The 126,134-nt window shown below is 36.1% G+C and overlaps 2 protein-coding genes across 2 annotated transcripts; both read left to right on the top strand.

The window, feature by feature from the left end:
• The first annotated feature begins 23,704 nt into the window (after positions 1 to 23,704).
• Positions 23,705 to 102,509, top strand: LOC138696451 (adhesion G protein-coupled receptor B1-like). The gene is made up of 8 exons (XM_069821438.1): positions 23,705 to 23,843; positions 34,052 to 34,150; positions 82,651 to 82,838; positions 83,167 to 83,331; positions 84,171 to 84,356; positions 91,066 to 91,176; positions 93,730 to 93,966; positions 98,155 to 102,509. The coding sequence occupies exons 2-8, from the start codon at positions 34,063 to 34,065 to the stop codon at positions 98,371 to 98,373; spliced, it is 1,194 nt and encodes a 397-aa protein (XP_069677539.1). The 5' UTR covers positions 23,705 to 23,843; positions 34,052 to 34,062; the 3' UTR covers positions 98,374 to 102,509.
• An 11,756-nt stretch (positions 102,510 to 114,265) lies between these two features.
• On the top strand, positions 114,266 to 118,821 carry wuho (tRNA (guanine-N(7)-)-methyltransferase non-catalytic subunit wuho). The gene has a single exon (XM_069821435.1). The coding sequence runs from the start codon at positions 114,779 to 114,781 to the stop codon at positions 115,991 to 115,993; it is 1,215 nt and encodes a 404-aa protein (XP_069677536.1). The 5' UTR covers positions 114,266 to 114,778; the 3' UTR covers positions 115,994 to 118,821.
• The last annotated feature ends 7,313 nt before the right edge of the window (positions 118,822 to 126,134 follow it).

The following is a 126,134-nucleotide window of genomic DNA, read 5'->3' as shown; positions in this document are numbered from 1 at the left end:
TAGTTCACAAATTTTGCGCTATGCTTTAAATATTGCACCAATATTTTTATTTCATTTTAATTAATTGTTTCTGCTTAAAAATTAGTTCAGCGCAATACAACTAAAACTACCAACTACATAATAATGCAAATTCAACATTAAACCCGCCAATTTGTAGAATTATTTGTAAAGAAGATGCACTCGTCTGTCCTTCTAGCAGGCAAACAACTTTTCCATGGCCCTGTTCTTGAAGTTCGGAATTTGATGGAGATTCTCCTTATTAATAAACAGAAAGCCAACGAATTCAGCCCATCTTGACCCATAGCGTTTCTGAGAAATGTTTTTATCGTGTTTAATGTGCTGAAACTCCGTTCTGGCTCAGCTGTTGAAACAGATGTTGTTAGTGCGATTCCAAGGGTTTTGCCCACTTCAGAGAATAAATCTTCACAGGAGTAATCCATAAAAAAATGACTGAATAAATCACATACAGAGGAAATATCTTTAAATGTATCATTTCCATAAATCATTGATAATTCATTAATAAATTTTTCTTTCGAAATTAAAGAAGTGTAATTTTTTACGAAAATATTAGCCAGGTCGGTGGGGAACTTATCTCTGTATGAAGCAAATTTATTTGGATCAAGTACATTAAAGCTGCCAAATACGTACTGTGACTGCAGAAAACGTCCATTGAATTGGTTGATAGTGATATCGTATACTTCTGCATCTGCCGACAGGTTTACTTGCATACTGAGTTTCAGCCTTTTTTTTTTTTCTTTTAGATGAAATGAATATTCTTCTTCGTCATCGACATTTCATATCTGTTAGTGTTCTCTCCTATTTCCAATACAGCTGACTCAAAATGTTGTAATGCGTCAGATATGCCCAATCTATTTGCAATTTGCATCTGTATTATATTGTATAATATAACATGTTTCATCAAGCCATAAAAGAAATTTAGAAAAAAATAATAGAAATTCATTATTATTTAACATGCTTTTAGGCCAAAGCTTCTCTCACTGTTATTTCATCCCATTCATTTGAGTCATCTCCCTCTTCAATCCTTTCGAAGCCTCCTCTATATTTTCCCTAACGAAGGATACAAATCGGGACTGAAAGGGTTAGTATGTGCTTATTACACACTGATAGCAGTAGGTCACTGCGTTTAGGTGAAATGGAGAAGAATGTTGTGAACCCAGTAATGTTTAATTAATATTAGAGGAGAAAAATTCGCTCTGGCGCCGGGAATCGAACCCAGGTCCTTAGTTCTTCGCACCAAGCGCTCTCACCATTGAGCTACGCCGAAGTCAAATCCACAGCACAGGATCGAACTCCCCTCCTCCAGTGTTTTTCCCTTTGTGGCCTGACTCCAAGTTGGGCATTTATGTTGACATTCTTTTATTGTCAACTGCCATTATACAAGGAGCGCACTGAGTTGAGTAACTTGGTGGCCGGGAATCCACAGTAATCTGAACAGAAATATACACTGTTGCTAGAAGAAGTTGCTAAAGATTATTATTTTTTTGGTTCAACAGAATATATATGTTATGGTAACAATTATAGTCGCGACGCCGTTATTCCCGGCGTGACTCCTCCTCTTTGATTACGTCTTAGGATGTCAAGGCTCTATAAAGTCTAGGTAGGTAGTGTTATGCCCCGCTAATTTAAGGGATAAATTATGGTGGTCAAACATAGCAACTGTCATGCACTTCATAGTAAGTTTTACGAACGGTACCAAGTATGCAAAAGTCCTTCACAAACTGTACACGTTGCATATACGACGCAAACATGTGGGCTCGAATTCTCGAGGAGAACGTGGAGTCAGCATTTCTCACACAGCTTTATCCTCCACGCGCCACGACGCGTGCGAGATTAGATAGTTCCATATTCCTCTCTTGCTTTGGAACTCATATGTAAGACCGGCTATTTGCAGAGAATCCCATGATTTTCTGTATGCTAAATTAACGCAAACCCAGCGTTTGCGTTGAGAGTAAGACTGGCGTATACGAAATACACTTCATTTCAATAGTACTCATCCATTTCTCACGCGGCCGGGATAGCGTCATGACGCGACCGAACTCATAAATACCAAAGGCTCAGTCGGGCTCTTCCTCTTTCGTGTGTTCACCTCGAACAGATCAGTCAGTTTTTGTGACCGCAAGACAGAAGACGGTGAGAAGCATGTAAGTCAACCAATCGAAGCCGGAACCATGGCGTCCGCCATCGTCAACACTACTTTCGTCTCATGTACTGTAAGTTATAACATTTCATCATATACCAATTGCTACTAGTGTCGAGAGAGATATATATTAAATGTTACTAATGTCAGAGTAATATACCACATAGAATATAATAAGGAAATATCAGTGCTTGACATTCAGTGAATCGTGTTTATTTCAAAGTTATATTTTGATAGCATTCATAATGGATTATTCCGAGGTTTTTGAATGGTACTACCTCACGAGATATTTCGATGGACAATATTATTACCAGTATTCGGGAATCAAAGTCGAATGGCACCTGAGTCAACAAACGCCTTTGTAGATAAAAACTTTAAATGATTCTGCATTGTGTAACGAAGTTTGTTCGACTAATTGCACTTTACGTAACCAAGTTGACGCACTGAAGTTTCCATATTATTTCACTGTTTAATCAATTGTATTCAAATATAATCAATGATTTATTTTCCATTTTGTTTTCATTTAAACTCATGTATCTGAGTAGGTATACCAAGTAGGTATATCCTAGGTTCTCTATTATTGCTTAAGTAAAGTAGAGTAAAGGAAAGTAAAGTGAAGTAAAGTAAAGTAAAGTAAAGTAACAAGAAGCATGCATAACTTACTAGACCTGTTAAACATTCTGCAACTTTTCATAATTTAGCTGAATAGCTAAATGTATAATTCAAGTATTTAAGGAAGCTTACAATATATTATAGTATAACCAGTGAAGTGACTTATTTGATTTGATTAAGTTGATATTCTTCGAGCCTGATCCAACCTGTGATCCTGTTCTTGAATACTCAGTACCTAATTAAGATAATAGCTCGACCATTACCATCGTGCAATCTCCTGACGTAAACTAAAATAAACTGGTGTCAGAATTTAATCATAACCTAACTGTGACCGACAGCATCGGCCATAACAAAGTTGTGCACAATAGCAAATTTGTGCCAGGAGTAGCACAGCCACAACAATAGTATCGTTCGCCATTTTTGTCCATTCGTTGCCGAGCTACCATACGAGGACTCTATTTGCCACACCGTTAAATATTATCATGTCGTAGCTCCTATGATAATAAATCAAACGCACTGTAATTCAGCAAATAATTGAGAGGCAAATAACGTCTTCTGTGCTTTCTGCGAACGCCAACGAAAGAGCCAAAATGGCGGGTGATTATATTAAGTATTTATGGAGCCTAAAGAAATGAATAACGCCTTCATCAGCGAATCAGAAGATGCACACGTTTAAATGTAACAGACCTGCAACACGATTCGCTGCCGGAAATTAGAGCGACGGGACTATAATATTAGAGGAGAAAAATTCGTCCGGCGCCGGAGATCGAACCCGGGTCCTTCGTTCTACGTACCAAGCGCTCTGACCATTAAGCTACGCCGAAATTCAATCCACAACACCGGATCGAACTCTCCTCCTCCAGTGTTTTTCCCTTTGTGGCCTGACTCCAAGTTGGGCATGTATGTTGACTTTTTTTTTATTAGGTCAACTGCCATTATACAAGGAGCGCACTCAGTTGAGTGATTTGGTGGCCGCGATTTCACAGTAATGTGCACAGTAATCTGTACAGAAATATGCACTGTTGCTAGAAGAATTTGCTAAAGTTTTTTTTTCTCCCCCCACCCCCCACGCCCAACTTGGAGTCGGGCCACAAAGAGAAAAACACTGGAGGAGGGGAGTACGATCCGGTACTGTGGAATGGACTTCGACGTAGCTCAATGGTGAGAGCGCTTGGTACGTAGAACCAAGGACCCGAGTTCGATTCCCAGTGCCGGAGCGAATTTTTCTCCTCTAATATTAATTGTTACCGACAGTTCAGCGTCTTCAAAGTGTCACCGTGGCAACCGCTCAAACTGGCCAATCAGAGACCATGACAACAGGCCAACGTTGCCGACTGTTTCGCAGCGAGCGCGTAGTAGCCAGTTGTTTTGTTCGGAAGTGTTGAATCTTCGTTACAGTAGGAGCCAGCGATTTTGGCCAAGGAGTTAGAAAGAGAAAGATATATACTAAAGGCCAGGTTATGAACCGACGGAACAGGAAGTAGTTGGAATGGCGAGAGGAAATTGCGGGTTACAGGGGTAGCCTGTGCATTGATGACACATTGAGTGTGGGGGGGGGGTGGAGGGGAGAACGAGAACGGAGCTTTTCATTGGACCTCGCGTGAAAATGTCGTCTGCTAACGAAAATCTGGCAACGGAATCACGGAGACAGTGTAGCCAGTCCATAAGCAGTACCACGTGCATTACGAGTCGCATTTCGTACCAGCGTCATTAGCTCATGCTTTCTTAAATACAGTAATTTTAATTACTAATATTGTTGATAGTGTTATCGAGAACTATATACAGTAGTTATTTTAAACATATCGGTGACAAACGCTGAACACGCTTTGAATCTCGCCCCACTATGTGGCAACAGAGCTCAGAAAGAGACCAACAGAACGTTGCTTCCGGTTTATTCGGTTCATAACCTGGCTTTTAGTATAGAGTGGTCATTGCGCCGCCATGATTGAAGAAAATTGAACGACCGTCGGTAATGAACTTATGCGCCCAAAACAAAGTGGGCGTGTTGATAACTGACATTAGAATCGTCAGCTGTCTTAATTTCGTTTGCATAAATCAGTTAAACTGAAGTGGAAAAACCTAGTATTTCGTCAAATACGTGCTAGGAACTTAATCTAAACTTATGTACGCTAAATTAAAACACTTGAGCTATTCCTAGAAGGAATGCTTAAAAGAATAACCTAAGCAAAATTTATTGTCATGTAGTATGACAAGAAGTCCTAGCAAATATACTGAAAAAAAAAATGTTAATATTCCTAGGTTCTTTTAAATGCGACCTGCAAGATTGCCTATAAAATGAACGAGTATGATTCGGATGATTTTATTAAATTGTTTTCCCAGTCTCTACACGTTGCAAAACTATTTACTATACCATAAGATATAGAATGAAAGTAGGCCCTATCTGTAGTAAACAACCTTTACCTCCAAGCTTGTAACGTGGGTGAAACATGACAAAACACGCTTTCAGTTTTTTGTTACAGTAAAGTATAATTATTATCGAAATGTGAACGTGAGGCCAACAGCCGGCTGGTCTGTCTGAGCCTTTCAAGGGCTGTGGCACCACAGATAATTATTAGTGTATAATTAAGCACCCACGTACAATAATGGGGTAAGTAGTTGCGAAATATATTCATACTTACCCCATTATTGCACGTGGGTGCTCAATTATGTTCTTTCATGTCCTTCCAGTCAAAATACTAACAATACGACCTACCCCAGAGTTTTGCGTTATTTTGGATTGCGAGTGTCGAAATACAATTTTAATATTTGATTGCTATTACTAGGTTTGAAACGGAATTGTAGCGGTTTTATCCGTATTTAGTTTAACTTTATTACTTGTGAACCATTTATTTGATTAATCGTTTGTCTTCGAAATAGGCCTACTTCTTATAAGCTACAGCTCATCGTCTTCTTGTATAAGCAGTAAGGACAGAAGGAGCAGAAATAAAGGATGCCGGTGTCGAAATACAGTTTTAATATTGTATTGCTATTTGTTTTTCACTGGTACTGAAACGGAATTGTATTGGTTTTATCCGTATTTAGTTTAAGTACATTACCAGTGAACCATTTATTTTGTTTATGTCGGGCGTTGTTACATATTTATGCATGAAAAAAAATGCTGCCAATTAACAGAACTATGGACTTAACTTCATAAAATTTACATGAAATATGATATATCAGTTGTCTTTTTCCTTTTGACATTGCAATTATATGCAGCACACACAACAGGCATGTTTTTTCTTGAATTTTTTTTGTACTTCTTACCTCCGTTATACCCATACGACATTGTAAGCAGACGAATTTTTACAAAGGTGGGCGCTTAGCTCAGATCTGCCGTGTTTCGCGGTGGCACCGCAAAGAACGCCGTACAGGACAACATGGCCACTCTATAATTTTCTCTTTTTAACTCGTTGATTTTGGCAGACGGATTTTGTTAATCGGAACTCCAGAGCGAGTTACTCACCGATGCAAGGTCGGCTGATGTCTTTGCAGCAAGCTAACTGAAGCTGGAATGGATAGAACATAAGGATAAACATACAGGCTCGAGATCCGAGTGGGCTTAGATGGACAGTCACTTCCAAAAAACTATACACATATAGTTAAACTATAGAACTGCAGTAATCTATAATGTGTGCATGTGCGTACATGAAAAGGGACCAGTTTGTGGCACACATTTTTCGAGATAATTCCAGTTATCGCTGCATAATCTTTCCCTCGTTACTAAAAAATATAAAGACAATCTATATAATAAACAAAAAAGCCATTCTATAATCAACAGACTGACTGATTCGTCAATTTAAATCTCCTTAAACCCTATAGTATACGCAGGTTTCTGTTAATCCTCAGTCAATAGATAAGACTGAGTTTTACGAAATATGAACATTAAGAGATGGAAAATGGGAGGCAGTAATGATCAAAATAATTATACTAATTTATTTTAATCAGCAGACGTGTAGCCTTTAAATTTAAAACAAAGATTCACTTATAAAATTGGGTTAGACTATTCATCTCATCTCTCAGAATTGTTTCTAAAACTGTATAAGGAATGTAAAAAAAATCCAATGTCATGTACTCCTTTCAAATAACTTTTCAGGTTTTTTTTTATTTCCGAGCAGAGAGGAGACAGAAAGGAGTTGACGATTTTAAAAATTCACTTAAGTATATTTAACTAGAGACGTAAAATTTAAAATAAAGGTTACTCTCTACAATATTGGTTAAACGTTCTTAGATATTTTAAATACCATCTCATAAGGTACTGGTGAAAAGACAAAAGGGAGTGAGAAATCTCATGTCATCCGATCTCAATGAAAGTTGATATCTGGAGATCTTTGCGATCACAGAATACAAATAAGGTTTATTTTGTCCGACTTTGTCCAAGTGGTGACCGGGAGTGCAATGGTGGCTCTCGTGCTCTTCTTTTCGGCCATTTTTCGTCCTATCACCAACCAGTCCTCTTCGTTCTCTCTTCTTTTTCATCACTATTTCTCTCCGCCGGCCGCCATTGCATGCGGAACGCCCACCACATCATCACAGCCATTTTCACCTCTCCATCCCCGCTGTTTTTGTTCTTGCCACGTCCGCCACCATGACGGGATTTGTTAACAATGCCTGATGAGGCTTTATTCTTCTTCCCCTTCTAATTCTTATATCTATTATTAGGTTAAGTTTCTTAGGTTTATAACTCCCGTCTCACCAGAGGGGATCTTTCCTATCTCCGTGGTCCTGTCCCACGATTTCGAGCGCGACTTCCAACTTGTGTGGCCCGACAGGGCGCCCAGCAACGAAGCAATAGTGGACCCTTCATACTGCCCCTATTTGCAAGTCTAGGTGCGGAGCCCGGACCAGTAGTCATGTACACTCACGTAGAACCCCAATGGGGGCCCGGAGCGACTTAAACGTTCCGGTGACCGACTCTGCTCGCCGGGGCGGATATATCGCTCCGACGTGTTACCGCTGACGTATGGGTGTCGCAGTGTAATCAACCACAAGTCCCCTGAAGCTGCGTGCGGTCTCGGATTGCTCCGGCTTTGGGAGGGTCGGTCGGAGTTAGCCGCAGTAGTCTGGCACTTGTATTCAGTATAGAGTGGGGAGCCACGGGCGGTTATTCCCGTGGTAGGGGCATAAAACTGCGACACGCCTCTGGTGTAAGACTTGCCATTAGGTGTGTAATGACCAGTTTGAAGGGTAACTTGCGTGAAGTGGGTTGCTTGGGATCGGGCTGTGGGGGGGGGGGGTCCCCACGGCCGGCACAGACCGCAAAGAATTCTTAGGTGTCTTTTTCTTTCGCCCCCTCCCGGTGGCAGGCTGACGCCGACAGTTCCGTAGGGGGGCCAGTTCAAAAAGGCCTCTTCGTTCTCCTCTTCCCCTCCAGAAAAAAACAGCAACAAAAGAAAATGAAAATAGTAAAAGACAGCACAACTGAAGTTATTAAGACGAACACTGCAATGGAATTGGACCCTGAGAAGGTAATAATTGAAGTGCCGCCTCCAAAGTTTATTAGTATCACGTTGGATGGGACGGAAAAAACAATGAAAAATATTAGTCCATTTTACGTGAGACGCGCACTCGACGGACTCGTAGGCAAGGTCAGAAATGCAACTCGACTCCGGAATGGCAGTCTCCTTGTTGAGACTGCATCTGCAAAACAGAGTGAAACACTGTTGAGAGCGAAGTTGCTGGGATCATACCCAATCAGATTAGAGCGACACTCCTCGCTGAACACCACGCGAGGATTTGTGCATGCGGATTCTCTAGATGGTATGTCCGACGAAGAGATCCAATTAGAGCTGGCGGAACAGTCCGTGTCCAAGGCTTACCGTTTACTGCGTAAGCGGGACGGACGGACTGAACCCCTGAGCACAGTCTTTCTGACCTTTGAAACGTCTCTCTTGCCAGAATATATCTTTGTTTGGTACGAGCGTGTCCCTGTGCGTGCGTATGTGCCGAATCCAATGCGGTGCTTTAGGTGCCAACGGTTCGGACATACGCAAAAACGTTGCACAAACAACATCATATGTGCAAAGTGCAGCGATGCTGACCATGGGGAATTCCCATGTGCCGGCGCCGAGCACTTTGTGAATTGTTCTGGGGACCACGCTTCTAATTCCAAAAATTGCCCGACGTATTTGGTAGAAAAGAATATCCAAGAGCTCCGAGTCCGAAAAAATATTACTTTTTTCGAGGCGCGTAAGCGTATTCTAGACCAACAAAGAAAGGCGACAGAAAAATCTTATTCCTCAGTATTGCTGAAGGCAACAGAGAGAATTGATGCATCCACGCAGACGGCACCTCTCGCAAGTATGCCTGGGAAGCGAATTGAGACCGCGACCCAGACATACGTTGACTCTACGACACAGACTGCTGAGTCAGACGACTCGTGTGGTTGGATATCAGGCCTTACGTACCTAGAAAGATCGCTGCCGTGACAGCAGAGAAAGATTCTAGGGCTGGTAGAACACCGGAACGTCGCGCTCCTAGTTCGGGTGGCGGATCGAGATCACGCTCTCGATCACGTCCTCGATAAAGATCACGATCAGTAGTGCGACGATCTGCAAGTGAGTCGCCACAGTCCAAGATTAAGCAGTCGCAGACAAAGGCATCAATCCATAGAAAAGAAAAAAAGAGAAAATCACCTGTGAAGCCACCATCATGATTTAGCTCCTCGCAATGACAGATATTGTACAGTGGAATGTGAACGGTGTACGCAGCAGACATACAGAACTACAACAATTGATCTATCATGAGAACCCTGCTATTTTATGTCTTCAAGAGACACACCTCCGACCCGAACATTCCCTGAATATTTCAGGATACAATATTTACCGGTACGATCATTTTGCCGGTATTCGGGCCAATGGAGGTTGTGCCATCCTACTCCGTCAAAGTATCTTTTCCTCTATCATCAATATTAACACTCCTCATCAATGTACAGCAGCTAGAATATCTTTATCTAGCATCCAGTTCTCTATAGTTTGTGTCTATATGCCCCCTGATATACCTTAGACAGTTAATGACGTGGAACACATTCTATCGCAGGTACCTGCTGCATATTTGTTAGTCGGAGGTTTTAATGCATCTCACCACTCTTGGGGCTCTAATTCTGATGATGACAGAGGAAATAAAATAGCAGAGGTATGTACCCGCCTTAATCTGATTACTCTAAATTCCGGGGAAGCAACACATCTATCCTCGGCTTACGGTACTTTCTCCATGATAGACATCTCCATTTGTAGCCCAGTTTTGTCCACGCATTTCGAATGGTCAGTTATTAATGACCTTCATGGTAGTGACCACTACCCCATTCGAATGCGTATGTCCGCTTTACGTCCTGAGAAAACTCGCTCTTCAAACTGGGTTATTAAAAAGGCGGACTGGGTCGGATTTTCGGAGTCCATATCATTCGATGATATTGGATATGAAAGTGTGAACTCCGTCGTAGAGCACTTTTCAAATGTGGTAATTACGTCTGCGGAATTATCTATCCCCCGGTCGTCCTCCAGGCCAAAACGCTTCCGTGTCCCTTGGTGGACGGACACCTGTAGAGATGCAATCCGAGACCGCAAACGTGCTTTACGCCAATTTGAGTGCCATCCGACCCAAGAAAACTTTGTCCAGTTTAAACGTCTTCGAACCATAGCTCGTCGCACTGTGTGCGATGCTAAGAAGACGTCCTGGACAAATTACGTCAATTCATTGAAAAAGAACGTCCCAGCTAACATCGTGTGGGACAAAGTCCGTCGGATAATGGGGAAACGTAGTTCTGTAATTCCGGGTCTTCTGAACAACGGCGTACCGACCACCAGTCACATAGAAATTGCAGAGATATTCGCTCACTGATTTGCACAGATAAGCAGTTCAAACTAACTCTGAACTTTACATCTAATAACACTGAACAATACAATGCACCGTTCACATCCGAGGAGCTGGAGGCGGCACTGGACGCATCCCCTGACATCTCCCCTGGTCCTGATAACATCCATAACCTTATGCTTCGCCATCTTCCGCCAGCTGGAAAATCCTTTCTTCTGGCAATGTACAACAAGATCTGGACTGAGGGTGTATTTCCATCTGCTTGGCGTTCCGCCATTGTAATCCCAGTTCAGAAACCAGGAAACGATCCTTCTTTACCTGGCAGTTATAGGCCAATTTGTCTTACCAGCTGCATATGCAAGGTTATGGAAAAGATGATAAGCAAACGCCTGATGTGGGTACTCGAATCGGAAAACCGATTGTCTAATATCCAGTGTGGTTTTCGTAAGCACAGATCAGCCGCAGACCATCTTGTTCGGGTAGAGACCGCCATTAGAGATGCTTTCCTCAAGAAGGAACATCTTGTGGCGGTCTTCTTTGATCTAGAAAAGGCTTACGATACCACATGGCGTTATGGCATTCTACAAACTCTGCATGATTGGGGACTTCGTGGCAGTCTACCAACATTTATTGCGAAGTTCATGGCAGAGCGGTATTTCCGAGTTCGAGTAGGCACCACACTTTCTAACGAACATCTCCAAGAAAATGGCGTTCCGCAGGGGTCTGTATTAATTGTTCTTCTTTTCTGCATTGCGATCAATGGAATTGCCCACTGTGTGGGTGGCCGAGTATCTTCCCTCTTGTACGTTGATGACTTCAGTATATTTTACAGCTCTCGATATCTTCCATCCATCGGTCGACAGTTGCAACTGGTCATCAACGTACTATCAGATTGGGCTGTTCGCAATGGTTTTAAATTCTCCACTCAGAAGACACAGTGTGTCCACTTTTACAACCAACGTGGACTACATCAACATCCTGAACTGCGTCTTAATGGAGTGGAGTTGCAATATACAGACACTGCGAAATTTTTGGGCCTTATCTTTGATTATAAATTAACGTGGGAGTGCATATACGTGATTTGAGAAGGCGTTGCCAGAAATCCTTAAACATTTTACGCCTTTTGTCAGGGGTTCGCTGGGGTGCAGACCGTACAGTGCTTTTACGTCTTTACCGAGCTCTTATACGATCAAAGCTGGATTATGGCTGTTTTATTTATGGCTCAGCAAATAAATCTAAATTACGTCTTTTAGATACTATCCATCACCATGGGATACGACTCGCTACAGGGGCCTTCCGAACTAGTCGGATAGCGAGTCTTTATTGTGAAGCAGGAGAACCATCACTGTATCGGCGACGAAATGTGTTGTTGTGCTCATATGCTGTTAAGCTCCGCTCGCAGCCTGAGCACAATTCTTACGACTCTTTCCATCATTCGTCTCTTTACGGCCGATACAGTGAAAATCCACGGACACTTCGTCCAGCAGGTGTGCGGTTTCGTGAACTGCTCTCTGAGCTGGATATACGAGGCCTGTCTAAAAAGTATCCGACCTTTAATTTTCCCGCGCAAAGTAGTGATTCTAAGGCGGCGCCATTGTGCATGGTGGAAGGAGGAACCGTAATGCGCATGCTTGAATTTTTTCACCGCATTCGCTTGTGCCAGTCACTGGCTGGTGGTCGCCAAGTAAGGTGCTTTTTTTCAGTAGGTTATTTTACGACGCTTTATCAACATCAGTAAGGTGCTGTTCTAAGTGTTTGTCGGATTTAGTTTTCTCGCAAGATGACTGAACGAATTGAGCAACGATACTGCATCAAATTTTGTAAAAAACTTGGTAATTTTCAAAGTCAAACAATTCGTAAGATTCAGCAGGTATTTGGGGAAGATGCGATGGGTGTAACACAAATTAAGGTGTGGTTCAACCGATTCAAAGATGGCCGCACATCAGTGGAGCATGAGCAGCGTTGTGGCAGGCCCCAAACTGCTCGGAGTGCAGCTGTTGTTGAGAGGGTGCGAAATTTGGTGATGGCAGATCGTCGTTTGATCGTGTTGGAGATTGCCGAAGAGGTTGGAGTGAGTAAAGATTCTGCACATGCAATTTTGCGTGATGATTTGAACATGAACCGAGTGGCTGCGAAATTCGTGCCCAAGTTGTTGTCCCCGGAACAAAAAGACCTCCGTCGTGACGTTGCACAGGACCTTCTGGACACCGCCAACACTGATCCTGGGTTTCTGGAGATGAGTCATGGGTGTACGGGTACGACCCAGAAACAAAAAGACAGTCGTCGCAATGGGAGCATCCTGAGTCTCCAAGGCCGAAGAAAGCGTGGCAGGTGCGAAGCAAAATCAAGGTGATGCTGACTGTTTTCTTTGATGTCCGTGGAATTGTGCATCACGAATACGCACCGGAAGGACAAACGTTGACAAAGGAGTACTATCACGATTTTCTCCGGCGACTCCGTGATGCAGTTCGGCGCAAAAGACCAGACAGGTGGACGGCGAACAACTGGCAGTTGCATCACGACAACGCCCCCGCACATTCATCCCAATTGATCCACACTTTCTGGCCAAACATGGAATTACAACCGTTCGCCAACCTCCCTACTCTCCAGACCTGGCTCCTTGCGACTTCTGGTTGTTTCCAAAATTGAAGACACCACTGAAAGGATCCTGTTTTGAGAGTAGAGTAGAGATAATGCGGAACGCGACGACGGAGCTGAACACCATTCCAAAAGAAGACTTCCAGAGGTGTTTCCGGCAGTGGAAGGATCGGTGGGCTAAGTGTGTGCAAGCACAAGGGGCCTACTTTGAAGGGGATTAGGGTCCCAACCCCGTCAGGTATTTGAAATATTTTTTCTGGCTAAAGGTCGGATACTTTTTAGACAGGCCCCGTACATCTACCATCAGTTCGCACAGTGGAGTATACCACCACTCCACCGTGGATTATGCGACGTCCCATGTTTGATGTAAGTCTGTGCCGCTGTTTTAAGAATTTTACACCAGTTTTTGTTTATAGACTACGTTTTAGTGAACTTTTATCCCGATATCCAAATTATTCATTAGTTTTTACTGACGGATCCCGAATAAATGATTGTGTAGGTTGTTCCTTCGTTACAAATGGAGAGATATTTAAATACAGACTAAGCCAGTATACTAGTGTTTTTACTGCTGAACTCTATGCTTTTTACAGAGTTTTATTGTTTTTAATTAGGCAACCTCGGGGCAGATTCCTTATCTGTTCCGACTCTTTAAGTGCCATCCAGTCCTTGCAGTCTTTTAATTGTGATGATCTGCTTGTCTTAAGAACTCAGCAGCTGTTCCATACTCTCCTTTGCTCTGATTATGAGATTGGAGTAGTGTGGATTCCTGGCCATGTAGGGATTCCAGGAAATGAGGCCGCGAATGCTGCAGCCAGGGCTGGCGCACTGAATGGCTCTCTGGTATATTGGCGCGAGAGGTGGCAGGACATTCGAAACTACTTGAAATATAAAATTTGGTGGCAATGGGAAGGAGAATGGTCTGCACAAGAGGGAAACAAATTACGAAATATAAAGAATACTGTTCGAGTTTGGGATTCGTCTATAAGAGCGTCGCGACACGAGGAGATTTTACTCACCCGGTTGAGGATTGGCCATTGTCATCTGACATACGGCCATCTCCTACGTGGCGAACCTCAGCCGGAGTGCGATATGTGCCATGTTCCACTTACGGAGTCCACACCTGTGGAGTAACGGTCAGCGCGTCTGGCTGCGAAACCAGGTGGCCCGGGTTCGAATCTCGGTTGGGGCAAGTTACCTGGTTGAGGTTTTTTCCGGGGTTTTCCCTCAACCCAATACGAGCAAATGCTGGGTAGCTTTCGGTGCTGGACCCCGGACTCATTTCACCGGCATTATCACCTTCATATCATTCAGACGCTAAATAACCTAGATGTTGATATAGCGTCGTAAAATAACCCAAGAAAATAAATCCACTTACGGTGGAACACATTTTATTGCGTTGCAGGAAATATGACCATGCACGGAGGCAATATGGAATTCGGCCGACATTACGTGACGCTCTTGCAAATGATTTTAATTGTACAAATGCAGTTCTGAGATTTTTATCAAATACAGGTTTGGATAAGGTGATTTAGTTTTTTATTGATCCGTTTTACTTATCCTCCGGACCCTTTACATCCGTAGGTTACATTTGTTGTTTTATATTTGATTTTACATCGTTGACATTTCGGACTTTATACATCCGAATATTTTATAAAATTTTATGGTTTTAAAATTTAATTCACAAGTTATCTCTGGTGGCCTTAGTTTTATTGTTTTATCTGTTCGTCTTGAATACCACCTAGTGTGGTAGAATTGCTCACTTTTATGATTCTGTAGAAATCACCTTATGTATACTGCATTTGTGTGCCTCGTTTTATCGTGACAACGCTTTTTAGTTCTTTTAGCACTCTGATTATTATATTATTTATGTATTTGTAATATTAAGAATTTTAGATAAGGGCGCAAATAGCCATAGTAGCTGACGCGCCCTTCTTAAACCCTACTACTACTACTACTGTTCGACTTTGTCCCTAAAGTGGTGGAGTGGGACAAAAATGGGCGAGAAATTAAATTAGATATCTTAGGGGTTTTCGAGACGAAAATTACGAATCATACAATTTGTGCGAATTCAATATGGCATTTTCAGTACTATGAATTATATTAAAAAAAATAAACATCGGATTCCGCAAATATACATAAACACAGGTAACACATGTACAGTATTTAAGGGGGTATATAACACCTTTCGATAGTAGGCCTACAATTTAGTAAAATCCAAAAATGTAATTTCTACATATTCTGAGTGAATTTTGTGCTGGAATTTAGAATAGTCATCAGCCATCATAGATTAATAAACAACTTTTTCGAATCCATAAAATATAGTATTTATTGTGAATGGTAATTATATTTTTCAATTTGTGCAGGGAAAATTGGTTTCTCCGATATTTTGTACGATTTCGAATATTTTAAAATGCTTTCTTCTCTGTTTTATTCACAATGTGCGTGTTAAGAAATTATTGCCCTTGTAATATCCATTGTAATCCTATTTATTATACCTTTATATAAATCTAACTTCCGCAGCATGAAATTTTACTCAATTAACCAAATTATATTTTGATTAATAAGAAGAATCGTAATTTTACTAACTTGAATTGTCGCAGGACCAGTAGAAGATCCCTAGATTATTATTGGACAAATCTTGTATATTGATCTGGTAAGGGTAGGATTATATATATATATATATATATATATCATAAATATAAATAATCCTACCCTTACCAGATCTATAGGATATATATATATATATATATATATATATATATATATATATATATATATATATATATATATATATATATATATATATATCTGTGTGTGTATGTATTGCAATGCTTTTTCCTTTCCATTTAGAAAAAGTAGGACCCGTATTGTAAAATCATTGTGAACGAAAGTCATTTACATGTATTTAAGGTATTCTTTGAATTGGACTGTACCGTGGTGTGTTTCATAATAATGATAATTGATATGAGCTGCTGGTATGAAACTATAAACGACTCAGAATGTTATCGCATCTCATTCACGCAGCTCACACAAACAATATTGGCTCTCCTACTGGAAATGTCATCGAGGTCACTTGCCAAATTCGCTACCGATTGTACTGTGCTACAGCAAGTATTGGTGTTTTGTCGTGGATATTGTTTTATGTAGATATTTTGTTGTTGATGAATTAGTTTGAGTTTAATTTTAAATTTAATTTAGTTGTGACTGTATTTGGAACGCGATTTATAGTATTTCACTTACACAATGTCGCAAGGCATCACTCCTGCAGTTAGCGGCACAAAAAGAACCACGGGCTCAGAGGGAGAAAGGAGTGCTACAAGGGACAGCAAGAGGTCTAGTAGTAACGAAAAAGGTGCTCCTCTTATAAGTCAGGCGAGAGAAATGGTTTGTAGTGTGCGGGACTATTTCGAGAAAAGAAGAGACAATGCTGGACCTCTTATTTCTGTACAACAGGTGGTAAATAGTACTGCAGAGACTCTCAACATAGGAAAGAACACCATCGTTAAAATAGGAAAGGAGAAATTTAAATTGAATGAGCAAGAGGATGGATCTTCCCGTCTTGAAACCCCGGGAAAGAAAAGGAAAGTGGAAAAGCAAATGACAAATTTAGATACCTTTCAGGAGGATGCAGTCCGGCGGCATGTACGAGTATACCTATTTATATTAACGTTGGAAGGAGCATCCTACGTTTAAAAAGATGCAAACTTCGTTTCGAGATGCGGATCTTTTCCACGGCAGTGTTTCTTCTCTGCACACTAACTTAAAGGATTTAGGTTTCAAGTATAAAAAATCAATAGTCGTAAGGTATTAACGGAGAGAACTTATCGCTTATATACTATGTACCATATTCGCATTCATTCATATGTTTTTTATTATTATTATTATTATTATTATTATTATTATTATTATTATCATCATCAACATATTAGTCTGGTCAAAAACTACCTTATAATACAAATTTATGAGTTTACGATTTCGTGTCAGCTGCTTCGTTCTGACACGTCAGATAGGCGGCGCAAAGAACCGCACTATTCCCAAGGCTTTTCAACGTTTTCCATTAAAAATGTAAATATTAAATCTCAAGCCTGTATGTATCAAGGAAAAAAATAGGTTTTTACCTAAATTCCGCTCTCTAGTAATAAGACAAAATAAATTTTAGTGATATTTTTAACGAACGTACTCCTTTTTTTTATGGAGTGATGAGAGGTAGTTGTCGGAATTTAACCACTAACAATAATGAAATAAAGAAGAATAATAGGTATTGACACAAAGCTATACTCATGCCTGGAGAAAGGCGAGATAATAATATAGGCCTACACGGACTTGATCGGAATGTAAGAGCACGATTCCAGTTAGACCAAGGAGTCCACTCAACCTCTAATGAAGCAATTACACTAGTCTACAAATTTTAACTCTGAAAATTGTGCCGAAATGAAACATTGTTACTATCCACATATTTGCCATGCTGAATCCAAAAATGGAAGCTATTTTTCAGCACCACCCTCAGATTTTCAGTTATTACCCTCATTACACTTCTGAAAATTTCGATACCATCTAAGCAGTTCCACAGTTTTAATATCTAATGGAGAATGTATAATCATTGTCTTCCACTAATATAGTGGTGTTAGTACTAAAAATAAAGTATCCTTTATGTTGTAATGATGTAAACGGTTACTTACATTTACGTAGTGGAAGGCAGGCATCACTTTAAAACACTTTTTTTCTGCATGTTGTAGTATTCTCTCTTTGTATGAACCAGCAGTAAACACTCATCATAGATGGATCCCATCTCCTTTATAACGCTGTTCCATCTGTAAAATGTCTTGATGAAAGTGGTCCCTTTATTTGTTACGCACTGCGCCCAAGTTTTTAGGAAAAATATCTAAATGAGAATGCAGGAAGTGAATTTGACAGACATCCTGTATCCAAAATTCTTAGAATTCTGAAAAAGATTCTGAACTAGTTCGTCATTATTTTCTTCCTTCTTGTTGCCGAGGAACCCATCCACAACACTTTTATATGACTCCCAAGCTGCACTTTCGTTTGGAGTTAATTTTTTTTTTCTAAGAAAAAATTGGTCACCCATCACTTTTTTAATCTGAGGTCCAATGAATATTCCTTCTTTTAACTTTATATCACTCAAACCAGGGAATATTCTTCGTAGATATTTGAAACCTTCGCCTGTTGTGTCCCTACCTTACATAAAGTTCTTCATGGGCCCTAATTTAATGTGTAAAGGATGAAGATATATTTTTTTGTGGGTCAACTAAAGGTTTAAATTTTACATTATGTTTCCCAGGAGTGAAATCTTCTCTTCTTGGCCATTCCTTGACTCTATAGTGATGTTGAGTATCTCGGGTGTCCCAAAGGCACAGGAAAAAGGATATTTAGTGAATCCATTCTGCATTCCATTGAAGACTTTAAGATCCCGCAAATATACCAACAATGGTTTTCATATTTTAATGGCTTCAAGAATACGACACATGTTTTTGTATGTTTCTTTCATTGCTGCGCTGTATGCTACAGATGTGGAGGGAAGTTTATTGCCATTGTGTAACAAAACGGCTTTCAGACTAATTTTAGAAGCATCTATAAATAACGCCACTCTTCAGCATTATGTGCAGACATCGGATTCTAGGGCAAATGCCTATTTTGTTTCTTTGGGAGAAAAGTAAAAATAATTATTAATATTTATGTTTCATGGAAATTGAAAGGTATTCAAAGAGTTTTATAGTGCCCTAAAATGCCTTAACACGGTTATTAGAGCCTAATTTGTTAATATTCGCCTAAAAATGCCTAACTCACTGTAAAGTTTCGCATTTTTATAATTTTTATAATTTATACATGCATTCACTGCGAAATTTAAGGCATTTAAAAAGTGGAAAGTTTGCTTCACACCGGCCATGAAACCATTGATAAAGGAAACAAAATGTTTTGAATCTCACGACACTCGCAATAGATTTCACCGAATTTAACATGTTTGGAGGCATAAATGCCGACAAAGAACCAACCTTAGTTTTGAAGCAGGCAACAATCACAACATGTGCCGCTACCGATTCAGAGATATACTATACTATAAAAATGACTGTTTTCGGTCTCAAACCGATTAGCTGTACTGCCCTTCAGAGTGTCATAAAATCACAATTTTTGGAGAAAGAGTGTTTTTGAAACATTTATGAAAAGTCGTAAAACTGCGAATTAGTAGGGTAAACCGTTACAAAATATTTAAAAGAATGGCCCTCCTAGTGTTAACACTACTAGGAAATGCAACAATAAGTGGAACTTTGTATTTTTGTCCAATTGAATCTCAATAACAACGGTTCATTTGAATGCTCGTTAACAGTTGCTCTTTCCCTCACCTTATTTGTGTTGAGAAGTTTTGAGCGGTAGGACGTTTTCCTGTGACGTTTAACGCGATAATGCCGAAAAATATAAGTGCAAAATCTACATTGATCCGGCAATGGCTAACAGAATATTCAGAATTCACTTATGATGGAAAAATAATATTCTGCAAGATTTGTAGCAAACAGGTATGTAACAATAGTTGAAATATATAAATTCTATTAATTTTAATGAGTAGGCCTATAATATTTATACATTGACTGAGCTATCCTGAGGTATAATTCTTTTTAAGACCACTACACTTCAACCTTTTAAATTCCGATAGTTAAAGTATTTGCAGGTCATTAAAATTTTGATTGTTCGAATCCACTAACTTTGTGATAGAAATACGGCAATACAACAATTAGGATTTTATTTTAATTCAGTTTACTTTACATTTTTAGATTTCGCTAGAAAAGAAGTGCCACCTAAAGCAGCATGTGCAAGGAGCGGCTCATAAGGCTAAAGCTCAGCAGAAAAATCAACTGCAACAAACTTTACTAACACAGCCTACTTCATCCAATCTCAGCAGCAATTTCTATGCTGATTTAACCAGGGCGTTTGTTGCTGCTAACATTCCCTGCAATGCAATTGAAAATCCGGTTTTAAGACAGTTTTTACAAAAATACTGCAAACAAAATATCCCATCTGAGTCGACCCTAAGAAAAAATTACTTAGACAGAATATACAATGAAACTTTAGCTTCCATTTGGGAGGATATAGGTGATTCTTACGTATGGGTCTCTGTGGATGAAACCTCAGATTCTATGAATAGGTATATAGCAAATATGGTAGTAGGAAAACTTAGTCCTGATGGACCTTCGATTCCACACCTCGTATGTGTTAAGGAACTTTCGAAAGTGAATAGCCAAGCCATTGCTTATTTTGTAAATAAAGGCCTACAGTCTTTATACTCAGGTAATATAGATGATTCGAAAGTTCTGTTGTTTTGTACTGATGCTGCCTCATACATGGTTGCTGCAGCTCCACTTCTTAAAACATTTTACCCTAACCTCACGCATGTAACCTGTCTAGCACATGGCCTTCACAGGGTTTCTGAAACAATCCGGAATGAATTTCTTCTTGTCAATTCGTTTATTTCTAACACAAAAAAATGTTTTTGTAAAGCCCCATCCAGGATTTCAATATTCAGAGAGAACTTTCCAGATATCCCACTCCCACCTCAGCCGGTTGTTACACGATGGGGAACCTGGATTCAGTCAGTGGTGTATTATTCTAAGTATTTTAAAGAAGTGGTCACAGTTATTGATAAATTACCTGAAACTGATAGTGCAGCGTGTGTGAAAGCAGTGAAAGATTGTCTGAATGACTCACGAGTGAAAAACGATATTGCCTACATAACATCAAACTTTTCTTTCATACCTGCAAGCATTGAACAATTAGAACGTGAAAAACAATCTCTTTGTAGCCAAATAGCAATAGTAAAGGAAGCTCAAGTGAACATACATTCTGCTTTGGTCGAAACTGGGAAAAAAGTTAAAAATAAGTGGGACAACGTATTAAATAAGAATGTAGGATTTTCATTGTTGGAAAAAGTATCAAGAGTGATATCGGGGGAAAGTGTAAATGTTCCAGTAAGTATTGATGTTTCTATTGTACCTAATTTAAAATTTGCGCCTCTCACATCAGTTTCGGTTGAAAGAAGTTTTTCTGCTTTCAAAATGATTCTCAGTGACAAAAGGCAAAGGTTAACTGTGGAGAATTTAGAAAAAATTCTGGTAGTGTACTGTGCAGATAATTATAATAAAATCTGAGCATGGAACTGAATTTCAATAACTTAAAATGAGTAATCTTGATATCAATAATCATTATTTCATTAGTTTCAATATATTAAATTTGTGCAGCTCTGTTTATAAATATAATATAGTATTCTTTTTTAATGTTTAAACATAATTTTTGTGCGTATTTTAGTGTATAACTAAAAATTTCAGTGAAAGAAATAAGTATGATACCTTGATGTGCCTAAAATGCTTATTTTCATTAAAATAGAGCCTAATTTTACAAATTTTGAGCTTATTTTAGGCGCCTAAAACTGCAATTTTTAGTGCCTAAAAATCCGATGTCTAATTATGTGTAATATCTAGTTTTGATCAGTCCATTTAAATCGCTGCATGCACAAACTCCAGAATCTGTGACTATGAAAAATGGCAATAGATCCTTATTTATGTTTCTAAATACTGAAACATTAGCATCTTTATCCAGCACCTTCCATTCCTGAAGACAAGATCCCAGAAACTCAGTCAGCTGTTTAGTTAAGTACAAATCACGTATACCAATCACTGAGTTCCATTTATGTTATTAAATGCAGCTTTTCTTCTCTCTCTTTCTTCATCTGGAATGTAGACGTCATCCCTTGATATAGAGGGCTGCACATCATCAGATGACGTTATGTAAGATTCCGATTCTTCTTGCTATGTAGAAGATGAAATGGGAACAGGTAAATTTTCTCCGTGAGGTATTGGTTTTATAGCTGACGGGAGATTAGGATACTGAATGAGTCTCTTATTTTTTTAAGAAAATCCAGTAACATTGATTAAGCAGATATAACAATCATCTTAGTGGTTTTTTTGTTCACACCATACCATTGGTTCGGGAAGTTTTTACAACTATGCCTTTGCTTCTTCATTTCATTTCACACAGAACAGCTCACACTACTAACAAAACCTCTACACTCGAACTAAACAAAGTACAGACTGTCTCTGTTTTCATTACCAGGTACCTTGTAAGTCTATCTTATCTTTCAAGTATCAACAAACCATGATTCAGATGTGTCAAGTGAAGAGGGACTTGGTATAATGGATAGAAACCAAAGAAGCGCTACATGTATTCTAGGTATTGAAAAATGTGTATAAATTCTATATTTGCAACATTAAATTATTGAAATTTATTTCATGTGTGCGTATGCATACATCAAAATTAAACATAGGCACCTGTGGCTTTCACCAATTTCCTCAAGCGGCCGGTAATGGAATCCACAGTCTTCTGGAGGAAGTTGCGTGGGGCATTGGTGATAATGCCCTGAATCTGTGTTTCCAATTCTTTATTGTCTCTGGACGGATTGTGGCATTCCTTCCTTTCTCCATATAGCACCATATCGAACGAAAACAACGGAATTCCACACTTCATAGCGAGCAGCAATCTGCGCTCTCACGCGAACAAATAGGTGATCGACCATCTTTGCTATTGTTGCGCGAACCGCCCGTCACTGCCACCATCTTTACTATGGACGAGCAAAAGTTCATACTCTATTTAATGATCTATATGTACACACAATTTTCATTATGGTTTCATCGATATTAAAAATTCTACAGCCAATTAATAATACCTAGTTACTTCCCGCCCGCACTGTATTTATAGCTATCCATAAAATATAACATTGTTGCAGTGCTCAGAAACCTGACGTGATGGAACAAATCTGATTACATATTCGTAATCAGCGCATCAGACTTGGTAATAATCAGCATTCTGTTTGTTGGCACAAAAAATGTTGTAGACTAGTGTTATTATCACTTCTTCACTGGAACGAGATATTGACCAGTTACTATTAAAATTGAGCAAGAATTGTGAAAGAAAATAGATTAAGTATCATGCATGTCTGATCTCTGCTACCATATAGACGAGATAACTATCTTTATTCCTTGCTGGAGTAATTGAATGAAACCACGAAAAATTTGCCAGTGTAAATAACCTTGGAGAAATTAATCCCCCACGTCTCAAGTTTTACTAGTATTTATTAAACACTAATGTGTACAAATTTCAGCCATTCTTTATTAAATTTGTCCTGGAAACTTGACTCGAGACTTTGCAGAGTGAGGGTAATTTTGAAGTATTGGTGGAATGACGATGACAATGGTGAAGGGAAACGGGATAACCCCGAGAAAAACCCTTCTAGTTCGATTTGTCCACCACAAATTTCTTCTTGCCCAGACGCAGATCGAACCTGGGTCACCAAGTGAAAGGCAGAGAGGCACTCCGCCACGGGTGAGTTCTGTCCCGAGTTTTAACACTACATAGCATAGAGGAGGCGAAGAGATTTGCTACTTCCTACTCCGACGAATGTTTTCATCGCTTGCAAAGCGATATGAATGACACGTCCGTCTTTTTATTGGTCTCTGTTTTTCAACCCCTCCATTTTTACCAGCAAGCGCAGAGCGAGCTCAATTTGTTCCAATTGATTGCAACTTAGCGGCGCCGGCGCCGGCGTCGGGACACTGGACCGACGCTAGGGATGCTGTGCTGCAGACATCAGCAGCGGCGACGCCCGGTGAGTACCTGCTCGATAATAATGGCGGCGCTAAGAATTTAATCCTGTGATCTTATTAAGTACGTGAGTGTCTGTGTCATATGTCCGCGAGTGCGTTGAGAAAAGTATATAGACTAGGCGCAGATTTATGTTCTTACAAGTTTGTGTTAGCAAAATCTCATCTCTTTCTCGTGCCAGGAATCCGCGAAGCAAATTAACAATTAGTAGTAGTAGTAGTAGTAGTAGTAGTAGTAGTAGTAGTAGTAGTAGTAATAATAATAATAATAATAATAATAATAATAATAATAATAACAACAACAACAATTATCCATGATCATATATCAGTTTGTTGCCAACATAACCAATCCAAAACAATAATAACAATGACGATTTTTATATGGATCTATGTTAATTGAGACACAATTTTATACTCAAAACAATTTATTATTTGAATGAAAGCTCTAACAGCCATATACGGTATTAAAAATTATGTAATATTGGGTATATTTTGAAGCCAATAGAATGGTGGTGATAGTGGTGGTGACGATGATGACGATTAATAATAATAATAATAATAATAATAATAATAATAATAATGTCATATCTTGGTGTGACATTCGATAAGTTTAAAATTATGCGTTTGGATGAAATACATGTTTGGAGCAACAATGTCATATTAATTTAATATTCACTTATATTTTAAACTTTGATCCAATTATTTGAAAGACTTTTGTAAAAATGTTAGTATTATGGCATTTCACAATCATCAGGGACGGTGCGTCATTAAGGACTAATGGGATTTAGCTCCAGCAGATTTTTGCAAATAAGAGTTTATAATTTCCACATTATTTGTTTATATTGTATAAAACTAACTTAATGATACAATTTACATCTGAGTGCCATTAGCCTGAAGTAATTAATGGTATGCGAAAATGCAAGTGTGACAATGTTACAGGTTTTGTACGTTTATGCGGACATGAGGGCTTATTCGTTCACAGTACTCACAACAAGCAGGCCTATGGGGAAAGTCTGAGAACTTCTGAAGGAGAGCAAGTTTCAGATACATTGTTTCTTATGTTCACTTTCACACTTCATTAAAACTTTAAAACTTTCTATAGTTAAAAACGTTAAAAGTGTTACAATTAAAAAAAAAAAAGTAATGTAGCCTACCTTTATGACAAACGGGCCCCGTTTCAACAACGGTAGGCAAGTAAACCTGTCAGTAGATGCCAAAGAAATATGCGATATCATTATCAACCAATTCAATCGACGTTACCTGCAATCACATAATGGCAGCTTTAATATACTTGATCCAAAGAAATTTGCTTCGTACAGAGATAAGTTCCCCACCGACCGGGCTAATATTTCCGTAAAAATTACAGTCCTTTAATTTCGAAAGAAAAATGTATTAATGAACTATCAGTGCTCTATCGAAATGATATATTTAAAATCATTTCCTCTGTGTGTGATATGTTCAGTTTTTTAATGGATTACTCCTTTGAAGATTCATTCTCTGAAGTGGGAAAAGCCCTTCGAATCACACTAACAGCACCTGTTTCAACAGCTGAGTCAGAACGGAGTTTCAGCACATTAAACAAGATAAAAACATTTCTCAGAAACACCATGGGTCAAGATAGGCTGAATTCGTTGGCTTTCTGTCCTATTCTTAAGGAGCACCTCCATCAAATCCCGAACTTAAGAAAAGGGGCATGAGAAAAGTTTGCCAGAAAGGACAAACGAGCACATCTTCTTTATAAATAATTCTGCAAATTGCTGAGTTTAATGTTGAATTTGCGTTATTATGTAGATGGTAGTTTTAGTTGTATTATTTTAAGTAGAAACAATAATTAACTAAAATGAAATAAAAAATCTTGGTGCATTATTTAACGCATATCGCAAAATTTGTTAAATATCTGGCTCCACCAACAAAAATGACCACGAGCCGTCACTGCTTCCTCTATAATATAATATAATATAATATAATATAATATAATATAATATAATATAATATAATATACCCCTCTTGATATATTGTAGTGGAGTAGTGGGTTGTTGTGATGAAAGTTATGATTTCCATTGTATGAGAATGAGAGGCCGGCCACTGCGAGCGGAGTGGAGCGAAGTGAAGCTGCTTGCGAACAGTTGTTTATTGACATTTCTGGCTTTGACCCGTTTTAGGGTCTTCATATATAACTACGTATTTGCTCTTCCACTGAATATTATTCTTCCACTAGGGTCTTACACGCCAGAGTCCGTGGATTACACGCACAGGACGCCTTCTCCAGCCATTGTACATAAATAACAATATAATAGGCACGGTGGACACATATGAGACTATTTCTGGCGTAAGTGCTAATAGGTGTGGAGTTCAGTGATTGATTCCTTTTATTACGGTGTAGGCCTAATTTGTTACGTTGCATTATTTGTGTCCATGTGGACTCAGCAATAAATGGTTTTCTATTTGCTTTATTTGGGGACCTTTTTAGTCCAATGAAAAGCTCTGTTTCGTTCAAACTAAATATAAGTAATAATGAAACATTAATGTTTTGTTACCATATGTACCTATTATAGACAGTTTTTTGAATAAAGAAAAAAATCAAATCCTCTCCCCAGAACCAAATTCTGGTTGCGCTACTGCATGAAGTGAACTCTATTTAAGAAACGTTCCAGGTTTATCCCAATTCTTTCTTACCCGTAGTATATCAAGATAAATAGCATAAGAATTTCTTACTTAGAAACAACATTTAATTAAACGTTGATTAGTACATTAATTAGCAAATAAATCTAGTATAACTCCTCAGAATTATGCTTCTACATACTGAAGGCTAAAGAGGGAGACGTTAGCCTATATCATTTTGACTTGGGGGCATTGCCCCCGCATGCTCCCCCGTATCTCCGCCTGTGGTCATTATGGAACAACGATGGAATGGTAGTAGAAGGGAAAACAATAATTTATAGAAAATTTGTCCCACAGCTGATATTTCTATCACAAATCTTACCAAACCCCCAATCCGTATGTGAAAAGTCCCAATCAGAATAACAAACATTAGCCCACTGCAGTGGAGTAATGGTTAGCATATCTGACCATGAAACGAGTGGACCCGGGCTCAAATCCAGGTTGGCACAAGTTTTCCCTCAACCCAATAGGAGCAAATGCTGGGTAACTTTCGACGCTAGACACTGGACTCAATTCGCTGGCAATATCACCTTTATTTACTCAGACTCTAGATAATCATCGTAGTTGATTAAATGACACTCGGGAGGAAATTAAACACAGAATAAATATGGGAAATGCCTGTTATTATTCAGTTGAGAAGCTTTTGTCATCCAGTCTGCTCTCAAAAAACCTGAAAGTTAGAATTCATAAAACAATTATAATATCGGCTGTTCTGTATGGTTGTGAAACTTGGACTCTCACTTTGAGAGAGGAACAGAGGCTAAGGGTGTTCGAGAATAAGATGCTTAGGAAAATATTTGGGGCTAAGAGGGATGAAGTTACAGGAGAATGTAGAAAGTTATACAACGTAGAACTGCACGCATTGTATTCTTCACCTTACATAATTAGGAATATTAAATCCAGACGTTTGATATGGGCAGAGCATGTAGCACGTATGGGCGAATCCAGAAATGCATATAGATTGTTAGTTGGGAGGCCGGAGGAAAAAAGGCCTTTGGGGAGGTAATGTAAAAATAGATTTGAGGGAGGTGGGATATGATGCTAGGGACTGGATTAATCTTTCTCAGGATAGGAATCGATGTCGGGCTTATGTGAGGGCGGCAATGAACCTCCGGGTTCCTTAAAGACATTTGTAATATTGAGAAATAGTCATAAAATAAAACTATAGGCATAATTAGAGAAAAATAACAGACTCGAGAATTGAATCAAGTACTACTTCAATACTGAAAAAGCAAGATACCTGTTGATAAGTTGGATGTTTGGGAAAACAAGAGAGGTACATAGGCCTAATGATTAGAATATTACACATTCATCTGCGGCTTATGGAGTGCGCTTAATACACTATTGATCTCAAAATTGATATGAGATGACGCAGGTTAATTTTTCGTCCCACTGAACACATAACTTCACGTTCGGATGGTTGTCTGTCTACTCATTCGATCATCTGGTAACCCAGTCACTTTATCAATATGTCAGGGTAAAATTAGCAAGAGTAGGCAGCTACTGTATGTACGTAGTTTTAAATACAGTACATGTATCTCCCGATAATAAGAAAATTATGCCGCAATAATTAAGAGATTATCTACCAACTTGATATCTTCGCGACATCATTATCATTATCATGTTCACCATCACTTTTTTCTTCTGCAGCGATAGGATTATTTACTTCGTTCCGTCCTGTAAATATTGGAGGAATTACGGTATAAACCACACTTACCAGAAGCGCAATCAATATTGTCCTAACATGTGGAGAGCATGTCGTAGGACTGTAGTTATGGGCAACACTGATCCATTTCTAGCTCATGTGTTAGTCAGGTGATAAAATCTCACAATTGAGGCCATTTCCAACACATTCTGACATTTGTAATTTACAAATCGAATTTGGAGTCAGATTTCCTCGAATAATTCAGTTTTCGTCCATTTAGGCCCTATTATATTTATATAATGCTTACATCGATTCTGTACAGTCTCTGCAGTTGAAAAGCACATACCGGTATATTGAAAATATAGATAAATTCTTATATTTGCGTTCACATATAACTGTCGTGTAGGTAGATAAGTCAATCTGTCACGCTACGGTTCAGGCTGTGCAAACAGAGGAAAGAGGGGGGGGGGGGGAGAAAGCGTGTGAAACAAGCGGGCTATAATAGAGTAAGATGGACATCATTTTCAAAGTGGGCCTATGTTTTGATAAAAAGTGAGTTCAACATAAAGTTTTCTTATTATCTCTTACACTAGTACAGGGACGTAGCGTGCATGGATGCGAGTGATGTGTGGCATCCCCTGAATTTTTCTGAACAAAAAATATATTTAGGCCTATTGTTATTTACCGGTACTTTATTTTGTGTGTATCATGTTATACCTGTTACACATAATAATTATTATTATTTTAAGATTACTTTCAAATTTTAAATGTCGCTGCTACAGCAATGGAAATATATTACACGAAGTGACAAAGGCGCGCGCCCGTGCCAATTTATTAACGGCGAGTTCTAACTCCCAAGAAATGTGACTGTGTATGCCGCATCAGTAGGAGTATGTCAGAGCGAGGCAACGTTAACTGCTGAGTGGAAGAACGTCACTTATACCAGTGTGGAGGGAATGCGATGTAGATTACGCATAACCGTCCTGCGCCTGCGTGACAAAATATGACAGTGTCCGTCGCATCAGTTGAGCTACAAACAGCGGTCATCAGCTCAGAGCACCCTGGGGCTAGCGTCTCTTACCCGCGGAAAACACACTGCACTATGGTGCATTCGTAGCTGCTAGCGGGTATGGTCTCTGCCTTTTCCTGCTGCACAACGGGGCACACGGGACGGCTCCGCTTACCCTTTACCCATTTCAGCGAGTGCTGACGACCACTGAGCTACATGAAAACAGGCAACTGCTGAGTGGAAGAACGTCACTTATACCAGTGTGGAGAGAATGCGATGTAGATTACGCATAACCGTCCTGCGCCTGCGTGACAAAATGTAACAGTGTCGTCACATCAGTTGAGCTATATGAAAACAGGCAACTGCTGAGTGGAAGAACGTCACTTATACGTTTGCAAGGATGTGATCTAGGTTCCGCATTTGGCTACGTGCGTGTGCTTATATTCAATTTTTCTGTTTATAATTTTGCTGCATGACATATTTTGTTATTACTAATAGTAATACTTTTAAAAAATTATTTGTGAAAGCTGTGCTTTATTTATAGTGCCTTTTAAGTTAACCTACAACGTTCTGTATAACAGTACGCCCTAAATGTGTAATTTTGCTACAAATTTCAAGCGACAGAATAACCTATGTGATTTAAGAATCACATCTGCGGGTAAGTTTGCCGAATCGAAAACTTCTGTGTTTAATGATGATAAAACTGGCTGTAGATGTGTAGGAATGAGTAAACGTTTTTGCGTCTTTGTTTATTATTTTCTCGTGAAAAATCTGTGTGGAATGATACAGATTATAGTGATTGAAATAATATTTACAGATCCAGGAAACGACACAAAGACTCTGCAAGTCACAACAAGTGTGGAAAAACAACTGCATTTCTTTGGCAAAACCCTAAGCATTGAATTTGCTTTAAGTGATCAGTATAGGCTTTCTATTGAAAAGCATAATGAACTTATTCGACAGAATAGAACAATTATTCTTGGCATTCTATACGGGTCTTGGAAAATTAGGTCCTCCATTAGAGGGTATGACGAGAGTAAATCCTCAAAGAATAAAGGCAATTTTTTTAATGAGATTGCAAGGCACGACAGTTTACTGAAAACATACTTACAAGGGAAGTACCCCAACTCGAACGGCTAAAACCGAGTGAAAATGCGTTTAATATACAGAGCTGTGCTTGTTCTACCACCCATCAAGGTTATTTGTCTGTAAAACTCCGCAGTCGTGTACAATCAATAACGAACCTAATGACTAGAGAAGCACAAATCGCTGAAGAAACAACACCGTGTAACAGACAGTTATGACAAGGAGATCCACAAAATACATAAATGAGGTATTATGTGGCAAGAAGCTACATGACATTTGCTTTAAATAATATACGAGTATAGGGTATTTCAAAAGTCAGTTCAAACATTAAACTGCTATAAATATTATAATATGAGATAGGGAAGAAACAAAAACATCACAGTGTTGGGCAACCAACGGGGTTTACAAAACATTGGGAAGATTTCCGCCGTTCTCTGTTTAACGTACAGCATTTTGTCTGCTACGCCATGCACAGCGTTTTGCAGATAGTCTTGGAATATTGGCAATTTCTTGCGAGATGGCATCTTTCAGTTACAGTAGGTTTGTTGGATGTGTGAGGAAAACTCGTTCATTAAGGTAACCCCACAACCAAAAGTCGGCCGGAATGAAATCTGGAGATCGCGGAGGTCACATTGTTGGAAAGTGCCTACTGATGACACGATCGTCAAACATCTGCGTAATGAATTGTTTTTCAGGGATAAAGATGTGAGGTGGAGCGCCATCTTGCATGAAGATTATGTTTTCCATATCGTGATTTCTCAGTCTAGGGATGACGAAGTTCTGTAACATGCTGTAGTAGCGCTCTCCGTTTACTGTAACAGTCTGTCTTATTCCATTATTGTCCCCACCTTTAGAGTAACGGTTAGTGCGTCTAGACGGGAAACCAGGTGGCCCGGGTTCGATTCCCGGTTAGGTCAAGTTACCTGGTTGAGGTTTTTTCCGGGGTTTTCCTTCAACTCAATATGAGCAAATGCTGGGTAACTTTCGGTGCTGGACCCCGGACTCATTTCACCGGCATTATCACCTTCATCTCATTCAGACGCTAAATAACCTAAGATATTGATAAAGCGTCGTAAAATAACCAACAAATAATTAATGGTGGAGTTAACAAGCGCAATTAAGGTTCGTTTTCCGACCAAAGTCATCAGTAGGAACTTTTCAACCATGTGGCCTCCGCGATCTCCAGATTTCAATCCAGTCGACTTTTGGTTGTGGGATTACCTTAAAGAACGAGTTTTCCTCACACATCCAACAACCCTACTGCAACTAAAAATGCCATCTCGCAAGAAATTGTCAATATCCCAAGACATTATCTGCAAAATGCTGTGCATGGTGTAGCAGACAGAATGCTGTACGTTAAACAGAGAACGGCGGAAATCTTCCCAATGTTTTGTAAACCCCGTTGTTTGCCCAACACTGTGATGTTTTTGTTTTTTCCCTATCTCATATTATAATATTTATAGCGGTTTAATGTTTGAACTGACTTTTGAAATACCCTATACTCGTATATTATTTAAAGTAAATGCCGTGTAGCTTCTTGCCACATAATACCTCATTTATGTATTTTGTGGATCTCCTTGTCATAACTGTCTGTTACTGACTGTTACACGGCGTTGTTTCTTCAGCGATTTGTGCTTCTCTAGTCATTAGATTCGTTATTTTTCAATCATTGATTGTACACGACTGCGGAGTTTTACAGATAAATAACCTTGATGGGTGGTAGAACAAGCACAGCTCTGTATTTGAAACGCATTTACACTCGGTTTTAGCCGTTCGAGCTGGGGTACTTCCCTTGTTAGAATACTGCACTATGTTTTGTTTCATTTCACCTTCAATCCAGAAATTTCAGAGTGACTTGACATTTTCAGTGGGCGAAGTCATGGATAATACAATTAGAAAAGAGAATTGTAAATCACCGTTCGTAGCTTTAATTCTGGATGAGAGCTCTGACATAATATGAAATCGCAGTTATCTTCAATTCTGCGACATATAACAGAAGATGGCGACATTGAAGGAGTTTAAAAAGGAACAGACGTCAGCATGGATAGTCTGCAAATGCTCTCCTTGAACATGCTCTCGAAGACATTAACGATTTTGATTGCAATGATAAAGTTCTTGCTCAAACCTACGATGGAGCGGATGTGTTGGCGGGAGAACATAATGATTTACATGGAAAATTTCGCAGCCACTTTGAGTCAGCGATTCTTGTGTACGCTACGCGTACAAATTTATTAAACCTCGTCTTAACTCAGTCTACCAATTTTATGAAACAAGTAAAAGTGAAGTTAACTAATCTTGCTGGATTTTCGAGTTTTTTTCTGTAAATCATCAAAGTTGGAATGTTTATTTGAACCAATAATGGATAATGAAGATTGTAAATTTGTGCACGAGGGCTGTTATCCGCTCCACCCATCCTTCATCTTCATGAAGGATTTTGATTTTATTTTCTGCTAATATTATTTGCTGAAATATTCCCATAATCTGATATTCTGTTTCGAAAAGATGATTTGTAAAACAAAAATTCGAGGACTGAGAAATTACTCTCAGAAATTTTAGGAACGCATGGATGATTTTGCTGCTGAAAATTATCCTCAATCTGAAATATCACGGCTGGATGCAATCCCTGGAGAGGATAAGAAAATTGTGTATAGGTGATTGTTCAATAAAATCCTGCACGTAATCAGAATTGATATTATTCGAAAGTTTTCTGAAAATTCCAAATTGAAACTTTTGAGTATGCTTGATCATACACAATTTACCACCTTTGCAAATTCGCTCCCTGAAAAAATATTGTTAAATATAAAAGAAAACTATCAAGCTTATTTTGATTTACTGTATTATGAACAGTGTAGTCGGTCTCGTTCTACGCACTTTCGTCTTTTATGTCAACACGGCCAGGCTTCGGTCAGGTAAATATCCTTATAACTTATGCTACAAGGAAATTATAAAGAAAATTTGAAAATTCAACTCAAACATTCATCAATAAGCGGCTATTTCAAGGAACGCAACTCCCGCATATAACGAAACCAGACTACTGTAGTTTAATCATTTAAAAAAATCACATCCCTATGTCAAAATGTCACGCGACGCCACTGCTACTCATGTCTCTCTACTACGTCATAAACATTACATTTTGTAAATTTATAATAGTTTTTACATATTACTATTATTATTATTATTATTATTATTATTATTATTATTATTATTTTATTTTTTTTTTGTATGTAATACATGTATAATCTTCAGTGAAAATTAGCGCGCGCTTATGCTCAGGCAGTAAACATTCACTCGTGCCATAATTATCAAGATTATACATAAGCTACATAAATTACTATTATAATGCTGGAGTATAAAAAAACTTGTATTTTTATATTCTGTGTTTTTGTATTACAGTAGAATCCCGCTAATCCAAAATTTCGGATAATCTGAGCATGCAAAAAATAATAAAAAAAAAATTAACAGAGAGAGAGACAAGACGAACAAAATAAAAATATCTGAACTGAAATTCAATTTAATGCAACAGTATTTAGAAACTCAAAATGTACAATATAGTACAACTTTATCACTACTGAATGAATCACTCCTTGCTTTCTATACTATTATACTAGCATCAGTTATCAGTGAAGTGTAGTGAGAGGGGGAAAGGAGTGGTTTCCCTGCTTGCATTCCTGTTCCACTCTTAATCCGAAATTTCGATAATCCAAACAGGCCCTGGTTCCAATTAGTTCGGACTAACGAGGTCCTACTGTAGAACTAAATTTATTTTATTTAAGCTATAATCATGTTATTTAAGAGTGCTTCTTTTGTCGCAGGTAACACCACAATGAATCACGTGAGGAACGAGTACGCAGGCGATATGGAAGTCAACGAGTACTACGCTTACGAGTACTCGGATACGACCAATAACTCGGGTAACACAATTAGTAACGATATTCAGCAACTATTAGGCCATCAGTTTCAATGTCTCTAATTTTATTGTTGTTATAACATCATTTTTTTTAACACGCATGTATATTGTTCTTGTCATTGCTCTTCTTGTTTTGGTTTGCACAACAGAATGTTCCTTTGTTACAAATGTTTCCAAATTTGAGTTGTTTGATGAAAGAGGGAACAAAACTACAAATGAAATAAACTACGGTATTGCGTGCATGTGTATTTTTTGTAATGCTAATAACTCTTATTTTCATTGTTAAATGTAAATGCGTTTACTATTAAACATAGCTATAACTTGAGAAAGTTATTTTAATGTTTAAGTACGTGACAAACTTACCGATAAGAAAAAGTAAGCCTACTGCATGTCTGAGTCTAATGTTGGCCACGTGTAGGTTTTTGGGTACCGGTACCAGTACCTTGTTGGCTCCTAACACCTTGAAGATCAAACATCACATAATATATGTGTGACATGTTCTTAGTCTGAGTCATTCAATCACTGAAAGAAGGCGTGTATATATTCAGAGTATTCTTGTTGAAGCCTAGTCTGTCGTTATCCATGAATTAGTGTTTCTTTATTTGTTAAATGAGGGGATAGTTAAGTGACATTAAGCCGAGGTGTCATGAGGCCGAGGATTGTGTAGTGTGGAGAGATGCCGAAGTTTTTATGTGACAAGGTTAGTGGGTTAGTTGAGGGGATTATTTAAGTGTTTCTGTTTATAATTTGGATAAAAATTTAAGTCACGAAACTTACAAATACCGGTACATGAATTTAATAACAAATAAGTTTTCAGGCGTCTGCAATTTTCACCGCGCATACGTGTGGAAAGGACAATGGTAAAGGCCCATTGTCGACGTGTGCGGTAGCTCATTGATATAATGCTCGACTACCTACGAAACATAAGTTACTTCTATTCTAAGAAACAAATGTTGCTGTGCAAATCCGGCTTTCAGGTAGTAGCTCCCTGTAGCTCAACTGTTGCTATGTTCGGTCACCATTTATTGCTTGATTGTTGTTGTTGTTTTTTTAAGTTTGTATTTTCAGATGATAATTTTATTCCACCATCGCTGTTTTGCTCATATTGCGTCGTATGGCAACTGACTAACATATACCCAAAACAGTGACCTGTTTTGTGATGCATTTGTTAGCAATCAGCAGTTTGCGATTACCCTCGACGAGATTTTTGATAAAGGAACTTGTGCTATTAAAGTCTAAATCTGCGTCCGGAAAGAATGTGAATCACCATTCTCTTTTCCTCTGGCCTTAGTGACCTATGAATAAATATTGAGTTGATAAAGAGGTGTTTACTGTTCGTGCCAACGAGTTGTTTGAGATGGTGGTGAATACACGTGTATAGTGGTGCTGAAAGTATTGTACCCGTATAAATACTATTAAAGTTTTAATATTGTGACAGCCACGTGAGATTCGATCTCACGACCGGCAGAAGAAGGGGCAAGGTCGGCCGTAGTTCGGCTCGGAATTTGCGCGCGCATCTGCTTCCTGTGGCATGTGCTGTGGCGTAGAGAGGAGAGGAAGAGGAGAGGAGAGAGAGCGACCGCGGCAGAGAGGGGAGATATCCAGAGAATTCGAGAGTGCCATCTGTGGACATCCGTGGAAATTTATAGCATCGTACATTCTCGAAGCTATGGTTTGGTTATAAATTACGACACGCGAGTGAACTTGAGCAGATGTTGTTGTTATAGACAGTGGACAGCAAGCCAGCCAGTCTTGTATAGCAGTGAAGCCAGCTTCGAGATCGGAGTTCGACTTGAGTGTGTCCGCAGCTGTGTGAGCATCCGAAGCCCTGAGTTCGAGTGCAGTGGACCGCAGTTGGGGGATCTGAGTTCGAAGTTCAGTGGACTGTCTCTGAAGGTCTGGGGTTCGAGATACTGTGAACTCGAGTGACTGAGCTAGAAGAACTAGCCAAGGCAAACAAACTGTGAACTGAGAACTGACAGTTCTGTTTGGTAAATAGTGCTTTGTGAACATTAGTTAAGATTAGCAGTTCATTGTCGTTCTCAATAATCAAGTAAATTGTCATTGTCGTCTGTGGAGTGCAATAACGAATACTGTATTACTGTGTGGAGTGGAAATCCCATTGTTGACGGGAGTATTTAAACTAAATTATAGAAAGTGACTATTGTTGAAACAATAAAATTACATTATTGATTGTAATAAAAGTAACAATAATATGCACCGTATTTCTCATACACATTTTATATGTGTGTGTGCGTGCATGCGTGTGTGTGTGTGTGTAACATGACTTCACTCGCAGACGAAACAGTAGGTTGTATACTAACAACCAGAGCAATTAGTATCACTCGTCTCTTGCATTCATGGAACGCAAATTTAATTTGGGGGCGTAATAGATTAGTACAGAGCTGGATTAGTACACTTAAATGATAATACAATTAACAAATAATGACGATAAATTATTCAATACCAATTTTTATTTTAACTAATATCTTTGACAAGGCTTTCCTTATCAAATGATTCTGTCTGCACCTCGTGGTTTATTGGCTATGATGCGTTTTAGATGTTAAAACCCCATAAGGATAGAAAATGTTAATGATCTCTATTTTGTCTTTCGTTCACAAAATTGCAAAAATAATTAAAAAATTTAATTAAATTTACATACGGTAACCCTTTTATACACATTTTATTCTTATTTATTTTATTTAATAGTAGACATACCCGTGCGCTTTGCTGCACTTGTTAGAAATAAATATTGACTTAAATCTAAAAAGTTTTGTAATTACTTAGTGAATAATAGCTTTTTGTATGTTGTAAGTCGTTGCTTCTGAATCGTTTTGAAAGTTGTATTTAAAACTATGAATTTAACTGTTATTATCATGCAATACTTTCTGTAGTTGTACAGCCAATTCTACTTTTAAAATTGATTACTATATTGGATCTAATAGACAATTGGTCAGCGTCTGAAATGAAATATACTTGTAAGAACTGAAGACTCTTACTCTCAGCTGGAAGAAGATTTCCAATTAAATGATAAGCCTATGCTTGAACTTTAAATGATGACGTAGAACTGACTTTTTGTATTTATTTTGCACCAAACGATGCCACTTGGAATAAGGTGCTGTGCTATCTTATATTATATAAAAAGTGTGTTGATAACGGATATACTACGATAAGTAAGGTTTTAATTCATTCTGGGGGCTCTTGAATCTCAGGAGTAACAACTTTTATAACAGCACAAATACACCATTTGGTTTATTACCCTATTTTTTTGCATTGTATTTATTGAATACCGTAGTTTATTCATTTTATCTATTTTAACACAATTCAAATGAGCATAGTTAATATCTGAATTATAAAATAATGGAATGCTAAGCTAACGTACTATTACTGCATACTGAATCAATAGGCTACACTCTCGTTGAGATGAAAATGAATGTGGTACATAAATATTATTTTAAGAAACACAGGAAACGTATATTGGTAAATTATGAGCGCAGTAACACTATTTCGTGACACTTTGTAAAATAACTCAGCTCCAGCGAGCTCAATGATAAAATACTAATTTTTACTCCATATGTGCTGTTAACATTTATATGGTTAAGTACTCTTTGTTCCTTATGCCAGCTCACGAATGGTGAGAAGATTTCTAAATTTCTTTACGACAAAGCTCTTAAAAATACTATTATGTTATGTGGACAAAAAGAAACTGAAATGTATAAAGTTTAAATAGTCAAGTAATATAATATTTCGACAGGATATCAAGTTTTCTGTGCGTAACACTCTATTTTAATCTTATCTGTCCTCGATTCACTCAGGAGTTATTGTAATAGCATATAAAATTATGTCCATCTAGAGACACACTTTCAAATTGTGAAATAATAATTATACAAATCGGTTAAGTAGCTTCTGAGATTACTTCATACAAACACACAAACATTCTCTGTATGTTAATATTGATAAACATTTATATATTCCCATCATAAATTATATCTCTATAAAACAGTGTTAAATGAATAGCTTCCGTTTGTTGTTGTGCAAGGCCCCTTATATACGAAGTCATTTGTTCTCATTTCATTATAGCCTATTGGTCTGAGATGGAGATGATAAAACGCATTGTTATTTTAAAATTCGTGTATCTCGTTAAATATCAGTCCTATCAAAATTTTGCACAGAATAAAACTGATCGAAAATCATTTTTAAAGAAACTTTTGTGACGTAATATTTTTCGTAAAAATCAATAATAAGCGAGATATTTCGATTTATTTATTTTAGGCCCCCTTATGACTCCCCTTTTAAATAAAGTATTTTGAATGTCATATAGCCTAAAATCTAAGTTATAACAAACTTAATTTATATTCCAATTTTCATATAAATCGGTTCAGCAATTATCGCGTGAAAAGGTAACAAACATCCAGACAGACATACTAACAAACATTTAAAAACAAAACTCGATTTTTAGTCTCAGGATGGTTAATTATACATGCTGACACCAATTAATTTTGAAAAAGCGAACATTACCAGAAAAATTTTGGTTAGAGATTCATTATTAGTAGGGTAATTCCGGGTTAGATGGCCATAGTTTTTTTAATCACTTAGAACAGGGTAACCGATTGGTAAAGAAATACGAAACAAATCAAATACGTTCCTTCTAGGTTATATTTCTCCACTACAGTGCCTCAGGGCGCATAGAATTCACTGATGTAATAAAAAAATACGTTTGAAATATAATAGGCCACTGGCCATCTCACCCAACATATGTGGGTGAGATGGCCATAGGATATAGGGATTGATGGCCACTATAATTTTTAAGTAAATTCATAACAATTTTTTGTAAAAGAATGAGGTTTTATGCACTGGACACATAAATATAGTGTCTAAGTGCATAATTATGATTGTTTGAAACTTTTCAACAACTTTATTTTTTGTTTTTTCCTCTTTTAGTGAATTTTCCTTACAACAACACAGAAATAAACTGAAACGCTTATGAACACATTATAATAATAATCCGAGGCACGACAGCCCATGAAGGACCATGATCGACCAGCCGGCTGCTGGCCTCACGTTCACATGTCGAAGCAGAGGTGGACGATCATCCAACCAAATGGCGGTATCGTGTGATTAGCCCGATGATCCCCCCAGCCCTTACAGCAGGCTTTCTTAACCGGATTTCGCTACCTATCGTAGTTACCCAAGTGCATCACGATGCTGGGTGGGCACCGGTCCCATACACTGGCTCAAATTTCATGAGATAATTTCTTCCCCCATGAGGACTCGAACCAGCGCGAATTCCGTAACGCGAGTCCTAGGCAGGATGCCTTAGGCCACGACGCGGGACCTTATGAACATGTTAATGAAACAAAATCCTGAAAGGTCAAAGTAACAGTATCTTTTCCAATTGGTTTCCGGGATAGGAAGCGTTGTCTCACAAGCAAACATTCTGATGGGAGCAAATAAAAAAGTTATTTTTTTTTCTTCCGCCATATTAATAATGTCAAAAGAAGTGCTTGTACAAATTTTGGCCACTCGACCGTAATTATGAGTCCATCCAGAAAGTGATTTTACCTGGGGCCGTTTACAGAAAAAAACACAATTACATGGAAAGATTTATTGAAACAGATACAGCAATTGTTGCGCTAATTGTCAACGTATCTCCCACTGGAACTGAGACATTTGTCATACCATGGGATCAATTATTGTACCATTGTGTCGTAGAAGTCAGCTTCCTGGGATCGAAACCAGCGTTGAACAGCCGCCTGCACCTCTCTACCGATCCCATGACAAATGTCTCATTCCGGTGTGGAATGTGTTGAAAAAATAGCTCAACAGTTGCTGTGTCTGTTCAATATTTTTTTAAAATTAAATTGTGTTTTCTTTCTGTTAACGACCCCTGGCGAACTTTTTTTACGGCCCTCGTAATTGCGGTCAAGTAGCCAAAATTTTTATAAGCACTTCTTTTGACGTTATTAACATGGTGAAAAAAAAAAAAAAAAACTTTTTTATCTGCTCCCATCAGAATGCTTGCTTGTCAGCCAGTCAGAGAATATTGACAAGTTCTTCAGCAAAAAATGTAAGCGAGACTATAGACATCGGTCCCTGTAAGGGAAAATCCATGTTCGTGCATATTTAATATGGCGAACAAACCTACATCCATTGTCATTGCCTATGTGTCACTTGGTCCCATTGCACCCTTTGTAGAATTGTCTGTTTTAACTCTACTTTCCAGGGCTTTTATTGGAAAAATGAAATGTAATGAGGGCTTGACGTACAGAAGTGCCATATTTAATGGCTTCAAAAGCACGGTATAAGTCATCTTCATTCCAAAGACACGTTTGCTGCCGGGCTTTGCTTTATATTTTATCGGAATCTAGAAATAACGATACTTTTAACATAATAATATTCCTCAATTGTAGGCCATCTATCCCGGAAAAAAGCTGGCCATCTCTCCTTTTTTACGGGAGAGATGGCCATACCGCGTAATAAAAACTGGCAGCAGTGAAGAGAACAAATACAGTTAAGATAGAATGTTTAAATATGCCTTACCTCTTTAATAATGTTTCCAGCAAATTTCCTCACAAAATGCAGTATTTCTCTATTGTTATTTCGGAAGGTGAAAAATTATTGCTTGCTCACAGACTCACGAACGGCTACAAAACGCGGAAATAATAACCTTCCGTTTTCGCAGGTGCAACAATCACTTCGTTTAATTAACATCTGGCGGCAAACCGATTTTCATTCGAAACAGATGATTAGAATAAAAATAAGAGCGGTTGGTCGTCTCACCCGCATGGCTATCTCCCCCGGAATTACCCTATAGATTCCATCATACCAACAAGGCACCACTTATGAGGCAACTAGGCCAGGATATAATTGGGTAGAGTGGCCAGTTCCTTTCCCCCTCCATTGCATACATCGCCGATTAACTACATGTACACTAATCACACTTCAGATGCATACAAACAATTGTTCTTCCTCTAACATATCTTAAAGTGAGGTGTACTGCCTGATAATAAATGTAACATATCAGCCAGAACCTCAATCAGAGGCATGTCATACATTATAGATGACAATAATTATGAATTATTATTGTTCTGGTCTATATGTTTCATTCTTATAATATGCTTCCACGAATATTAATAATTAGCAAGTCATCATCGTGGCCCAGGTGGTAGCACTTTTACCTGCTGATTTGGAATTGCGCTCAGTCGTGGGTTCGATTCCCGATTGGGCTGATTACATGGTTGGATTTTCCAAGGTTTTCCCTAACCGTAAGGCGAATGTAAGGTAATCTTTGGTGAATCCTCGGGCTCATCTCGCCAAATACCATTTCGTTATAACCAATTCCATCGACACTAAATAACCTAATAGATGATAGGCCTATAGCGTTGTTAAATAACCAAGTTAAAAAAAGCAACTAGTGTATCCCTTCCCAGTTGACTACAAAATGTCGGTGACAACGGATTGAATGGATACCCAAAAACAGCCCTTTTCAGGGCTACATAATTCCCCCAAAATGTACTGAAGAAACACAATAATTCTGAGTAACACACATTCAAATCGCAAAGATGTCATGTGATGATAGACCCTAATACAAACAGATATGACCTAGGACCGAACACGGAACATTTTCTTAGCAGGCTAATGTACTATCCATTCAGTTGCGAAGGAAATACAGAATTATGTGTATAACGTTGAAGGTGATTGGCATGGTAGCTCACTAATATTAATTTCTAATATATATTTTTTTCTATCAAGAAGCATTTACACATATAAATGTAGCTTCTCAACATTCTAAAATATATATATATATATATATATATATATATATATATATATATATATATATAATATATTACAGTACTTTCTCGTGTTAATGAACTAGGTTTAAAGTTACCTTAGTTGACTAGTTACGGCCTGGGGCCTGTTTCACAATGTTTACAAGCTTTGTAATTTGTAAACTTTGCTTGTAGATTGTAAACATCTTTTTCACAATCTTTGTTTGTAATGTTGAACTTTACAAAGGAAATAAAATCTTTACAAATTAAATTTTGCTCACTTTACAAGCATTCTGTTTCACAATGAAGGGTAATTTTACAAACGTGTAAACTTTACTTGTAAAGTTAGCACATTTTTCTACAATAGCTCTGAGATGTGTAAAGTTTGATATTGCAACAAATTCTGAATAAATACAATAAAGATATATTTATTGAATTAATTTTTGAGTAACTGGGTAATATTAAGAATTAAACTAGAGCAGTTTTGATGTTATTAAGTAGTTCTAATGACTCAGACGAAGATATTGAATTTAGGCCTAATCAAACAAAGACGTATACGTAAAATTTTCCGGCCAAGAATTAATAATACGTTCGTATCATTGTATGGATTTAATTAAAGATTTCGAATGAGTCCCGCGCTATACTTCAGAATACAGCATCAGTATTTACAGTATATACGAAGACTGTATTTAATAAATAATCGCACTTAAAAAAGAAGTTCCCTGCACCAAAAATAAATTAATTCAATAATACAATAACGCCACTGAAGTCGTTTCGAGTCCCGTTTCGCTGGAATCTCTCCTCCAAGATATGGGACATCACATCCAACATGGAAAAGTGGAGCCCTAACCTCAAAGCGAGAACTGTATTGTTTTGCATTGGTTTAATATACTAGCTGTCAGTCCTGTCAGTTCCGTGCGTTAGTAGGTAAGCACTGAATTTCTAAGTTATGTGTGCAAAAGTGCCCATAGGGTAATTGATGTTGTTAAAAGAGTTAAATTCGAGACAGGTTTTTGATAATAAATACAATAAATAAATACTTATTAAATTGATTTTTGAGTAAGTGGAATTAAACTAAAGCAGTTTGATGTTATTAAGGAGTTCTAATGACTCAGACGAAGGTATTGAACTTAGGCCTAATCAAACGAAGACGTATACGTAAAATTCTCCGATCAAGAATTACTCGTAATAACACGTTCGTATCGTATAAATTTAATGAAAGGTTTCGAATGAGTCCCGCGCTATACTTCAGAATACCGCGTAAGTATTTATATACGGAGATTGTATTTAATAAATACTCGAACTTAATAAAGAAGTTCCCTACACCAAAAATAAATAATTCAATAATGCAATAGCGACACTACTTACGCGGTATTCTGAAGTCGTTTCGAGTCCCCTTTCGCTGGAATCTCTCCTACCTACAAGATATGGGACATCATATCCAACATCCAAAAGAGAAAAGTGATGCCCTAACTTCAAAGCGAGAACTGTATTGTTTTGCATTGAATGCATACTAGCTATCAGTTCCGTGGGTTAGCAGATAAGCACGGAATTTCTAAGATATCAGTGTGCAAAAGTGGCCACAGGGTAGTTGATGTTGTTAAAAGAGTTAAATTCGGAGCAGGTTTTTGATCAACAAAATGTTATTTACTATAGCACAGAATTTTTATGCTGCTGATGGGATCACTAATGTTTGAGAGGTTAGGAATGCAACATTAATAAATACTGATGGATCAACATAAACAATTAACCTGATTTTGTGTTTAGACATCGTAATTATTTTATCAATTGCATATTTGTACGTGGACTAAATCTTTTATTTACTTATTTAACTGAATTTTATGCTAACTTTGGTCATTTAAGTAATAGAATTATTGGTATACTCGACCAATCACATCACATGAAACTCCATTGTCGCCAATATATAAAAATCTAAATACTTTTATTTTTTTAACAATACTTTATATTTTCTGTTGGTGAAATATGAATCAGCAAGCTTAGAATAATCTATTTTAGTAAAAAATATAAACATATGTATCGACAGTAGTAAAAATACAGCAATTTTAGCTCTGCTCCTTAGCGATTTTAGTAAACTGTCGTTGGCGATATTGTGTAACCAATAATGCGTATTTGTAAATTTCTTTAGCTGATTTTGTAAAGTTCATTAGACTTTACAAACTAATAAAATAGCATTGTGAAACACAATTTACAAGCATTTGTAATCTTTTACTTGTTATTTGTAAATTGTTAATTTGTAATTTGTAAGGATTGTGAAACGGGCCCCTGGTCAGTGATAAAAGTTGTGTAATCAAGATGTATATTCTAAATCTTGATTACTATGCATGTTCTTGTATACCACATCAGGATTAGTTTTAATCGTATTATTGTGACTTAAATTCAACTTGAATATGTCCTATACAGTAAAACCTCCCTAAAACGAAACGCGATTGTTTCAGATTTTTTTTTTTTTCCGTTTTCACAGGTTTTCGTTTTGCAAAGGGTTGAGTTTTGGCAAAACTAAGAATAGACTACTGCAATATGCTCATCGTAGGAAGAACACAATGAAGAAATAATTTGAAATAAAAGTTACTATAGTACAGTACATGTAAAGTGAATTTTATTCATCATTTTTAATTTACGTAATTGCAGCCTCTCTTTCTCTCCCCCTCTCTCTGCACCCTAGTTTCTTGGCCCCCACATTTTTTTTAAACTGCATTGCCCCGACTTTTTTGAAAGGAAACATTGTAGGATTTCCTTCGCGTCCTGCATCAATGTAGAGTGTAAACTGCGCCCTGATCCATGGGTTGTGTAACTGAAGTTGTGTTTGATGGAAAATAGATTAACTTCACATTAGAGAAATCAATCCTTGGCTGGCAGGTAGCACTGTCTAAAAACAATATGACCTTACGATCTTGACGTTTCATTGCTCCATTATAAGAATGAAGCCACTCTTCCATGATAGAACTGGTCATCCAGGATTTTTTATTAAATCGCACAGTTTTATTTTATTCGCACTGCTCTTTAACACTGTATTGGCTTCTCAACACAAAACTCAGAATAAATAAACGGAAATGTGAAACTAAATTGACACTACACTACAATTATTCACAGTTTTATTTTACTCGCACTGTCCCTTATCACTGTATTGGCTTGTTAGCACAAAACTCTGAATAAATGAACGAAAATGCAAGAGGGTTGGAAGAAGTAACGCTACAGGAGATCAGTAACCTGCCCGGGTCCTTGACAATAAGCACAGAATAGTGACTTGGTTAAAGAAGCTTCACCCCCAATACCTGACAGAGAATAGCGAAAGTCTTGCAGATCATTGCATGTACAGTCACACAAAAAATTGTGCCATGTTTCGTACAGTATTATAGAAAAATTAAAAATGGTTTTTGATAGAATTTAGCAAAAATTATGCTTAAAATTATCCGTTTTAGTCAGGTTTTTTTTTACCTAAATGGTGCCCAAAAATGATTCCGTTTTAGCGTTAGGCAGTTTTCCGTTTTAAAGTATTATTTTACATAGGAAATCATTCCGTTTCCAAATTTATTTTTCGTTTATGCAGGTTTCCTTTTTATAGAGGGTACGTTTTAGCAAGCTTTTACTGTATTATGTCGATAACTGTACTGTTTGGCGGTCAATTAAAAAAAATATGGCCAGCCACTTTTTGTTTCTGTGAATGTACTTGTCAAGTTCGAAGACTATTTTTACAGAAAGATATCCTGAGGTGAGGATTCCAGTTCGTGAAACAATTTGTAAATTAATACCAGTACATAAATTTCGGGAAGACTGGAAGTTTTATAGATAAGAAGCACAGAAAGGAAAAAAAGTGTTTTGACAGATGATATTGGCTACTGCTTGGAAAATTACCCCAAAAAGCCATTGGGTAGCAACAGGCGGGAATTTCTCGTTCTTCGCTCATAGAGCTACGAAGTTGTTGAAAAACAAATCATATTAAAAAATTAGTGTCATGAATTACAACCAGATGATCTCGGAAAAGACCCACATTTTATGAATGGGTTTTGAATATCGTACATGTTGGACAAATACGTAAACCCTGTCATGCGCTGGTCTCCAATGACGTCCCTCTGCTGTCTGTGGTCAGAGGGGAAGAGAGGGGACAAGATTGGCCGAAGATTGTGTGGGATGATGCGATGATGTAGAAAGGAAAATTCTGGTTACATACTTGTAAGTAGTTATTTATTTCAACAATTAGTTTCTTCCACTGGTTCGTGGGCAGGGGAAATAGAGTCCCTTTGATAAAATCTCGAATATTGGTCCTATGACTCTGAAGATAGTCGAAGATGTGATGATGCTAGGACGCGAGATATAAGTGAAGGGTAACTGGAGTGCCTGGGAGTAGAATAACGCTTGCCCTGCGAGTAGGGTTGCCAGATGGGAACATCACTAAAACCGGACACATTATTATTATTATTATTATTATTATTATTATTATTATTACTAGTTATACCCGTGCGCTTCGCTGCACTTCTTAGAATTAAACATTGACAAATCTAAATACAGTTTTGCAATTACTTAGTGAATAATAGCTTTTTGTAAGTCGTTTACTCCTGAATCATTTTGAAAGTTGTATTTAAAACTATGAATTTAACTGTTATTATCATGCAATACTTCCTGGAGTTATCCAGTCAACTCTACTTTTAAGATTGATCCTGGTCAGGGCACACTACCTGGTTGAGGTTTTTTCCGGGTTTTTCTCTCAACTCAATATGAGCAAATGCTGCGTAACTATCGGTGCTGGAACCCGGACTCATTTCACTAACATTATCACCTTCATCTCATTCAGACGCTAAATAACCTAAGATGTTGATACAGCGTCGTAAAATAATCTACTAAAAAAAGGTAAAAAAAAAAAGATACTTAAGATACTATATTAGACCTAATAGACAATTGGTCAGCGTCTGAAATGAAATATACTTGTAAGAACTGAAGGCTCTTACTCTCAGCTGGAAGAAGATTTCCAATTAAGTGATAAGTCTATGGTTGAACTTTAAATTATGGCATAGAATTGACTTTATGTAGGTTATTTCTTTTGCACCAAACGATGCTTCTTGAACTAAGATGTTGTACTGTCTTATATTACATTATATTATTTAAAAAGTGTGTTGATAATGGATGTACTTCGATAAGTAAGCTTTTAATTTGGTGTAGGGGCTTTTGAATCTCAGGAGGAACAACTTTTACAACAGCGCAACATAATCTGCTTGGCTCATTATCTCATTTTTTGCATTGCATTTATTGCATATTTTATTCATTTTTATCTATTTTAACACAATTCAATTGGGCATTAGTTAAAATTTGGATTATAAAATAATGGAATGCTAAGCTAACATACTATTACTGCATACTAAATCAATACACTTTCGTTGTTCCTTAATTCTCTGAGATGGAAATGATTGTGGTACATAAACATTATTTTAAGAAATACAGGAAACGAATATATAGGATAGCCTATCAAGTTCTTGTGCATAAGAATCTATTTTAATCTTACCTGTCCTTGATTCACTCAGAAGTTACTGTATTATGTCAATCTAGAGAAACTATACTTTTCAATGGTGAAATAATAATTATACAAATCGGTTAATTAACTTCTGAGATTACTTCATATAAACACAGAAACATTCTCTGTACGGTATGTTAATACCGGTATTGTTAAAGATATTTTATATATTCCCATCATGCAATTATATTTGTATAGAATAGTGTTAAATGTATAGCTTTTGTTTGTTGTTGTCCAAGGCCCCTTATAGACGAAGTCATTTGTTTCCATTTCATTACAGTCCATTAGGTGGCGATAATAAAACACATTGTTATTTTAAAACTCATTTATCTCATTAAATATCAGTACTATCAAAATTTTGCATAGAATAAAACTTATCGGAAATCATTTTAAAGAAACTTTTGTTATGTAACATTTTTCATGAAAATCAATAATAAGGGAGATATTTCTATTTATTTCATTCAAGCCTCCTTATAACCCCGCTTTTAAATAATGTATTTTAAATGCCATATAGCCTAAAATCTAAGTTAGAACGAACTTAATTTATATTCCAATTTTCATGTAAATCGGTTCAGCCATTATCGTGTGAAACGGTAACAAACATTCAGACAGACAGACATACAAACAAAAATTTCAAAAAAGCGATTTTTGGTTTCAGGATGATGAATTGTACATGTTGACACCAATTATTTTTGGAAAAGCGAAAATTACCAGAAAAATTTCGGTTACAGATTTATTATTTATTAGTATAGATTATAAAAGTAACAAAAGAGTGAGTGACTGTGAATATGGTATAGTGTGCAAACAATAAATACTTGTAGTATAAACAGTAATCAATATTTCATGCTATAAATTTGAAATTTTAAAGGAAAGATACAGCTTTTAGCTCCATGGACTACTTTACATCAACTAATAATGTCTCGTGGAGAAGTATCAGCCCGACATAAATCTAAATGTCATAATGTGGCAAACAGTACAGAAAATAGTGGAGCGTGTGGTTTATCTGAGCTAGGCGTTTCAGATATCAATAACAGTAATAATGAATCAATTAGGTCTATTTCATTTCATCCCGATGACTTAAATAGGATGAATGATGTGATTCTGTTTCTGGCAATCCTACAAGGTGGATAATAAATTAATCCCTTCACAATCATATCTCTAAATATGAAGTTATGTTACTCGAAATATGGACAAGCCGCTGGAATAACTGTGAAAACAATAGCCACGACAGAACACCAATACTTTCTGTGACACAGTAACGAACATAACAGCAGGCTACCACGTGCTCGATGTGATGGCTGGTTTGACTGGTTACCTGGGTGATGCCTTGAAGCCGCTGAACTGTCAATATCATCTAGTTTTGTATGGACTGTAATGCCTTAACGTCATACTTAAACAATTTAAAACCAAATTTGGCACAATTATGTACTACGTGGCAACAATTTAACCTTTACTACTGTATATTACAATTTTCGTCTTGCATTTTTTGTGAACACTGAAATGTATTTGCCATAGTTTACAGATGCATTGTTAGCTGAATAAGCTACAAAGTTATTTAAATTAAGTATATTTTCTACAACAATTGATTTTATTTCATTTGAATTGCTCTCGACACTCTCATTACTATCTTCATAAAAACATGAAACATTGCTATGTTTTCCATCTTTTGTGGAAAGATGTGTCACCACTAACGGGAAATGTTTCTTGTTATCGGTAACCTTATTTGAGGCATCTGAGCCAATTGAGAATGGGACATTTTTAAGTCGTTCATAAGCCTCTGCTGTGTGAATGGTAAAAGAATGCTCACAACAAGAGCTTCAATTTTCGTTCGCCTACAGCTTATTTTTGTTGCTATTGAAGAGTCATTAAAAACACAAGAGCAACCTAAAGTTTGTTACCACAATCTTGTGAATTGTAGGAATCGTTGCTTACCGAGATTACACAAGCTGGAGCATAGCCCTTGAAAAACGAGTCTGAAGTGATTCCCTCGTAATGCCAATTCCGCCGCTCGGAGCGCTGTTCTGCCCTAAATATTCATAGCAGAACACTTAAATGACATTGACATTTGGGACATTTAAAGGACCCACCATTGCTTATTAAATGCTTCGTACAATATTTTATGGACAATAGACGTAATTTCCAAACTTCTACTCCTCAATTATATCACAATAAAACGCTGTCATTCTTGATATTAAAACATATTACATATAAACTGAGGGACTGTCTGCTCTGTACTTCAATTCATACACTAAACATTTCCGGAAATAAAGTAACTTGACATCTTACATGTACGCACTAGAGCCTACCCTTTTCACCTAATATTATTAATAGTGTTATTAAATAAGATATTGCAACTAATTAAGGTACTGCATTATCTTTCATTTCCTTGAATTCATAATTAAGCATTTGCAAGGAGGCCTAACTTTTCCCTCTCTTTTTTAAAAAAAATATGAACGTCACAATAACTGAGAAGTATAATTATTGCGCGATTTTTTCTTGCAGTGGTGATAACATTTCTATAGGCCTACTGATTAATCTATTGAGCATAGTAATAGTAAACGCTGTAATATTTTAGTGCGTGTAAATATATTTTGAATTAGCATTTATTAAATTAGGAAGTTAGCCTGTAATTTGTGTGATTGAAATGGTTTACTGCTGTGTGCCATTGTGCAAATCGAACGAGAATAAAGAATGTGATTTTTCGTTTCATTGTTTTCCACAAGATTAAGGACTAAGAAGGAAGTGCTGTGTAGCCATTTCTCGCGAAGGGGACAAACCAAGGACTCTTTGGACGCCAAACAAGAAATCGCGTGTCTGCAGCAGACATTTCAAAGAAGCTGATTTTAGCATTAGCACAACATTAAAACGTTTGCTTCCTAATGTGGTACCATCGTCTTTGATGATTTTCCAAAACATAAACAAAATGTTTCAAACATAAGTAGACGCAACAAAAGAAGGATAACAGAAGTGGTGAATAACATCCATCCTGCTAAGAAAAATAAACCCAATGTTGAACATAGTACATCAGCTTTCAATGAAGCAAATGTTTCAATTGAAGAAATCTATGAAGCACATAAAAAAACTATAGCCACACAGTGCTCAATTGAAAGTAAAAAAAAATTCCCAAAGCCATTACATTACAACGTAAAAAAATTACTAGGACAATTCGGAAACAAAATCAGCTTATTGGAAAACTAAGACAGACAATATGTAATTTAAAAAGCAAGCTCTGGAGTTTACAGAAACAAAACGAGAAGGAAGAACAAGGAATTGAAAAGAAACTTACCAAAATAAAAGAAGCTGCTAAAGAAGGTAGCTTGAAAGCAAGCTTTTTGACTGAACAAATTCAGGCTTTCGGAAAACAAAAGTGTAAATTTCATGAAAACACACTGAAAATCTGCATATTGCTATCTAACAGGTCATCTACCGGCTATAGATTACTAAGAAACTTGGGTATTTTACACTTACCCCATCAAAAGACATTAAAAACTTATATTGGTCACTCAAGGAGAAACAGGTGTCACCTCTTTGATAAAGGCTCGGCTAATTGCAGAGGAAAAGTCCTTGGAGCATGAAAATGAAAAAGTTGGATCTCTCATTATTGACGAAAAGAGTATTAAACCGAAATTGATGTATGACAGAAATTTGTATATGTTGATAGGAATGACAGACACTGAGAAAAATGCTATTGGGATTGAAAATAAGCTGGCCAATAAATTGCTGTGTATTCTGTTCAAGGGTCTGTCTACAAAGTACAGAATACCAGTGTCATTTTATTTTACACACAATTTAACCGGAGATGAGTTGGCAAAATTGACTATGGAAGCCCTAAAAGTAGTGGAAGATATTGGATTTAAAGTAATTAGAATTGTGACGGATAACTGCCAATTTTCGAATATAACTTAGCTGAACAAACTTCAAATTACACTGTAATATACTTGGCATGTTTATAATATTCGTACTCAATCAGTAATGCACAATTAATCGAACTATTTTCACGATACACAATGTTTTGTAATGTTACTATTCATCATTTCTTAGGGCAGCGAGGAGAACCTAGCGGCAGAAATTGTCATGACTCACAGAGACCTACTCTCGATCGTGCTATGCTCAAGCCTAGTATATACACATCAGTAATGGCGGTCTGATTCAAATGCTTATTTTGTCTAGACTAGATAAAGTGACTGTTATTTCTGAATTAGATAAAGTGATTGTTTATTCTGTGTTTTAAAGTGAAGCATATTCTTTCCTGTGAATTAGTGTTTATAGTTTCTGTGTTTTTACATAAGTATTTTCCTTCTTTCTTAATTCTTTCTCTTATAGAACTTGAGTTTGTGCGATAGCTATGCAAGATCCTAGATCTACTAGCTTGGACACTTGTGAAATAAATGATAATCTCAACACATTATGTGATATAGCATTAATAAACTGCGATTCACAAAATATGGAGATTGGTAATCAGCCTAATACTAATAATGATAATTTTGTTTTGAACCCATCTATTCTTTCCAATGACTCAACAATCAAACAAATGAAAATCAGAAAATCAACAGATGAATACACACCAGCTAAGAAAACATTAAAAACAAAGGCTGCTAAACAAATAGCAACATCAATGAAGAATCCTAAACCTATCCAAACTCATAACAAATTTCAAATACTAACTACTGCCACGCCCACAGCCTGTTATAATACCATCAGTAACACTACACCCTGCGTCGGCACATCTACAACTCCATCAAATATTAATCCCGCAATATGTGCAGTTTCAAAAAACACAATTTCTCAACCCAAACCTAAGAAACCACCACCAATCATTTTATTGACCAAAGTGAATTATTTTGATTTCGCAAAACAACTAAAACAATTTCTACGCGAAGAAATCAATGCACAATACTGCCCACAGGGCTTAAAAATCTTTGCTGCTAATAATGACGATTATAATGACATAGGTAATTACTTGAAAGCTAACAGTTATGAATTCTACACCTTCCCTAATGGACAAGTTAAAGTTCATAAAGTAGTTATGAAAGATCTACCTGTAGAAACATCAAGTGATACAATTCAAAATGAACTTGTTTTGAAAAAATTTTCGGTCCAAAGTGTCAAACAAATGAAGAAAAAGATAATAGATGACATTTCTGGAGAATCAGTGTCCCTACCTATACCAGTATGGATTATCACTACATATCAAACTCCAGGAACCCCTGACATCCATACTCTAACAGGGCTTTTTAACCTGAAACTAGACATAGAAGATTATAAAAGTTTACAAGGCCCAATCCAATGTTTCAGGTGCCAAGGTTTTGGACACAAAGCTGTCACCTGTTTCGTCCAACCAAAATGTGTGAAATGCGGTAATGCACATTTTACATATAATTGTGATGCAGTCTCTGAAGCAATACCCAAATGCGCAAATTGCAATGCTCAACATACAGCTAATTTCAAGAACTGTCCAAAATTCCTAAAATACACTCAGGGAATACAAAACAAAAGAGAACAGAGCATTAATAATTTTACTCTTAGAGACCAAGATTTCCCACGTCTTCCAAATAGGAATCCAACTCCCTACAGAAATCACAATCAGGATACGCTTAACAAACAAAGGGACAATTCATCAACAATAGAAGACATCTGGAATTTTACAAAAAATATTAGGAATTATATCCAGAAGTTTAGAAGTATAATGTCAAAAATCAAATCAGAAAATAATACTTTGACAAAAATCGGAATACTAATTGAAGGTCTTATAGATATCCTTGATCTTGGAAATGGCAGTGAATAAACCTCTGAAACTAGCCTATTGGAATGCCGATGGCGTAAGAAGAGATTATGATATTCTAACTGATTTCCTTGAAGAGTTTGACATAGACATATTTTTAATTAATGAGACGCATCTAACAGCCAACCTACGTTTCACAATCCGAAATTATACAATATATCGCACAGATGGACTTCGAGGACATTATGGTGGCACTGCTATAGCTGTTAAATCAACTTTATATCACCAACATATACCTACACCTAACTTTACAAATCTTGAAGCTACATTCATAGAAATTCCAATAAACAACTCTAACTTGCAATTAGGAGCTATCTATTACTCTCCAAATCTGAAACTTCTAGACAGTGATCTACATTTGCTTCATGAAATGTCAAAAAACTACATTCATGCTGGTGACTTCAATTGTAAAAACCCAAAATGGAACTCAAGAATTATTACTCCGAGAGGAAAACAACTTGAAGCACACGCTTCCCTACATAAATATAACATAATAGCTCCTTCACAGCCAACTCACTTTCCATACAATAATCTGCATATGCCGGATGTATTAGACATTGCCCTTGTCAATACTACTATTACACCTCTATACATTGAAACAATTTCTGCTCTGTCTTCAAACCACGACCCAGTCATTCTAGTTCTAGATCACATTCCACTTCTTCTATATTAAAAAATGACAAAAGAAAAACAGTCGATTGGAAATTCTTCAGGGAACTCGTAAACTCTTCCGTGCCAGGCAATATAATCATTAAATCAAGAGAGGACTTAGATAAAGCTGTACAAATCTACACCTCCACAATTAGCAGTGCTATCAAAATCGCAAAAACTGCATACAATAAGAACCCAGACACAGCTAAGAACCTAGAAATTCAAACTCTTTGCAAACAGAAACGCTTAGCTAGGAAAAAGTGGCAAAAAGCTCGAAATGAAACTGACAAAAATATCTATAACAATTTAAAAAACAAATTACACAGAAGAGCTTTTGAACTGAAAACAGATAAATTTGAAGCCGATGTCAAGGATGCTGCATCTTCAAATACTATCTGGAAAATAACAAAAAGACTTACTTCATCTACCAACATCAATAAACAGCAACCCATACATACTACAAATGGCATCAAATACAATCCACAAGATAAAGCTGAAGCAATTGCTGAATATCTAAAGGATCATTTTAGTGAACCAACTGCTGACCCGAACTATATGATCTCAAATCAAGACATGATTGACAATATTAATAGAGATTTAAAAGTTCATGATGCAAGTACTATTCCTCATACAACCCCTTCAGAAGTTAAAAAAATTATTAAGACTTTAAAATCTTCAAAATCTCCTGGACCAGACAAAATTAGTAACTTAGCTCTAAAAAATCTACCAAAGAAAGCTATATGCCATATTACTAAGTTGTTCAACTCAGCATTGAAAACTCAATATTTTCCCTCATCTTGGAAACATTCACAAATCATTACAATTCCTAAACAGAACAAGAACTCTATGTATTGTCAAAATAGAAGACCTATATGTCTTTTGAATACACATGGAAAATTATTAGAACGGATCATCCTCAAACAAATGCTGCCTTATACAGACACCATTATTCCTCCTTGGCAAACAGCTTTTCAAAAAGGAAGATCAGTAACTCATAATGTAGTCTCTCTCGTAGAAGACATAACCAAAGGCTTTAACAACAAATTCTACACAGCAGCCATCTTTTTGGACGTTTCTAAGGCATTTGATAAAGTTTGGCATTTAGGTCTGCTGTATAAACTTAATAAATTTCTGCCTCGCTCATTAACTCACCTTCTAACTAGCTACTTAGAAAAGAGATCTTTTCAAGTCCTCATAGATGGCCAACTATCTTCCACTTATATAGCAGAAGCTGGAGTTCCACAAGGCTCTGTACTTGGTCCTATATTGTACTGTCTCTACACTTCAGACATTCCTACTACTCTCAAAACTAAAACACTTCTGTATGCTGATGACACAGTTATATATAGTGTTAAATTCAGTCCTCAATATGCTGTTTCTGCAGTTCAAAACCATGTACTTCTATTAGAAGAATGGCTTAAAGAATGGCGTATTTCTTTAAATCCTGAAAAATGTCAGACAATAATTTTCTCCAAGTGTTTAAAAAGACCTCGTGACAAAATAAAAATATGCAATCAAGAAATTCAATACAGTGACCATGTAAAATATCTTGGTATTACTCTTGATAACAAGTTATGGCACAAGCACATAAAATCTGTAACAACTAAGAGCTCTCTTAGAATATCTCATCTTTACCCCCTGTTCAAATCTCCTGTTCTCAGTCTAAGAAGAAAAGTTATGCTCTACAAAATACTGATTTTACCAATCCTAACTTACGTTGCCCCAGCTTGGTGTTATATTCCAAAAACAGTCTTTCAACCTCTTCAAATTGTTCAAAATAAAGTGCTCCGAATAATACATAATTCAGACTGATACACAACAAATGCACAAATACACTTTGATTTGGACATGACATTTCTGAAAGACTTATTACGTGAACAAGTTAAGAAGTTTTATAACAGTGCAAATTCAAGTGAAAATCCATTCATCAAGCGTCTTGGTCAATACAATGCAAATTTCTACAAGAAACACAGAACGCCAAAACCCTTTTTAAGTGAATAACATGCACTTTTCCACAACCTCTGACTTCCTTAAACCTACACTAATGTCTCTGTGTCCAATTGTTTTGACAGCTGGACATGAACAATATTTGTGCATCATTATTTGAATTTACACTAAAATACGAAAAGGCAGAAAACATATTTGTTTTGGAACTTTATCAATAAATTGCTGAATGTGAAAAAAAAAATGCTCAAGCAGCCCTGGGCCCTATTTCATAAAAGTAATAATTTAATACCATTACTAAAAAGGTAATAGCATTAAGTAATATTATTACCGTTGTGTTTCATAAAAGTAATAGTTAATAATATTATTTATTACTGTAAACGCTCATAATATTACTGAAATAAATAATAAAATTACTAAAGTGTTTCATAAAGCAGCAAAGATAATTAAATTTATTAATAATATGAACGTTAGTTCCATGACTGTATTTTAAGTAATAGTTTAATAATTTGTAAAAAGTAAATGCCAATGTAGGGTTAGATTTTGAAGATAAAACCACGAAAACATTTGAAATGGATAATTCAGACTCAAATAGTGATGAAGAGGGAGTGTTTGTCTGACGTCCAAGAAATTTTAGACAACGAATATCCTACAACCATGCAAGAAAGTTACGAATATAATGAAAGATTTCGCTTAAATTTTGAAACATTTGGATATGTCCTTCAAAGAATTGATAACTTGTTAGAATATCCCACAGAAAGGAATAAAGCGTTAACTTCTCAGCAACAGCTCTCATGTTTGGCCATGTTGCGTTACGTACATAAATATAATCTTTATCACTCGTTACCAAGCCAATTGATACAGCAAAATCCCGCAATTCCATCCATGCTTCTTTCTTAGAGTTTTTTTGTTACTCTTGGTGAAAACCCTCAAATAGTTGACCTTTCAATTCGTGAACTTTTCGCAAAAAAAAAAAAAACTCTGTTTCTTCAAGTTATTTTCACGTCTTTTCCCCATTTTAAAAACCATCAGACACAAAATGAATGACTAACGAAGTCCCTCTCCATACTTACAAATTGCCATAGACGCCAATGTAGATGGACCATGCTGAAATTGAAAGCTATCTTATCTAATTGAAAAAGAGGAACAATTGGAAAGGGTCAAACCTAAATTAAATTAAATTAAATTACAGTATAGAACTGTTAGCAAGTAATTACTGTATATCATCATCATCATCATCATCAACAACAACAAGATAGGCCATTTGGCCTGTTTCGTCTCAGAAGTTGTCTTCCCAACGACGCCTAGGTCTGCCGATATCACGCACCCCTGTTGGGCGATATTGCAGAACCTGTTTTACTAATCTTTCATCCGTCATCCGGGATATATGTTCCTTCCGCTGAACTTGATTTTCTTCAATTCTCTTATTCAAACAAAAAATACTCAGATGTGCTCTTATATCTTCACTTCTAATATGATCTCTAAGAGTACAGCCAGCGACATATCTTAAGAATCTCATTTCAGCTGTCTCTATTATTCTTTTATCACTTCTGTTCATGGCCCAAGTCTCAGCTCCATAAGCCAATACTGGTACTGCCATTGTTTTATAAAATTTTAAAACCGTGTCTCTTCGTGTTTTGTTTTTTAATGTTCGTTTTATGGTGCCACATATACTTTGAAATTTATGCACCTTTTGTTTGAGATCTCGCTCCTCATCGAAAGATATATCACACCCCAAATAATTAAAATGTCGCACCTGTTCTAATATCATATTGTTGAGGATAATTTTGGAACGTATCTGATATTTCCCAATAAAGGCCATGACCTTGGTTTTTTCATGTGAGACAGTTAGATTGTACTTGGACATTGTTTTGTTTAGCTGAATAATTACTGTATATCTTACATTATTTTATGTTATTTGAATGATTGAACTTAACTTTTTTCCCCTCCTTTCTCGTCATTTTTTAAATTATAATAATTGTTCATAAATATATGCATATGGGACATTTACATCACAAAATACAGTAATATTAACTTTTGCTGTACCTATTGAAATGTTTTTTCAATGTATACTTGTGACAACCTGAATCTATATAGGTACTCTTGACTAATTAACATTGTGAAGATCTTGTGCAGACATATATCAACAAATGGATCTATTACAAAATATATAGACTACTTTAACCACCCCTATTGATAAACTAAAATTAACTTACGAGATTTAAAGGTACCGTATCTACAATTCCACATCACAATCTCTAATTAGAACATATTTGCATTTTCTATAGTCAGGTAACTTCTTGAAAATACTACTTACAACATAATCAGCAATAAAAACCCATTAAAACAAATTCAATATTTTTATTAATTTCGTCATAACATTAATCTTCTACAGCATTCACATATTCAAACTCAAATACGATATTTTCTAGGAACGACTTCACCGGTAAGTACGTATGTCGTTATTGCATTTGTATTTATTTACTCTTGCACCAATAATTTTTTAAGCTTTTTTATGTAAGTACTTGCGCAGTATTCCGAAATATAACGGAACTTGAAATATCTTGCATAAGACGCTTTATAGGGCCCACTAATCCTGTCGTTAACACTGTCCGTAAGGCTGCTACAATATTATCATCAAAAGTGTTCACTGCTTAACATTTTCATACGGTACTTCTTTAGATAACGAGCGTGCAAGTTTTTTACACACACACACACACACACACACACACACGCTTCTGTCGCTGATACACTGTTTTTGGAGTTGCAAACAACAGCAGAGACGTGAACAATTAGGAATGATAAATATCTGTTCACAATATTTTAGATTTATCAAATTGTTTTTTTTTTACTCGTAAATCAACTGAATCAAATAACAGAAACAACTTTGAGTTGCAATGATTTACAATCTTATCTGAAATAAATGTCTCCCAAATCTTTACACATATTATGATTTACTCTGTTGTTGCTATTAAACATAGTACTCCAAAACTTATTTCATTCAACAACTGTTAACAGAGAGGATAATATAAATCGTTGCTTACGATATAAATAGCTGTAGAGTGCAGACCAACTAGGTTATGTTTGTCAGCCTTAACCTCAAATTAGTGATGGGCCGCTCATGAGCGAGTCGTTTCGAATGAACGACTCCCGCTCTGGAGCGGCTCTCCGCTCCCTCCTTACAAAAGAGCGAGTCGTTCATTGCATTTTGCTCCCTACTCTTGGGAGAGCAAGGCAACTTCACCTCGCTCTCTTGCTTATGGCTCACTCCCAACCAAGCCCCTATAGTCTCGGCTGCGCGAAACGAGGAAACCGGGACAAATTGAACGCTGCGCTTGCCGCCATATTGTTGGAGAGCAGACAAATAATAGCAGTGCGTAAATCACGCAATTTAACGCTGTGATGATCTAAAATTGACATATTATGGCCATTTTCGACGTTTAACGTAAAATTAGGACGAAATAAACATATTCAAAGTTTCATTGATATGTGTTAGAACATTAAAGAAAAGAAAATACGTATGCAGCAATTTATAGAAAACATACTGATACATCCATAAATAGGCCTACACAATACACATTATAGATTGTATAATTTTACGATAATCAGCAAATTGTTAGGTTTCAGAGAATCTAAAATTATATTAACATATTAACTCTTAGATCACAAGACATAAATATATGCACCTTGATTACACAAGTTCCTGTTATAATCAAATTCCTAAGTGAAATAAATATGCGATAATCAGTATAGACTTGTTGTTAAGTTTTAGAGAATCAAAAATAAATTATATTACCGGTACTTTTAGACCACAGGACATAGGTAATCTGGCAAAATATAATATGCGAAGGTAGCCAAATTACATTGAATTCATTCTTCAATTAATAAAGGGAATGCTATCAATTATAAAAAGTATTGGTGCCTAATACATTGCAAACAATAGGTAACGTGAAGACCTAAAACTAAACAATCACTTTATGCAAGATAAAAAAAACCACATACTTTTTATGTGTGGATTGTTTACATATTGTATTTTTATTTTAAATAAATAAAATAGATATATTATCATTGCTTGCGGAGTGATGGTACATAATTTTTATGCACATATGCAATATCAATAAGATGCCATTCCTTGCTTTTGTTAATAAAATATATCCGGCAAAATGTAAAAGAGTTATTTATAGGTGAACTCTGAATCATAAATTCACAAAGGAGGCTTAGCTATTATAGCTATTTATTTATTTATTTATTTATTATCTGTATATTTATTTATCCATATATGGATCTTGAATGAAAGTTTATTATCTTGCAGATAAATTCATTTACATAATAAAAACAAAAAGTTACCTTTCCACTAATGTTTTAACATCTGATGTGTAAGTCTAAATAATTCACTCATTGGGATTTCTCTACAGTCTGATATATCTGTACTAACAATTAAGTATTCTTTATTGTCGTAAACTACTGATTGATTTTTAATGATAGAGATATTGTAACAACAGAGATAATATTATATCGTACCTTTTGCAAATAGCTTGGAAAATTAAACAGGGATGGTATTATCGCCGCGCTCTCATGGTTAGCATTCGGCAGGTCTTTGAGCGGCCTCATGCGTTCGGCAGGTCTTTGAAATTTAATTGTATTATTGTTTTCAATTTCTTGTGTCGCCGCTCCAATCACTCGCCTCAATTTCAATAATGCAACCAATAAGCTGCTTCAATTATTATTAAATGACACTTACTTGTCTAATCCACGTAGACTAAACCCGAGGTTGCAATGTCTTGTGCTGAGGACGAACATTAAGGTATGTGATTAAAAATTATTATTAAAGAGTTATTATTAAGAGTTAAGAATGTCAACGTACATAGCCATTTAACAATATAACAAACTAGTGCTTATTCTTATCGAGAAAGTAGACGTGACAACGTGACGCTTAGAGTGAAACCTACAGAGCAACAATCGGTCGGCAAAATTATTTTTTAAACCACACCGCACGTTATTGTATGATGCCGACATGTTAAGCATGAGTCCGCGGCGATAATATATCATCTTTCAAAATTATATTGCAATTACTTTCACACTATTCACTAAAAACACCCGAGACGAAACAAAGGACAAGTATGACAATCGTGTTTACCGCTCTATTTCTACCAGTAGCATGGCGGCGTAAACATGCGCAGACTGGTTTCAATTTTGGACAGCACACCAGCGCTCTGTGTGAGTCTAGTATACTATTATAACGTCTTTGCTCCCAACGCTCCGCTCCCTCCACAACAGCACAGCCACTGCCGTCATGATCTAATCGTTGCTTACGAGATTATACAAGCTGGCGATTAGAGCTTGAAAAACGAGTCTGAAGTGGTTCCCTCGTAATGCCAATTCCGCCGCTCGGAGCGCTGTTCTGCCCTATATATTCATAGCAGAACACTTAAAAGACATTGACATTTGGGACATTTAAAGGACTCATCATTGCTTATTAAATGCTTCGTACAATATTTTATGGACAATAGACGTAATTTGCAAACTTCTACTCCTCAATTATATTACAATAAAAGGCTGTCATTCTTGATATTAAAACATATTACATATAAACTGAGGGACTGTCTGCTCTGTACTTCAGTTCATACACCAAACATTTCCGGAAATAAATTAACTTGACATCTTACATATACGCACTATAGCCTACCCTTTTCACCTAATATTATTAATATTGTTATTAAATAAGGTATTGCAACTAATTATGGTACTGCATTATCTTTAATTTCCTTGAATTCACAATTACGCATTTGCAAGAAGGCCTAACTTTTCCCTCTCTTTTTTAAAAAAAAAATACGGACGTCACAATAACTGAGAAGTATAATTATTGCGCGATTTTTTCTTGCAGTGGTGAAAACATTTCTATAGGCCTACTGATTAATCTATTGAGCATAGTAATAGTAAACGCTGTAGTATTTTAGTGCATGTACGCTTACTTAGCTCTTGTAAAACGAAATTTTCACTTTCACTTTCAACGGAACACTCACTTATATTCAGTTTTTGTATCTTGCAGTAAATTATCCATTTGTGATCATCTTTCCAATATAACCTCCCATTGAAACGACCACTTAAGATCATGAGCTAGAATTTATTATTTTAAAAACATTTCCACGTACATATTGTTATAATTGTTATGAACCACAATACAAAAGACAACATTGTGAAATTGGATTAATTTACCAAGATCAACATCAATACCGGTAGTATAAAATCACATATAGGGCTAGGCTATATTATTTCATTACTTTATGGTATTAATTAGAAGGATTAATTTTGAAGAATTTACAAATATGCTGAAATAATTTATGACACCTCTTATAGAAATGTAGAAATATGTATGTACATTTTGAAACAATGGGTATAGCACCACTTGAAAATGTTGAGCATTTTAACAGTAACTTGTAAATTGTTCCATCACGTTGTCTATAGTGTTAATTTATTGTAGCACTTTTAGAACGAACGTGGTTCACATACATAAGCAGAAATGACGATGGAATGAGTCGAACACATACAGTTTTCTTTAATTTTTAGCAAATGATGAAGTTGAATATATACTGTTACTTCATATCCTAACATAAATAGAGTTACCACCATAGATGTAACACTTGAAATGAATATAAAATAAATTAATGTATTGGTAATGATACAATAATAAAAAGAAATTAGGCTAGACATAACCTCACAAAATTACAAACACATGCTAAAACAAAAAAAAAAAAAACTTTACGTATCCGTATATAATAAAACTAGATATTCTAGATATAATTTGTTTCACACGATAACCACCTCAGCCTATTTCGGCAGCAGCCATTATTAGTTACAGTTTGAGGTGCATTACCTAATCTCATACTAACCTTGTTAAGTTCTCTAACCTAATTCACTGATATTTACGTAACAATACACAGGTCTAAAATACAGACAAATACACATTAATTACCTAATAAGTACAGCATGAAGATAATTCATTACTTTTGTCGGTATTTTCTAAAAGAGAAAGGGAAAACAGTAACAACATTATCTTCAATGTTTACATCACGTCATTCACATTTTCATTAGGCCTATATCAGTAATGCTTGGTAAGTGAAACAATGCATGAAATTATTTTACATTTCGGGTCACATCATTCGAGAGTCGGAAAATGCAATTCGCCACTTTTAACATAGCATTGCTTGTTATATGAGAGAACTTTGACATTTACCTTAACCTATAAAGATACGACCTGTTGGTACCGAGTTCTTCACATAGCAAAACACAGACAATTTTCGAATATAACTTAGCTGAACAAACTTCAAATAACACTGTAATATGCTTGGCATTTTATAATATTCGTACTCAATCAGTAATGCACAATTAATCGAACTATTTTCACGATGCACAATGCTTTGTAATGGTACTATTCATCATTTCATAGGGCAGAGAGGCGAACCTAGCGGCAGAAATTGTCATGACTCACAGAGACCTACTCTCGATCGTGCTATGCGCCAGCTTGTGTAATCCCGTAAGCAACGGATCTAATACAGGCCGTAAGGCAGACCACGTGACTCGCTTAACAGCTGATCGCTAAGGGCGGTCTTTCAACCATATCAATTAGTTGCAGTACATGAAAAATAACATATATTTCTCTGAAATGCAGTGTAATTGCGTCAGTAAAATTTTCAACAGTGACTGTGAGACACTTGAGAGACAATTCACTTGCAACGTAAGGTATAATATTATTTTTGGTGTGAAAATTACGTTGTAGCAGGCAAAGTTCGTATGTGTGATACCTGCCTTTATTTCGATTAAATATTGCGCCCTTATGTGGTTAAGTGAATTTTTGGTGTTATAAACAGTAAATATGTGTAATAATATACACGTGAAAGCGAAACATTGACTGGGATGTAAAGTAAATTATGATTAGGCCTAAGTGCAGCGTTACTGATGTTACTCTTGTCTAATCCATTTTTGTTAGTTCACCGTATTTGTTTTATTAAATTTAAATTATTGCGCCCTTCTTATGTGTGAATAATCTACATTATAAATAATACGTTTGATAATATACACAATTTGAACTAAAAGCAAGATACATATAGTATATTATGAAAAATTATACCTTATAGTTTTCATTACTGTTACAGTATCTAGTATTATAATTAATTGAAATAAAGCACGCTCGCTTCATTACGAAATTCTTGCACATTCATTTAAGCACGTTTCAACAATTTTCAGTTGCATCGCACGCATATTTTGATGTGTTGACATTATAGGTTATGTTTACTCTATCAGTACTTGCCTTATTTCTGTATTCGCAATTATGCATAATAATTAAGCATAACGCTACGTATAACTTGTAAATGCAATTTGTCTACACTTCAATTGTATTTATTCGTTTCATACGGTACTCCAGTCTGATTGGTTTAATATGTTACCAGGGCTAAACTAGCGCTGAGGTAGTTCCCTTCGTATTCATGCACCTTGCATATACTAATTAGTTCAGTTAGTTCAGGCTTTTATTATGCCTTGCTTAGAGGATGAAATGCATCTCCACAAAAAATAAATTCAACTGTTTTCAGTTCAGAAGTTACCGGAATTATATCTCAGCGCTCGTTTAACCCTAGTTAAGTAATATAACCGTATGTACATTTCATAGGAGGGACTGTGGCGAATTTTCTACCTATAAGTAAGGAAGATAACCGTGTTCTGAAGTTTATCCTAAATATATTTCTCTTTACTAAATCTCACAATAACTTTCGTTCTCAACTTAAAATGTTGGCGCAAATAGGTTATGTTGACATGGTGAATTCTCTTCACATAAAAATAACACAGTTTTATAATTATTCCTGCCACATTATGCAACAAATAAATTGAACTAGCCGAAACTTATGCACACATTACATTGAATAACAATTTAATTGTATTATTTATTTGTTCCCTACTATACTTGGTCGTATTGAATTCTATTTATCTAACCTACCAGATGAAGTAACACACAACCGTACGTACCTACACTAATTTCATAGGAGGGACTGTGGTAAATTTTCTACCTACAAGTAAGGAAGATAGATGTGCTAAATTAAAATCACAATATAAATAATTCTTCTTTATTAAATCTCAAAATAGCTTCCATTCCAAACTTAAAATGTTGATGCAAGTAGGTTATGTTAACATGAAAAACTCCGTTCACATTAAAATAACACAGTTTTGTAATTATTTCTGCAACATATTATGCAGTAAGAAGTGAACGTATCTTATACACACATTACACTAAATAAAATTGAGCACCGACACGCATTAAAGTAATATATTTCACTCAGCTCCGTATACTCAAATAGAAAAGCCCGACCCATCGAGTGACGTCACACATCCTGCATTACGGCCTGGTTTAGATCACGATGGCAGTGGCACAGCGCTCCACAGCTCCTTTACAGCTGTATACATCCCTGATCAAAACGATGAACAGCACGTGTCAGTGTGATCATGCGCAATGATGTTTAAATTACACTTCAATGCAGACACGTTTAAACGTTGCCTATTGTCATGTTTCTGTTCTCCTTATTGCTAAATAGATCATGTTTGCACATTAGCCGTTTTTTATGTACCATTGTACATTTTCATAATTGCTATTTATACTACTTTACTAACAGTAACGTCGCCAGGATCAGAGCAAGGGAGGTGCGGATGGGGTGCGAGATTTAAAAATGGGATGCGAGCCGTAAAAATGTGATACATAAAAAATTCAAAATGTTCTTTCATGCACTTGCGCGCATACTATACATCTGTTTATTATTATTATTATTATTATTATTATTATTATTATTATTATTATTATTATTATTATTATTCAATCCATTACGATACACTATGGGACGCAGTTTTTTCACATCCAAGAAATTGTTTGTTTGTTTTTGTTCTTCAAAATAATTTATGCCTAGTATTTTGTTAATAAGTTGCCCTTTGGAGTGCGGAAAGGGGTGCTCCGATTTTTTATGGGGTGTGCTTGCGCACTCTTTCGCACCCCCCTAGCGACGTCCCTGTTTACCAACACTTTCAGAACTGTTTTTAATTGATCTGTTTATACTACATACCGATACTTCACGATTGTTACTAGTTCGTAAAATAGCGTAAGTAATGTAAATGGGCTCTCTCCCTCTGGGATAACATGGAAACTTACCTTACTGTACGTGTACAAGAAGCTTTTCTCCGCATTCACAGACCGATGCAAACCGATTCGAATGTCTATTGCAATGGCATCTATTGAGAAGCGTGTGTACTATGTCATACAGTTTTTTTTTTTTTTAATTGGTGGCACTTTATATGCCTGTTTCAATAAGTTCCAGGTCTCTTATGGACCCTTGCCTTTCGCAGTCGTGTAGGGAAATATGATTATGTTACATTGACGTTTTCATCTTCCTTTTATCTTCATCAATGATGGAGATAGGTGAGCTGAGTGTAGCAGGTGGAGGGTGATCACTGAGTTAATTCTTGCATGAGAGGGTTGATGTGACAATGTAGCTTTTCCAGATAATTTTTCCGTAACGTTCGAACGTAGTCACTAAATAAACTTATGTTGAGGTCTCTGTACAATTGGGTATTCCGGATGTGGTAATCTGCTCCAGTGATGGTTCTGCATACTGCACGTTGGATACCGTCGAGTCTTCGAAGATGGCGGGGGTGGGCGTGAGACCATGCTTCACATGCATACATCATGAGTGATCTGATGACGGATATGTACAGTTGTAATTTGGTTTTTGTTGGTATTGAGCTCTTGAAGATGGGATATAGGAACATGAATCGTTGAAAAGCTCTATTTCTCACGGAATGAATATGGTGTTTGAACGTTAGTCTCTTGTCAAGGAGGACTCCAAGATATTTTGCTGTTGAACTAAAGGGGATGGCTTGGTTTTGAATATGAAGTGGCTCATTTATACGGGGGAAACGTCTTGTGAATATGACTACCTCTGATTTGGTGTTATTTATTTTAAGCCGCCATCTCGTTGACCATTGCGTTATTTTATCTAGAGCTTCTTGCATATGTTTGCGGGCATACTGTATATTGAATTGCTTCGTATATATAACTGTATCATCTGCATAGAGAGCATGTTGGCATTTTGAGTGCGAGGGGATATCTTGAACGTAAGCTAAATATAGAATTGGACTTAATATGGAACCTTGAGGTACTCCTGCATGAATTGGTTTGGAAGTGAAAGTTTGTTTGAGATAACGGACTTGAAATGTTCTTCCTTCCAGAAAGTTTGCTATTAGGTGAATGTATACATCAGGGATTGAGAGTTTTTGTAACTTATACAGAAGTCCATCATGCCAGATAGTATCGAATGCCTGCTCTATATCTAAAAATGTAGCAACGGTATGTTGTTGAGATAAGAATCCTGTCTGTATGAAGTGCGTTAGCCTGACCAATGGTTCCCGAGTGCTATGTTCAGATTTGAATCCAAATTGTTCGTTTTGAATAACATCTGGAGCAGTTAAGATTGGACGTAGTCGTGATAGCAGAAGTTTTTCCAGTATCTTTCCTAGGAAGTCAAGTAAACTGATAGGTCTGTAGCTTGTAGGAAGTGTGGGGTCCTTTCCTGGCTTGTGGATTGCAATAATTATGGCTGCTTTCCATGCTTGTGGGAAGTAAATGAATTTGAAACAGGCATTGTAGATCTTCGTTAGGTGTATTATGGAGCGTCGGGGTAATTTCTTCAATGCTTGTGGAGGAATATTGTCCGGACCAGCTGTTTTCTGAAGTGGGATTTTGCGGATTATGTTATGTACTTCTCGTGGGGTGGTGACTGGTATAGTGTGTCTTGTAGGTTGTTGTAGTATGCTCTTCACAATTTGCGTGACTTCCTCTGTGAATTTAGGTTGGGATGGCTCTTCATGTGGTTCAAAACGATGTTGGAACGAATCTGCAAGAATTTCGGCTTGTTTTCGAGGATCATATATCATTTGGTGATTGGTATTTTGTATAGGTGTGTTATGTGAGGTATTTGTTTTACCTAATAGTCTTTTTGTTAATTTCCAGAAATCTTTTTTAGTTGGTGGAGAATTTTCTATTTTTGTGGCGAAGGCGTTTATTTTGTGTTTGATGTTTTCTTCGTATGGCCCTTTGGTATCTGTAAAATGCTCTCTTGGCTTGTGGATCCCGGAATTCCTGCCATCTTTTCCTTGCTTTAGCTTTGGCTGTAAGGAGTGGTTTCAGGTCTGGAAATTCGTTGAGGGATGAAGGTATTGGTGATGTAGTAGTGACAGAGTTGTAGGTTTCAATAATAGTGTCAGTAAATAATTGTAGTGCTGTATCTATATCCGATGGTTCAGAAATACGGAGATTTACTGGTATTGACTCGTGGAGTTGTTTTGTATATTCGTCCCAATTTGTCGTCTTTGCTATTATATTTTTCATTTCATATTTTGTGATCGGTTTGTTTATTGTAATTAGGATTGGAATATGATCGGAATCCAACGCTGTGAGACATTGCTGATTGGTTGGGATAGTATTGGTTTTATATAAACAGATGTCTAGAACATCTGGTTTATGTATTTGTGACCAAGGATATCGGGTTGGCATTAATGGGCCTGCAATCGCATAATGATATTTTATAGAATGGTCCAATAGAAATTGACCTTTTGGCGTAGTGATACGGGAATTCCAGGCTGTGTTCTTTGCGTTAAAATCACCACAGCAGACGAAATTGTTATGGACAGAAACTAATGAGGTCATATCAGGTTCGTTCATTTGCACATACGGTGGATGGTAAACAGATGTCACTAATAATTCAGTATTATTGAAATTGATGTAAACTCCAGTGGCTTCTAATATGTTGAATTGTGGTAATATTGCTCGTCTATGAGGTATATTGGATTTTATAATTATAGCGGTTCCTCCACCATTTCTCTGAAGTCTGTCTGTACGATGGATTTTATAGTTGCAAATTTTAAATTTCGTATTTGGTTGTAAGTGTGTTTCAGTGATGCATGCTATATCTATGTCATATTTGTTTAATAGTTGTTGTAGTTCGTAGATTTGGTTTTTGACTCCATTTGCATTAAAATTTAGTAATAACAGGTTTTTGTGTCCTACCATTGGTTTAAGGTCCATCGACAGTGGAGTTCATATTTGTGAATAGAGTAAATCCATCTAGTAGAACCATTATTTTAGACAAAGGGTCTGGTGTCGTTTTGAGGCGTTGTATTATTATATTAATTGTACGAATAATTCCCTTTATGTTTATTCCTCGGAGAAGAGCAATAATATCTTTTAATGAATCGGCAAGAGATTCAGGAACAGGTTGTGAATGTGCTGAAGATGAACCGAAAGTGTTTTCGAAAGCTGATAAATTTCTCGGTCTTGGTTGTCGCAATGTAGGAAAATCGTCTTGTGTTGGTATTGGTAGATGTTTGTTTGCTGTGGAGTTTATGGTTTGTTTGTTTCTCAGTTTCTGTCGAAGCAAGTCTCGTTGTTCTTGTTGAATTGGGCACTGTCCGTAACTGGCAGTATGTGTTCCTTGGCAGTTGGCGCATTTAGCTGGGTATTGGATTCCTTTCGAGGGGCAGTCTACAAATAAATGATCGTTTCCACATTTTACGCAATGAGTTTGTAAATTGCAACGTTTTGATGTGTGTCCAAACCCCTGACATTTGTGACATTGTGTTACGTGAGGAGTTGGTCGGTAGGCTTCAATAGTTACTAAGTGGTTGTTGATGTCGTGTAATTGATAAATGCTTCTAGAAAATTCAGTGTTTGGGAGTGTTATCACTCAGATTGGAATTGGGCGTCGCTGAGTGGATCCGTCTGGTGTATGATATGGCATCGTCATTTGTCGCACATGTTCTATTGCGTAGCCTAGTTTTTCTAATTCTTCCTTTACAACAGCTGATTCAACAGATGCGGGGAGTCGTTTTAGTACTACTTGTAGGAGTTTGTTTTCCCGTGGTTCATGGGAATAGAATTGAAGTTTTTCATTTTGTAAGATATTATAGAGTTTGTCATAGTCAGCTCTGCACGAAGTGTAGTATTTTATGCCGTCAGATGTGTAACTAATTTTTATGGGTTGACTCAGCCTACTTTGTATTGTCCTGTTTTGTTCAAAGAAATTTCCATCTGGTAATTTTTTTACAACTATTGGTGGCATTCTAATTCTTTTAGTCGTATTATCTGGGGTAGTGGATTGCTTATTGTTGTCATCCATGGGTTCATAAGTATGTTCTTGGTCCATTTCTTGTTCGAGAGGAGAAAATGAATTACTTAATGGTATACTTGGGTGTATATTTGACTGCCAGTGTTCGTTTGCCTCTTGGTTTAATTTTTGTTTCTTTGTGGTTTCCGTTTGTTTAGGTTCTCTCTTTGAAGAGGAAGCTGAAGAATTGTTTATTGTCGGTGTCACTGTTGATGTGATATTTGTACTTACAGTTTTGGTGCTGTTTGTTAGTGTTGTTGTTGGCGATGTTTTACTCGCAGTCACGATAGTGAATACTCCTGGTTGACTTTCAATGATGCTCAGGTTTTCCTTTGGTCGTCTGTAGACTCGTACGGGTGTAGAGGCTGTGCCGTCGACAGAATCAGATGATTGTGTAGTAGATTCGTGTTCCATGTTAACACGTTGAGTCGAATTGGCCATGTTGTGAGAACCCGCTATCGGGTTTCCACTTGTGGTAGTGATGTGCTGATATTCTGCCAACACAAGTTTTATGTTTTATAATCACTAGTAGTTTAATTCTATATATATATATATATATATATATATATATATATATATATATATATATATATATATATTACACACAACAGTAGAACTAAATAACACAACACGAAAATAATTCTAATTCACTAAGTTTTCTTCAATGACTTGCTCGTAAGAATTAGCGTCAAAAAACACATCCTTTCACCAGCAGTGTCGATCGAAGAGTCTATGTCATACAGTTAACAACCCGCTCTGCAGTTATCGTAGAAGAGTCGGAGCGGTACGGTGGTGAAGCGTGGGGTGAGTGATCACTAGGAGCTAGCTGGTTGAGAAAGAGGGAGGGCACTGTACCGCTCCGCTCTTTTGAACGACTCCTCAAAAGGAGCGGGAGTCAAAGAGCTAGCTCGCATCAATGAACGACTCCGACCCATCTCTACCTCAAATCATCTGGCCACAGTATAAACCATAGACAAATAAATAAACACAGTCTAATAGATACAGTCACGCAACTCATACGTATAAAATATGCCAACATTTGACAGCTGGCGCGACAGTAGCCCTCTAGCGGCAGGCAAGTTAAAAGTGTGCACACTACATATGATACATCAGAAAACGGGTTTTGCGTAATTTATTTTATATTTTTATGCTATACAATAAGTGTATATGGTTCTTACTAATTCTACTTCAGAATCCTGGAAGAATTTCACACGCAGTTAATCTACAAGTTTCAGAAGCTGGGAATAAACGTAATTCTTTCTGCTCCTTACAACTGAATCATGGCCCTGATCACGTATCATGGTTTGAAATAATATAATTGTTTGTACGTGGACAGTTACTTCAATTCATTCCTAAATATATTTATAAACCATTGGAACTCTATATTTCCTGTGAGAAGAGTCAAAATTGTAGGGCATATCTCGTAGGGTACGTCGCGTGGTGAACTCCTCTCCCTATTTCGCGAGAAATTAACTATTTTCCATACCGCAATTGGGGTAAACTCGGCCGCTGAGGTAAACTTAAAAATAGAAAAGGGGAAGATTTAAACCTTAATTTGACAGACATTGATTTATGAAGTTCATCATTTTTCTATTTTTTTATTATTATTTTGAGTCGCTAATAGTGCTGATATTATGGTTTAAATTTTTATGCAAAGTTTACAGCATTTTACATTACATTTCCAGTTTTCACACATAAGCTTAATTTTAATTTATCCTACCTATATAATACGTAATTTACATGCACTTACTGTTATTATGACGTAGGTGAAAACAAATGAATACACAACTTTGTTGAAAAAATTGTAACTTCAATTAACTCAGAAAATGTAGGCCTAATTTTATTATCAGAGCAGAAGTGGTGTAAGTCAAAAATGGGTAATGATGGTTAAAGTAAACATTCTGTAAAATACAGCGCAAAGTAGCAGTTAATATTGAATTTATTTAAACTATTAGTAGTCAGTGAATAGCACGAAGGACATATTAATTGCTACTTTGCGCTGTATTTTACAGAATTTTTACTTTAAACCTCATTACCTAATTTTGACTTATACCACTTCTGCTCTGAACGGCTCAAATAATCACTGGTAATGTAAAATCAACACCAATAACAGTCATGCAAATTATTAGAGAAAAGATTGCTTTTTATATTAAATTTAAAAAGGCTGTTTTATTTCTTGAGAACTTAATACGTCTGCCACATGAATCTACATCAACACATCAGAAATTTATCGACACAGTCTGGATTTATTCAAGAAGTGAATATTTTGCAAAAGGATTATAATACGCCATGAATTCTTGAAAAAATTAACACCATAATCCCTACTTGAATGCAATATAACATTCAACTTTTGAAAAATATAAAGAAAAAATCACGAATACAAAAATTATGGAATTATTTGCATTAAAAACTGTAGATACATTGTCCAAAATCGGAATGGTTACACATTTACACATGATCTCTGGAAAAAAATAATATACTGTAACAGGTATTTACTTTGTTTTTATTTAAACTCTCCTTCCTGACATACAAATAGGTAACTGATAAGTGATAACTAATAAATGTTTTATAGAACACAATACGTAGGCTACCTACAGCGTGAATTATAGGTTATGACTGAGTTATGATTTTCTCTTGGTCTTTAGGGAATCTGAAGAACGACAAATTCGGAGATTTAAACTTGTTGTTACTGCTATTTTCGTCATTGCACACATTGCCTTTATTCCGACGCACGATTAAAACGTTATTATAACATCTCGCATGCCTTCAAAGCACGTGCTGGCTGTATCAACCCTATGAACAGTGCCTTGCCTGCCGCTTGAGCGCTAGTGTCGTGAATATTGGCAAAAAAAAGTGTTGAAGTTGCGCGACTGTATATATTAGACTGTGGTATAAAGAAGATACAGTAAGGTCAACTAGCCCATTTCGTGGGAACAAATTCTGAGTGCGCATGTCACGAAACCGGGTGTATTGTCTAGAACCTCCACCAGATGGTTCTCCATCTACGACAGGCTGGCATAATTTAATATTAACTGAAAAGATTTATTACTCATCTTTTAACAATATGAAAGACATGAGGCAAAGGAATGGCAACATAATCATAATAATAATTACTTCCGTATGTAAACATCATGAAAATATTCACTAATTGACGATAATTTTAAAGTCACTGGTAGATGCTTATGTTGGTAACGTAATATTGAATCATTAGCTACATAGATCATGACATTCGTTTCGATGAAGTTACGTCAACAATCACTGCCATCGTGATCTAGACCAGGCCGTAATGCAGGTTGTGTGACGTCACTCGATGAGTCGGGCTTTTCTATTTGAGTATACGGAGCTGAGTGAAATTATATTACTTTAATGCGTGTCGGCGCTCAATTTTATTTAGTGTAATGTGTGTATAAGACCCCTTCACACTTCTTATCGCATAATATGTTGCAGAAATAATTACAAAACTGTGTTATTTTAATATGAACGGAGTTTTACATGGTAACATAACCTGGTTGCATCAACATTTTAAGTTTGGAATGGAAGCTATTTTGAGATTTAATAAAGAAGAATTATTTTTATTGTGATTTTAATTTAGCACATCTACCTTCCTTACTTGTAGGTACAAAATTTACCATAGTCCCTCCTATGAAATTAGTGTATGTACAGTTGTGTGTTAATCTGGTAGGTTAGATAAATACAATTCATTACAACCCAGTATAGTAGGGAACAAATAAATAATACAATTAAATTTTTATTCAATGTAATATGTGCATAAGTTCCATTTATGAGTTGCATAATGTGGCAGGAATAATAAATAAAACTTTGTTATTTTTATGTGAAGAGAATTTACCATGTTAACATAACCTATCTGCGTCAACATTTTAGGTTTAAGTTGAGAACGAAAACGGTTTTGAGATTGAACAAAGAAGAATATATTTTTTAGGATAAACTTCAGAACACGGTTACCGTCCTTACTTATAGGTAGAAAATTCACCACACTCCCTCCTATGAAATGTACATACGTTATATTACTTAGTAGCGCTGAGGTATAGTTCCGGTAATTTCTGAACCTAAAACAGTTGAATTTATTTTTTGTGGAGATGCATTTGATCCTATAAGCAAGGCATATTAAAATCCTGAACGAACCGAACTAATTTGTATATGCAAGATGTATGAATACGAAGGGAACTACCTCAGCGCTAGTTTAGCCCTAGTAACATATTACACTAATCAGACTTCAGACTGGAGTACCGTATGAAACGAATAAATACAATTGAAGTGTAGACAAATTGCATTTTTTGAGTTATACGTAGCGTTATGCTTAATTATAATGCATAATTGCGAATATGGAAATAAGGCAAGTACTGATAGAATAAACATAACCTATAACTTCAACACATTAAAATATGCGAGCGATGCAACTGAAAATTGTTGAAACGTGCATAAATGAATGTGCAAGAATTTCGTAATGAAGCATGAGTGCTTTATTTCAACTAATTACAATTCTAGATACTGTAACAGTAATGGAAACTATAGGGTATAATTTTTTGTAATATACTATATGTATCTCGTTTTTAGTTCAAATTGTGTATATTATCAAACGTCGTCTTATTTGCTCGTATAATGTAGGTTATTCACAAATAAAAAGGGAGCAATAATTTAAATTTAATAAGACAAATACGGTAAACTAACAATAATGGATTAGACAAGAGTAACATTGGTAACGCTGCACTTAGGCCTAATCACAACTTACTTTACATGCCAGTCAATGTTTCACTTTCACGTATATATTATTACACATATTTAGCCTACTGTTTATAAGACCAAAATTTCACTTAACCACATAAGGGCGCAATATTTAATCGAAATAAAGGCAGGTATTACACATACGAACTTTGCCTGCAACAACGTAATTTTCACACCAAAAATAATATTATACCTTAAATTGCAAGTAAATTGTGTCTCAAGCGTCTCACAATCACTGTTTAAAATTTTACTGACGCAATTACACTGCATTTCAGAGAAATATATGTTATTCTTCATGCACTGCAACTAATTCATATGGTTGAAAGACCGCCTTTCGCGATCAGCTGTTAAGCGAGTCACGTGGTCTGCCTTACGGCCTGTATTAGATCACGATGGCAGTGCAACAATGGATATAATAAAATTTTGTTGACTAGCTAATAACATTATATTAGTGATGGATATTATTTCATACCAGTAACGTTATACTTAGGACTACATGATTATTCCTATTATTGACAGTAATATTTTGTACATTGATATTGATTTTGGTTTCCAAATTGGAATTAACATACACATTAAAATTTCTAACTGTATCGGTTGAATAGAATGTCTCTAAATAAGTGAAAGAAAACATAACCTCGGCTGCATCCGATTACATTGGTGTACAGCTAGCTCTTGGATCTAGCTATGAAAGAGCAATTGAAAAGGTACAAAAATTCATATGAGCAATGACCCTTGCCCGTGTAGTAACATGCCGTAGTTTGAACTCCGTGAATGCATTATTTCCTGAGTTCGAGGCTTGTATAGAGAAAAGTAATTAGTATACGTATGGAGTTAAAAAATGTCAAAATTTACATACATAATGATTTTTTCCCATAGTAATAAGCCAATTTTGCAAGGGAATTATTTTCTGAGTTCGACCATTACACAATTATAAGACGTAATTAGGGTCGGTGTAGGCTCTTGTGTCTAGCAATGGAGTTAAGAATTTGTATTACTGACTACAAAAAATCCTTCACGAGAATGGAAGAAGGTAAGAATTTGTTAATTCAAATGTGTTGTTACTGCAATATATATATATATTTTTAGGAAAATGGAACAAGGTAAGAATATTGTAATTCAAACATTGCCTAATACAGTAAAGGAAAAGTGAAAGAAGTTACCGGGATTTAACTGTTGCCAGTTAAGCATTGTCCACCAAGTGCAGCAGTCCATAATGATTTAAGGATTACGTAGTTATGTGATAAAAATTGCAGTAGATAATTATTAGGCCCTCTTTGTACACGTAGGTAGTTAGGCCTACAATTAGTAGCCTACATCATATATAAAGAGTGAACATACATTTTTAATTATAACAGGTTACCTCAAATTCTTGTTTATTTATTAAATGTTTCCCTGATATATGTATTTTACAACATATTGTGATTCAAGACGAAATGCAATGGATATGAAGAAACAGAATGAAACGGTAAGCACTTCGCTAATAGTATCTTTTATTTAAATCATGAACACTGCAATTTTATATGTATTTTGAAAAGAAAAAAATGAATTTTCATTAGATCTACATAATAAAACACAAATATCACTACAGAACAAAGGAATAATTACAACAGTTAATACAAAGTTCCATCTGAAGGTTTAGCATGTCTGAACAGCTGATCACTAAAATCAGCTGTTAGCTCTGCCGATACTAGCGACATGGTTGGATTCATTGAGAATTAGACCTCCCTGAGCTTGATTTTAGTACCAACAACATCAAAGGTGCCGACAAGAGTTGTCTCTACTGTATCTTCTTTATACTGTGATCTGGCTGCAAACGATACAAACACATTATAACCACTGTTTACCATGCATGACCATTCGCAACCGAAGTCTGATAGAATGCGCTCATTAAGAAATTAATAATATTACTGTACGTATTTTATGACTCTTGCAAAACGTTTATGAAACAGAATTTAGTCGGTTAATAACATTATTTTCATGACTATAATGCTATTACTTAATATTATTACTGTATTTATGAAACAGGCCCCAGCTTGTGTAATCTCGTAAGCAACGGTAGAAATACTGATATTTCACACAAGTCAACTCAGTTGCTGTGACTTTATTACGTTCAGTTGAATATCGTGGGACATAAATTTCAGAATAGAATTATTCCTACTTTGTATACTGTAATTTTCTTTGTGATTCTCTGATCCAAGTGCGTATTAACAGCTTTAACTCAATTGTAAATGTATAATTTCACACTTTACACCAGCAAGAAAGTTAATCCACTCCTTTCACTAAACCAGACCTTGTACTTATCATTTGTCAACCACTCATCACGAAAAGAACTTACATATCATTTTTCCAGATTCATATTGAACAAATTTCCGCACTTCGGACTGCACTGCACTGCAAAACTGTAAGAACTGAGCTAAACGTGAAGGAAGCGAATACTGAGCTTGTTTTGAATTTTAAATCGTTCCATTGTTAGGCATTCAGGTTTCGTTAAAATAATGCTACAAGACTTGATTAATGACAAAACTTAATTGAAAATGGTAGATTTAATACATATTTCTAACACATATTTTCAACATATCAGACTTTTACGTTGATTTTTCGAAATTATCTTCGAACTGATGAAGACACATATTTATGCCTACATTTATTATCTCCGGTATCTGATGATTTGCAGAAGAAAAATACGCATTATGAGAAGTGCATTTTGACACATTTGTACAGTACACAACACAACACTAAAACGAGAGCAGATCATCACACGAATCAATGCACACATACAAAACACAACCACGTCGTAGTTGAATATTGACATAGCAGACAAAATTACCCTTGCTTGATTATGTTAGGAAAGTTAAAACCATCGGTTTGGTTATTTCGTCGCATGGCGAACAAAACCTCGTAACTCCACCCTGGCTCAAAAATGCGTTTTCTTCATAATCAGGCTTTTGCAATGCTACTACATCTCTCGGCGAAGACTCTAACGTCTAAGTCACTCCTACACAGGGGCGTATTTTGCGGGCTACCAGGGCTACCGGCGGTAGCCCAAGGAAATTACAAAAGAAAAAGTTTATAATATAACATAATGTAATAATTTTGTATTATTAGTTTTACCATAGTAATTAAAATTAAAGTAATTGTTAGATATATTTTGTGTAATAATAGGGTCAGCGGTAGCCCAAACCCTTTAACCAGTATATGCCTCTTCGCCTACAAGCATCTACAATGCAATATCAAAAACTCGTATTACCAGGGCAAGAAAATTAAACCTTCAAAAACTCGTAACTCCAGGATGTGTTCATCAGTATTCTATCATTATTCAACAATTATCATTAATTTCTGATGCTGGGTTTTGTCCGGTACGACCACATTTTAGTTAATGGTTACAACGAACAAGGATGTTGAGTATGTGAATGTTAAACGTCGCAGAGATAGCCTACTACAGCACAAACACCCCATAGATCTTTCATGTTGCATTTTCATTTATTAATTAATGGTAAAAGGATAGAGGTTTGTGAAACCATGTTTATTAATACACTTTGCCTTGGAAAATGTAGTGTAAGGAACTGGATGAAAAAATGATACGAGAAACGCCCAAAATCTTAAGTTTCTCCTCGTGGTTCTCATAACCAGGCAGAGCGCAACAGTGCAAAACAGTTTCTACAAAACTTAACGTAAGTGGAGTCATATTAATGTAGATCCACAACACAGGAACTATATCTTGAGACAAATTGGCAATCAAAAATTGCTCTCTTCGAAGAGTTTAAGAAATACTGTGCCCTAAAAGAGTTACAAGAAGCATCAATGAAATTTTTTAATGGAATTTGAGGAAGAAAGTCTTAGCCTTTTCTCTCCAAAAAAAGATCGATGCGATCTCTGTTGTGCAAACAAGGCTGGAAACATTACACAGAAAGAATATTCACAACATATTCTTCGAAAATATCAGGCACGTAAGGAGACAGAGACTGACAAGAAGGGATCTACAAAAGTGTGTACTATGGATCTATAAGCCATTTTGCTGTCTCTTTTCCTGAAGGCATCCTTGTACAAGACGAAGTTGAAAGTTACAACTTTACCATATTTGACCTTCACTCAAAAGATGGATACTTTTTCTGTGGAACGAGTCAGACGAAGGTCTTAACGCAGATGAATTTGCAAGCATCGTAGTACATTTCATAGACACGAAAATAGATCAAACTGAGAAAGAGATTATTTTGTATAGTGACGGCTGTACTTATCAACATAGAAACTCCATTTTAGCGAATGCTCTTGAGACACTTGCCATGCGCAAAAAACATTACAGTGGTCCAAACGTTTCTTGGAAAGGGTCACACTCAGATGGAGTGTAACTCTATGTACCAACAATAGAAAGAAAACTTAAGAATAGGCAGATTTTCACTCCTGCTGTTTAATTTGAGGTGTGTGCCACTGTTCGGAAGAACCCCAAACCCTATGAGACAGTGTATCTTGATTGCATATTCCTCAGGGCTTGTCATCGCCCTATTCGCCCTGGGAATAAATCTGGTGATCCCACTGTGACTCACCTCAAATATCGTCGCTATAATCCTAGTGCAGTAATTGACTACAAACATCTTTATGAGGATGAATGGCAACCGCTTCCAAAGAGCATGAACAACCAGAACAAAGCAGATACCTCAGTGCCAGAACTATGCAATGAGCCAATCAAAGTTAACACAGAGCAATTTGTACATTTACAACAACTTAAGAGTGTAATACCACGTGATTTCCATCCATTTTACAATAATTTGCCTCATGTTTGTTCAGATAAATCATGTGGGCATCTTAAAGACAAATGGTAGAAGTTACCTTGGTTTTGGTCTATAGTCTACTATAATTGATTGAAATATAAAAGTTTAACAATTCAAATTAATTATTAAATGCTTTAATTTCCAGTTTTTTTTTGTTCCATACTTTACATATTTTTTGTCTAAATTGATGTTAAAATTTTAAATTACGGTTTATTTAGTGACGCTTGTAACTGCAGAGGTTATATCAACATCGCCGGTGTGCCGGAATTTTGTCCCGCAGGAGTCCTTTTACATGCCAGTAAATCTACTGACATGAGCCTGTCGCATTTAAACACACTTAAATACCATCGACCTGGGCCGGGATCGAAACCGCAACCTCTAGCATAGAAGGCCAGCACTATACCAACTACGGTACCGAGGCCGACCTAAATGGATGTTAGATTTTTTTTCATTTCTTGTATTATTATATGATTTTCAATAAATATAGTGTGTAATAAACGTAAGAACTGTGTTTAGAATTATTAGTAGTATAATAATTATCCCACCAATTTTACTTTCAAAACCTCGTCAGTCCATTTTTGGTTGGGAAGTGAAGAAACAAAAACACGTAACTCCATTTACGGCTCAAAATGAAACAGTAATATAAAATCAGATACCTCATCATCAAGAGGACTGATTTTATTGCAACATAGCAGTGTTTCGTTGTGGAAGCCTAAAAACCTGGTTATCTAGATAGTTTTTTGCTTTTCCTGTAAAATTTTTATTTTTGGAATTACGAGGTTTTGTTCGCCATGCGACGATTTATAGTAGCATAGAGAATAGGAACAATCCGAGAATACTGATTAAATTTCGTCTTTAATGTAAGAAAAAAACAAAAAAAATTGGGATGTCTGTATTTGAACCTCGGTTTCCAAATTGGGAAGTCAATATGCTGAACTTATAATGCAGCTAATGATATACATTATTGGCTAATTAGGCCTAAAAGTTATTTTTGGATAGAATATTCATGCCTGTTTCCAGTTAGGAAATATTAATTCATTAATCAAATGCTCATCTTGTTTTCTAACATACTGGTACCAGTAAATGTCTGTGATTTTATTAACAGTCTTATCTGAAATACTGATAGTTTCGCAGTTTAATTTGTGCTGCAAGTTCATAGTTGAATCTCTTCTCTGGAGAGAACAAATTTTAATGATGTATAAATTCCAATTCTGAAGAGATGAGGTGCCAAACAGTCATGTCCAGTTACTAGTCTGAAAATAACCACTGCTATAAGAATTAAGAATCAAATTTTTATTATTTAAAATTTCGCACCAACACTTCACTAACTTCTTTATTCTTATTTAATATTGTCTTTATAATTTTTCTTTATTAATATTTTTGCATCTTAAGTCTGATTAGTGAAATAAGTTACTAGGCAGCAATGTATGCAATGAAAGGAGAAAGGAACTGGCCACCCTATCCCAATATCTCCTGGCTTAGTTGTCTCATGAGTGATGCCTTATTGACGTCACTGTCTTCGGACAATTGACTAAACAACAACAATAATTTTGCTGAAAAATACGAAATCTTTGTTGGATTGTTGTTGTTCTTTTCTTTGCCAAAACGTCTGCACTTTTATTTCCTTCTAATTTAAAATGGGAAGGTATGGTATCCTTTGTAAAGCAGCTATTTTTGTCAGGAAATATATCGTTATACTGATATATCAAATACAGAGTGTCCCAATAAAATGTATACACTCTTTGAATGACTATAACATTAAGAATTATTATGATACAGAAAAGTTTCAAAATTAAAAATAATGTGAATCAATGTAGAAACCAGCCATTTATTGAAAGTGTTCAAATTGTTGGCCATTGTGGTTTAGGCACAGCTGATAACACTGACTGATGGAATCCAAAACATTTCTAATCATTTCGATTGGTATTTGGGCATGTTCTCTTTCAATGGCTGCTCTCAACTCATCGACTATAGCTGGTTTTGTGCTATAAACATAAACATTGTGCTTGACATGTCCCCATAGAAAAAAGTCCATCAGAGCCAAATTCGGTCAGCGAGGGGAGTACTTGGTACTACCTCTTTGTCCTATCCATCTGTTCTGCAGGTGGCCGTTAAAATAGGTCCTCACATCGCGATGGTACTGGGGAGGTGCTTCATCTTGCTGGAAGTACCATTCTTCATTCCTAAACATCTCTTGGATGCTTGGCATAGCGGATTCCTGTAGCAAGTTGAGGTTAATTGCACTAGTCACGGTACCATCAAAAAAGAAAGGTCCAATTAAACCAAATACTGACAAACCACACCACATTGTAACTCCTGGTAAGTTCACATGGTATTCCACTATCAGAGGAGGATTGTTAGCTGCCAAGTAGGTGCAATTGTGACAATTAATTAAGCCATTTAACTTAAACGTGGCATCATCACTCCAAACAATCTTGTATGGAAATTGATTGTCCTCACACATTTTGTTTGGTATATCACTTACAAAATTCAATTCTCCGGTCATGATCATCTTCATTGAGAGCGTGGACTAATCTAGGAATAAAACTTTTCCATTGAGCACGCTTCAAAACGCGATGGACATTCGATTTTGGAAGTCCTATCTCACGAGTCGCTTGCTGATGAGATTTTCTAGGAGACTGCTGAAACCCTTCGATGATTTCTCTTTCTCTTGTGTGGCTGATGGATGTTCGTGGTCTTCCGGAATTGCTCTTATGGACATTCTGAACAGTTACTTCATCTTCAAAATTATCTCGCAAAAGAGTAATTGTGAGTCGTGTTGGTGCAGCTCGTCGAAACTCCATTTTACTATCTTTGCACTTCACCTATGTTCTCCGTGTTTCAGTAGCACTTTAGAATGAATTTTCTTTCCTCAATGTTTAGTCTGACTTCAGCCATTATTTTAAGCGGTCACACATGAAAAAATATTAAAAAGTGAGTTAGTTATGAGCTATTAAAGAGTGTATACATTTTTTGGGACACTCTGTATATTAAGATTGTTTTTTTTTAAGCAATTCTTATAAGTAATGTTATCTTTGGTCTTCTTGTGAAATATATTGCTTCATGAGAGCAAAGACACAATGATAGGATGATTATAAATTTGTGAATATGTCACTTTTCCCAGGATATGAACCTGGAGTTATTCCAGACCCAGGACTAACAGTTACCAGGAGAAGAAGTGAAGTTGAAGAAGTAGTGTTGCCGGATGACAGTCTAGCAGACACAGACCTACACGATCATGACCTCATTGATAGTGTCATGTATATTTACTTCGGATCCTCATCACGTACAGAAGGAGCAGCAAATAACCAGGTATTCTGTCAAAACAATGTTGTGTCTAGGTCAGAGATTGTGATTAAAGATTCATGTGCCAGTATCTACTAAAACAAGACACGAAACGAAATCATAATTCGGTTATAACAAAACTATAAGAAAATTGTCCAGAATCAACAATACCATACTGATATATTTTATTCAATGCCTACAAATAACATAAACTCACTAATTCACTAACAAGATACTCGTATTAATATCATACTATAATCTAATAATATTGAAAGTGAGAGAGTCCATTAAAATAAATTTAATTGAAAATCAGAATACATTCAAACAATAATTAAAAAAAAAACACATGTTACAGGTGCTGATCATTGGAGCTGCTATTTCTTTGATAGCTCAGTTCTTGTGTTTGGCAACTGCATTACGCAGATTGCGTCTACATCCACATGACCCTGCGACATTTGTATTGATCAACACTGAATTATCGTTATCCGCAAGCAGCCTGATCTTTATGCTTGGCATACAGGTTAGTAATGTTTGTTAGAAATATTTTCATTGAATAGATAAGTTACTATACAGAATAGGCCTACCGGTACTTCTTCTAGTATATACAAATAGTTCTAAGTACACTATTATTTACCAGTACCTATAATAAATAATAGTCTACAGGTTTGGAATTATATCGCTCATACAGGGTGCTAATTAAGACTTCCAATGATGAGGGGGATAGAATCCTAGATAGAGAATACCATACATAAAATTATTATTATCCTCATTCGATATAGCTCAATACTTGGATATACTGAGTTGCTTGTCTTGCATCTTGATCATAATAATAATTATACCCGAATCCATGGTGCATCATTGGATTAAAACTTATGTATTATGTTACATTGTTGTTTAATCAACTGTCCGAAGACAGGTCTAAACTTCACAAGTGATACCAACATGACACCACTTATGGGACAACTAAGCCAGGAGATAATGGGTAGGGTGGCAGTTCTTCCCCTCTCCATTGCATACATCGCCGATTAGTTACATATTACACCAATCAGACTTCTAAGTTACGTATGGTATATTAATAAATTTAATAAGTTTTCAAAATTGGACATCCCTGTTTTATACGGATTCGACTATTCTCACAAGTTCGTCTCGCCTTATTATTATTATTATTATTATTATTATTATAATTATTATTATTATTATTATTATTATTATTATTATTATTATAAAATACGCAAAAGAGAGAGAACTCTAAAGAAAGCAAACTATAATATGAAACATGATGGAAGATATATTTATAACGACAAATTAATACAAACAATTTTTAAGTTCCACTGCATAATCGTTATTCTAAATGTTAAGGCAACTGGAGAACAGCGTTGGTGTGAGAGTGTGGCGCTACTACTTCATTATCTGCACCTCGTTGCATGTTTCTGGCTGTTCTCAATTGGGTTGCTTGCATATCGACGCCTCACTGAGAACAACAGACCCTTAGGACTTCGTCTGCATTGTGGGCTAGCATGGTTTCTTCCTGCCATATTTGTACTGGTAAGACTTTAATACTATGGTAACAAGGTTTTATATACTGGTATTTCTTCTATTGTGTTTTACCTTTCGCTTGATTTATGTTCAAATCAAATACATAAATGACAATCGTAGTAGCTATGGAAGGGGGGACTGTTGGGCATCTACCGGTACCTCGCTGAGGAAATAATTTAAAATGCTTCTTTTGCCTGTTGCCTGACACATGTTCGCACGCACACACACACACACACACGTTAGTTTCTCTTCAATGGAGCAATAAAAATAAATGCTGACTTTTCCAAATCTCAATGGGGAGGCCTTTCAATATGCGTCATTGGTGGCATTCTGTTGGGCCCCACTCATGAGACTCCAGAGACAGCTCTAATATTTTGAATGAAATGATGGATTATATGCAGTATATATTTTTTTCTCTGGTCCTTCTCAACAAATCGAGCAACTTTTGTTTAAACATTATTTTTTCTAAAATAAGAAGCTAGAGCTTGTTTGAAAATTATACAGACTCCAAGAAAAACACCAAATGCGACTTTGTCTGCTTGCGAACCAGAGCCATCTGCGTGACATTCTGTTGCTTTAGACTAGACCATGCAAACACTGCAAGGGCTTAATAGGCCTAGTCTTAATACTTTTTGTTAACTAGAGAAATATACTTTGGAAAGAAAGGCATAGTAACATCCTGATAACCATCTGTTTTCAACTGCACTAAATAAAAACATATCACATTCACCTTGCCTATGAAGAAATGTCTCAAGACAATATAGAACTTCGTCAAGCCACAACTGTGAAATACTTGATCTGCATTTAGATAAATGCCTAACCTGGAAACATCACATCAAAACAAAGAGAATGGAAGCTAACCTAAGGTTACCACTTTTCTCCATTTCCCAAGGACAGTCCCCGAATTTTGCTTTCTGTCCCCGGAATGTCCCTGAATTTAACAATTTTTCCCAGATATCCCCGGATTTTTTTTTTTTATTTATTAATATGGTTTAATGATTCTTGCACATTGCTGTGATAAGTATTCTCAATGCAACTTCACAGCTTTATCATGCCATAATCAAAACTGTAGGTGACGACGTAACTGCAATTGAGTTTTCCACATTGTTATGTGTATGTAAATTAATAAAAAAACTAAACTCCAAGAAAGAAGAAAAATGTGTTCCATCATTAATTGAAAACTTAGGGCATCTTTAGAAGTGGTTCTTGAGAATTCTCAGTGGCTCTTACCAATTTTATGAAAATGTTGTTGAATATTCCAGTTCCTGTGTTATTCTTTCACAAAATTAGATATTTACGAAATTTAGTTACCGTATATTGCTGAAACATCCTCTAGAAATGGAAAAATTTGAAAAGGCTGTCCATTATTTTTCTTCAAAGTAAATGGATTTGACATGGATGAAGATAATTTATTTGATGAAATTTCTTGCTTGAAGAAATATGTGGCTTCAGAGAAAATGGCAAAGTGGAATGAAGAAAATGCTACCCTTTGCTCAAAATGGAATGGAATTTTATTTAGTTATTTTTTTTCTAAGAAAATGATTCTCTGTTGATTGAACTATCTCTGTGTCTTCTTGAAAGTAATGTTTCAATTGAAAGTTTTTTCTTCATTGAGCATGATGTGGATATCCCAAAAATGCAGAATGAGTGTAGAAATGTTCGAGCCATGCTTGGTACCTTAATCAACTTCAACATGACCTGTCAAAAATTTGCTGAAGAACTGAGATCTAGAGAAGACCTGCTTAAAAAAATTCACTCTTACGGGGGTATGCTCAGGACGCCAAATGTCCCATTTTTTTTAAATTGCATCCCATTTCCCTATATTATCGTTAAAGTAATTCTTTTTCTTTTATTTTATTTATTAAACACCGGTACTGCATCAAATCTCACACTATGATCAGAAAATTGGCGTCTGGTGTGCCATTAGTGCTAGAAGAATAATAGGACCATATTTTACCATCAGTTCATTAACCTTTAAGAGCCAAGCTACCATTATAGTGGTATAACTAGTATTATACTCATGACGTGATATAATCAGTAAGGAAAGTGGGAAAAAACCAGAGTTGGTATGCTACCTAGTCACTAAATTGGCAACAATAGCCACCACAAGCTACAAGCCACAGTTTTCTATACCGGTACTTGAAATGCTACCTGTAAGCATTCCAGGAGTTTACTTATCAAATAAACCTGTCTAAATACACGTTAAATATAGTTCTAGAAGGCTTTGGTTTAGATCTACGAAGTAAACAGATAGTACTCTTTGCTGTGAAGGAATGTAAAAACAAATTTTTTCAGTGACGGTATGTCATTTTGCACTAACAGTACGTTTTCTTGCCATAGAAATCATATGCCAGCGTTTCTCAAACTTTTTTGAAGTGGGGACCACTTTTTTAAGTCAAAACAGTTCTGGGGACCACCTTACTCTTTTCCCCTTCGAAAGCAAATTTATCATTTGTGTAGCATATTTTAATACCAGTATACTTATATTTTAAAATACTTACTTACTTACTGGCTTTTAAGGAACCCGGAGGTTCATTGCTGCCCTCACATAAGCCCGTCATTGGTCCCTATCCTGAGCAAGATTAATCCAGTGTCTACCATCATATCCCACCTCCCTCAAATCCATTTTAATATTATCTTCCCACCTACGTCTCGGCCTCCCCAAAAGCCTTTTCCCTCCGACCTCCCAACTGACACTCTATATGCATTTCTGGATTCGTCCATACGTGCTACATGTCCTGCCCATCTCAAACGTCTGGATTTTATGTTTCTAATTATGTCAGGTAAAGAATACAATGCATGCAGCTCTGCGTTGTGTAACTTTCTCCATTCTCCGATACTTCATCCCTCTTAGCTCCAAATATTTTCCTAAGAACCTTATTCTCAAACACCCTTAATCTCTGTTCCTCTCTCAAAGTGAGAGTCCAAGTTTCACAACCATACAGAACAACCAGTAATATAACTGTTTTATAAATTCTAACTTTCAGATTACTTATATTTTAAAATAGAATTAATTAATTAAAATTGATTTAATTCAATTGATTTTATATTAGTATTAACACTAATTAAGTTAATGTTAATAGAAGAAAATTAATTTTCGTTTTTTTAATAATTCAAGGCAATTAGAGTTTGGATAATCTTTAACTTATTAACTAAAAAAAAAAAAAATAAATGTTGGTACTCACATTAATGAGATGGATTAGCCTGCCGATTCTTGCACAGTTGTTCTATATTTGGACATATGTTGGTAAGGTTAAGTTGGAGATTGTCAAAGACATCGAGTCGATTTCTGTAGCCTACTTTGTATTTATTAGAGTTAGTAATGAAAACCCTTTCTAAAACAGATACGTAGAAGCAAACTGAATTATAATCTCTAAAGCACCATTGTACAGTTCACTATATTCTCTTTTCACTTGTGATGTGGTCCAGAAATTAACCATACCTTTCGCTTGGAATTTCATTTTAAGTCCGGTGTCACTCGAGACTTCAATTAACTGTTCTCTTTCACTCACTGAAAGTTTGTTATTTTAATATCGCGATGAAAAGGATCACGAACCCATGAAAATTCGTCATATTTACTTGGAAAATAAATTTCAAATTGTGACCTGAGTTGTATTATTGGTGTACGGCGTACAGTCCGTGACCATTTCAATGTGCAGATTGGGTGTCAGCAAAACTATTAAGAAAGTTATAAATACATGAAAAAGTTCGGTACTTTGGTCTTCTGTTATGAATTTGGGTAGTTGCTGGCTGGCTTACAGGAGCGGCGCCAGATGTGCAGGGAAAAGATGGCGAGAAACACCACGTTCATAGTGCTTTAAATCTCCCTTTTGTTGCTGAGAGTTGAGTGGGAAGTCGGTAGACGAGTAGGGTAATAAAATTCATAAAATGTCAGTACTGAGAGAAAAAGTGAAAGGCGATTGCCATGTGTCATTTCCAAACTCTGAGATTTTCAGCTATAATGTTATATGCAATTCGTTTGAATTTTATTTTTTCTTCTGTCTTTTTTGAAGGACCACAAGGGCAGACCTCGAGGACCACAGGTGGTCCGCAGACCATAGTTTGAGAAACGCTGCCATATGCCATACTGGCGCCTACCATCTCACTTCTCTCACTGGATATAATATGTTATAAATTGTATATTATATATAAAATACGTCGATATTCTTTAATTTTATATAACATTAAGGACATTGCACTTGATTAAAATAATTAAAAGAAATTTTTTTTGTATTTTTTTTCTTAAAAAAAGGAGCAAAATCATTTCAACTGCAGTCAACTGAAACCTCGTCAGCTTCCATGCATACCATTACACCGATTGTTTTACAGGGCCTTCCCCATCCTTTACTGCAGGCTCAATTGACTGCAGTAGCCAGGACGTGAATCTGCGATCTTAGGCATGATATGCTGGTCGGACATATCTTGTGCACTTTAAACTGTTCGGCTAACGAATCCAACACGAATTTACCCGATTATGCAGGTATACGTACTCCTGCTTAACAGTTAGAAATTTTCGTGCAGTAGTGGTATAAGTCTTCTGGCTTCTAAAGGTTAATGTAACAGTCCAATCCACATGCACTTCAGGAACTGAGAGATAACATTGAATTAGAAATTACAAGAATTTTATTGGAAGAACTGGAGAGAGTGAGCAAGGATATATTTTCGCGATATTCCACTTGTGTGGACAAGAAGATCAACATTTTCAGCATCTATTATAAGATAAATACGTTGTAGTTTAATTGCCCTGTTACAGAATTAGTTCTGGCGATTGCAACAGCAGTCCTCTCTGAGGAACTAAGCACCAATACATCGGTAAACCAAACCAATAACAACTCTGCATTTATGGTGCGAAATTTTAAATAAGAATTTGATCGAATAATTTTGAAGGAAAAATTGTTCCGGGGTTGGGTATCGAACCCGGGACTTATGGTTAAACGTACCAACGCTCTACCAATTGAGCTACCTGGGAAATCTACCCGACACCGATCCTATTTTTCCCTCTATATCCACAGACCTCAAAGTGGGCTGACAACCATCAAGCAACCAACATTGAGTGCACACTAACTCTGTGTGACTTAAATTGTGGTTTTCTGTTAACGAACAGTGACGTGTACTATGCAAATCAAGCATAATTCCCTGTAAAGTTGATTTGAATAATTTCGAAGGAAAAATTGTTCCAGGGCCGGGTATCGAACCCGGGACCTTTGGTTAAATGTGCCAATACTCTACCAACTGAGCTACCCGGTAACTCTACCCGACACTGATCCAATTTTTCCCTCTATATCCACAGACCTCAAAGTGGGCTGACAATCGTCAAGCAACCAACATTGAGTGCACACTAACTCTGTATGACTTAAATTGTGGTTTTCTGTTAACGAACAGTGACGTGTATTATGCAAATCAAGCTTTCAAGTATAACTCCCTGTAAAGTTGATTTCAATAATTTCGAAGGAAAAATTGTTCCGGCCGGGTATCAAACCCGGGACCTTTGGTTAAATGTACCAATGCTCTACCAACTAAGCTACCCGGGAACTCTACCCGACACCAATCCGACATGAGTTTGCAAATAGGTGTGACATATATGTACACAATGGAGCAATGTGCTATGAAAATAAAAGTTTTTAGGGTGGAAGATAAAATGAATGTATAAAATAATTCGAAAGTGATAAAAAGAAAACTAATATGAACTGTGAATTTGGTTTGCTTAATGGAATAACTGAAAATCATATACTTATAAAGGAAGCAGTATTTTGCAAAGTGGAAGCACAAAAAAGTAAGTTACAGAGCTCTTCTTAATTGTACTACATGGATTTCATTTATCGTACATTATATTATTTAATTCTTTTCTACTGTGTCGCACAGTATTTTATTTTTAAAAGTGGCAGCAGTAATGGGGTTTAATGCAGCGCACAGTTGGCTACTTTTCTTTTAGATTACAAATGCAATACAGACATTTCAGAAGAACTACAAATGCAACCTATCTTGGAACAAATTCAGTAGTGTTTAATACTTCAACAGTTGGACAATCTCCATTTCAAATTCATAATTATCATAACTAAAAACAACATGTACTCGTATTAAGGATGTCTCTTATCAGGATTCCTCTGCAACTACGTTACCAACCACGAGGTAAAAGAAATTTGGGTAGACCTCTGAAGTGCTGGAGTGATACTGTAACAGGCCACTTGACCTAATACCTGGAAGGCAGATGATGATGATGATGATGATGATGATGATGATGATACTTCTTATAACGACACTTGTTTATTGTTACCATACATCATTTCTTTAGTCCCTTCAATGACATTATAACTAAGTTCAACTGTATGACAAATATCTGTCCACAGTAGTGCTGATGCAATATTATACCCGTACTTATAATTTCTTTAGTTTGTAATTAAAGTTACAATTTAATTTGAAAATAAGTTTTATATTACTTCCAACATTAAGTGAATCGCAACTAGTGGTTCTTCATTATAGAGCATAGGGATCGATCTCAGGCCAATTTTGTAAGAACTTTAGTGAAAAAACGACAGTTAAAGATTACTTTCTCCAGGTAGATACTTCAGTTTCCTGTGTCACTGTTATTCCACTTTTGCTTCATTATCGACATATTATGGGCCTAATTATTGTTGGCTCTGAATACATATCGTAGTCTAAAAGATTTATTAAGTAAAGGACTACCTTTGAATTAACATATTCGTCATTTTGTGCGCAGATGTGCTATGCCCTGAATCCAAAAGGCTATGAAACACACCGCTATTGTTGGATGTCAGTTGTAAGAGGAATGCTGCTGTCCTACATGGCACCTGTTGCTTCACTTATCGTGGTATGTTTATTTCCTCATTTGCATGGCCTATATTTATAAATAATATGTACTCTTCTTGTTTCAGTACTATACAATATACGAAGAAAGTATTTGATCAAAAATGTATTTGAGGTTTAGATGGAAAAACAAGTTTTTTAGCATCTTTCAGTGATTTTGTGACAAGGAAGCTGTGTACAGCATTTTCATTTAACATAGTGGAAGGATTTCGTTGATATTACATATCTATACTAATAATAAAATTATAACTTAATTTTTCTGGCAATTTTTACTTTTTAAAAAATAATTGGTGTTAACATGTACAATAAACTATCCTGAGATCAAAAATCGCATTTTTTAAATTTTTGTTTGTATGTCTGTACGTATATATGACTCGGATAAGAGGGAAGTATTATATGATATTCTTATTGACTTTGGTATTCACAAGAAACTAGTTCGATTAATTAAAATGTGTCTCAGTGAAACATACAGCAGAGTCCGTATAAGTCAGTTTCTATCTGATGCTTTTCCAATTCACTGTGGGCTAAAGCAGGGAGATGCACTATCACCTTTACTTTTTAACTTCGCTCTAGAATATGCCATTAGGAAAGTTCAGGATAACAGGCAGGGTTTGGAATTGAACGGGTTACATCAGCTTCTTCTCTATGAAGATGACGTGAATATGTTAGGAGAAAATACACAAATGATTAGGGAAAACACGGAAATTTTACTTGAAGCAAGTAAAGGGATCGGTTTGGAAGTAAATTCCGAAAAGACAAAGTATATGATTATGTCTCGTGACGAGGATATTGTACGAAATGGAAATATAAAAATTGGAGATTTATCCTTCGAAGGGGTGGAAAAATTCAAATATCTTGGAGCAACAGTAACAAATATAAATGACACTCGGGAGGAAATTAAATGCAGAATAAATATGGGAAATGCGTGTTATTATTCGGTTGAGAAGCTCTTATCATCCAGTCTGCTGTCCAAAAATCTGAAAGTTAGAATTTATAAAACAATTATATTACCAGTTCTTCTGTATGGTTGTGAAACTTGGACTCTCACTCTGAGAGAGGAACATAGGTTAAGGGTGTTTGAGAATAAGGTGCTTAGGAAAATATTTGGGGCTATGAGGGATGAAGTTACAGGAGAATGGAGAAAGTTACACAACACAGAACTGCACGCATTGTATTCTTCACCTGACATAATTAGGAACTTAAAATCCAGACGTTTGAGATGGGCAGGGCATGTAGCACGTATGGGCGAATCCTGAAATGCATATAGAGTGTTAGTTGGGAGACCGGAGGGAAAAAGACCTTTAGGGAGGCCGAGACGTAGATGGGAGGATAATATTAAAATGGATTTGAGGGAGGTGGGGTATGATGATAGAGACTGGATTAATCTTGCACAGGGTAGGGACCGATGGCGGGCTTATGTGAGGACAATGAACCTTCGGGTTCCTTAAAAGCCATTTGTAAGTAAGTATGTATGTATGTATGTTTGTTACCACTTCATTCTACAATGACTGAACAGTTTTCTGTGAAAATTGGTATGCAAAGTAAGTTAGGACCCACTAAATACAACTTTGAAAGTAATTCAGGAGCAAATGACTGGTACAACTTATAATAAGCTAATTTTTCACTAAGTAATAACAAAGCTCTATTTGATAATATAATAGATTAAATTCAATTAGCTATATTTATTTGTAACAAGTGCAGCAAAATGTGCGGATATGGTTAGTTTACAATAAATCTACATGGGAATTACGAATATGAAGTGTCAACATTTTTTCCACAAAAAGAAATGGTCTTTATCTGAAGTTTCGGTAGAAAAGTACTTAATTATTTCGAAACCAGCTTTGAAAGTATTATTCTTGATTTTTTAATGACAAATAGTTTCAAGAAATAATTTTCAATATGTTTCCAAGCAAATTCAGTTCAGAACATATTAATAAATGTCAAATTATCTAAATGTTCTCCAGTCAGAAGTTTGAAATAGGAAAAATATATGCCTGAATACAGTCATTTTTTAAACAGCACACATTAATGCAATGTTAGTTATTTAAGGTACAGAACAAAAGCTACTGCTAGTTGCAGATTGTTTATACATCTTCATATATGTAACAGTGGCACTCTACAGTGACTGATTGTCCTGGTTGTCTAGCAGTTGCTGGTCACTGCATCTGGGGCTTGACTTAGTGCAATGGATTTTAAAGGGCTATAAAGTCCTTAGCATGGTTTTCTCTTGGAGAGAAGTAAAGTTGGAAGGCTCATGTCACACATTTGCAGCATGTAAAAGAACCCTGCTCCTAATAGAGGATTCCAGACTAAATTTGTTGCCATTTCTTGACCAAATTGAGATTCGATGCTGAATAATCCCTGCAACTGTAGGCACCGTTAAAAATACTACATATACTACACCGTACATTATAGTAGTCCTACACAAGATATCAAAGTTGTATCCAAGTTAATCAGAGAAGTTATGTTACAATGACTGATAAAATGAAAACACTGCACCATAAAACATTCTGGTCATTAAAAAGCTGATTTTAGCTAGGAATTCTTATGATTTAAGGTTAACACCATCCTCTCTGTACTGGGACTCAGGCAGTTGTCACGCTGTGACAGTATTCACAAGTTCTGCCTCATGGTACATGGCAGCAACTGTGAAGAGGATCTGCGTAAATCTCTGCGTCTAGCAGCAATGCTCCTCCCATTCTTCGCAACAGTCTGGTTCCTGGGTGTACTGGCACTTGAAAATCCTACTACTCTCGCCATTCACGTGGTATTTGCTGCAGCCAATTCATTTCTTGTAAGTGGCCTGACCAGGGGGGAAAGGATAAACAATATATATATATATATATATATATATATATATATATATATAGGATAGGATATGAGAAAATAGTACACACTGAGGACACAAGACAGGGAAAATAACGTTAATTTTTCCGAATGAAATAGAAAATATCTAATTGACTACTGTTAATTTTTTGGCAATTCAAGTGACAGCACTGTTTGTACTCTTTGTTTTTGTTTCGCATCGCACCTGACTTCATTCTATAACATATTATAGTGTATAGTACCTTAAGATTTTATAGAATAATCCCGTAAAATAGAATATTCCGGAAATGATTAGCACAGTAGTACAGGAACATTCTCAAAGGTTCACTTTAGATATTTCGATATTGTATACATATTGAAAGTTCTCTAAAGACCTGGAAAACTTTGGAAAAGTGTTGAATATTCTAGAACACTGTGGAAGATTATGGAACATGGAACATTCAAGAATGTTCTAGCATAAGAAACTGTCTTCAGAAATGTTTGGGGTGAAACAAATGCGATTACAGTTATTAGTTCTACAACAAAACTGTTCTCAAGAAATGGATCCAGACCATGAAACAGTGACTGCATGAGGATCAGCTCAAGTTCGGTTGTATTTTCCAAGAGACAAGGTAACAGTTACCGAACTAATGTAGTGTTTGAAAACGGTGAGATGTAACTACGTTTTCATAGTGCCAAGGAATAGGTGATATGTTTAATGTTTATGTTTTCTTGTGATAGTGCCTCAAAGGAGTTTAGTTAAAGTCCCAAGAAAGCACACTGCTTATTGACTGATGCAGTAACTCCTCATTTTAAAGGCAAGATGATTGAAAATTTAAGTTCAGACTATTACTATTATGGGTACGAGAAAACTACAAATGAGAAAAAAAAAAAACTTCAGATAACTTCAAGAAATCTATCTCGTAGAAAGGGTCAAGTGGTATCACAGTATTTGCAAACATATTTTCTTGGGAAAGCATATGGTATTACATTACATTCTAAGATCAACTAGACATTAGTGGATATAAATTTACCATTCATTGAACTGCTTTCATTTCGTTCAGCTTCATGATTCCAATGTAAACAAGAAAGTGTAGCGACTGTTTAATGAACAAGTAGGCCTACTTTCTTTGCATTCTGAAGGATTAATCGCAGTATAATTACATAGTGTCTTTCTTCAAGATCTAGAAGAAATTGGAATAATTCAACTGAGCTCATTGTAGCACATTTTCATTATTGTGATGGTTGACCCTTCAGAATACAGAATAGAAGAGTACTGTACCAGTCTTCTGTTTAAGATAAACTCAAACTTCCTAAACATGCATTTATCAAACCTACCCCCTTTCTAAAAAAAAAAAAAAAAAAAAAACACACAACTGCAAGAGTTCCTGATTGAACAATGGGCTGTAATTGTTCTTTGTAAAATACATACTGGTAAAATAAGAAGGGAAATGCTATCTTTGAATCACAGACCTGCCAAGTCTCACGCATTATGCGTGAGACACACTGATTCAAGGCTGATCTCATGCTCACACGCACGTGAGCTGAAATCTCACGCAGTTGTAGATTACAAAATTTTAAAACAAGACAGTATCCCTGAAGATGTATGGGAAAGTGCTAAGTCCAAGATGAGGAGCAAGTAAGTCAGTACATTTACCAAACGGTTGTAATTTGAGCATATTTATCTCAGCTGAAATTAGCAAATGGAGAAGTAAGGTACAAGAGTCTATCTGAGGCTGCAAAATTGGTTTTGATAATTCCATATTCTAATGCTAGCAAATAATGTGTCTTTTCTATAATAGTGAAAAACAAAACAGCTTTTAGACTTTCATTAATCGTGGATGGTACATTATCATCTGTCTTGATCAAGAAAATGGCCATCCCTGAGCCATGCCACACATTCAAACCACCAAAAGAAGTGGTGACTAATGCTAAGAAAGCAACACATGGTATAATAAAACACATTTTAATAAAAAGTGAGATTTGTATCGTTTAGAATTAAGTGCAACATTTGGAATATATTAACTTATTTTGTGTTTTTCCCCCCACAAAACTAATGAATATTACATAAAAATAATTTGCATTATAAAAAAAGTTGTGGTTTGCTAATAATTAATTATAAAATAAATGGATATTATATAAGAAATTTGTTGTCTCACTCATTTTCCTTGAATCTCACTCTTCCTGACCAGTGATCTCACTCATTTACCATGGGGACCCTTGGTAACACTGGAATCACCGTCATACAGGAAAATACACTCATTACTGAAGGATCCAACAATTAAAGCTAAAATGTACTTTATTATTTCTTTACCACTTGTTCATGATTTGTCGACCGAACTTGAGAAACTTGTGTGTGCTTTGAATGAACGAGTATGTATACCATTAGAATACAAGTGATACTGCACTGATTTTAGGTTTGAGCTTGATGCACTCTTCAAAGAAGAAAATCTTTTACCGCTTGAAGTTTAATGCTTGTACCAAGTTGAAAGTTAAGAAGATGAGGCAATTGACAAGTTGCATTTTCTGAAAGCATCTCAAAATCGTTTTGTTGTTGGCTGTAAACTATCATTACCAAAAATCCAGCGTCATCAGAGCTAGTGAAGGCATTTGCGTGTTTGTCGCTGCAAAATATTCCACTGAAAAAAACTCCAAGATCTTGTAACCATTGCTAAGGAGATGTTACTCACGATTTTTTGCTTGATGAGTGAAGACTTGAGTAGCCTAAATCTGATTTTCCAAAATAATTTTGGATTGATTCTTGCTGGAGCCATATCTTAGTCTCCAAAACGCTGATGGCAGCCCGTCATTTCCAAACATTTGCAGCATTTTGAAGCTGGTGTTCATTCTAATTCGTGGCAATGGTGACATAGAAAGATTTTCTGTTTCTATGTGGGCACTTACAGACGACCATACAATAACAGAAAGGACTCTAAATGACATTATGACTGTAAAGGATGTCATACCTTATCTCTGAGAAGTTAATTGCAAGTGCAAGAGTGGGCTACATGAAAAACAATAAGTAAGTACTTAAAAGACAAGAAAAAAAAAAAGAGCAAGAGACTGTAAAGGAAAGGAAAAAAAAGAAGAAGAAACACATCTCAGAAAAATAAAAGAAAAAGTTCAGAAAGATTGAGGTGAGATAGCAGATCATAAAAGACTCTTAACAATATGGAAGAAGAAAAGAAAAGCAGCTGCATTTGATCTCTTCAGAGATTACAGAAAGTTACTGAAAACAATGATACCCATCAACTGCAGGTGGCACAAGGTATGATGGAAGCAGCACGATGTAAACAAAAAGAACAGGAAGAGGAGCAGAAGAAGTTGAATACACTCAACACAAAAGTACAAAAAATATTTCATCTTTAATCATATCATTTTTTAAAAAGAACTGAAAATCTTGTTGAAGTTTATGTTCACTGCTCTATAATTTGTAATAATATACTACTATATTATGTATTTTAAAATACAAAAAATTGATAAGGGGGAATGCAAGAGGGTGGGATGAGGGTGAGCACTCTCCTTTCTGAATTTCAATATATTTCTTGCCTAATTAACGCGTAAAAAAGTACATGTTCCTTTTTTATTGCTCATCAAGTTCTTTCCCTTGTTTTTAATTTACTAAATATCAATAAATTTGTCAAGCCTATTAAATCTACTACTGGTACTTCATCAAATAAGTCTATTAAGTCTATAAAATCAAGCCCAAATAGTGTTCGTAGTCTGTGTAATGTCAAAATGGCAAGGCCCCTGCCGAACATTACAAAAGATGACCTACAATATTGTTCCCAAAAGTAGCAGCACTGTATACAGCTATGCTGACTCAGAAAATAACTACTTCACTACTTCGAAGGCAGCATTAATTTGGTGAGTAAAAAAAGTTACAGGAGTAATCACGTTTTACTTTGTGTCACAACTTCTGTATTCCCTCAGTGAGTGTTATACATAGAACCATTGTGAGATTACTAATATACACAGTGGTTATATTTGGGTAAAATTCTGGACATTTGTACTATATGAATTGGGAGAAATGTCTTCATATGTCAGGATCAAAGATACAAGTGATGTTTATCACATATATGTACCGCACCAGTACCAGTTAATACTTTGTAATGCTGGAATCTGGTGTTCATTCACACAGTGACCAAAAATAATGTAAATTTATTTTTACTTCCAGAACTGGTTCCTGTATGTATGTTCGTCTGTGGTACTGCCGCCATTACAGATTTTACAGGAAGAGCAATCTGACAGCAAGACATGTGACACAGAACCTTTGCTATCTCCAGACATCACACCTGTCCATAAGCCAAGCCCTGCACGCCTTGTTACAGCAACTACCAATGGAGGAGAGCTGCTGGAACTAAGACTTGATTCTATCAGCACTATTAGCTCATGAAGCTTATCACTACTACAGTACTAATGATTTTCCAAAACAAACTCATGTCACGAGTACTTGACTAATAATATTAATGAGAACTGAGTCCCTTTCTTGATAAATACAGTCTTTTCACATACTTCGGTAATACATCCAAGACATTTAATCATGTTTCAAGGTCTTCGAGTATCATTCCAGTTAAAGTAAATTATTAATTAAAATCTGTGTAGATTCCAGTCATAAAAATAGTAATATACGGTACCTACATTTTTTAGTCAGTGGTAACATTTCCTTCTGTTAAAGGTTTTGGTTTTCACATCCCTACCTCTGTCAGGATTTTGCCCCTTGACACAATAACTGTACGATTTTTCTTCTGAAAATGAAAGTGTAAATATACATTGCATGGGTTCGGCATGAGATCCAATTACGACAACGATTGAAAATGGATAGACATCCACGATTCAAGCAGAATTGGAACTTACGACTGCGGCTGGCATATAATATCAGAGCTGAGCTACCTAGCATTCACCATATTTCATTTCTACAAATATTCTGTAACTTGACTTGAATACTGTTCTAATGAATGAAACTATGTGATTTTATGACCTAGGCAAATACTAAACGCTCAAGTTGAGTGCCAGTCTAATGTACATACATCTCGTGAAAACTTTCATAACAGAGTTATTACATTCATCTTAACTTTCTTGATAAGAAGGACATGGGAACAAGTAATGAATTAAATTATTTTAAATTAATTTTTGGAATTAAATTTAGGTGATAAAAACGAGGTACCAGGGTCGCAAAATAAACACCCAAAAACACAAGATGGTCACTAATGTTACTCACAATTCATCGTTGTGGAGTAATGATTAGCATGTCTGACTGAAATGAATGGGCCCAGATTCAAATCCTGGTTGAGACAAGTTACCTGTTTCTTTCGGGAATTTCCCTCAACCAAATCAAGCAAAATTGCTGGATTACTTTAGGCGTTGAACCTCGGACTCATTTCGCCATCATTTATTCACTTATCAATGTCATCATTACCACAGTTCAGGTTAAGTTCACAGTGCAGCGTGCTGTACTTGTACAAGAGAGTGATCATTTGGCAACAAATATCATTCACAAGCATTCCCGAACACTGGCTGGTGACGCACGGAAAGGGCAGGCATAGGGACAAGTGGGCTGCCTACTTGAAATCTGGTATGCAGCAAACCTTAATGTATGTGGGTTGGGATCGTGCCTAGTTCGACGGTTAACACAACAGATTTTCTAGGTTGCAATGCTGGGTTGTAGTGTCTCCTACTGAAATTCAGTTAAATTCAATACTGCTCATAGAACGTATCTTTTCATAATAAATCCTAATAACATAAATAGGAAAAACTTCGGCTTCCTTTATGATGTAAATTTATTCATTTTGAAACTTTGTTATCTAGTATTTTGATTTTTTTTTCGAGTAGGTATTAATAACCTCATATCTGGTCACTTGGAACAATTTTCTTCTCACTGTGAATAGTAATAAAAAAGTTATTCGGTTTCTAGAAAAAACTGTCAGCCATAGTATATGATACCTATCCATTGCAGTTATGTAATTCTTTACTGATAAAGTATCAGGGTGTCTACCAAAAATGTGAAACAAAAATTAGTTAGGCCTACTTTTTAGTTACCACAACTGAATTAGGTACTCATAAGCACAATGAAAAAGCATTAATCACATTTCAATCATCTTACAATCTGTCATCAGATTGTTTCTTAAGTTCTCTGATCTTAATTTCAATGGATGCGCAGCCAACTTCTCTCCCAGCCTTCTAGACTGTATTAAACTCGCATGTAATCACAGACTACTGATCACCACAGCTCAGACAGTAGCACTGTACGATCAAATACGTGAAGCAGAACCATATGCGCAATTTCGATACCCACAATCATTTGAGTCTTTTAAATTAGTTACATTTCGTTACTTTCATTACCAATTACTTAAAGTAATTATTTTTTTTGTAATTTTTGTTACTGATAGACACCCTGAGTATGGACAAAACAGCTAAAAGTAAATTTCACTTAGCAGTTGAGATGTTTCACGCCAACAGACACACAAAGATGATAAATACTACTGTATATATATATATATATATATATATATATATATATATATATATATATATATATATATATATATATATATATAAGACAAATAAGACAAACATATTTTAAAGCATTGAAGTAGCAGGTCTACGGTATATGGGCAGTCTAATGAATGATATGTAATTATACCTAAAAGATACATTGTAAGTATAAAGTCTATGCCAAACAAAAACATGTTGGTACAAATTAGTCTTACATTACGAATAGTTAAAAAAAACTTTATAATTGTTTATTACAATGGATGTGTCTGTCAGAGAGTGAATTAAAAAAAATCAAAATATACTTATTGTAGGCAGTGTTACAATAATAAATTGTGTTCCATAGATAGAATAGTAGATAACATAACATAATTCACTTTAAGTTTCAATACGAAAATAGTATTTCTGATTATAAATCTTAGCTATAAGGAGACCAAAAGTTTTATAAATGATAGATCATTTTAGTAACATGGCCAGTAGCAGATCAGGAATACTCAGTACTTTTTTTTATACGAAACAAAGACTTCTTTCTATTGTATACATGTTATAAAATATTTATGAATTTAATTCAAATACTTATATGTACATAAAAGAAATTGCAATCATTTAATTATTGTAACTGTAAATTCATTTCATATTTCCATGGTGAAGAGCACAAAGGTTCTATGTCCAAAAAATTGAAAAAGTGAGTTATTGGTACCAGTTGATTGTCTCGGTGTACCTAATCTTCATTCTGGACAAAGGTAGTATGGCCTTCCTTGAAGAAAATATCATAAAAATGATTATGACAATAAAGTAAAATCCCAAGATTCGTTACTCTCAAAAACTCTTTTTTGCCATTTCCCACAAATTGTGTTTTATGGGCATACAACCTTTTTATTCTTACCCATCGATTTTATACTTTATAATTTTAGTTTTATTTAATCTACATCTCCATTAGAAATGAAGAAAATAAACATGTAATGTGACAATGGATTTCAAATGGCTAAAGGAAAAGAGTCCAATGTCACATCATATACGGTATTTAAATGTATTGTTATTATATTTTATTATTTCTCAAATTTACACAGAATTGGAATGAATTTTCTTCTAATTAACAGTGAACAAGTTCTTTTTACTGTAATGTTTTTAATATATCACATGAATTGGACAAATGAGTCTTAAATCAAACAGTACCGGTACTCAATTCACACTCCTCAAAAATATTTGTATGTAAATGTTTGTACAGTAAAATTTTCTATCTAACTCTCTATGTTCTTTCTTTTTGATAGACAGTCATTTGTTGCATTAATTCCAACATATAGTAGTGTTTCAATTCAATGTTATGAATAATGTTATTTACTATGAAATTTGTAATTAATTTTAGATTGTTTTTCTTCTTCTGTTACCTTCTGCCCATCTGAACTTAGAATTTAAGATAAAGTATTTATCCTTTATTGCATTTTCTACATATCTTGTTCTGTATACGTATTTAATAATACTATTACCATCTGCGTAATTTACTCCCTATGCTATTTTCTACATTAAAGTTCATTCTTCATGTAATATGATTTGCGTTATATTCTTAAGTGTATATGTTTGTATCAATTCCTTGTCATTATACACTCGCCTATCTTTTGTTGTCTTCACAATTTTTCCTTTAAAGTTAACACACAAATACTTGAAGTAATGGTCATCCCTCGTGCCCCAGAATTCATAAATAAATTAATTTGATAATTTGCATTAAAGTTACTGACAGTTTGAAACATATTTTTATCTACTGGCACCAGTATATCTAATTGTTTTTTATATGAATTATTAGACAACCTTACTGTCACTGCTAGATAATTACGATTACAAAGTAATTATTGAATCTTCTATTAGTTCCTTCTTTCATTTGCAACACCAATTACAGTAGCAAGTATATGAAAGTGAATTAGAAACTCAATATGAGGTACAGATTAACTTGGAAATAGTATAAAATATATGATACATGTTCCTACCATCAAAGACATTTATATTTTGTCAGAAGGAAATAAAGTATTGAAATTGCAAAAAGTAGTACATTTGTTTCGATTAAATTACCAGTACATATATTTCACTGTTTACTTGCAGAGGTGTTTATGATTATCCCATGTACATTTTTGAAGACGCTTAATTGTTATGATTAATAATTTATTGGATTCTGTTCAAAATGTAGCAGTATAAAAGATTTTATGAACATTACGTATTAATACTACAATATTTTGATGTCATAATAGGTACCAATGACATGGAAATAGAGAACTGGTATGTTACAACATTGGTGACAATAAACTTTACAAAGAACAAAAAGTTCTGTTTTTTTTTTTTAACATGAATCACAAATGAATCAAAGTGTGAAACTAAAATGTTGTCAATATCAGATTTAATATTAAAAGGAGAATACTTAAAATAAATTAAGGAGATTAGTTCATAAAAGACAACTTAAAGGATTAGCAGTTACATGATTATGTAGGAATTTCAGTAGCATCTGTCACTGAATAATGGGTGATTACTAATTAGAGTGTAGAAAAAATGCAATGCGGTGATCTGGATCAAGCTCTTGGCTGAGCCACTTATAGACTCTGTTTATGCAGAAAGCTTGGTATCGTTAAAATACAGTGTAGTATCAGTAATTCGACACTCCATAAGGTATTAATATAAAATTATTACATTTAATATAAGTGGTTACAATATCATTTATTCATCCAAATTAAGAAAGGAGATGCTGAAACTGTCTGCCTTCTTGTTTCAAACATATTTTGTCACACATGTTTAATAAGTGTTACCGGTACATCAGTTCCCGTTGAGAAACGGAAGTGATGTTTTCCCAGATGCTACTTTTCAGTTCTTCCAGAGTACGTGAATTACTTTTGTATGCTTTGTCTTTTAGAGTTCCCCAGAAATAAAAGTCAAGAAAAACGACAAATGCATTCTCCCTGTGCAACAGCATTATGCAAAGACACAGGCAGCAGACTATTCTATAGAGGAATTTTATAGCATAGGTTTTAGGTTGTGATTTTTATCTCTGAGATCCTGTGCTGAGTATTACAAATACATAAAACCTCGATAAGACGCGCCCACTTATTACGCTATCCTTTGTAATATGCTTTTTTTGTCTCGTCCCTGAATATTTCATATATAACGCCTTTATAAAATACCCCGTTTGTTGCGCTCAAGTCCAGCATAATACGCTATTTTTGTGGAATATTTTTTATGTAATTTTCAGCAATGTACTTAACAGCAATGAAACATTTTGGCCATTGAACTTATTGGTGCCATTAACCTGTACCTGTACATTTAAACCTTCATACTGTACAATACCCCACCCTCTTGTTACACTTTCTTATTCGACTCTTTACCTGCACGCTTAAAGTCTACATACAGTTACAATACCCAACCCTCTTGCTAACCCTCTCTTTCAAGCAACATTCCTCACTCGGCCGTAATAAAATTTTTGCTGGCCAGTTTGTTGTCCTTTAGTGTATTGAAGTGCCTGTGAGTGTGATTACAATGAGTGTTAAACGAAAAGCCTTTCTGTGTTGGAAAAATTGGAAATCTTACGAAAGTACGATGAAAACAGTACTCTTAATCAGAAACAACTCTCTGACTCATTAGGAATCCCATCATGACATTAAGGACGATAATAAAAAATCGCGACTCAATCACTGCAGCTGCAACATTGGGAGATGTAAGCGCAGGAAAGTGAAGTGTTGTAAACATGAGGACTTGGCAAACAACTATAAATTACATTTTTCGAAAGAATTAAGTACAGTACATATTGTAAATGTCTTTAACATACAGTACAGTAATTACATAATGGAGTAATACTGTATTACCTTTCATGAATCATGTATTTCAATAAAGAAAAATACTAATACGAGGGGGATCCAGGAAATAACGACCATTCGCACATACCCTCCGCACAGCTGACTCCCCTTCCTTGTTTGAAGGTCAACTGGCTTCCTTAACATGTGTTCTCATAATGTTGTGAGTACTGGTTGCAACAAGTCGCCATTGTGCATTTTGTGTTACTTCAAAATGAACGACGTGATTGATAATCCCGCCGACTGTGAGGTGAGGAGTGTGATTCGATTTTTGAATGCCCGACATTTGAAACCTACAGAAATTTCCGACAATTGAAAGAAGTGTATGGTGATACTGTAATGAATGAAAGAAATGTGAGAAAATGGTGTGAAATGTTCAACAATGGGCGAACAAATGTCCACGATGAAACTCGACCTGGACGCCCATCACTCATCACAGAAGACCTGAAGACTAAAGTGAACGACAGAATCTTGCAAGAAGGCGCACATCACTCGACGAATTGCATATTGCTTTTCCTGACATTTCTCGTTCTTTGCTTGGTGAAACTGTGTCGCAACATCTTGGCTATCACAAAATCTGTGCACGATGGGTTCCACGGCAACTGAGTGACCAACACAAAACTCAGAGAATGGCCTCAGCATTGACATTCTTGATGCGATATCACACAGATGGAGACGCCTTTCTTGATCAAATTGTGACTGGTGATGAGACCTGGGTGTCTCACAACACCCCAGAGACCAAGCGCCAATCACGTCAGTGGCATCATCCCTCACCACCCAAGAAACCGAGAAAATTCAAACAGACTCTCTCAACATAAAAAGTCATGGCTACTGTCTTTTGGGATCGTTTTGGAAGTGATGAAGAGTTGAAGAAGGCAGTGAACACCTGGCTTAATGAACTGGCGGCAGAGGAGTATAACACGGGAATTCTAAAGCTAGTGAACAGATACGACAAATGTTTAAATGTAGGTGGTGATTATGTAGAGAAGTAAAGCAAGCTTCAGTTATGTAACAGACTTTGTTTTTTCAAATAAATATATTTTTTTTAATTATTACAACAAAACGATCGTTATTTCCTGGATCCCCCTCGTAGATACTGTATATAAATCAAAATTAGTTTATCCACCTAATACACTGTCCCGGTTAATACGCGATTTATATGTGGTCCCTTGAATAGCGTCTTATCGGGGTTTTAGGGCCCTTACACACGAGTGACTTTTAGCCGTCAAGGTCGACTGCAAAAAGCAGTCGGTCTGCCCCCGACATGAGCAGTTCTTCGACGGCAGAAGCAGTCAACATGAGCGACTCTGCAGTCGATAAGGGAGTTGTGTGTCATTGGTTCCGGCAGCAGTCGAACTGCAAGAGGTGTGCCATTATTCACTCGCATTATAATAATGCACGTTGAGGAATAACTTTTATTATTTCTCCTCTGTTCTAGAAAAAGACGTGTTAAACATAGAACATATTGGATACATCGGATTCTCACTCAATGAATCTTCTGAAAAGTATGAGAGAAGGAAAGCTAGGAACATACTGCAGGCCACCGGAGTCAGTCGGTTGAGGTGTTAGCCTGTCGATCCGGAGTTGCACTCGGGCATGGATTCCATTCCTGCTTGAACTGATTACCTGTTGGGTTTTTTCTTAGGTTTTCTTCAACAGTAAGCGAATGTCAGGTAATCTATGCCGAATCCTCGTTCTCATCTCGCCAAATAACATCTCGCTAATAAATATGTTATCCTTAACTACTGTACAATTTTGATGAAAATCTGTTTCGTATGAGAAAAACTACTAATTTTACCAACATTCACTCCTACAATGGGACAGTTTCTTTTACACAAATGTAATGAGAGTTAGTATACAAAACAAATATACTACCTATCACTACTGTGCAAAGTTTAATGAAAATCTGTTAGATAGGAGAGAAGTTATTAATTTCCTCTAAATGCACCATTTATGAGGGGTAGTTTCCCTCAAACGTAACAAGAATTTCTATGCAAAACAAATATACTACCTGTAACTGCTGTAAAGTTTCATGAAAATCTGTTAAATAGGAGAAAAGTTATTAATTTTTCTCTAGATACTCTCTCTGTAAAGGGGTAGTTCCCCTTGTACCAACGTAATCAGAGTTTGTATACAAAACAAATATACTATCCGAAAATACTGCAAAAAATTTTATGAAAATTTGTTACATAGGAGAAAAATTGTTAATTTTCTTTAGGTGCACTCCATAAGGGGTAGTTTCCCTTATAAAAACGTTATCAAAGTTTGTGTACAAAACAAATATACTACCTGTATCTACTGTACACAGGTTCATGAATATCTGTTAAATAGGAGAAAAGTTATTAATTTTTTTCTAAACACATCTCCCATAGCGGGTAGTGTCGTTTATGCAGGTACAAACGTAATTAGTTTGTATACAAAAAAAAATGTACTACTTGTAACTACTGTACAAAGTTACATGATAATCTGTTAAATAGGAGAAAATATATTAATTATATCCAGCTAAATTTATGTTTTGAAGCATTGCGTGTCGCCGACCTTGGCGGCTAAAAGTCGTCTGTGTGTAAGCAGAAAACGCTGCCGCCGGTTGCGGGGACCGACTGCAAGACAGCGGTGCAGTCAGTCTGCTGTCGGGGTCAGCACTTGTGTGTAAAGCAACCGGCATTTTCCATTTAAATACATTACCGACTGCATTCCTGCGACAAGCCGCTAAGGTCGACTGCAAAAAGCAGTCGACCTTGGCGGCTAAAAGTCGCTCGTGTGTAAGGGCCCTTACTGTAGCAAGTTCTCTGAGTAAACAGAGCCTGCAAGGAGCTTAGCTGAGAGCTGGTACACTGCATGGCAGCTTCTCTATACACATGCACACCTGCTCGCACATGCGCACATGGTGTCCCATAACCAGTGGTATTATTTTTTTTGTATATATATTTTTTTTAATTTGAAGAGAAAAAAAATATTTTTCGCGCTTTCTTCCACAAAATATGACGTATGCTATCGCTTTATTTTCACTCTTATTTTTCCTTAACATTTCTGATAAGAAGCTACGTATGTATGATCTGTTTTTCGTTTATGTTTAAATTTTAACTTAACTTATTAGGAAGGTAGATTTATAAATGACAATATTAATAAACATGTATTATTCCTTTATTTTAGTTCTAATAAATATTGTAAATTGATTTTCTCCCCACTCCTACATCAAATTTATTTTCAGAAGGCTAACATAGCACATGTTACAACAGAGTTCTCTTCCATAAGTCGTCTCCAATCATTAACAATCAGAGTACCGTATATCTAGAAAAAATATCTCTGCTTCAACTGCTGAACAGGAGCCCAAATTCATTTTAAAACAGTATTAGCAAAGTTCAAGTACATCACAGTGCTTTCAGTGAATACATAATATCGACTTCTCATTTGGCTTTCCATTCATTTGTTTTAAAATTAAATCTTTAAGAGCAAGATATCCTACACTAACATCAAACAATTTTAATACCGTATTTTAAAATTAGACAGTGTTTGGATTTTCTCACTTATTTCTGAAATGTTTTCAAATATTGAACATAATCAGCTGATGATGCACAAGCTCTTATTCAGAGTTGGTGATACACATTCAAATACTACCTACTATTTACATGATAGGGGCTTTTAAATTATCTTTGCACAATACATTATTTATACATATTATATACATTAATTACTAGTTGGTCCTAAATACTTAACACAAATTGTGCAGTTGGGACAAAATTATCCCCATGTATCACATTTCCAGCGCAAATCTTCATTAGGAAGTAAAAATACACTGACTTTCGGATTAGTTAAATAATTGCCTTCAGAGGCAAGTACACAACATTTGGGTGGCATATTCTATATTCACATATATATTCATTATAAATATACACAAACAGAATTCGAATAACAGAAGCTAATAATTATACATAGGCTACCCTTTACTCGCATAGGCTTCAATGGTATCACGTGACTAGCTGTGACTGCGAAACCAGCAAATAGGGTCGCAGTTAGTCACATGATACCATTGCAGCCTATGCGAGTAAAGGGAATGTATAATTAGCTTCTGGGAAAAAAATCATCTAGTGAAGCGACCATAGTGGCTATGAAAATTCAAGTGGCCCAACCACGGAAAGCTCAGAACAAGGAGAAACAATCAGAGATTGAAAAAAATGAACGAAGAGCCCCAAAGGGAGGATCCTGGGGCGAATATAAACAGACAAGACAACGGACTCTCACCCAACATGACTACAGAACAAGAAGCAAACGACCAAGAGGAACCTAAGACAGAAGAAGAAGAGCCGTGGAGGGAGATACTACACGCAGGAGAATCAGACGGCAAGCGCCAACGATAACAGGAACAAACGTCAACAGAAACACACTAAGGAGTGGCCCTCGGTCAGCGTGGCTGTATGTGGAGAAGCTACACAAGGACTCCATCGAAAACGAGCTGAAAACGTACATCGAAAGAAAAGGAATAGAGGTGAGGGATTGCGAGGTGATAAATGCCGGACAATTTTTCAATTCATATAGCGTAGGCATCCCATTGGATGATCTAGAAGCAGTGAACGATCCACTATTCTGGCCAAGAGGAATAGTTGTGAGGAGATACACCTTTCGGAGAAACCATCCAGAAAGAGGTGTTTGTCTCATCTAAGACGACGCGCCAACAAATAACTGTCATGACTTGGAACATAGAGGGACTGGGAAGTGTCAAACGCTTAAGGCCAACAAACATTCTAACATCAGACGTCATCATACTCACTGCGACTTTCAACACGTGTGAAACTAGTCTACAAGGATATTACACATATGAAATACTAACGACAAAAGGGAACATGGGAAGACCAACGAGAGGCATTACATGCCTAATCAAACCTCTTCTGACCCCAGCTCAGCTAATTCATAGCATGCCGAACGTGATTGTACTACACACCAAGAACTAGTCATAATAGGTGCCTATTTTCAGCCAGAACGCATGGCTCAGGAAATCACATAAACATTGGGTGAAGCCTTTAAAAAAAATAGACAAGAATAAAGCGGTGGTACTCTCCGGTGACTTAAATTGCCTTATTGACCAGCACAGCCATAAATCCGACGTAGTAATGGATTTCCTAACGAATGAAGGTCTACTGTATGCCTCACAAACAACCCAGAAGACAAAACCTATTTAGGCTATAAAGGCTCCAGTACCATCGATTTAATCCTAAACAGTGCACACGTAACCACAACCCACGCCAAGACAATGGGAAACACATCAACAACCCCAATCAGAAAGCATATACCTGTCTACATCAAACTGATATGGGAAAACATACAAAAGAAACCAGCTGAGAGCCACCAGAAAATAAGGAGAAGCCTGGACACCAGCATCTTGACGGAAATCGCAGACAACACAAAAAACAAAGCATAAAAGGAACTAGAAAGAGGAAACATTAGCAAAGCCGCCCAAATTTTAGAAAACATAATCAAGGCAGCCCAAATAGAGGAAAACGTCCTGGAGAGGAAATCCCAGCCCTGGTTTGACAGAGGGCTATGAAGAAAAGCAGAGAGAGTTCAAATTTCTACACAGAGCAAGGAATTCATCAAACACAGAAATACTGAAGCAATATAACGGAAAAAGAAGACATTACAAGAAATTACTGAGAGAAGAAAGGGCGAGCCATCTTGAAAAGGAAGTGCAACAACTGATCAAATCGGCAATGGATGATTCTTTTACGGCCCTCAAGACAACAAGACTCTCCTTTCCAAACACAATACAAACGCAGACTTGGGTAGACCACTTTCGTGAGATTCTGAACCAGAGCAGAAACGACGCAGCACTGCCTGTACAAAACAGGCACCACCCAATATTCCCAAAAATAACAGAGCAAGAGATATTAGCTGCAATAACGGGAACAAAAACTAGAAAGGCAGCAGGGCCGGATGGCATTGCAAACGAACACCTTAAACTGGCAGCACTGCACCTAATCCAGACGTGGACTCAGCTATTCAACAAGTGCCTGGCATACAGCACCATTCCAGAAAAGTGGAGACACTCCACCATCAAAGTTCTGTATAAAGGCAAAAGTCCTACATCCTAGCCAGATGCTTACACAGGCATAGCGCTGGATAATGCACTATTCAAAATCTTCTCAAAAGTTCTGACAAAGAGGCTATACGACCTGACAGATAAAATGATCCCAGAGGAACAATTCGGCTTCAGGAAGGGGAGAGCCAGTTTTCATGCCATAAACAATCTATAGTTCGACATCCAAACGGCACTCAGACATTCCAAAGGGAAACTGTACACAACATTTATCGATTTCAAAAAAGTCTTTGATCTGCTCGACAGACAGATCATAATGAAGAAACTCGAAACAATAACTGGAGACAACTATCTGACCCACATCATCAGGTGTATTACGGCAGTCAACAACAACAACATCGACACCTATAGTACAAACGAATGGAGTCCTCCAAGGTGATCCAATAAGCCCTCTGCTATGCAATATCACTGCGGCAATGTCCAAGCGCTAAAAATAGCAAAAAGGTTTCAACACCCTCATAGCACGAACAGAAGAAAACGCGCTACGCATAAATAAAAACAAGACTATGCAGATGGTCTTCAGAAAGGGAGGAAGGGTGCCAACACATGAACTGGTGTACTACGAATAAGAACCACTGAAACAATCAAGCCACTACAAATACCTTGAAATAACCTTCCAAACAGCGGGCACATGCTTCAGCAAACACATCACGGAAAAATCAGTCGCAGCCATAAGAGCCATCATTGACATCAAACTCATAAATAGACTATCTCTGGACACAGCAAAAGTGCTATTCACAGCAAAAATTATTCCAATACTCGCGCCTATGGCCTACAAATAGTATGGTAGTATCTGCAGAAGAAAGATCTAGAACAAATGGAGAAAATAAAAGCCCTCTAGACTTGTGTATTGAGCTTCGTGACTATTATTTTTGTTGTTCTGCGGTATATATTTGTATATATTTTGTATATATTTATTTGTCTATGGTACGTATACCAGGCTAGGCTGTGGTAAAGCCACAGTTTAGTATATACAGTTGCGAAGCTCAATACTTGCTAAATGTGCAAACTTAAGACAGTTGAAATATGCATCCATGGGAAAATTGACTGCACCTACCAAATTATGTCTTAAAATACTAAAAAGAGTAGATTTGTCTCCGTTTGTCGAATGCGCATCATTATATTTACGAAAAGGCACTTTTGAGTGCCAATAATTTATTGTGTGTGCACAAGGTTGGAATTTTGAAGTAAGAGGGAAAGGGTGCAGTCCGTGTTCTGAGTTTATCCGTAAACATAACCTATAATATTTCCATATGAATGGCAGGTCATTGGAGACCACTAAAATTAGACAGAAAGGGGCAACTGGGAGGACAGTAAACATAACCTATAATTTCAACATATCTAAATGTCCGTGCGGTGCAACTGAAAATTATTGAATCGTGCATAAATGAATGTACGATAATTTCGCAATATTTAATCGAAATAAAGGCAGGTAGGTCTATTACACATACGAACAACTTAATTTTCACACCAAAAATAATATTACACCTTAACTCGCAAGGAATTATGTCTGAAGTGTCTCCTAATCATTGTTTTAAATTTTATTAATGCAATTACACTACATTTTAGAGAAATATATGTTGCTTTTTATGCGTTCCAATTAATTTATGTGGTTAAAACGCCGCCCTTCGTGATCGGGTTAATCGAGTCACATGGTCTGCCTTACGGCCTGTATTAGATCACGATGGCAGTGACACGGTCTATTGTTCCTAGTACACACAGCGCTCCAAGCAGCTAGGAACTAACGCGAGAAATGCAAAAAATCACCCCATGTTTCGCGACTGTATATCACAGTCTAATATATACAGTCGCGCAACTCATACGTATAAAATATGCCAACATTTGACAGCTGGCGCGACAGTAGCCCTCTAGCGGCAGGCAAGTTAAAAGTGTGCACACGACATATGACAACACATCAGAAAACGGGTTTTGTGTAATTTATTTTATATTTTTATGCTATACAGTAAGTGTATATGGTTCTTATTAATTTTACTTTAGAATTCTAGAAGAATTTCACGCGCAGTTAATCTACAAGTTTCAGAAGCTGGGAATAAACGTAATTCTTTCTGCTCCTTACAACTGAATCATGGCCCTGATCACGTACTGTATCATGGTTTTAAATAATATAATTGTTTGTACGTGGACGGTTGATTCAATTCATTCCTAAATATATTTATGAACCATTGGAACTCTATATTTCCTGTGAAAAGAGTCAAAATTGTAGGACATATCTCGCAGGGTACATCGCGTGGTGAACTCCTCTCCCTATTTCCTGAGAAATTAACTATTTTCTATACCGCAAATTGGGGTAAACTCGGCCGCTGATGTAAACTTAAAAATAGAAAAGGGGAAGATTTAAACCTTAATTTTACAGACATTGATTTATGAAGTTCATTATTTTTCAATTTTTTTATTATTATTATTTTGAGTCGAAAAATAGTGCTGATATTATGGTTTAAATTTTTATGGAAAGTTTACCGCATTTTAGGTTATATTTCCAGTTTTCACACATAAGCTTAATTTTAACTTACCCTACATATATAATACGTAATTTACATGCACTTACTGTTATTATGACGTAGGTGAGAACAAATAAATACACAATTTTGTTGAAAAAATTGTTACTTGAATTAACTCAGAAAATGTAGGCCTAATTTTATTTTGAGAGCAGAAGTGGTGTAAGTCAAAAATGGGTAATGAGGGTTAAAGTAAACATTCTGTAAAATACAGCGCAAAGTAGCAGTTAATATTGAATTTATTTAAACTATTAGTAGTCAGTGAATAGCACGACGGATATTTTAATTGCTACTTTGCGCTGTATTTTACAGAATTTTTACTTTAAACCTCATTACCTAATTTTGACTTATACCTCTTCTGCTCTGAAAGGCTCAAATAATCACTGGTAATGTAAACTCAACACCAATAACAGTCATGCAAATTATTACAGAAAAGATTGCTTTTTATATTAAATTTAAAAAGGCTCTTTTATTTCTTGAGAACCTAATACGTCTGCCACATGAATCTACACCAACACATCACAAATTTATCGACACAGTCTGGATTTATTCAAGAAGTGAATATTTTGCAAAAGGATTATAATACGCCATGAATTCTTAAAAAATTAACACCATAATCCCTACTTGAAGCAACATAACATTCAACTTTTGAAAAATATAAAGAAAAAAAACACGAATACAAAAATTATGGAATTACTTGCATTAAAAACTGTATATACAATGTATCTACAGTATTTAATGCAAGTAATTCCATAATTTTTGTATTCGTGTTTTTTTCTTGTATCTGATACATTATACAAAATCGGAATGGTTACACATTTACACATGATCTCTGCAAAACAATAATATACTGCAACAGGTATTTACTTTGTTTTTATTTAAACTCTCCTTCCTGACATACAAATAGGTAACTGATAACTAATAAATGTTTTATAGAACACAATACGTGGGCTACATACAGCGTGGTTATGACTGAGTTATGATTTTCTCTTGGTCTTTAGGGAATCTGAAGAACGACAAATTCGGAGATTTAAACATGTTGTTACTGCAATTTTCGTCATTGCACACATTGCCTTTATTCCGACGCATGATTAAAACGTTATTATAACATCTCGCATACTTTTAAAGCACGTGCTGGCTGTATTAACCCTATGACCAGTGCCTTGCCTGCCGCTTGAGCGCTAGTGTCGTAAATGTTGGCAAAAAAAGTGTTGAAGTTGCGTGACTGTATATATTAGACTGTGCTGTATATAGTAGACTGTGGCAAAGCGGTGTTTGGATTTTCTGCACGGTTACTGTAGCGCTACTGTAGCCAGTGTTGCCAACTCTGCGGTTTTCGTGCTAGATGTAGCGATTTTCAGTCATAGTTTAGCGGGTAAAAGTTATTAAATGTACATTGCTCACAAGAGGAGTACTACTCCTCTTGATTGCTCATAATTATTATAGGGATTTAGCGGTTTTTTTAACATTCACAGCGGCAAAATAATCTTATTTTACATTTACAATATAGCAATTTAGCGGTTTCTGCACTGTATCTTAGCGGGTTTTTAGGAATCGAGTTGCCTACAGCGAAGGTAAAGCAAAAGCAAACGTAAGAATTAAGGGAAAGAATAGTCTTGTTTCAGTTTCACGTTTATTTAAAAGAAATATAGGGATATCCGGATAAATTGTAGATGAAGCGTCCACCGCCCATAAATATCCAACAGTGAAGTGAAGTGCGTGATGTATTTGTACATTATTCGAAGCATATTTAAAACTGTTTATAATATATAATTTCGGATATATGGCGTCCGAACATTTTATGTGAAAGTGATTTGCATCACGTGGAAATGTGGGATAACACGAAAATTTGAGCAATTTTGAAATTTCATAATAATGGCCAACTTGGTGGTTAATAAAAACATATTACTTGTAACATGTGCTACAAAGGCAATAACCTTGAGCACCGAAGAACATCATACTTTTAAATTATTGGAATTTCCGGTTAGAAATAGTAAATTCACGAAGAATACATTAGGCGGTGAGGAAGATAGTAGGGCTGCTTCTGATACAGTGTCTGTCGTAGTAGCTGGAGATGTGTCGGTATGTGGAAGATTGATTGTATTATGTACAAGCGATAAGCTTGTGACTTTATGGTTGGTAAGTGATAGTTCAGTTTTGAGTCGTCGCTTATCTGCACGTGTTGCAAGTAAAGTGAGATTCATGCCATCAGGACAAGCTATTGTTTTGGCAGACAAAGCGGGTGATGCGTACAGGTTTTCGGTTGAGAAACCTCATGAAGAAGGAAAACTGTTATTAGGTCATCTTTCTATGCTTCTAGATATATTGGTCTCTCCAGATGAGAAATATGTAATAACATGTGATCGTGATGAGAAGATAAGAGTGTCAAAGTATCCAAATACGTACACTATTCATTCATACTGTCTTGGACACGAGGAATTCATTACAGGATTATCTTTTCTCCCAAATGATAACTCTGTTTTGATCTCAGTCTCAGGAGATGGAACTTTACGATTCTGGGATTACAGAAGAGGATCTCAACTCATAGTTGTTGACTGTAGTAATGACATATATAAAGAAAGAGAAGTCCTAAAAAATAGTAAACTAGATGACGAAGGTTGCACAATACCAATTAAATTAATCACTGCTTGCAAAATGGACATTAATTCGTCATTAGTTTGTTGTTGTATGTCAAAAATTTTGGGCTGTCTTGTGTACAGAGTGTGTGGTGTATTAGAGAATATTACAACTAATTTGGTTCAGATTCTGACACTGCCAGCAGAGCCATGGGATATCTCACTAAATTCCTATCAGCTATGGATTATAGAGCCTGTAGAAAAAGAACCTCTGTGTATATTTTTGTGGGACAGTGAATGTTGTCAGTTTGTGTTTTGCAGTGAGCCAAAGCTGTTGTCAATTTTATCTCAGATAAACAGCAGGTGGGATCTATTTCAGGGCGTTATCCCAACAACAATTCTACCTCAACTTTACAAACGAAAGTTTGACAACCTTCAGGTTTATCAAGAAAGAAAGAAGTTGAGGCTAAGTGGAATATGTTCATCATCTTGTACTAACATGTCGACTCATTAGATTTGAAAAAAAAAAATATATATATATATATATGTATGTATGTATACACACACACATATACATACTGTAAGTTTCCTCTTTTTTCTTTGTATTTACGCCTACCAATTATTTTGTAATTGACAAAAATGTGCTGTTATTACTATAGTATATTATCTTAATTTGTCACCATAATTTTGCATGCCTTTTTAAAATTAGGATTAATCTATACATAAACCATTAATTAGTTGACTAACAGTCGAATTCTATTTTTTGTTTGTTTGTTTTTTTTTCCTTCACACAAACGAGCCATGTTATGTAAAGTATAATGTTCATATTTTAACATAGGCCTAAACTTTACTCCTAAGTTCTATAATGTCAATTTCATGTACATAAATTGATAGCCAAAGATTTTCGGGAATATTTATTCTGATATAGGCTACTATTTTCGTTGCAAAAACTAAGTAGTATAAAATATTATCATTTGTTCTCGTGCATTTACGTTTGATGTTGAAAACTAATTAATAGAATGGCAAATGTTTTGGACATAATACAAAATATCACTGTTGAAGCATACAGTATGGCGATGATTTGCAAGAGGTTTTCGTTGGAAATCTGTAGCTGTGAATGTACGACAGACATTCATATAGTGAATTATACCTTCCATTTCGTATGATGCAGGTTCTGTGAAATATTGTTTCTCAGACATTTACAGCAATGGAAATAAATCAAAGAAGATCTTTGCGAATGACATACCATACCCTAATTGCATTCTACATGAAATTGGGCATATATTTAGCAGACAACTGTTTGTTATAGACTGTAAATAATAACAGAGGTCATTATAATAGAAGGCTATTTGCATTGTGTTAAAAGAATTTTTGCTGCAGTTGCTCCATTTCACAGATCTAAAAATATTCTATGATGTACAGTGAGTCCCAGCAAACGATCCCAGTGTTTCTGGCAGCTGACCATCTCCACTACTGCCATTGATTGCACCTGCAAACTCGTGGTGCTTCGCCATATTAAAACTTCGTAATATTAATAACATTTGGTACTCACCTTCCACACGGTAGCAGCTAGAAATGTTGCCCATCTGTGTGATACTAAATTCACATAATGTGTTTCATTAAAACTATTTACTAAGTTTACCTCAAAATCTGCGCTTCAATGGCTGACCATGATAACATCTTTGAAAAATATTGGAGTGCAAGAGGTCAAATGCCTAGCATTAGAAAACAACAACATTTACTAAGTTTAGTGTTTTTTTTACTACACAGAACTGGCTGGGTGGTCAGAAAATTTATGTCTAATGTTTTCCCTTGTCCTGACACACGATTTATTTTTAATGTACTATTTTTTAAAATGTGTACACGTTCATGCACTGAATATGTAACCATTGCAAAAAAAACAACCTAATACAGTGCACTTATTTTTAGCAGACTCACTGCATGCCTTCATTGCAGGCTGCCAAAGACTGACACCTAATTTTGGGGAATGAAGATTCACCAACCATGCAGCTTTCATGTGGTGATATCTCTCATTCTCTCTCTCTTGTGTGAAGGAGAACATAAACACTAGTCAGGAGTGATGAAATAAGCTAAACATTAGGAGACTCACCAGCCATGCAGATAAAGGGGAAACAAACTTGAGAGAATAGTTGAACTGTAGCAGGGGTACCTGCTGCTCTTTGACTTGTATAGTTTGGCTGATGAATTGTATATGTTCTTAAAATGATTACTAGTCTGTGTAGCTCTACTGATGAATTGTATATAGACCTACTGTAAATTGAATGGTGATATGTATAGCTCAACTGATGAATTGTTTATGATTATAAATTGAATTAATCTACTTGATATTAATTGCACAAATTTGTATAGCTTAATGAAAGTATGCTACTTTGTATTGTATATATTTGTATAGTTTTGGCCGATGAATTGTATATGCTTTAAATTGAAAAGTAATCTATATAGCTCTACTGATAAATTGTTTGTGTTTGTAATTTGAAGTACTCTGCATGATATGTATTATCAATTTCTGTATATCACAACTGGTTGAATTGTTTATGCCTTAAATTTAATTAAATTGTTTTGTATTATAATATAGCTCAACTGATGAATGATCGCTTGCGTTTGTAAATTTAATAATCTGATTGGCTATGTATTGTATACTTTTAGTAGAGCCATCGATGTAGCTCAGTCGGCAGACTCGCTGGGCTGCTGTTCCGGAGCTGCGTTCGGGCTTGGGTTGGATCTCCCTTTGGACTTTGGTTTCTTCCGAGGTTTTCCACAGCCGTGGGACTGAAGCCGGATGGTCTATGGCGAGTCCTTGGCATCAACACCTTTGATTTGATTACCTGGTTGGGTTTTTCCGAGGTTTCCCCCACCGAAAAGGCAAATGCCGGGTAATATTTTGGTGAATCCTCGGACCTCATTTCATCTCACTACATCTCGCCAAAATGTAAAAAAATTGTACAACATTGTAAAAATTGTAGAAAATTACTAAATTGTAAAACTATAAAAATTTGTAAAAATTGTAATTGTAATATTGTAAAATGTTGACATGTTCCACATCTTAAAGCTTCATTGCTCATGTAAGATCTATGGAATAAAATAAATGAATGAATGAATGAATGAATGACCAACATACACATTCACTGGGACTCACTGTAAAATATTGTATGACTGTCACCATGGCATCTAATAAATATTTGAGTGTCAGATGTACATTTTATATGTTCAGTTTATAATTTAAAAGTTTGGTTAGTACATCTATGGCTGAATCAGTAGAGACTAACATGAAGATTCAAATTTGTGCTTTTCAATAAAGTGATGCTTCCAGTATTATTTTCACATTTGTTTTCTTCTCGAGTTATAATACATCACTTGGCCAAGGTAAATGTAGACAGGTTCTGAGAACAGCCTTATGCTGTGTTCAGTCTGAAATGAGCCATGGAATTAATGTACATAGGTTTACACAAAGAACAAGAGGGGAGACTAGGCATCAGACTTTGAACTTCTCAATTGATCCGCATTATTCAGAACTATATACACAATATACAGAGCCGCCGACAGAATTTATGGGTCCCTATGCAATACTGTACTCGGATCCCCGCTGAAAAAAGTAACAATTGCAAGTTCCCAGTTATTCTAACCATAATAATTATTTGCAAAATAAATAAAAGATAACCCCATACACAGATACGAACCTAAAAATTACACTGTTATTACATTGAAAAATTTAAAAAAACTTCACATTAGCACAATATATTATATTCATAAAACATTATTCCTAAACACCTGTAATTTCTAACTTGCAGTCCAACATCAACAAACAACTCTCCTTGACTTGACTGATGCAAAATCATCAATTATATCATCAAAATTTAAAGACTAGCAAGATCGCTCTCCAGACTAAGGAGGCCAAGGTTACTCAGTCGTTCTTGACACACTGTTTATCTGAATACATTTTTTATTTCCTTCATTTTGCTGAAGAATCTTTCAGCATCACCAACTGTCACAGGAATTGCATAGATTATTCTAATAGCTATACAAATATTTGGAAATAAACTGTCCAGTTTTAATTCCCTCAGATTATTTACGAGATTCATAGGTTTCAGTGGGGTTGCCCCTAAATTAGAGGCATGAATTGATTTTAAATATTTCGGCTCATCAATGATCTCTTTGTTAATGTCTTCATAATATTTTTCACGTAGTCTAGCAGCCATATTAATATCTTCCAATTTTTTCTGTCTCTCCTTGTGCTTCTCAGCTCCCGACTTATGCCTGTACTTGTCCATTGTGCAGTTGAGCTATAACCGGTAACACTAATGAACAGAATTTACTAGACAAACGACAATGAAAAGACGAAAGTTTCGACATGAAACATACAATGTACTGAAAAGGAAACATATCCTGCAAGTTCGGTTTGGGAGAATTCACTAGCATATTGCAGTGGGCATATTGGTGGTTAAAAAGGACAAGCCAATAAATAATTGAACGTGTTCGGTACAAGCGATGGGAACATAGTTCAGGCAAATGCCAGGGTCTTCAATTGTCGTGTCGGTGAACGTTAATGCAGAAAACTGATATTCTATTATATAAAAGTCAAATATTTACATATGAAGTGGTAATTTGTATTAATTCTACTAATGTTGAGTTAATATGTCAGATTTATGTAACAAATGTTCTTACAAAATTTTGGTGTATCTACAAATAATTCTTTGTGGATGACATGAATATGTTAGGAGAAAATCCACAAACGATTAGGGAAAACATGGGAATTTACTTGAAGCAAGTAAAGAGATAGGTTTGGAAGTAAATCCCGAAAAGACAAAGTATATGATTATGTCTTGTGACCAGAATATTGTACGAAATGGAAACATAAAAATTGGAAATTTATCCTTTGAAGAGGTGGAACAATTCAAATACCTGGGAGCAATAGTAACACATATAAATGATACTCGGGAGGAAATTAAACACAGAATAAATATGGGAAATGCCTGTTATTATTCGGTTGAGAAGCTTTTATCATCCAGTCTGCTGTCAAAAAATCTGAAAGTTAAAATTTATAAAACAGTTATACAGGGTGTTTAAAAAATACGGGGCATAATTTCAGGTATGTATTTCCCACATGTAGACAATCAAAATAGTTCATTACAACATGTGTCCGGAAATGCTTTATTTCCGAGTTATGGCCTTCACAACATTGAAATTCACCGGAACGTTATTCTTTCCGCAGGTCGTTGCCGTCAAAGGAGACATTAAGAGGGCACTCTGACAGTTCATTCCGAGACGAAGGTTATATTCAGTGTTGTGTAGGCGTACTTGGATCGAAGGTTTCCTGATCGATGGATAGGTAGAGGTGGCCCAATTGCTTGGCCTCCACGCTCACCTGATCTGAACCCTCTCGATTTCTACTTGTGGGGCCATTTAAAATCATTGGTTTATTCGTCTCCGGTGCCTGATTTGGAATCCCTTCGGAATCGAATTGTGGCATGTTCTGAGGACATACGCAATACTCCTGGAGTTTGGGATCGTGTTCGCAGGTCAATGAGACATCGATGTGAGGTCTGTATTCAAGCAGGAGGTGGACATTTTGAACATCTTCTGTAATGACAACGACCTTCAGAAAGAAAAACGTTCCGGTGAATTTCAATGTTGTGAAGGCCATAACTCGAAAATGAAGCATTTTCGGACACATGTTGTAATGAACTATTTCGATTGTCTACATGTGGGAAATACATACCTGAAATTATGCCCCGTATTTTTGAAACACCCTGTATTACTGGTTGTTCTTTATGGTTGTAAAACTTGGACTCATTTTGAGAGAGGAATATAGGTTAAGGGTATTTGAGAATAAGGTGTTTAGGAAAATATTTGGGGCTAAGAGGGATGAAGTTACAGGAGAATGGAGAAAGTTACACAACACAGAACTGCACGCATTGTATTCTTCACCTGACATAATTAGGAACATTAAATCCAGATGTTTGAGATGGGTGGGGCATGTAGCACGTATGGGCGAATCCAAAAATGCATATAGAGTGTTAGTTGGGAGACCAGAGGGAAAAAGACTTTTGGGGAAGCCGAGACATAGATGGGAAGATAATATTAAAATGGATTTGAGGGAGGTGGGTTATGATGATAGAGACTGGATTAATCTTGCTCAGGATAGGAACCAATGGCGGGCTTATGTGAGGGCGGCAATGAACCTCCGGGTTCCTTAAAAGCCAGTAAGTATCTATGAATTCATGATAAAAAGTAATCAGACTCACTTAATCTTACGGGCCCATATGCACTCGCCCCCTTTGCCCCCTCTTCTCGGATGCCCTGACAATATACATACCAAGTTTAATTAAGAATAAATAATGGAAATACTTAAAATTTAATCATTTAATTATAATGCAGGGAATTTCCATAACAATTGAATGATGATCAGTGTTGTCTCTTCTTGTATGGTACTTAGGTCCTATATAAAGGTGAAATAATTTATAAAATTTCGGATCAGATTTAAGAGAAATTTGTTTTGAGTAACTGTGTAAGAACTCAACACAGTTCAGAACTTGCTGAATGAAGTGTAACTTTCCTCCCTGCCTCCTTACTTACATGAGGACAAAACCAAAAATATGTTTTCACTAAAGGGAGACTTAATAACAGAATACACAATATATGCTTGAAGGCAACTGCTTTCTTTGTTTAATGCCTTGCAATATAACTGTGCACAGACTTCATGACTCTTAATAATAAGTTTAGAGAAAAATTTGAAATTTTTAAAAGTTCCTATACATGCCTGTACATAATAGTAATGTTGACCTCGAAATCACGTTTTCAAGAAGTGTGGTTTCCACTCGGTGATAATGTTACTATCAAAGTAACAGGTTGAGACAATCCTATACACACAAGGTACCTAATTGTACGATTTAAAAGTGGGAGTTTAGTGTGGGAATATTTCTATATTAATTTTTCTTTCATGGAGCATAGGAGTGCTGCAAGTTCTCACTATCACAGTTTCTGGTTATGCTAAATGATTGTATAAAAAATGTGTCATGTATTTCTAATTCATTTTTTAAATAAAAAGAGAGTCAATGGATTGTTGGGAATTAGAAGATGTCGGCGTTAACAAAACCCATAGGCCTATTATGTGAAGAGAAGCTCAATGAGTGTTTTCAACAGAACAGTGTAACCACATACGATATATGTTTGATTATCGTGTGTTCTAATATCTGCTTTATAACCATATAGTAGTTATTTGCTGTAATCAAGATCTCTTGGCTTTTACCTGTGGTAAGATCTTAAAAATAAAATAAACTTGGATAGTACATCAGACATTGATGTATAATAGAGAGTTGAGTTCTTAATAATTTCTTATTAACGATTGTTAAATATGGACAAAAAATTTCGCGATAAATTTTAATGAGCTGATGGGTGATATTAATAAAAGTGAGCTACACCTAAAAAAATAACTGTTTCTGAGCTATGTTTGCCTTCCCTTCTGTACTAATAAAATCGTTCATCTCCAGCTCGATGCGGCCTTGAAGTTTATCAGCCGCTCCCGTGCTGAGGCATGGTTTATCGTGTCAAGATCAATAAAACAGAGGATCAGCTCCCATTTACAATGCACAGCTTACGGTTTCTGAAACCACCTCAGTAGGTGACTCAACACAAGAGAATCTTATGGTAATGGAGTTTGTTTTCTCAACAAAGATGAAAGATTTGTAAAAGACATAGGGACTCTGACTTACAAAACTGTAAGAAACTGTATATATTTAGAAAACAACATACAGAGTGGCTTAATCTGCACTTCCTCACAAACAGAAACTTGAGATAGAACCCTCAGTAGGGATGATGAAGGAATGAGAAATATTTGTGACAAATAGGATAACAGTTTCATTATGGTATTGCAAATGATATTCGTTAGTTATATTTACAAATACAGTGTCAGAAAAGTTGCAATTAAAGGAAAAGCATCTGGATCCAATTTCCTGAGACTACTGCTCCATTTCATGTGGGTAAAATCACATGACGAGAACGTTACACATTCCCTGATGCCATTGAGACTGGACTTCATGTATATGTTAATAAAAAAAAATAGAATACATAGAAAAAGAGTAAGCCACCTTTAAGTTCAAGCTATGTATACTGCAATAGATAGGTTTGCCACTTGTTTAGTCAACTATCCGAAGACAGGTTGGAACTTCATAAGTGACACCAATAAGGCATCACTTCTGAGGCAACTAAGGCAGGAGATAATGGGATACAGTAACCAGTTCCTTTCTCCCTCCATTGCATACATCACTGACTAGTAATATATTTCACTTATGGCCGGTTTCACCAACCTTCGTTATCATTATAACGTCTCAAATAATTTAATGACACGTTAGTCAGTTTTTGTGTTTCACCAAGTATCATTATTGCTAACGTATCTTTAAATTCATCGTTTATTAGGACCTATTCGTCGCGTTAAAACAGTAACGATGCGTTAAGAAGTCAACAACATGGCGGACGTAATTATTCGATGATGAAGTTCTTTATTTAGAACTTCAACATAACGACGAACTTATATGTTGTAATAACACTCGGAATAATCATTTTGAAGATTTAAGTGATAAAGAATTCCACGAAAGCTACACATTAAGAAAATAAGTAGTAAGAATGATTCTAGAAGAAACTGAATACCGGTATACTGTTTAGGTTAGAATACGACAGATAGAAATCACCCACTTAACGCCTCTTCAACAGATTCTTCTCGTTTTAAAATAATGTTGCGGGAAGTTTTGAAATAGTAATTGATGATATGAACGGGGTATCAAAAGCTGTATTGTCTAGATATGTGAATAAATTATCAGATGTATTACCAACATTACAATAGTCATTATTTCTATAGGCCTAATAAGCTTATAGCTAAATTTTATGTTGTCATAGACAACATAGATTGTGTACATGTTCCAATCGTATATCCTAGCAGTAATATAGCCAAAAGATTCTGCAATAGAAGATCCTATTTTTCCTTCAATATTCAAACAATTTCATAGGCCTATGTAACGCTCCGCATAGAAAAATTGTGGTTAAACTAGCGCTGAGGTAGTTTCCTTCGTACTCTGCTTATACACCTTGCACATATGAATCTGTGACAGGTTATGTTTGATTAGTTTAATTTTTTGTTATGCATTGCATATACGATCAACTGATTACCACAAAAAAATCCCTTATAAGTTCAACGATTTTCACTTTTACCTCAGAACTACCTCAGCGCTAGTTTATTGAAATTGTAATAGGTTAGAATACGACAGATAGGAATCACCCACTTAACGCCTCTCCAACAGATTCTTCTCGGTTTAAGATAATGTTACGGTCTACACGGATAGCACGACATTCCAAAGGAGGATGCCTTTTAAATGAAAAGGGTGCAAAGAGATTTTCTTTTAGGAGACAATGGATACCCCTTAAAATCCAATTTAATGACATCTCTCCTGAATCCTGTCACACAAGCATGGCAAAATTGTTACAGGGTACTAATAAATCTGCATGAAATACAGTGGAAAAGTAGTATGCAATTTATGGAAGAGGCGATTTCCCGTCCTAAATTTAGGCCTAATATAACTGCTTAGAATGCTTTGTATATAATTAATTGTGGCATCAATTTTTAAGCTGTCGACCTTGTAGTCCGCTAAATTTTCTCAGATTTCCTTTAGAAGCTACAATTTAACTGCTCTACATTCCTATTATTTACATTTGGAAGCAGCTGTCTTTTTTTTTTAATTGCTGTATGAAAACATACTGTATTTAGGAAGATGTTCTTAAAATTACTGCCTCTTACCCGTTTGCCTATGATTGTTTCTTCATGCCAAACAAAGTCAGCCATGATCATATGTAACCAATGAAATTCGCGATTTCGAAGCCATGGTCGTATGAAAAACAAAACATGCAAGATACAAGTACAAAATCCCCTCGTTAGTAAACGCCTGTTAATTTTAAAGATACGAGGCTTGGTGAAATATTCAACTTTTAAAGATTCCGTTAAAATTAAACGATCCATTTGTTAACAAGTCGTTTGTGCTGATTTAAAGAAGCTTGGTAAAACCGGCCATTAGAGTTAAGATATATACAAACAATTTTCTTCCTACACTAATCTGGCTTTCAGGTATAGCTTTCTGTAAAGTTGACTTGAATAATTTCAAAGAAATTGTTCCAGGGCCAGACATCGAACCCAGAACAAATTTTTCTCTTGAAATTATTGTTTTCTTCCTCTTTCACATGTTGATGTAAACTGGCCTGGATCAGTCTAAAATTCTAGGATATGGTATTGCTATGCTTTGCAATTCCTGAAGTGCACTGGCCGAAATTTCATGAGAAAATTTTTTCCCTCCATGAGGACTCAAATCAATGCTCATTCCGTAATGCTATTCTAGGCATGATGCCTTAGGCCACGATGCTATGCCTGTGCCATGGGACTTAAAATCCAGTGTGGGGTGTGAGGAGGTCTTGGAGCCAAAACTTAGACCCTCACAATCTGGATATCCTTGATCGCGTGGTCAGCACGATGAAGGGCCACCATGGAGACCTTGCAGGACAAGTACAAGAGAAGGACAAACATTGTCTCATCGAATGGAAGAAATATCAACTCGTGAATCATTTTGAGGAGTATGCAGTTATCCATTAAAGACAAG

The sequence above is a fragment of the Periplaneta americana genome, chromosome 3 (genome assembly GCF_040183065.1).
Source record: "Periplaneta americana isolate PAMFEO1 chromosome 3, P.americana_PAMFEO1_priV1, whole genome shotgun sequence".
Classification (NCBI taxonomy): Eukaryota; Metazoa; Arthropoda; class Insecta; order Blattodea; family Blattidae; genus Periplaneta; species Periplaneta americana.
The sequence above is the reverse complement of the archived record's forward strand: the minus strand, read 5'-3'. Positions and strand labels throughout refer to the sequence as shown.

Excerpts from the sequence above, each read along its gene's own strand:
- wuho (XM_069821435.1), top strand. The coding sequence starts at position 114,779 with ATGGCCAACTTGGTGGTTAATAAAAACATATTACTTGTAACATGTGCT.
- LOC138696451 (XM_069821438.1), top strand. The coding sequence starts at position 34,063 with ATGAATCACGTGAGGAACGAGTACGCAGGCGATATGGAAGTCAACGAG. Across the intron at positions 83,332-84,170 it reads TCTTTATGCTTGGCATACAG|GCAACTGGAGAACAGCGTTG; the intron begins GTTAGTAATGTT and ends CTAAATGTTAAG. Across the intron at positions 91,177-93,729 it reads CTGTTGCTTCACTTATCGTG|GTTAACACCATCCTCTCTGT; the intron begins GTATGTTTATTT and ends TTATGATTTAAG.